The sequence below is a fragment of the Vipera berus genome (assembly GCF_964194415.1).
Source record: "Vipera berus genome assembly, chromosome: 9".
NCBI lineage: Eukaryota > Metazoa > Chordata > Lepidosauria > Squamata > Viperidae > Vipera > Vipera berus.
The window spans coordinates 4,624,990-4,762,750 of NC_138212.1; the positions used below are offsets into that span (position 1 = coordinate 4,624,990).

The window sequence follows — 137,761 nt, forward strand, 5'->3', positions numbered from 1 at the left end:
CGATGGGAAGTTGATGCTGGCAGCAGGTGCTCCCTAAGGTAATCCGGGCCCATGCCATGTAGGGCTTTATAGGTCATCACCAGCACCTTGAATCTCACCCGGAGGGCAACTGGAAGCCAATGCAACTCGCGGAGAAGAGGCGTTACACGGGAGTCTTAATAGCCCACCTCTAATCATCCTTGTTTTAAAAAGGTTCACAACTGCAACACTATTTTCTATCCCAGCTAGGCAGTCCAAATGATTGTTTTTCAACCACTGGCCATTCCTACCTGAAAAGGAGCTGGAATCCTGGAGATCTAGAAACATCTGTTGATCTTTTTTAATGCAACCTGGCATTTTGAGTCTTTTCGCAGTCCGCCACGTCTACAAAAGAGGATCTGGGGGAACCATCAATTGATCAGGCATCAGTTTGGTCTGGAGAATTCACAGTTTTAGCCCCACAGAGGTTAAGTCTCCACCAGAACGAAGCCCTAATGCCAGATTTTGTTTTGGAAATAGTTTTCATTCCCACAGAGCGGTGTTTATGGTGTGCGGGCTTCAACTCCAGACGCCTTAAAATTGCCAAAGTTGAGAAACGCTGTCGTAGAGCTACAACCAAGGAAATATAGGACAGCAAAGATGGCGGCATGGATCCAGCTTTCTGAGTCAGCACTTTCTTACTCTGTTCAATATAAAGTGACTTAAGAACATTAGAAAGAGATCAAGATAGGTGAGGATTACAAGGCACTAAAGGAAAGTTTAGGGACTGTGATCTGATTTATACTTAAAGTTTAAAGTTGTAACTTAAATCTGGGCTGCTGAGGTATCACTACCAGCACTGAAAGCTAATCTCACAGGTAGCAATCCTGCCTTCTGAACGCATTTGCTTTTAGAACAAATTTTCAAGTTTGAGTCCACATCTGTGCTAGATGTATGCTTTCTGAGCTTGGTGGTTTTCTTGCAGATGTTTCACGACCAAACTAGGTAACATCATCAGTGCGGCCTCCCAGGATCATGTGATTGCCCTTTACGACCTTCTTAGCTGGCTTCTGACAAGCAAAGTCCACGGAGGAAGCCAGATTTGCTTAACGACCATGTGACTCCCTTAAGAACTGCAGTGTTTCATTTAAGAACCGTGGCAAAAAAGATTGCAAAATCGAGAGTAATTTACTTTACAACCGTCTTACTTAGCAACCAGAATTCTGGTCCCAATTGTGTTTGCAAGTTGAGGCTACTTGTAAAGGGGACTCATAAACATCCAGCCCACTCAAGCAACGAATATAAAGAATAAGGCATCATGTTAAGTGTGTGTGTGTGGGTGGGGGGCTTAAAGAAGCCATACAAAACTTCAAACCCATTCAGTAATATTGACGCCTCTAAAAATAAGAGGCTGATTCTCCCTTTTTCTCTGCCAAATCTGAGCAAGATACAGACTGCAGAAACCTCAACCAGTAGGTCATTCTGTCACAAATTATTTCATGAGATTCAAGGATTGTGAAGTCACGGTGTGTGCAAAAAAAAGGGGAGGGGCTCTGATCACGTGACTGTGGCCGTCATCCTGACTTTTTCAACCTCCCTCTAGGCCTCGCCACTAGATCAACCGCATTCAGCCGCAACTACCATTTTTTTACACCTACCGTAGCAAACCCTCTCTTTCAACTCCGAGCCGGTTTTCACCCCCCCCTCCCCTTTTTCTTTCATGAGCAGCATGCATGGATAAGATAGAGCAGGGACAGCATCAGTGCCATTTGATGGGGTTTAATTAATTGGGTGCTTTGTGTTCTTCCAGGCACAATCGAGTCTATAAAGATGACCCGCAATTGCATATTCCTGGATTGGACGGAGAATATATTGCAAGTATTGGTTGGAGTGTCCATATGGCTGGCAATGTATAGGGTACGGTGGGGGTCATGTTTGCCCTGGATCCCATTGTGTTGCCACTCCTCCCCCACCCTCACCTTTTATGACCCCATAAATATGAATTCGAAACCATTGTGGTAAAGGTCACAAGGGCAGGCAAGGAATAATGGCTAAGAGACATGATTGGTGAGAGGAACTTAATATTTCCATCGGCCACAAAATATGCCAAGGACTAAAAATGAGCAAGAGAGAAAGAGGGGGGGGGGAACACAACAGAATCATGTCTGGGACAAACCAGCAAAAAACGGAACAATATAGCACATATCTCCAAAGTCATACATCTGAGAAGATGCAGACAAACCGGCACCCATAGAGCAAGGTAGGAAATTCATCCATGCTATAAAACATGCAGTAAAAGAGAATTACATCTCTTGATGCATTCGGAGTAAGTAACAGTATTTATGTTAATGATTCTGCTCCAGTGGTTTTTAATTTGTTTCCCTGGGGCTGGAGACATCAATAATTATTGCTTTTTTTCAGGATTGAAAACGGTCAAAGAGGCAGCGTATCTCATCATAGTCACTGGACAGGCAGGTTTGAGGTGAGCTTATTGAAACCTGTCATGCCTGTTCTCCAGAAAAGAAAATATACAAGTTGCCTCTTTTTTTTTTCCCTTTCAACTACCCTTCCACAGTCAGAATAAAGGAACACATAAATTATCTTCCAGTTTTAAGGAACCAAATTAAAAAAGAGAAAGCAAAAGAGGTCAATATCCATGGAGATTCTCAGTCACCCAGGTTATGGTTGCCCCAAAAGTGCTTTTTTTCAAAAGGCAATTGGGCTTGCTTTTTCCTTGAAGACGTTTTGCTTCTCACCCTAGAAGCTTCCTCAGGTTCTTGGATGAGAAGCGGAACGTCTTCAAGGGGGGAAAAAAAAGTTCAGTTGCCTTTTGACTGCAAACAGAATTTGCATTGTCAAATGCACTGAAGTCAAATTGTAGCGATAGAGGAAAAACCCCAGATTAGGCCAAGATCTACTCATGTGCCGAGGACCCAAGGAGAAGACTCCTTGAAATCTGGCTTGTGGGCTTCTCAAGGCGTTCTCATGGGTCATTTTTGGAAAGAGGATGGTGAATAAAATGAAGATTTAGCCTGATATAGGAAGATTGCAGAGTCCTACAAAAGCATGCCTGGGTGTCTCATTTTCAAGAACAGTTAAGAGTGTTTTGTTGCTGGGTAAAATAACCTTCATGTCTGCAAATATACCTTCCAGTATGGTGTCTTATTTTAAAAGCAGCGGTGCCTGCACATTTGAAATGTATTTTACATTCACATGTACTCCCAAGGGTTTTGAGCAAAATAACAGCACATTGGGTTGTAGGTGCAGCTTGTCCAGAAATATCTGCCAGCAGTCAGGAAGCAAGGAAAGTGTGCACTTGCTGGGCGCTGTGCTCAAATGTACACCTCTGTTAATGTTTGCAAACTTAAACGCCTGCAACTCAGGGATGCTACTGATGTGCATAGTATCTCATTGTGTATGGTGGCAGCTATTTGCCAATGTATTTTTCGGCAGAAGGAGGAACGCTACTCATTCTGAAACTAACAAGAGACCAAACAAGGGTCAAAGGAAGAGAAACTGTTCTACTGTATACCCAGGCAGGATACGCACACATCCGTAAAGAAAAAAAGAAATAAAAATCTGCAGTATAACCTTAGCTTCTTCTCTCTTCCCTTGCTTTCAAACTGCTGGTCCAGAATAAATGTGGATGGGAAACTGAACAACTGCACAGCCCAACATCCTCAGTCAGGAATTGCTGAATCTGTGAAAATCTGCTCCAGAAATCTAGTTAGCAGACTCGGTTATAGCCCAATGCTTTATTCTAGGAAAGGACAATGGGAGGGGAGGCATAGATAGCGGGAAGCTGCAAATCAGGACTTTGCAATTGTGCACTTGGGATAAGACCAAAGTACGCAAATCCAGGCCTCCTGCAATCCAGGGACCTTCATGATCATGGTATAATTTGCCACACCTCCCTGCTCCCCCTTTATAAAAATTCCAGACAAAACAAATACATACATGCGCACACAAACTGTAGCAACAAAGTTGGCTGTAAAATAGATTTTACAGTGCTGTGTGTGGATGAGAGAAGATTATTTACAATGAAGGGATGGATAGACGGATGGGAGGGAGGGAGGGAGGGAGGGAGGGAGGGAAGGAAGGAAGGAAGGAAGGAAGGAAGGAAGGAAGGAAGGGGAGAAGGAAGGAAAGGGAGGGAGGGAGGAAGGAGAAGGAGGGAGGAAGGAGAAGGAGGGAGGGAGGGAGGGAGGGAGGGAGGGAGGAAGGAAGGAAGGAAGGAAGGAAGGAAGGAAGGAAGGAAGGAAGGAAGGAAGGAAGGAAGGAAGGAAATTAAATTAAACATCAGGTCCAATTTGGTAAGCACTGATATATTTTCTTTCTTATTAAACCCCCATGGGTTTCAAGCTAGGTTTTCTGCAAGGGAATTTTCTATCAGGGCAGTAGAATAAAGCCTAATTATGAAATAAAACTAATTAATCACTGCAAACCACAAGGCTGGCCCAGCGGGGCATTAAAGAGATGGCTTTTCTTCTTCTCCTCAGGGCACAGAAATTATTTGCTGCGAATGAATTATTTAATGACGTGGTGTTTATTATGTATTATTGATCAGAAAGGATGGTTATCGTTGCCAAGATAGCCTAACCTCCTATCTACTCACTGGTCTAATAAGGCATTATTTCTCCCATTAGAGCACCTAGAAATCTGCAGTTCTCATCGGAACAGCTCAGGCTTTGCACCCTCAAGTTTTACTCCCAACTGATTCAATTGGAGGTTGAACCTTAAATCACCAGAGCAGCCATCCACATTCCTTTTTTATATCTTGATTTATTTAAAACATGTACATGCACCCTTCTGGAAACATGGACAGCTGACATTTCAAAAAATAAAAAGAAAATGCTATGTTGCACCTGCACAGAAGGTTGAGAGCTTGCAACATCTGAATCTTGGGGTAGCAGGCTGACTGAATCTATCAGATTGTTAATGCCTGTCCGGTCCCACAATTCAAATTAATTTGTGCCCCTTGTGGGCCCAGTGCCTTCTTTGATACTCTGCCCTGTGCAAAAGGCTCTTAATCAAGTACACATAATCCTCAACTTACAACTGTTCGTTTAGTGGTCGTTTGAAGTTACAACGGCACTGAAAAAAGTGATTTATGACTGTTTTTCCGCACTGACGACCGTTGCAGCATCCCCATGGTCATGTGATCAAAATTCGGAGACTTGGCAACTGGCATGTATTTATGCCAGTTGCAGTGTCCCAGGATCACGTGATTGCCTTTTGCAACTTTCCAACAAACAAAGTCGATGGGGAAGCCACGGTTAACAACCGTGTTATTAATTTAACAGCTCCAGTGATTCACTTAACAACTGTGAGGGGGAAAAGGTCATAGAATGGGGCAAAGCCCACTTAACAATTGTATTGTTCAGCAATCGAAATTTGGGGCTCAGTTGTGGCTGAAAGTCAAGGACTACCTGGTTCAACTCTGGCACGAAGGATTCCTTTCTCAAGATCTCTGTGGAAGTGGAAGCTCTCCCACTTCCACAGTCATGGGTGGCCCAACAAAAGTTACCGTCAATGCAAAATCTTATTCTTGGCTCAAGATCCTATCCAAAGCATTACAATCTCAAACGGTATTACCACCCACGCCCTTTCACTGAAAAGCAAAACCTTTACTTCAGAGCATCCCATTTGCTGAACTTTAGCCAACAAATCCCAAAAGTGCTTTTTTCCAAAGGCAACTGGACTTTCTTGGTTTTTTTTTCTTTGGAAATGTTTTGCTTCTCATCCAAGAAGCCTCTTCAGTTCAGTTCAGAACTAAAGACATTTCTTGGAAGAGAAATGTTTTCAAGGAAAAAAACAAAGGAAGTCCAGCTGCCTTTTGGAAAAACACCTTTCCGACAACTATGAACAGGATGATTGAGAATCTGCATTGACATTTTGGCAATAAAGCTCCACTGATGTCTGTATCTCGAGTGCAGCAAAAAATTTCCCAGCATCCCTGAGTTTTGCAAAGCCCCAACTGATGGGGGGAAAAAAAGAGAGACATACGGTACAGGTAGTCCTTGACTTACGGCCTCAATAAAGCCCACATTTTCTGTTGCTAAGCAAATCAGTTGTTAAGTGAATTTTGCCCCATATTATTGCCACAGTCGCTTAGTGAATCACTGCAGTTGTTAAGTTAGTAATACTGTTGCTAAATGAATCTGGCTTTCCCATTTACTCAAAAGGTCTTCACGTGATTCTGGGACACTGCAATGGTCATAAATACGAGTCAATTGCCAAGCGTCTGAATTTCGATCACGTGACCAGGGGGATGCTCAATGGTCATAACTGCGAAAAACAGTCACACAGTGCTGTTGCAACTTTGAATGGTCACTAAATGGACTGTTGTAAGTCGAGGGCTACTTGTACTTTGCCCCCACCCCATCTACCCACCCTCCTCCATGAATGCAACACGTTTGTCAGTTTGCCAACTTCTTTCTTGGTCTTCCCTGTCTGCCCTGAAACAGGAGCTATTTGTTCAGAGATTGAGCAGGACACAGTCATGACAGACCAAAAGACAGAGCTTCTTCGCAAAGGATGTAATTAACTTATGGAAACCACTAGCACAAGATATGGCGATGGCCACTAATTCAGACAGCTTTGAAAGGAATTGGGGAGGGGGGGTGGCTTTGTAAACAAATTCACCAAGGACGAGTCTGTGAAAGGTTATTCGTTCTGACTGCTGCTGAGCGGCACACACAACCTACTTCTGAAAAACAACCTCAGAAGACAACAGGGAGAAGGGCCACTGACTTGAAACTGCCCTTTCGAGCTTTCCACAGGCGTCTCTCTCGCTGCGCTTGGGCTGGACAGACCTGTTCCATAAAAGGCCTCGGCTCCTGTCCGTAGGATGCGGAAGCCTTCTTGCCAGAAAGAGCCTTGGTGGAGCAGTGGGCTAATGCCTCCTTAAGTAACACCAGCTGCCTGCAATTAGTGCAGGTTCGCATCCCACCAGGCTCAAGGTTGACTCAGCCTTCCATCCTTCCGAGGTCGGTAAAATGAGGACCCAGATTGTTGGGGGCAATTAAGCTGACTTTGTAATAATGCCGCTTGTGGGGGGGGGGGCGAAAGCCCTAATAAGCAGGCATATACATAGAATGAAGGCTACTGCTAAGCTTGTAAGCCGCCCTGAGTCTTCGGAGAAAGGCGGGATATAAATGGAATTAAAATAAAATAAATAGAATTGAACTGCTTAATTCCACATCCCAGATCTGTCGGAAAGCCAGCAACCTCAATGGTACAGGTACTCCTCAACGTACGACCACAATTGAGCCCAAATGCTAAGCAAGTCGGCTGTCAAGTGAGTTTTGCCCCGTTTTATGGCCTTTCTTGACACAATTGTTAAGTGAATCGCTGTAGTTGTTAGGTTAGTAACACGGCTGTTAAGTGGCTTCTCCACTGACTTTCCTTGTCAGGTCACAAAAGCGGATCACGTGACCTCAGGACACTGCAACCGTCATAAATAAGCGCTAGTTGCCAAACATCTGAATTCTGAACATGTGAACGTGGGGAGGCCGCAATGGCTGTAAGTGTGAAAAACGTTCGTAAGTCACTGTTTTCATTGCCCCGTTGTAACTCCGAACAGTCACTAAACAAATTCTTTTAAGTCAAGAGCTACCTGTATAATTTTTTGCCAATGCAAAGCTTTTATACAACCGTGCTAAAGCTGAGTATCCAGTGAGCAAAACTGCAAGTATTTGATGGTTTTCGACAGCCCAAACAAACCAGGTAGTCAGCTGTCCATAGGGCACACACCCCCACCTCCAATGTGGAAAGTAACAGGTCAGGATCAATCCTGCTGTTTGGGGACTGATTATCTGCTAGTACAAATCTCACTGAAGAATCTTCTAATTTTCCAAGAAAGAAGACTTGTATCCGTGTCCTTTTTGCTAATTTTAAGAGAGGCGGAGAACAAATTAATATTTTAACCTTACAAACCCCTGTAGGAATCTTGTCCCAGCTAGGGGTCTAGGAAGCACCTGGTTAGGGAAGTCTACAGAGGGACCTCCTCAGAATGTGGGGTCTTCCTGGATCTGCAGCTCAAAGCCCCGTGAAAATTATTTTCTTGATTGGCCAACCAAACCAACATTCACCCCTATCAGAGCTAGTCGGTTTGGTAAACTTTGAATCAGACTTTCCTTGAAATTGTGTTCCCTTCGTCTCCTATAAGGCTGTTGGCCTCAACAAGGAGAGCTAGAAAATGGGAGACTCCCCTTCTGATGGCAGATTTACCATCTCTATATGGAGAGAGGTTTATTTCTTTTAATAGCTGGAAGGCCTGATAATACTGTCCTAAGGGACATACAGAAAGATCAATATTACTATTTATCATTTCTACACTACCTTTTGCAGTTTGGTGTCCTGGAGCCTGCTCTTAGCAAGTTCTGAATTCTGAAATAATTGTTCTAGAATTCCAGTAACTTCCTGGCAATTTAAAATTGGAACTCTGTGTATCAAAATATTACAAAACAAGCACTGGGGAAGGGGTAGACCCAGAGATAAAGATAAGACAGAGATAGCCTTCACTGTCAATTTTTAAAATTAAAAAAAAACTGTGGCCACGACGGCACACATCAAAAATGAAATTTAGTTGCCCGCTCTCAAAGTGAACACATACGTGATACACACCTAACATACTATATACAACATATGTATAGACCCACACCCCTACATATACATAACAAATAAACATTAAACACTGTCCATCTAATGTTTAGCAAACACAGTTGCCTTTTGAAAAGAACCCAAATACCAGATCTGGTATGGTGGGCATGTTTTGGATCGTTTCTGTGAAACACTGTCATTTTGGAGGGACCCAGGAAATACACCCACCAAGATTCAGACAGACTCAATCCTGTTGACCCTACCACAAACCCCTCGAAGACCTGGTTTTCCCCGGGGTTGAGAAACACTGTTCTAATCATTCTACTCATGCCCCCCAAAGTTAAAATTTATCACTAAAAGGTAGCTTCATTTAACCAACCCGTTAGCAAGAGAGAGCGTAGTTGTGAGGCAGGCTAAAAGAGAACAGCGTCAACTAGAAAACTTGCCAGTTAGATTCCCACTATTCCTATGCCTACATGAAAGGCAAGTGTACAATTTCCGCATCTGAAGCCATCTCAAAAGCTCATTTCCATTTTGCTCCTCTTATTTTAAATAACTACACTTACCCCAAGAGACCACATTCCATGAAATTGTGTAGAGTTCTCTCCTCTCCTTGGACGCCATGAAACAAGTTATATTTTGCTGACGTCTGCTGTGGAGAACTCCTTTCTCTTTTATAAAGAACATGTCCTCTCCCTCTCCTTTTATTATATACGTTACAAGTGCTGAAGCTAGTTTAACAATAATACTCTTTGTCTACAAAAACCTACAGTCATGACAGGGACCAGCAGTCTCTGCAGTATCCTGATTCAACACCCTCCACACCAGCATGAAACCTCTCATGAATAATTACATTTGCCCGTGGTTGCAAGCTTCCTAAAGGATCCACATATACTCGCAGAAGCCAGAGGTTTACCATGCAAGGACACATCCACCCCCAGCCAGAAATATAGGGAACAGAATATCAGAAATACAGAGTTGGAAGGGATCTCCTACTTGATTAGTTGTTCCAATTTCTCTCAAATGCTCTCCACTGTTTCTGGTTCTGAAACCCTACTACAAAATTGTTTGCTATCTTGCCTTCTATGAACCTTTTCAGTGCTGTACCAGCTTTAAATATACATCGCCAAGGTAATCACACGCACCATTCCATGCATATGTTCAATTCTGTGTATGTTATATAATGTGATATTTATTTAATATGAACCACATGTCCCTCATATATTAAACTGAGCATTTCTGTTTTATAAACAAGGGACTTAACAATGCATTTGTTTCTGACACCCCTGCAGGGCAAGCAACTAAACTACACAATAAATGAATACAGTGTGCCATGGAGAAAGGCCATCCACCATGGCCATAAGGTGGTTGTTACCCTGAGCCACAGCTAAGCATGAAAAGCTGCAGTGAGTCTGCAGTTGCAGCCGTAAGAAAGTCTGTGCTTCCTATTAGGGGATTAACCCCAGCATGTTGCACTGTCTGAGCCAATACTACTTTTATTGATAACAGCTTAGCTATGGGATGATTCAAAACAAACTGACTTCAAATTGTGTTTGATTAGCTACAGTTTTCACTTTGGATGATTTCATCAACAAAACTTCCAAACTCCACCCAGCAATGTTGGGGGGGTGGGGGGAACAACTAGAGATCACCTCAGCTCAAAACTTGCAGCAGCTCTACCAGATTACACCCAGTGGCTGTCTTTACCCTCTGACTCCGGGTTTACTGTGTTCGCACAGCTCCCTCTGCCACAAACCAGCCAACTCATTTTTCAACCTAACATATTTTGTGACATCAGCCAATAAACAATAAAAGAAGCAAAAGGTCTGCAACAGTGCAAAACTGGGGGGGGGGGAAATGCATGCCACTGAAATCAAAGGTGTCCCTATATTTCAAAAGACTATCTAATGCCACCAACTTTTTGGGGACCAGGGACCGATTACGTGGAGAGGGGTTTTTCTGCATCCCGTGGATGAGGCTGTGCTTGTTTGGCAGCCCGGTTTCTGGCTTGCCAAGGCCCGGTGCCAGTCCACAATCTGAGGGTTGGGGACCCCAGGTCTAACGGATGCTTCCAGGTGAGCACTTGTGTTACAGTCCAAAGGCACCATATCTCCAGGACATTCCAATCACACAAAGCGGTCTAACCTTAGTCACTCTACGATGGCTGGGGAATTCTGAGAGTCCACACATCTGTCGAAAACAGCCAAGGTTGAGAAACAGCAACCTAGAGATTCTACATATCGCCACCCCAAAAGCAGCTAGGAAGTAATCCCGAATTGTCTTTATTTTTTGCCAAACTGAAATGCTGAGAATGAAGAGCAGAAATCCCGGCCATACTAAGGGCTGCTGTACATCCTGCAGGAAACACAAACACTCCGATGGATGAGGAAGGAAGGAAGGAAGGAAGGAAGGAAGGAAGGAAGGAAGGAAGGAAGGAAGGAAGGAAGGAAGGAAGGAAGGAAGGAAGGAAGGAAGGAAGGGATTTTGCATGCAAACTCCTCTTGTGCTATAGAAAGGGGCAACTGACCAAATTCCTGTTCTTTTTGTCTAGCCTCTTTCCAGAGTCTGAAGCTCAGGTGCCGGAGAAAAACAGGAAAGAGTTCCATCCAGGGGAAAGCAGAACCACAACCTCCCTCCCAAACAAACTGCATCGCAGCCGAGCCAGGCAGAGATAAAGCAGCTCCGTTCTGGTGTTGCTGAAGGAGCGAGCCTGGAGCTTCTTTTAGAGACCTCTCTCTTGAAAGGGTCCTCAGTTAAAAGGGCTGGCATGGAAGCCAGTCCAATGGCAATCCCCTTGTAATTGAGGAGGTGCAAGGATACAACATGCCAATCCATATGGATTGCTCTGGATTGCCTTTCTCTTTTGAGGCAAACACCAAAAGCAAATTCTCATTCATCAAACCTTAAAAAAACAAGGCAAGAGAAACACTTCTGGGAAGGTCTTTGTTCCCTCTTAACTTGAACTCAGCTCCCAAAGACTACATAGATGCTGCCATACAGTTTCTGGGCTGCAATACATACGTGATTGGTCACTGTTTATATCCTTCATTTGTTTTGGTGTTGTTGTTGTTGTTGTTTTTTAAAAAAATAACCCAGTCTACAACTCTTAAGATTTCTGGGTGGTCTCCCATCCAATCATTCTCCATCACAATGTAAACTAAAATAAAGTTTAAAGTGTCTTCAGGAAGCAGTGAATACATGCGCATATCCATGCACTGGTTCATCATTTTCTCGTCTACAATTTATTTTTAGTTTTTGTCTAGCCTACATTCTCTGGTGGCCTCCCTCTCACATATTGACCCTCAGGCTTGACCCTCAGTTTCTGGCCCAGACAAGGCCAGCTAAGTGCTGCCACCTGCTGCAGATATTGGTTATAAAGTACGAAGATTTTTTTTCCAGTTCATGCAAATTACAGGCGTTTTTCCCTTTGCTCCAACAAACAACAAGAGCCAAAAGAAAACTCTATTTTAACAGCTATATAAAATTGCAGAAATTCAAGAGGTACAGGTGGGACGCGGTGGCTCAGTGGGTTAGGACACTGAGCTTGTTGATCAGAAGGTTGGCAGTTTGGCGGGTCGAATCCCGAGTGCCGCGTAACAGAGTGAGCGCCTGTTACTTGTCCCAGCTTCTGCCCACCTAGCAGTTCGAAAGCACGTAAAAATGCAAGTAGAAAAATAGGGACCACTATGGTGGGAAGGTAACAGCGTTCCGTGCGCCTTTGGCGTCTAGTCATGCCGGCCACATGACCACGGAGACGTCCTCGGACAAACGCTGGCTCTTCGGCTTTGAAACGGAGATGAGCACCGGCCCCTAGAGTCGGAAACGACTAGCACGCAAGTGCGGGGGAACCTTTACCTTTACCTTACAGGTGGTCCTACACTTATAACCACAAATGAGACCCGAATTTTCACTGCTAAGCAAGATGATGGTTAAGTGAGTCACGCCCAATTTTATGACTGTTTTTTTGCCGCAGTTAAGCAAATCACTGCAGTTGTTAAGTGAATCGTGTGGTTGTTAAGTGAATCCAGCTGTTCCCCATAGACTATGCTTATAGGAAGCCAGCAGGGAAGGTCACAAATAGCAAGCATGGAAGGCTGCAATGGTCATAAATACATGCTGGTTGCCAAGGATCAGAATTTTGATCACATGACCATGGGCAGTGGTCATAAGTGTGAGGATTTGTCATAAGCCAATTTTTTTCAGTGCAGCTGTTTCTTCAAACAATTAGCTAAACAAATGATTGTAAGTCCATCATTGGAAATTGACCATGCTGAGTTTTTCCTTGTTAGGAGATTGGACAACCATTTGTCCAAAATGGGGTAAGGTATTCTTCTCTGAGCAGGGGCGAGAAGACCTCCAAATTCCCTTCCAACTCTGTTATTCTGCCATTGCTCCTCTGTCATACGATAAAGAAATAGTCATCATGTCCTGAATTAAACCATTTTTAAAAAAAAAATAACTAAAAGCCCAGGGTAAGCTTGTCACAAAAACAGGAGTCAGCCAAGCCATTCGTTCTGTCTGTATAAAGTAGAGGCATTATCCATTTAGCAAGGATTCTATACGCCAGATTGCTGCTGCTATAACACATTGTCTTATCTCTTGTTCTACCTTGCCCATATTCCTGTGATGAAGCTTTACATTCCCACAACCCCTCTCAACAGCAAAGAAGTTCGAGCTTTCTGTTTAATACCCTTTCACACATACCCTCTCTGCTTCACTCTATCTTTTCTGAGGGGTTGTTTCCTGGAAATAAGGGGTATGCTTTATAGACAAAGAAACTGTAAGATCTGAAAACAAGGAACAATCCTTTAACGTACAATGCACTCCTTACACAAGATGCTAATGGGGAACTTTGCTAAACTCAAATTACACCGGGGGTGTTCCAAGAAGACACCCTTAATTACAAATGAACTAACAGGGATTTACAGACATTCCTGATTCTACATTCTAATTCTCCAAAAATGATTTAAAAATGGGATGTTCAGTCTTAAACAGACCAGGAGGAGGGAGAGAAGAGGAGAAAGAATTATACATTTCATTATTTGATTACTTGACTAAGAGCACAAAATGAAAACAAAATGTACCAACAGATTATTGACTGGACTGAAAACGCGGGGAACATGTTTACCTATGATAGCTTTCTCCCTCTTTTTCGGTCCCAAGACAATGGTTTTCTCTCGCTTTGGAACACGTTGAAAAAGCAATAGAGAACAAACTGCCTTTCATAATTAATAGAAACTTTAATTAGGAAGCCCTTCTCTGAAACAGTGCATGTTCAAAATACCTGAAAATATTTAATGACTGCTAAAAAGCATCTGAGCAAATCCACACTCATAATCAGGTTGCTTAAAAAAGAAAAGAAACAGGTTTTTCATCTCTTTCAACAATCAAGTTTGGGCTAAATCAAGTTCTAGTCATTTGGCAAAGTTAGCAATCCACTTCAAAATAATGCTAATTTAGTCCAGATTTATTGGCCTGCAAGGATTTGAGTGAAAATATATAGTACACCTTTATTGCCCCAACCATCAAAGAGAATATGAAAAAATGCTTTTCTTATTCCAAAACAATAATGTAAGCTCTAATTCCGAATGTTTTAAATTATATATATTAAAAATTTTCAATATCAAATGCAAGATTCCAAAGAATTATAATTTCTTGTCTCTTTTTTTGGAAAAATATAGTGGTTTCCCCCCACCCACCCCTCCAATCTGGTCTATGTATTAAAAATCTCTTTTTACAAATTAATAGAAGAAATAGAAGGGAAGGGAAAGGGTCCACAACAAAATCACCATGCCTTTTTTAACTGCTTCTTTAATAATCAGGCATATCTTAAACGTGGATATGGAATTTAAGACACGGAATTATTCAGTAGAAAAAAACAAATGTTTGATAGAATATTATTAATAGCAGGATACTATATGTGGCTTATTTCAACCAAATATAATTTGCAATGAGCAGATTTCAAAAGTTTTAAAACAAAGTATATTTTATAATTCATCAAAACGTTGCAAAATCAGAAGATACTACCTTAGGTAGTGGCCTATGGATTTTTCAGAAGATAAAAAGAACATTTTTCTGGTTCTGTCTTCTTGAAAAAAATAAGTCTGGAGTCAGGCTTGCTGTTAACAATATTAAAAATAGGGATGGGGAAAATGTCAAGAGATGGGATATGTTTTGGAACAGTTTCTAGTACAGTTCACCAGGGAATCCAGACGATCAAAGCTGGGTGTATTGGTAATTATCAGTGCTATATGACGATAGCTAAGTTAAGTAGCATATATAAACTAACATTATGGAAAGAAACAATAACATTTATTATAAATCAGGAAAAAAACTAAATTGAAATACCTGGATTTAACCTACTCTACTTTTTTAAACTAAGATATAAACTAATTGTCAAAATTCTTATTTAATCTCCCGACCAACATGGATACATTACATTTGAAATAGTCATGTCACTGGATCAAAGTAACATAATCTACGAATACCTACCTGGCCACTTTTATGTCTAGTCCAGAAGATGGTTTGAAGACAAGTGAGACAAGCAACTGTAAACCCTTCGTAAGTATGCTCACAATGGAGTATCCAGGTGCGATTCGCAGAGGACCCATCATGTTCTCATTCTCTCAGAAGCAAACGGGAAACTAGACAGAAATATGGATCAGCCTGCACTGCACACATGTATGGTGATTAGGCCAAAATGGTAAAAAATTATAGCATTTTTACCTCAGAAACCTTACTATCCAAACCAAAAATCAAAGAAGGTAACCGAAATTGTTTGAGCGATCTGAATTAAAGATAACTGGATAATGCCAAAACATAGGTGTTTGTGTGAATATGTGTGTGTGTATACACATACAAACACCACACACACACACACACACACACACAGAGCGCAGAACTGTTTGTTTCTTTCAGTGGATTCCATTAATGTGCATTGTCGTTCAGAACATGGAGGCCATTTCACTCTTACAAGATGAGGTGGCTGTGGCCGTCTTCACAGCTGTGGGGAAATTTAACATCCTGATTGTTGCCTGCCCAGCATGGTGAAGAAAGGAGTGACTGTGCTTTCTCTGAAGTGTACCAGACTGTTAGGCTGCAGGATTATTGTAACTAGAGAAGTAATATTTACCTCTGCAAAGGAGAATGCAAAGTCCCAAAGTTCATATGCCTAGAATTTGTCTAAAACCTCCTTATATTATAAATGGTCTTTGTCCATCCAAATTTCACTCTCCTACAAAAACACTACTGTTGAATTTGATTTCATCCATTAGTCTAATTCTCACTACTTCTATCCCGTTCTCGGATCACCTTGATATTTTCTTAGTTTTTAAGTGTGTTATCCAAACCCCAGGACACTTCTCCTAAAGCATTCTAGCTTACGTTAGATGGCTCATTTCTGGGAAATAATGTTTTAATTCCTCTGTTCAGAATGATATGAAAGATGATTGATGACGATTTTTAAGTACAAGTGCTGAAGCAAATTTTAATTGGGAAATTTATTGGAAGGCAAGATACCGGTATGTATATCTGGATGTGTTGTACATACAAGCACTTGGTCCCAAATTTCAATGGTTGACTTTAAACAAAAAATAATAACCTCAGTCTCCTTCTGCATCTGGACTATAACAGAAAGCTATTATTTCCAAATAAATTTGAATCATGCCAAGAGGATAGGAAATGTTTGAGCCCTAGATGAATCTTAATTATAGTACCTTTAATGAATAATTACAGTATTTGGCAGTAGAGGGGCTTAAAATAATATGGCACGCAGCTTTTCCATATAGATACAGCTCTTTTAAAAACCAATCATCTGTATCTGTATAAACAAAGCGGTGACAATTAGGTATTTACAAGCTTGTGCAACTGCTACAAATTATTTCAAAAGTATATTTTAAAGAAGGGAGTGAGGATGAGCTGAGCCAGTGTAAGAGATCTTGTTCTCCCTATTACTTCGTGTCAATGGCATCTTCAAGTATTATTTAGAACAAGGCTACCTGATTATGGCCTGTGCTTAATTTGGCTGTAATGAGGAACGACAGACTGAGCAAAAATGGGAGGGGAGGAACAGGGAGATACTACAATTTGGTAGGCGACTGAAAGCAGTTAATTTTATAATTTGTCTGTCTCTGAAAATGACTATGCAAATCTATGCAAAAATATTCAAAAACAGGTATTTCTAGCCTAGCACTTCATTCTGGCTAGAGTGCTTTTTAAAATCTGCAGCCAGTGGGGCCCAATCGGCTGTTTTATAATACAGTAGTCCTTTTACACGGCGTAAGTGCTTTGAAGTGTTCTTGGTGAAATGGAGAATGAAGGATGTGGTGGTAGTGATGTATATTATTTATAGGTTTATACATCGATCCTTTTCTATTTATTGAACTGTGTTCTAGAGACAGATACTGGATATTATTGACACAGTTGAATGAATTCATCAATTGATTCTGCTATTGACAGACCCATTTACAGATACTCAAAACAAAACATACTTTCAAATGAGAATTTCTCTCTATTATCACCGAAACACTGATCTTTTGTATAGCTGTGCCAATCTGAAGCAAAACACCTGTTATATGTACCTATCCTAAAATCTATAAAATAAGAGACAGGCTTTGTAAAGAAAAATTCAGACGGCATTGTGTGTGTGTGTGTGTGTGTGTGTGTGTGTGTGTGTCCGTCCGTGTGTCCATATATAGGAGTAACAGAGTTCAAAAAAATTCTGCTTAATATTTTAAAATGGGGATGTTCTGTAACTTTTAATTACTGTGTACAAATCTATCCTCTGTTTGTAGGCAAAGCATCTTCATGTATTTGCAAGCATAGTTATCTTCATTAACTACATTTCAAAACCTTTTAAATCAGGAAAGATTTATAATCATCCTTATGGGTTTGCCATTTATACTTTGACAGTACATGTGAAAATAAGTCAGAGTATTAATTAAATTGATTAGCTCCCATTTAACATGCATTTATAAATGGATCTCTTAGCCAGTTCGAATAGCACAAGAGATAAATTGTACAGATAACAACAGATTCTTGTTAATTGTTAGGGGGGGGAAGGTGCCTTTTTCTTTAAAGATGCTTAGCTTCTTTTGTACGGCTTCCCTTCTGTACTTTGACAGAAGAGAATCTGTAATTTCAATTCTTTCTTTTAAAACATCCATCCACCCATTCAGGAGATTCAAGACGAACGGAGAAATGATTTTTAATTCACCTTTCACTGCTTTTTCTGGCCTATCCATTTCTACTTGAGTCTGAGAGGGGGCTCTTTTCTCTGATAAATGACTCCAGATATATTTTCTTTCTCTCCCTATACAACAGATGCTCAAACCAGCAATGAAGCAGGCCTTCTAACAATTCCCCCCCACCCCAGATAAAAATATAGGAAAGGTGTGCTTGAGGATGTAGTGGAAAGCATCTAATTCCCTGTGAAACTGACACCAAAGTAGGACAAGGCGGGGTGGGGGGTGGGGGGAGAGATGGCTTTTTGATGGCTATGAGTATGACTGCTTTTCTCTTCCTTTCTCCCCCTCCCCAGGTGACATTCAGGGAATAAATGACCTGGACTCTTTGTTGGGTGTGATGGAGCTGGCGGTCAGTTTCTTGACCAGGAAATGGCTGCTTTAGCCGTAGCACTGGAGAACTGTGGCTCAGAATTCTCCACTCAAGCAAAATTCCTTATGACTGGTGTAGGGTTCACTGCCTCCTACAAAGCTTAAATCAGAGTCTCCCTCTCTCTCTCTCTGTCTTCTGATTCCCTACATGAAAAATGCTGTTTTGTTTTGTGTTCATTTTCATTTTTAAGAACTGCTGTACTGTCACATTTCATATTCTGGGTTTCAAGAAAAGAGGAGGAAAAGGAGATATTTTCCCTTCCAATGGAAATATCACTTCTGGTGGGGAGGGTAGACTTCAGGGGGAAAAGGTTGCTTAGACAAAAATGGCTAATTCACTGAGACAGAAAGGAATAGAATTTGGAGGGATTCCATCGAAGAGTCTCGAAAAGGGAAAAGAGAAGTGAAAATAGGCACTGAAGGAGACAAATCTCTGTGAAGGAGAGAAGAGAGGAAAACTGGAAAAGAATACAGTGAGTGTGGAAAGAAAGCAGCAAAACGTATTAAAGGGAAATAAAGGGAAGGCGTCCGAATGCAAGAAAAAGGCTTTAAAAAAAATACAATATTTGATCAGAAAAAAAAAAACAGTACACCGTTTGAAGAGAGAGTAACGATACCATGATAAAGAGAGAAAGAGAATCAAAACACGTGAGCGGATCCTTAGACTTCCTAATGTCGAGCCAAAAGGAACTGGTCATTGTTGGAGCCAAACTGAATACACCTCCTCAGATACTGAGCTGCTGCTCAGTAAACAGCAAGAAGCTTTAGAGTGATATATAACCAAGGTTGAAATGTCAGGGAAGGGAGCATAAATGAGGGACAGAAAAGCAGGTTGCCTGGAGAAATGGTAGGCCAGCTCCATCGAGCTTCACTGCTAGGCCATGCCAGTAGGGGGAGCTGTAGAGGAAGATCAGGGGCAGAGTCCCTGCAGTAGTGAAAGAGTTACTGAGAGGTAAAGACACAAGTGCACACACACACACACACACTCACACACACCAGGCATCAATAAAAAAGGTCACTGCAGAGAAATGAGGTCTCACTTGACAACAACGGAAGCACACCCAACAAAGACGCACACATGCACAAGCAATCACATCTACCCACCCATTGATAGAATACACAGTGGGAACTGTGTCAGATGTATAGGCGCTGGGTCATAAGGAGGAGGAGGAGGAGGAGGAGGAGGAGGAGGAGGAGGAGGAGGAGGAGGAGGGAGGGAGGGAGGGAAATGCACTTAGAGAAACATTGAATTCATAGCAGGCTGAGGTGCGCCAAACATCTATGTATTGGTTTCACTTTATGTATTCATCTGATGTGATATTATATACCGCTTATTAACCCCTCAGCCACTATGTCACAGAATGAGGGTGGCTGAGTGGATTCTAATACATAATGAGGAATTCTTACATAGGATGAGAAACCAGCGGGGAATCCTCATTGGCTAAACAGAAAGTACAGGTAGTCCTCGAGTAACAACCACAACTGTGCCCAAAATTTCCGTTGCTAAGTGAGACATTTGTCAAGTGAGTTTTGCCCCATTTTACCACCTTTCCTGCCACAGTTGTTAAGTGAATCGTTGCAATTAATAAGTAATGCGGTTGTTAAGTGAATCTGGCTTCCCAATGGATTTTGCTTGTCAAAAGGTCGCAAAAGGCGATCGTTGCATGACCTTGGGACACAGCAACGGTCGTAAGTATGAACCAGTTGCCAAGCGTCTGAATTTTGATCACGTGATTGTGGGGCTGCTACAAAGGTCGTAAGTGTGGAAAATGGCCACAAGTCCCTTTTTAACTTCAAACAGTCACTAAATGAATTGTAAGTCGAGGACTACCTGTAACAGTATGGTTCCCAAGGACTAGTTCCAACCCTTCCAAAATGAGAAATCCTAGCAATTTTTACACAAATACACCACTGCCATCAAAAGGACCGCCACTGACAATATATGATAATCACTCCACAGTAATTTTTCCACAAGATGCATATACAGAGGAAATGTTTCAAGAGTGGGCCTCTTCTAGCAAGAAATCTGTTGTAGGAGACCCAAATTTGAAATTGCCTTCAGCACCAGAACTTCAGCGCAACCTGCAACCTTTTTCAGTTACAAAGATCCATCCCACAGAGAAGGGGACAGGAAAAAAGGACAACCATTCTGGAGGAGAATTTGTGAGTGAAGGAAGAGGACCTGCTCAATTACATTAACACTTAACTCAAGGCCACAGGCTGTTTACCCCTTAATATGCTTTAATCATCCTTTAATATATACTCAGTGTGCATATGCAAGAGAATGTAATGCAAACCACTGCCTCTTACTCAGGTTACTATAGGCAGAGTCAAAGTGATAAAGTGCAGGTTTTGTTTTTTACCCTTTTGTCAATGTTTGTACAAGAAATGAGGATTCTGTTTCATGTCAGGGGATGTTAGCTCTTCCAAATTAATTAACCCAGAGTATTTGGGTTGAACATTCAGGCAATGAAAGAGTACCAGAGAAGTGGGTTCACTTATCACAAAAAGCGATGGTTTGCTTTAACCGCAGTTTGCTGAATAAGCTATAATACTTTTGTTTACACTCAATGCTAAACCATCAACCATAGTTTGCTAGTCACAATGCTGGGTTCATACTAGCCAAAACCAAATTCATTAAGGCTTAGAAATAGTATCTGAATCCAGCTGTTACACAATGGACATTCCTACCTCTGTAGGGACACCAAACCAGAAACAGAAATATTTAAAAATTACTATGGAATAAAAGGTGCGCAGTCTTCTGATGTATTCATACTGGTTCACTTAACTTTGAAGGGAAGCAAAGACATTAACGGGAATTTAATCCATACCATACCAGGAAAGATAGCCGGTCATAGTAACCTGTACTCTCAAGGGCTGTTTGCATTCCTGAAGGGAGAGCCTCAAATGATCTCGATCAGGCTATTTAACATAGCAGGATCAATTTTACAGGGGTCTACGAATTCATAGAAACTCTTCACCACAGGTAGTCCCCGTCTTACAACAGTTCATTTAGAGACTGTTCAAAGTTACAACGGCACTGGAAAAAAAGTGACTTATGACCAATTTTCACAGTTACAACTTCTGTAGCATCCCCATGATTGTGTGATCAAAATTCAGATGCTTGGCAACCGGTTTGTACTTATGAACCATTGCTGTGCCCCAAGGTCATGCGATCCCCTTTTGCGACCTTCTGACAGGCAAGTCAATAGGGAAGCCAGATTCATTTAACAACCGGGTTACTAACTTATCAACTGCAGTGATTCACTTAACAAGCGTGGCAAGAAAGATCATAGAATGGGGCAAAACTCACTTAACAAATGTCTCACTTAACAACAGAAATTTTGGGCTCAATTGTAGTCATAAGCCGAGGACTACCTGTACATGCCCATTCCTCCTCCTACACACCGCACACCCAGAACTGCACACAATTCAGGCTCAGTAATTTCCTCGTTCCCCTGGCTTAGAAATACACCCAATCCTAACTCTCCTTCATGCATTTATTTCCCAAGCACTGCATACAAAGAGTCTTGCAACTCCCTTAACCAACAATGCAGCAGTAACACTGCAATTTAGCAGCCAGGAGTAAAAACTGTAATGTCTGAAATTAGTACATTCCCCAAGCGAGAAGGGAGCGCAAGTCAGTGTCAAGAAGTCTTGCACGCTCCCCATCAGAAGGGGCCATGTGTGAAGACCCCCCTCTTGAGGGTTTCTTCAGCAGGGGTCTTCGTAGCACAGGCACAGGGATTCAATTTCCCCATGGCAACCTCCTGTAAGTGCCCACACGTGACACCACCACCGCCACCAGGTATAAGCACCCCTCCGTCTCAAGGCTGGGAAATCATTGCTATGAACTCCAAGTAACTAAGGAGAACTTTAGAAATGCAAATCCGCCTTGGCTGTTCTGAGAGTTTGAGGCAGAGGAAGCAGCAGCCAAACACGGGGCTGACAGGTTTCCCCAGAAAAAACTCTCTCTCCGGCATGCAAGAAGTAATATTTCAAGGGTTGCAAAACTGCAGCTCTTGATTTGCAGGAACAGGGGTGGGGGGTGGGGGGTAGAATCTAGATCAGGGGGGCCAGGAAAGCTGAAACTAACAATCCATCATAAGAGGCAGCCTCTTCCTCCCTTTTGGGTGGAAGAGAGGTTAAATCCTCTTCCCCTATTATCACTATTATACATTCTGGTTTTCTCCATTCACTCGCCTCTAATCTGCCTGATATTTCAGCCCCAGCGTAATTCTCTCTCCCCCACCCCCAATCACTTTCGTCCTGGAGCTTCTGATAGCTACCAACCCTCTTTAACCTTCTTCCCTGGTTATTCTCCTTTGCCACATCATTTGCTCCCAGGATCACCTCTATCCACCTTCTCCTTAAATATGGGTTCCCTTCTCTACACCCCACTGCCCCACCACTTCCAGGCCCGGTCAGGATCTGACCTCTTCACCCATCCTTATACCCCTCCATCTCTCCTATCCTCCCCTCCTGACAATACCTCCTGCTCCTAACAATAGCTGCCATAGGCTACTAATAATTATTAATAACATTCATCCTTTCCTCCCCTCTCCTCTTCTTCACTCACACCCCCCTTCCGCGGACAAAAGAGGAGTCCACTTCTCCTTGTATTTATCTGCTTCCCCTCCCTTCTTCGGCCATTGCACCTCCCCCCCCTTATTTTTCTTACCCGCACCCCCCCCCCTCGCATACACACACACAAACACACACAAACACACACACACTTCAGATCTCCGGACAGCCCAAAGCTTTCCAGCTTCCTTTTTTTCCCCTCTTACGCAACTTGAGTTTTATTAAGAGACGAAAATCATATAGCCTCAGTCCCGTTCAATCGTCGCCCCTTGTATTAAAGCCCCAGCCAGCACCCACCATTCGCAGGGCACACGGGAAGGGGGGGGTGTATCCTAATATTGCCACAGCACCTATTTACCGAGCATTAATTGCCCGCTTTTCAAAATCGCAAACGCCGGAGATACGAACGCCCTGTCTCCTTGGGTCGCGTCCCCTTCCAATTCCCCTCCCTTCTTTCTTCCATCGCCAGAGTATCAGAAAGCCGAGCTACCGCTGCCGAGAGCGGAGAGGCAATTTACAGAAAATCCGCTAAAGCTCTTCCTCCGTCTTCCGATTTTATTTCATTTTTATCCACGCAACGCTTCTTTAGCAAAAGCTTGAAAAAGAGCAACGACCTCTGGCTAAATTGCACAAAGCCATTTGTAAAAGGAAATAACAGAAAGCAAAACGCATTGCCTTTTTTTTGGTAACCGTTGCAAAAAAAACAAAAACCACCTCCCCTTTTGCAAGGAATAAAAATGTCTTTTAAAACCACGCCAGCATCCTTTCTGCCTTTTTACTTGCTTTTTTTAAAAAAAATGCATTGTTTTATATCTATTTATATATATATATATGTATCGTCCGTTATTATTTTCCCCGTTTGCATTTTTGGGGTGCCTTTTCTTAAAGGTTGAGCCCACCATCTAAAAAAATAATAATAATAAAAAAATGCCAGAGAGAGAGAGGGAAAAAAAAGAAAGCTCTTGGAAGGAACAATTGCAGCTGCCGGTTTGAGAGACCAAGAGAAAGGAATAGACTGCCGTCTCTCTCTCTCTCTGCGTGTGTGTGTCTGTGTGCAACAGACCAGCTGCTGCATTAAGCATTTTGCAATCAATAAAGAGCGGGTGAGATTTATGCAAAGTGCAGATATTAATATGCAAAGTTTTAAAGATTTTTAAATGGGAGAGAGAGAGAGGGAAGGAGACGGAAAGGAGGAGGCGGGGTGGGGGGGGAGGATTGCATAGAGACTGCACCTACCTCTGCTTCCATCGGTGGGCGCAAGCTGACTCCTCCATGCGCGCATGGGGGCAGCCCAGATACACGGGGACTGAAGGGGGGAAGCAGCAGCAATAGCAGAAGCGGCGGCGGCGGCGGCGGCAGCACTCAAAGCGCGAGCCCAGGCGCGCGCCGGATTCTCTCCATCAATCCCCCCCTCCCCTCCCCATTCCCGGCGACGGTTGCCCGGGCAACGAGAAAGATGCAGCAGCATCAGCACCAGGATAAAAGATGGTCAGGGCAGCAACAGCAGATGGGGATGGAGAGGGGGCGCGCCTGAAAAAGAGCCCTTATGGAAGCCGGGGTTGGGGGTGGGGTTGGGGGGGGGAGTTGGAAATGAGGGATAGGGAGGGGAGAAATAAGGGATCCTCCGTATTTTAAAAATTCCACGGGAGGAGGGGGGGGGGAAAGAGTTCCAGAACAGGAAAAAGGGAAAGGAAAGAAAAGAATGGTTTGAGGAGAGGATGGAATAGAAGAAAATACCTAGACAGTTCCAATCTGGGGGTGTGGGTAGGAAAAATGTGGGGGAAGGGTCAGTTCAGGAAGTGGGGGGCAGTTTAAGGTTTCAAGTCTTTAGAAATAGGGAATGAAGGGAAATGGCCAAATTTGGCATAGGAGATCAGCACTTCCCAAATTAGGATACGGTGATATCCTAAGATATGGTATAATAAGAGAATATGAAAATGGTTCCAGGATTTGACTGGATATGAAAGTTCTGTAAATTTGGGGAGCTGTAGGGAAAAGTTCACCCAGAATTTAAAATTGGGTGCATTAAATAGAAGTTTGTGGAGAGATGTTTCTAGGGTGACCAATTAATTATTAGATTTAATTAAATTTATGCTTGCATAATTCAGGATCCTGGAATTGCAAAATGTATGAATATGCAAATAATATACAACGTGTATAACTAAACCTTTAAAAATATTCATTGGCTGATACATTATACCTTACCCCTTTTTTTGCAATGTTGTACTTTCATTGATTATGCATAAGATTTTAAAGGTCCTATTAATAACCAATTGTTTTCCTTCCATAATTGGCTTTCACTTATTTAAGACCATCTCTTGGAAGTGAAAAGTATGCTACAGCATGCTTCCTTATCCAAGGGACCACGGAAAAAAATCTGCCAGTTACCGGTATGAACGTAACACTGCAACATACTGAAAAGATTAAATCAAAATCTAAATGTCCTATACTGTGCATATTGGTGATTTTAACATAATTACTATTCAAAGGAGTTGAAGCAATACTTATATGGAAACTAAGCACATTAAAACAAACACTTTTTAAAAATCTATTTAGTATTATTGCATTGTTATTATATGCAAAAATATACACATGATTAGAATTTTTAGTAAAAACTGGTGAGAAAGCTAGGCTATTCCATTATCCTAAATAGGTCGCAGATATTATAAGTATTATGTAAATTGTAAAAGATTGTGTGCATATTCAGATTTAATACTAATTTACAAAATAATGTTCTATCTGGGATTGCTAGGTACAAAGCAAAATATTAATAATATTTCTGTATTTTATTCAGAATATTATTCACATATCCTACACCAAAATAATTAAAGAGCAAAGTATGCAAAGTATGTTAAACAACAGTGCTACAATTGTCTTAGCCAAAAAGCTATATTTATCGTCTTTTTATGAACATCAAGGAAATCTTATGTAAAAAACATAATTTAAATATGAAAAATAATTAATTATATTTAATGCATATTCAAGAATCATATTATTTGGAGATCATTAGAATTATTTTATATACCAGAAAAATATACAGTACTGCATATGAACTGTTCTTGTAATGCACCAAAATGATGAAATTCTGCATATCACCTAGAACTAAAATCATATACAAAATAATGTGTGTTCTGATGAAGAATGCTGAATATTTTTAATACAGTATCTAAATAAAATAAAAGTCTGTCTTGTTAAATAAAGCATTCAGTAGCATTACTTACTACCAATTAAAGGGAGAGATTAACCACATAAAAATAAAATGTAAATAGTAAATATTCAGAAAAAATAGTAAATAAAATAAATATAAATGGCAAATAAAGTTAGATTTCTTTTTCAAATAATGTGTTTTCACGTCAAGGATTAATATTCAAAATTACTTCATTTTAAATTTATAAAAGGTAAATTGTTGATATATAAGAGAACCAAATGCTGTAAGTTTCTACGAGTTATTAAAATAAGTATTATCTGGGTTGATGAATATCTCCTTAGATATTAAAATCATGTATAAAACCAATTATAATTTTTATATAGAGTGAATATAGAAAATTAATAACCAAACCATTGATTGTGTATAAATTAAACATGCCATTGAGAAATGTAACTTTTGCAAGCAACTTGCAATAAACAAAAACTCATGTTTAAATATTTTTCATTAGATGCATTGCAATGTTTTAATTTCTTTGATCTAATCAGATAGAAATGTTAATTCTAGTACTGCTTAAACAGACTTGATTCGTAATATGGATTTTTTAAAAAATATATAAGAAATCTATGAATGTATGCAAAATAATATTCAGCCCATTAGAATTTTAGGTTCTACATACTAAGAAAGCAGAAAAATAGAAGAAATGTATCCAGTATTTTAAATTATTGTGTTAAATGGAAATTAGCCTTCATTTAATGCTCTAAATATCAATGAAATACAAATTTGGCAAAGCAGCTCACCCATTTTTTAATTTCCAAATACATTTAGGTAGCTGAATTTTATAGTTGAAATGTGATATAGGGATTTTACTAATTTTCAGAAACAGAACTATACAATTTCCTTGTTTGATGTTATATATTTAAAATGTAAAATTATTGTAAAAGCATTTTTAAAAATAGAACAGATAGTAGCTTGATTACAAATGTATGCTATATAAAAACACTGAAAAAACTCAAACATTTGGTTCAGAATTAAGAATTACTCTTGTAGAACATCATATAAATGACAGTCATGCCACATTTCTCTGAATGCTGAATTTTTAGAATTTCAGGTAACTAATTTCTTAATTTTCTATGAACAGTGTATGCTACAGTGTTGCTATTTAATGCTATTGAAGTGGCATTTAATTCTCCTTAAATAGTTAAAGTAAATAACTACAAACAATATTTGTAGATGCATTTGGATGGATTCAGTGGGGTATTCCGTTGTTTGCCGTAACATTTTTATAGAACATATAACTGCCTAGCTTTTGAAATTACTCAGATCATATTCTAACTTAACAAAAAAATACAAGAAAAATTCTTGAATTATTACAGTACATATTGGTCATTAGCTATGTGTAAGAGTCTCAAAATCTTGCCTACAGAATTAATGCTGCATTGCCTGAGTTTTAAATACACACATTTGACTCATACATTTTTCAGTAACTTGAAATTTTTGTTACTTTATGCAGTCCTTATTTTCATACATCATTTCAGTATATCATACATGCTGAAAGAATATTGAAATGTGATGTGCAATTATTAAACTTGTCTAAAATTCACATTCAGGATCAAAAGAACCCCAGATATCAATTTCTGCAATATGGAAAATGAAGGTGGTTACAATGAAGCATTTTAGAAGCAGGAAAAAAACACGAACTGTTGCATTTAGCGCCAAGGTAATTATTTCTTTAAATGTTTGACTTTTTTCTTTAGCTTACAGTGCTGTAATTGGTGATTATAAGGTCTGTGAATGCTAAGAATTGAGGATTGCAGACACTGTATCAAATGTGTTTTACTGTTAGGTTGAATGCCAGTGAGCAAAGGACAACATGGGGATTTTTTTTCCTTATTGTTGCTCGGTGGAAAAAAAATACTGATTTTATTAGTTTCCAAGTGAGGAAGGAAGCAGATCATGTACCACAACTCAGAATCACAATCGTAGAAGCAACATCAAGAAAGAGGCACCCAATTTTATTGTACAATAAGCATCAACAATCACAAATCTCCCCTCCAAACCTTTTAACTTGGAAATCAAACTGGATTAATTTGATTATTTTGAGATCCAAAGCTCCATGGTTACAACATAGACAGACACAGGCATATCCCAATCCCTCAGTCTGGCTGGCACACCCAACCCACAGCTGACATGTTTGGTGCTTTGCATGTCATTTCAGTTCATGTGTTTGACCATAAAGATTCAGTATATGTTACCATAGAAGGCCGGATCATGCAGAGCATGTACACTTATTCTGTATTCTGCACACTTATCACATCTTAAAAGAATGTCATTTGGAACATCACACTTGATGTGTATACTTTTTTAAATTAACTTTTTGCAGGAACATTGCATTTTCTAGCTGGCCACATCACAAACACATCCAGCGATTCTTTAAAAGCTCTAGGAAAATCTAACAACCCCTCCATTCTCTAATTTATATATTTCACCCAAAGCCTAGTTATTGCTGTGCTGACAGGCTCACGTATCTCATGAACAAACGTTAAAAGGGAGGAGGTAGGTAGGAAATAACAGAAAATTATGTCTTTTCGTGGACCAATTGCACCAAACAAGAGAAAAACTTAATGAAAAACCAGCAATAGGCAGGCTACAAGGTAGAAGTCTGAATGCAAAAAAGAATGGTGTACATCATCCTAGCAAAAGATAATTACTTCCTTTTGATTAAATTCATAGTTTCCTTGAACTTAGAGCTGAGCTTTGGGTGAACCACCAGCCACAGGGACTTACAAGGGGAAGCTGCAAAAGTTGGAGGCTTGGACAGCAGATAAGATCACTGGAAATCCCACATCATTCCAGGATGGTTGCACCAAATAACGTGGAAAAATAATATTACAAGCATTAAAATACTAATTGCCATTGTGTGTGCATATACATAGGTATAATCATAAAAATGTAGTTAACCCATAACTGGTTTAGAGATTTGCTGTTTATTTGTTTAAATATTTTCTGGGGGGAAAAATAAGTAGATTTTTGTTGCTAATTAGCATTCTACAACTTTTGTTCTCCAACCTGAATGGCCTTTTAATAGCCCAGAAATAGATAGATTTGGATAGGCTGATTTTTTTTTCTCCTAATTTCCATAGCCTTTCCTTGCTCAATAACTGACTGGATAGTCCCTTCCAGAACATTCGGCCTGTGGTAGGCCCAAATTCAACCATCAAAATGGCTTTCTAAGAAAGCCAAATCTATCTCTCTGCTTCCTCTCCCTCTGGAGAACTTGAGGTACCTTTTAAGGAGATAAACTGGCCTTCAGCACTACCAGTTGCTGCAAACCTCAGCGTGGTTTCCTTCTCCTGCTCTACCACCATTTCACAAGGATGCAGGACAGGAACGCATGAATTAAGATCAAGATAAGCTTGCTGTCGAAACGGGCAAGCAATTTCTATCAAGGCCAGTGGCGCCCTCTTGCCAAAAGATTTGGGAATGCCAGGTTCAAAATCAATTCCTTGAAAACGTGCAGATGTTTCACGCTTGGCCATACATGGAAGTGTCCTGGGTCTTTCTGGTCCAGCCCAAAATGTAAAGGACTGAAGCTCAATGCAAAATATTTGAATAGAGGGGAAGAGGAAAATGAAAGGTGAGGAAGGCACAGAACAGGTAAGTTTGCAAAACCACAAAAGGCCTTGCAAGGTATAAGAATATATGAAAGGCAAGAGGTATACATGTATATAAAGTATATTTCGTTTTTCATCAGCTGCTTGCTAGGAACTGAGCTCTATGGAATAAGCAAGTCAGGACAAACTTACAATACTTTGTTTAGTGGTCGTTCAAAGTTACAATTTAATTTTGAACCTGGCACTAAAAAAAAATGACTTATGACCGTTTCTCACTTACGACTGTTGCAGTATCTCCGTGGTCATGTGATCAAAATTCAGATTTGTGACTATTTGAAGTTACAATGGCACTGGAAAAAGCGACTTTTAAAAAAAAATTCCATTTATATCCCGCCCTTCTCCGAAGACTCAGGGCGGCTTACAAGCTTAGCAGTAGCCTTCATTCTAGGTATATGCCTGCTTATTAGGGCTTTCACACACACCCCCAAGCGGCATTATTACAAAGTCAGCTTATTGCCCCCAACAATCTGGGTCCTCATTTTACCTACCTCGGAAGGATGGAAGGCTGAGTCAACCTTATGGCTATTTTTCACACTTAAGACTGTTGCAGCATCCTCATGGTCATGTTATGAAAACTTGGATGCTTGGGAACTGGCCTGTATTTATGATGGTTGCAGTGTCCTGGGGTCATGTGATCACCTTTTGCAACCTTCTGACAAGCAAAGTCAATGGGGAAGCCAGATTCACTTAACAGACTAGACTAGACTAGACTAAACTAAAATAGAATAGAATAGAATAGAAAATAAGACTGGACTGGACTGGACTGGACTGGACTAGAATAGAATAGAATAGAATAGAATAGAATAGAATAGAATAGAATAGAATAGAATAGAATAGAATAGAATAGAATAGAATAGAATAGAATAGAATAGAATAGAATAGAATAGAATAGAATAGAATAATGGATTGAAGACGAGACGAGAAGAGAATAGAATAGAATATTCTTCACTGGCCAAATGTGATTGGACACACAAGAAATTTGTTTCTGGTGCATAAACTCTCAGTATACATACAAGCAACCAAGTGATAAAAACATAAATCATAAGATACAATCAAAATATAACAACCAACAATAGTCATAAATTAAATATGTTATTAACTTTACAAATGTAGTGTTTCACTTAGAAACTGTGACAAAGAAGGTCATAAAATCAGGCATGATGTACTTAAGAACTGTCTTGCTTAGCAACTGAAATTTTGAGCTCAGTTGTGGTCGTAAGTTGAGGACTATCTGTACTGTTATGGAAGGCATAGTCAAAAGAAGAACAAGCAAGGGAAGGAAAGACACACCTCTATAGTACTATGGCTCTGATCCAAATTGGAGGAGAGGAAAAATAAATGCCTTTAAGCACAGACTAAGCATCAGCCATGCCTCTCGCATTAGCTCAGAAAAGATTTCATATGTGAACAAGCCTTTGAAGTAATCCAAACTGTTAACCAGGTTAAATGTTAAAGCACTCGAGTTTAACAGAAAAAGAAAAACGACAGAGGAAGATTCTTCTTTTGCCATGGGTAAGCTGTAAATGTGGTAGCCTGTAGATTAACAGCATCTAAAGATAAGCTTAGGGAAAAAAGGGTTTCCTAGGAAGGAACCAATAATTCCCTCTTCAAAATCAATGAAAGAGGAGACCGTTCTGTGCGCCCTTGCTGCAGAACAAGCCCCAGATGACTTATTTGCAAATTACATGCAAAAGGCCGAGCATGGGGGTTGATCTTGCAAGCTTTCTCACCTCCAAGCCATTAAACAGGAGGAAATGAAGTGCTTTGTAAAATTTCGGCTTTTCTGTAAACCAGGCACACTTCACCATTGCCAGAGCTACTAGGTTCTTTCACAAGGATTCCTTTATGCAGTCAGTAGACACAAGGAGTAGGAGCTCCATGGAGCGAAAAGCATTAAACAGGCAATGCTGTATTCTTAATAGAGTTGGAAGGGACCTTGTAGGTCATCTAGTCTAACCCCTCCCCTGCTCAAGCAGGAGACACTATACCATTTCAGACAAGTGGCTGTCCAGTCTCTTCTTGAAAGCCTCTAGTGATGAAGCTCCCACAACTTCCGAAGGCAATCTGTTTCATTGGTTGATTGTTCTCACTGTCAGAAAATTTCTCCTTATTTCTAGGTTGAATCTCTCCTTGATCAGTTTTCATCCATCGTTCCTTGTCTGGCCTTCAGGTGTTTTGGAAAATAGGTTGACCCCCCTCCTCTCTGTGACAGATCCTCAAATATTGGAATATTGGACAGCCCCTCAAATATCATGTCACCCCTGATCCTTCTCTTCACTAAACTAGCCATGCCCAATTCTTGCAACTGTTCTTCATATGTTTTAGCCTCCAGTCTCCTAATCATCTTTGTTGCTCTTCTCTGCACTCTTTCTAGAGTGTCAACATCTTTTTTATAGTGTGGTGACCAAAACTGGATGCAGTACTGTAGGAATGTACTAGGACCTCACACACTCAGTTATATTAGTATAATAATTGATGGTCTTTGCTTCTAAATTTATAATTATGCTCTAAAATAGCTTTCCCCAGCTTGGAAAACTTCAGGCGGCCAAACTGGTTGGGGCTTATAGGTAAATAATCCAGAGATAAACACCTGGGGATGGGTAGATTTAGAATTTGGACAGTGTGGTGTAGGCACATTCACAAAATGGCTGACATGGGAAACTAGCCCAAATGGGCAACACCAGTCACAAAACACCTATAAGTAGTCCTTTATTTGCAAGCACAATTGAGAACTAAAATTTCTGTTGCTAAGCAAAGCGGTTGTTAAGTGAGCTGTGCCTGATTTTATGACCTTTTCCGCCATGATTGTTACCGGAATCACTGCAATTGTTAAATGACTCAGTGACTTGATAAGCAAATCTGGCTCCCCTCCCCCGCCCCCATCATTAACTTTAGTTATCAGAGGCTACCTTGGAAGATTGCAAATGGTGATCACGTGACCCTGGGACCTTTGAATATGAATTATTAATTTAATTTACATTCTTCCTTGATCAAGTTGGGAACAACTGAATAGTGACTTTCCAACAGAATATAGGATGCAATGATGAGATTGCAACAGAATGGCAGGTGCATTCAAAGAAATACACAATATTTATCAGTGATACTGTAATCAGCCTAGGAAACGCACTCAATATGCAGGACTTTTCAAAAGGAAAAGAAACTGAATATAGACAGAGGTTGGGTACAAGTCAGTCACAGGTTAGTGGAGCCATCTAGTGGTCACTTTGACAATTAGCTCAACGTCAAGGGGATATGGTAGTTAAGGAAGGAAATGCAGGAAAAATTCTTTCTGTCCCAGTGAAGCACACCTAGTTCATGATATTTTCAATAGCAACTATATATTTAATCTCCCAGGTCTTTTATTGCTTATTTGGTTTAACGTGAACAATTGTGCTGTTATTTTTAAATTAAATTGCAATAGTCTGTTTTCTGTTTGTTTTTTTTATTTGCACTGCCTAACTGTTCATTTGTAGACTGTATTTTTAGGTTGAGGTTCTACAGAACTTTCTTTCATTTAAAAGCATGTTTAAAATGCTTTGTAAACCGCTGCAGGAAAGTCTGTTTTGATGGTATACATTTTTTTAAAAAATTAAATATTACCGCCATTATTGCCCTAACTTGGAGTAGAATTAAAACCAGACACATCTGGGCTTCCGGTTTTGTGCAGTAGCGCAGCAGCCAAGGGATCACAGGGCTCCGCACCCTATGGCTATTTTTTTTTCTTTTGGGGGACCCTAAATGGGCCTAAACTCACCCTGGAGTGGCAACAAAGGAGGGGTGCCCCGCTGACCGTGGAGAGACGGCGGTCGATCCGGTCATCCAGAGAAAGGCCTCCAGAAACAGAAGGCTAGCTTCACTCCAGAGTCTAGCCCAAGCTACAAGCAGCCGAAGCCAAAAAGCACTAATTTAAGCTTGAGCGTAAAGAATGTGGAACTGGGTAAGAATATTCTCTCTCTTCTACTTGATAATTGATTTCCTGGGGGAAAAAAAAACAAGAAACAAAAATCCTCCAAAAGTGACATGGACGGGGACTTTTCCTCCACTCTCTCATAGACGGAAGTGGTGAATTAAATTTTTATGGGGGACAGAAATACATTGAAATGAAATGAATATAAGACTTAAATCTAGATAAGTTTGAAATTGGTGGAATTAGTTAAGATTTTCTTTTTCAAAAGATTATTGATGAAAACAGAAGAAAGTAATTGCTTGTTTTGAAAACTGAAAAATGAACTGGTGCTGACATCTAGTGGTGGATGAAAATATACAATTGTACTTGCTCTGATACAGGAATTGGAAGAAAGGCCAGAAAAAGATAATCTATTTTTGTGACCTTCAGTGTTTTAACTAAACATAGAACAGCTTCAACAAAGAAAAGAAAACATTTTTGGCAAAGCAAGAACTATAAAAAATCTACAAAGCAAGAACTATAAACCTTAGGGGGGGGGGAAACTGATCTTCCTGGATTATAAATACTTATTGAACTGTGGCTGTAAAGCTGTTTGCAGAGAAAGGAAAACTTTGATTTTTGGCTATCATGGAACTTCAGAGATCTGCAGAAAGAACATATCAAGGAAAAACAAATACTTTCCAGGAGGAAATGTATGCTATGTTGCAACTAATACAAATGACAATGACTTCAAACCAGGAGAAAATTAAAAACAACTTTGAAAATATAAATGAACACATCTTCAATTTAACCTCACAAAAAAAACCCTCTCAGAAAATAAAAAGAGAGAGTGATCAAATAAAGCAGACAACTGAAAATAAACCAGAGGAAAGAGATTTAAAGATGGAACCCAACAATGGAAGGAATTATGAGTTAACCCAGGCAGAGAAAAACTTGCTGGAAATATTGGACATGGAAAAGATAACCTACATTTCAAGATTGCAAAATAAGTCTGAGGACAAGAAAAAAAGATTGGACAAAATGAATTATAGAGCTGTCTGGAGAACTACGAGAACTTGAGAGACAAAAAATGATAAGAGAAATTAAGAGAGAAAGAAAGAAAAAGATTTTCAATGAATACGAAAGGGTGAAACATTCCTATAAAAACATTACCTATAAGTCAGTCATACGCACACAGTTATTTTATTTTGCTTCATGACCAGAAGGCAACCCTTCCCTGTGGTCACCCCAATGTTTTGTAACTCCCCTCATGCCACCTTCCCCAATGTACACCCAGCGCCTTTGTTACTGAACTTTTTGCAAGAATAATATTTAGGCAAACTTTTATAGTTCAATGGCAATTGGGCTGCCCCTATTTCTTCTTTTATATTTTTTATGTCTGCATTTGTATGTGTGCGGAAATGTGTCTTACTTGGTATTAAGGGCTTGACGAAGTGTTATTATATTTCAGCTGCTTTTGTTTCTACCCAAGTCAGAAAGAAAAGAAAGAAAGAAAGAAAAAGAAAGAAAGTAAGAGAGAAAGGCTTTCTTAAACTAAAATTTACTTTACAAAGCTTTTCATTAGAGAAACAAAGAAGCGAGGCAATTAAAATTGCTAGGCTGAAATAGAAATTCCATCAAACAGAAGGATGTATTCAGCCTCTGCTCTTTTTTCCCCCTAACTTTGGCTAAGTCTAGCTAATATGACAGACTTAACTGAAACATCATAGAGGAATGAAGCCACGTGCGATATAGCACAATATGGCACAGTGTTTGTATTTAATATGCACATAACAAGATCATTTTTCCCCACACAACCACGAGAGCAAACAAGAGTGAATTATGTTTGAACTAAGTATGTTGTGCAAATCCATCCCCCCCTTTTTTTTCTAACCACACAATAGTAAAACGTGAAAGCCTTATTCTCAATTACTTACCAAAGCAAAGCGGATGCCCCCCATAATTTTACATCCAGGAGCTAACAAAAACACTGATGATCTGGGGAAAAATTGTCCTAGCACTATATTTCTTCACATTCTTTCACTTGTAGTTCTGCAGAATTTACGAAAACGAATGAATGTAGGAATTGCAATGGAAATGGCCTAAGGTTTGTAATGGCTAGAATCTTGCATGAGGCAGCAGTATTATTTTTTTTAATCTTGCTTTTCAACCAAAATGCTTACATCATTATTATTACAGGTATCCTTGACTTATAAACCATTCACTGAAGGTTTTTAAGAAGAGATTGGACAGCCCTAGCCAGAATGGTATAGGGTCTCTTGCTCAATCGGGGTTGAACTAGAAAACCTCCAAGACCCCTTCCAACTCTATTATTCTATATTATTTAGTGACCATTCAAACATACAATGGTACGGAAACAAATGACTTTACAACCGGTCCTCACAGTTACAACCACTGTAGCATCCCCACATTTACACAATCAAAATTCAGGCCCTTGGCAACTGCTATGTATCTACGACAGTTGCAGCATCCCAGGGTCAATTTCCAACTGGCTTCTGACAAGCAAAGTCAGTGGGGAACCTGGATTTGCTTAACGATAGCATTATTCAACAACTACAGTGATTCTGCTGTGGCAAAAGAAGTTGTAAAATCGGGCACAACTCATTTGACAAAGGAAGTTCTGGTGCTTATGTGGTCATAGGTTCAGGACTACCTGTTTACTATTATTAAAATACGAGTCCTTCGTGCTGGGCTTGCACTTTTAAAAGATGCCTCCATTAAAAAGGAAGAAAGCAGTGGGGGACACAAACTCCAGCCTGACCCCTTAAATTTGCAGCAGTAGTTTAAATAGTAAAAGCCAGTTTGGTCTAGAATAAAAGTGGAAGACAGTGGGTTCAAGTCCCGTCTTAGGCATGAAAGCCACTGGGTGACTTTGGGCCAGTCGCTCTTCAGTCCAACCCACCTCACAAGGTTGTTGTTGTGAGGAAACAGGAGGAAGGTGTGTTGGATATGTCATTAAAAAATAAAATAAAATACCTGAAAGAAAAACCACATGGATATTATATTCTCCTCCTTTTGCTCCTCCTTCAAGATTTTTCCCGCCTTTTTTCCATACACAACTCAAGGCAGCGAACATACCTCCTAATCCTTCCTTCTGCTTTTCCCCCCACAACAACTACCCTGTGAGGTGGGTTGGGGGCTAAGAGAGACCAGCCCAAACTCCCCCAGCCAGTTTTTCATGCCTAAATGCAGGACTAGAACTCACAGTCACCTGGTTTCTAGGCCAGCACCTTACTAGCTGCATCAAATTGGCTTTTTTTTCTTTTTTTTTGATGGCAATGGAACCCTCTGGAACTGTTAACAGCCATTGATGCCTCCACCACCATCACAAAATGGTTGCCTGAGGGGAAAAACAAGCTGAACCCAAACAACCACCTAGAGTAGCCCCACGTCAAGATAGGCAGCAAAATAAAGTCAACAAATAAAATAAGAATGAATACATGATATTAAAAGAGACTCAAGGCAGGGCAATACTGAGTCTTTTCCTCAGGTGAAGGGGATTATTTGCATAATGGCTATTGAATTTTTTTTCCCAAAGGCCATCTCTGTATTTCTTTACTTCTCAATGCTGCCTCCAAACCTTCCTCGTGGGTGGCCATCATGGGAGTTCTAGTCCAATGGCAAAGCTGGCCTGTTTGTGCAGGGTGGGCTAAAAGAGGCATTATTGTTCAGCATGGATAATGCCAAGGGTAGCCAATCTGCCTTTGAATTTTATTTTTATTCTTCATTATTTTTATAAATGACTCAAGATGGGGAACATAACAATACTCCTTCCTCCTCCCATTTTCTCCAAAACAGCCTCATGAGGTGGGTTGGGCTGAGGGAATGATTGGCCCAGTCACCCAGCCACCTTTCACACCTAAGGTGAAACTAGAACTCACCATCTCTTGGTGATTGGTCCAAGGTCACCCAGCAGTCATTCATGTCCAAGGAAGAACTAGAACTCACAGCCTTCTGGTTTCTAGGCCAGCACCTTCACACATTACACTGGCTCTGAATGTGTTCATAAAGGTGGAAAACAAATTCAGTACCTTGGCTCAGTCATCACACTTAATTTTTATTGTGTATTGCCCTGTTCACCGCCCTGAGTCCTTCGGGAGAAGGGCGGTATAGAAATCAAATTATTAAATTATTATTATTAAATTAATCCATAGTTTGCTTCGCTTAATCCTGCTTTAAGCAAGCCGCTTTGGGCTGGGTTCATTACTAAATTAGGGGAAACCACATGTGCCACAAACTAGAGTTGCATAATCTGAACTTTTGGCCACAGGTATGGCTTTGATTATCCTGTAAATATCCACCTTCTCTACTCTTGGTTCAGAAACATTCTGCCTTCAGACATCAGACAATCCTGTTGGCTTTCCATAAAGCTGTGAAGACCTGGTTATGTGCCCAGGCCTGGATTCCTCAGTGTGTTAAAGCCCCGTTTCTGGGCTATATTAACATCTACAGCAATAGTTTCACTCAGTGACTATTTATCTATTTATTTTGTGTTGTTTTAAGGGTTTTGTTTTTATGATGTACACCACCCAGTCATTTGTTCAGACGACAGCTAGAGAAAGCAGATAAATACATCTGTAAAGGTTTGGCACTAAAACTCTATTCGCCAACAACTTTGTGTGGTTTGAAGTGGGATTGGGAAGAGGATGTAGTGTATGCGTCAAGATGCTTCCAGACACCCGCCACCTCATTTCCAACCCTCGCCATCTCTGCATTGATGTATTTCATTTATTGAAGGTACAACCTAAAATCACGGGGAAAGACATGGCGCACCTACTAGTTTGGATCATGCCTTTCCATTACTCAGGTTCCTATTAAAAGACTTTTTTACTCCAGTTCTCACAGGAACGGTTTAGGCCTATCTTCTCTGACCACCAAATATTCAGCAGCATCTTTTAACGTACCCTAAAGACTAATCCATTTTAGAACACCTGAAAAATTACAGGAATGTAGGTTTGAAAGGCTGGACTCTATGCCAGTAGGCCAGCTCTTGTTAGGAATTAAAGGCAGCTGCAAATTATCTTCTTTATTAATATTGTCACTTTCAAATACAATACATTAAGAATTTTGTCCAAAAATGGTTCTTTTTGGTAAAAAAAAATACATTTTTTTTAAATTACATATTTCTGGCTCTTCCAGCTGCAATTTAGCAGCTTCCTTAACCAGAAATACAATCCAAACCTTTTTATATTTTTAAAGTCTATTATTTATAGTATATACAAACAACCACAGAATTGAAGTGTGTCCTTAGAAAAGTGACTCAAGCTTCCACCCTTATGATCAACCCTTGCAACATGGGGCTAGGTTGTATTTTTTCATAAAAGGGAAGAAATCCACCCCAGCACCACCTTTGACAGTGTGGAAGGTTTTTCTTCCAAGAAAAAGTAGTTAAAGCAGCCTGCTCTTCTGCCATCTTTTGACAAAGTGTACCTGCTACTTTGCAAAATTACTCTCTGGTGTTGCAAGAGCACACACAAAAATGACAAATACAGGTAGCAAGCATGACATACACAAGTCAGGCTGAAAGAGTGTCAAGGCCCTTCAATGCTTCATTAGCAGATAAATTATCCCTCACAAAGATTTTCCATATGCTCCAAATGAGAGGAATCCAGGCTGAATTATTGCCTTTGTTCGTATTCTGCTACATCTAATGTCCATCAAAATCATTCTTGGCTTGTTCTTTCAATGCTTCTGTGGCACAATTGATTCCTGGGAATCCCGTCGCTGCCAAGATCCAGCCCTGTCGCATGATGGAATGATGATTTTCTAATGTCTTTTTTCCCCCTGAAGTCTATATCCAACAATAATCAAGTAGTAAAAAGGAAGTACCCTGTGAAAAAAGAGATGGTTAAAGCAGAGGTCTAACTTGATATTTAGCTTATTCTCAAGCAGTGCTCACTGTATTTCTTTAGAAGACAGTCTTTAAGCCTCAGATTATCTCATGACATCTCTGGGATCTAGTTATGCTCGTCTATTTTTCTAGTGCCAATTATTTTTATCTTGTACTACAGGTAGCCCTTGACGTATGAATACAATTGGGAGCAGAATTTTTGTTGCTAAGCAGTTGCTAAGGTGGTCGTTAAGTGAGTTGTGCCCAATTTTATGACCTTTTTTGTTAAGCAAATCATGCAGTCGTTAAGCAAATCCAACTTTCCCCATTGACTTTGCTTGCAAGAAGCCCCCCTGGGTGGGTCACAAATAGCGACCACATGACCTCAAATGATTCAACTCGTAAACACATACTAGTTGCCAAGCGCTCAAATTCTGATCATGTGACCACGGTGATGCTGTGGTTAAGTGGAAAGATCAGTTGTAAAGTCACTTTTTTTCCAGTGCCATTGTTACTTTGAACAGTTGCTAAATGAATAGTTGTAAGTCGAGGACTACCTATATATATTCTAAACAGAAACACTTCAATAAATTATCTATTGGGTATTTCCACTAGTCAGGGAAGTGTGCATTGTCTACATATTCAGCAGTATGTCATGAGACTACCTTGTTCTGGGAGACCGAAGGCCGTAACATCAAGACAAAAACGACATGAGATTATGGTTCTGTATATATATATATATATATATATATATATATATATATATATTTAAAAAAACAGCTTCATTTATTAGTTAGGCTCTTTGCAGATAAAGGCCAGCCCAAATTTTCTGAAGCGCTGAGTGTCTCTGTTGCTCTCCTTATCTGTAGAGCTGATTCAATGGAGTAAGTCAAGGTCTGAAAAATGAGAGCTCCCAACATACCGCCACCAATTAGTTTGGAAGGAACATACCTATGTTACCTAGCTGTTGCTGTTACCACACCTGGGGACTAACATTTTCCAGTAACAAACGCCGGCCCTCCTCGTAATCATCCTCATCCACATTGACCAGCAGACGAATAGCTTCCTGGCCCACAGCTTCTTTGAGAGAGTCTGTGATGAAAACGCCCTTCAATGCCTCGAGCAGCGAGCCGTTCATATAGTCACTCCAAAAGGCATCCAGGTAGGACAGCTCTGAGAACTTGATGTCACAGATGATGGAGCCCAGGTCGCGGGATTTCAGGATAGTATTCGACTGCCCAAACACATCAAACTGACGCTCCAAATGGTTCTGCTTATTGGACATGACATTCTGACGCAAGACAGGCTCGTGCTCACAATATTCTGCCCGAACACGAAGCCGGATGTCTGAGAAGAACACACGAAAGAGAAAGAGAAGGAGGGGGAAGAAAGAAAAAGAGGGCCATTAGAGCTGTCGGTCACAAACAGAGCAAGAAGACAAACACACAGTCATGCAGCGGTATTCTAGGGTCAGGCTTACAATAGTCCTGAGCATAACGACCAACCAAGCTGAAGCACAAGCCCATTCAGGGTTCCCCCAAAATTCAGGGACCTGAAGGAGTCAGCTTCAGCAAGGGGCATTTCCACTAATTTTTAGGTGTTCTTTTGGCACAAAGTTAGAGCTGAACTTCATTTATACTTTATCTGTTAGGCTCCATTTTCGACCTCCCTACTCTCCAATATGAACACACATTCAGCCTCAATTCCTACCCAGAGGAGCAAAAGAACAAATCCCTTAGTGTAGCATATCCTCCGCCATTACCATCTATGCCTGCTATCGGCCATCAGCATGTGTCCTAATATGATGTACATAAGTTTTCAGTCAATGGAAGTCATCACTTTAAGTTAACTTATACGTCTAAAACCACTTGAATTAATGGGATGTAAGGCAAGGTCAACCTAATCTATTGGCTGATTTGAAGAGTCTGAACTCAAACGAAGTAACTGTTCTGCATAGAGCCTTGCTATTTATATTCTGAACACACTGACATGCTGCTAGACAGGTTTACTACTCAGGTGCAGATGCCTCAATAATTAGCAAAGTTCAGCTCTAACTGTGGACTGTGGAAGCAAAAGAACAGGTCGGTTTTGTCCAGTCACCCCCAATATTATTATCAGCATTGTAGCTGAACGTGTTAAAAAGGTTCAAAAGGGAGGGATAAATGGAACGAATACAGAGTAAGATACGTTTAAGAAAAATGAGGCAGGTGGTGCATTACATACGCTCAACAAGGCCGTCAGCTTTAATTTCTCTGTGTCTTGTGGTCATCACCTGTAGAAGCATTAACTCAAAGTGCAGTCACAGCCCTTTTCCAGTAATTTTGCACGACGGCCTGGAGCCCACACCCACCCACACCGTCAAGCTACAAGAAGCTTTTCAGTAGCTGGGAGCCCTCAAGCAGTGGGACCTTCAGAATCCTTTTCTTCCCCAGATGGGCAACAGCAAAGCTGTGCAACAAACTGCATTCAACAGTGGCCCACAGCATTAATTGGTTTTTTTTAATCCAATGGCAGTCAGCAAGCAGCAAAATTTAAACACATGTAAGACCTGCATGAGTTTCTACTGGAATCGGCTTCTTTCTACCCACATTTACGATCATTGTACCAAAAGACTGCTAGTCCATACACTCCACACCCAGTTGCCTTGATAAGGCAGCACCTTAAAGGACTTTAGCTGCTGGGCCACTGGAAACCACTTGAGGGTTCTGTATACAGCTTCCCACCCAATTGCTGACTAAATACATGTAAGCTGAAATCTCCCTTTGCACTGTACAGCTTAAAATACAGACTTTTTTGCATCCATGATTCGGCACATGATTTCATCTGAACAGTTCACCCAGTTTCTAATATCAACAACGTTCTGGAGTACTTCATGAGGCAGCTGTCAGAGTTGGCGTTAACATACTGGCAATCCTTGAATCACAGTTACAATGCACTTGAATGGTTTTAGCCTCTTTTTCCCCCCAGGATACCATGAGAATTAGACCGTATGAAAGAATCCCAGCTTTTATTTCCAAACAGGCAGGAAGCATATCAAATTACAGGCTCTGCCTATGTGGGGAAAGTCTTCTGCATAAATGACTCCTAGACTGTGGGAGTTAGTTCAACCATTTTCCACAGCCAGCAGTAATGCAAGCTCTGAACAGCTGCACTGAATTAAAACACTAAACTCATGGGCAAAACCACCAGCTGAGGCAGCGCAAACACTACCACATCCACCCGCCCCATCATTTCCAGTCCCCAGTCCCAGTGAAATAATCCCACTGTGGTTATTATGTAGAAGTAAAGACAAACTTGAAAAACTTGTCTCTGAGCCAGATACTGCACAGGCTTCTGCCAATGTCTTTTCTCAAGTTTGAGTCACAGTAGCAAGAATGAAGGAAAAGCCTCCAGGTCCATTATCACTCAAGTAGGATGGTTTCAGAGAAGGAGGCCTGTCACCTCAGTATCCATGCAACCCCATTAGCGTGTGTTCAACACTATTAAAAAGATTACAAACCAAGATCAGATGACCCAACAAGAACCAGAGACCTTTAAAATTCTCAGTTTCCTAGACATGTTGGGACCTACAGATCCTGAATCAGATATCATCTTTATTTGATTTATTTATAATAAATTAATAATAATGTATATATTATGCTGCCCCCTCCCCAAAACAAAAATTAAATATTTACAGGCCAACAAAAAACCATTACAGACAATGAAACCACAGACAAAGGCCTCCACTGCGCAGAAGGCCACAAGTCCCAAAGTCCAAGGCTGTGTCCCTCACAGCTTGTGTAAGAGTGCTGCAGGGTCCAGTTGCAGGTTCGCTTCTAACATAGAAGAAGCGCTGAAGAGGCAGGTGAAATAATCAAGTGGGACACGCTTAGTTTTTGCTTTAAAACTTGTTTGGGTATTTTTACCAGTGTCTGGTACTTGGCCCGCTTGCCTGGGCCAATACTTATGCTTTTCCAGGGATGGATTTCAACTGTGGACCGAGAGAAACATGGTTCAAGACTTTTAGCACATGGTAACATCAAGAAATCATTCTGAGATTCAATATTGTAAAAGAACACAACAAACGGCGTAAAGAACGTCAGCTAACGTCTGCTGCATATACCAGACTGAATACAGATGTTTCTCTACAAGGTCATTAACAGGTAGTCCTCAACTTGCAACCACAAGTGGGGGCCAGAATTTCTGTTGTTAAGCAAGGTGGTTAAGTGAGTTGTGCCCAGTTTTACGAGCTCTTTGCCGCATTTGTTAAGTCAATCACTAAACTTGTTAAAAGAATCATGCAACTGTTAAGCAAATCCAGCTTCCCCCATTGACCTTGCTTATTGGAAGCCAGCTGGGAAGGTTGCAAAGGGTGATCACATGATCCTTGGATGCTGCAACTGTCCTAAATCTGTGCTAGTTGCTAAGTGCCTGAATTTTGATCATGTGACCATGGCAATGTCTCGCTGTCAAGCTCCAGCTGCTGCAACTGCTTGACAGTTGTTAAGTGCAGGGACTGATTTTAAAATACTTTTTCAGTGTTGTTGTAACCTCAGTCACTAAGCAAATGATTGTAAGTTGAGGATTACCTGTGGGTTTATTACTGAGGACCAAGTGACACACCACCCGTTATTATTATATTTACTGGAACTGGGAAATACTAACTAGTGACAATGGTGAATGATTTCAGGAATATTAACAATTATAAATGCATATACCAGTAATAAATGTTGGCTAACCAAAAGGAACTGCCCAAGCACACTGATGTGAAGAATTTAAGGGCATATTTCCACCCCAAACGAAGAGATTTTTAAAAAGGAGCCCCCAAGAACCCCACACCATTTATAATGGTCTGATATCTGCAGCAATAATTATATGCAAAATTAAGATCAATTGATAGGGAGGCTTTCAATGGACTGACATATCAAATGGCAACTCCCAAAGGGCAAATCCCTCACAACTGTACTATCCCAGATCAAGGGTGAGCAACTATGGCAACTATATGCTCTATGGACTTCAACTTCCAGAATTCCTGAGCCAGCATGGCTGACTCAGGAATTCTGGGGACTGAAGTCCAGAGTTGCCCAGTTACCATAGTTGCTCACCTTTGCATCAGGCCCTGCTGGAGGTTTGGGGCACAAGGTCCCCACAGTGCCCGTCTGGAGCAGCTCTACCCAGTATCATAAGCCCCGGAGCTGACAGCGCAGCCCTGTCCCCTTTGGGCATTCAAAACAGTCAACATGCCTTTATGAAGTGGCTGTTTGAGAGGCTGGCATGCAGGCTGGGCAACCTATGTTTGTTTCCCCTAGAAATAGTAACCCAGCAGACATCATAAAATACAAATTTGCTTTTCACAAAGTACTGGTGGAAATTCGGGTGCATGGATTCATTTACCTTTGCGAGACCATTCTGTGAGGAGAGTGCACAAGTGAGACAGAGTCTCTTTATCATCAACTTTTGCTTAGTAACCTGGAATTTAAATGGTGGATTGAGAAAGAATTGGCAGAAATCAAGCAGCAACAAAAAAAAGTTCATTCGGGAGTTTGCATGGATTTTTCTTCATTATGGTATTGCTCTTAGAAGCTGAGATAGCCTACAGTACTATAGCGCACTAGAAAGGAAAATGGGTATTAAGACTCCCAGGTTTAGATTTGCAACTCAGAAAGGGAATAGCAGAGCTCATTTCAGAAGCAGCTGCCTGGATAACATGAATCTTAAAATTCTGCCCCCGTGAAGCAAGGTAAAGTTACAAAGAATACAGGCAACAGTCTAGGTGTTGAATGGAGCTTACAGTTTGATCCTTGCACCTACCCGGCAGGAGCCTTAGCTGCACCTTGAAGTTGCAGTTTTGACACTCATTGTATTATTTTTGAACATTCTTCATTAGAACCCATGGCCTGTAAATTGGTCAGATGGTAAGACAAAAGTGTTTTTTGTGCATTCACTTTTCTTTCATTTGTACTGCACTGACAATAGCACAAGAGAGTTCTGCAGGGATCATCTGCCAGCGCCTTGGCTGAGTGAGGGTGCTACAAACTATGCAGGTGGAACGCACTTCCAGATAAGGAAACTGTAAACACATTATGTGGTTTGTCATAGACAATGGTCCACCGGCAGATTTCACAGTTTTCTTATGCAGAGTCCTCTGCTAATAAGAAAGACATATAGTATCTGAAATAGCCTCAAATGATTCAAAGGAGTAAAATATGCTGGTCTTAAGAGACAGGCACTTACGCAGAGGTGGAAACCAAGCCAAAAATCTGAAGGGCATCTTTCTGTGCGGCTTTAGTTTATGATTTAGATACGTACTGCTGATTTCAGCAAAGTGTAATTGAACAGATGACTACTACCAACCAAGGCAGGAGGATAAACTTCTTAAAAAAATCAGAAGAAACTAGGCAGCATCAATAGAGCTATTCAATAATAGCTTAAATCACTCATGAGTTTTATTACTACCATCTCACAGTGATCCTGTGGTATGTATGAACTCCTTGCAAGAATGATTATTTTCCTGATGACTTGGTAGGGAAAAAAGTAGCTTCAAAAGAAACTCGGTTTATCCTCAAGTTTTTAATGGTTATCTAAATGTAAAAAAGGCCCTTTAAATCTTTCCATTCTGAGCCCAGAAGTCTTTCAGTTGGAATTAATGCTTTCACCAGAATTTGATGCGCTTTTTCATCTAAAATTATTAAACAAAAGTGGAGCCAGGTTATTTTGTACTTCTCCAGCTCAACACAGAGATCATCATCAGTTTCATTAAGATACTCTCTTCAAGACCAGCATATAAAACACTTCAGTGTACTGAAATAAATCTCCCCAAAGCTGATGTTATGGAAGGCATTCATCAAATTTGTTGTTACACAAGATGCCCAAGAAAATTTTGTTATGAAGCTGGGGTGTATATTTTATTGAGTATAAATTTGATTGCTTTGATAGTAATGAAAAAATAGTTGTCCATTACCAAATTACACAGGGAACTGAAGACAAATTCTGTGAAGAAGGTTGGAGAATTCCCACCCTCTCTCAAAGGGGGGGGGGAGGGGGGAACTCCCATTCTCGCTTAGTGGAACCAAGTCTTAACATCAGGTTTAAATGCGCTTAATGTTGTAAGCCAAACGTCAGGCTACCTACACAAGACAGCCTCTGTAATTCAGCAGCTGCATCTTTTTTTTTTCCTTCCCCCAACCAACTCTACTCCCTTGTGATTCTAATCAAAGAGAGAAATAGAATGAATGACCCTTAATAGAAACCAAAGTTGCTAATGTGTTTTAGAGTGGTTTCATGGGTTTTCAAAAAAAAAAAAAATCTAGATCAAGTGCATCCCAAGAACACAGCACATGCTAGGCAGACACCTACCACAAGTCACTTTGGTGGGAGCTGGAATCTCCTGCTTTGGGGCAGAAGCCGCTTTAGCTCCCCGCCGTCTACAAAGAGTAGCCGCCTTAGATCGACCTCTGCTTACTCGCTTCCTTTTGCTCGAATTGGAGCCTAGAGAAAGAAGGGGGATGATACAAGCTATTACTGGTGCTCCCCATTAGCCTAGTAATAAATAGAAGAGAATCTCTGTAGCTCAGGATTGAATTGTGAAGTCCTTGGCGCTCTCCGAGCTTGGTTGTTTGCTTGCAGATCTTTCGTTACCCAAACTAGGTAATGTCAGTGCTAGCGGGTGTGGGGCTTGCTAAAAGTAAATCTCATGTTACATAAATCTGCCATTCTACATCCAGAATTCCAAGGATGTCAAATACTGGGTAGGTAGCAATTGCTGATAATTTGAAAAAATGTTAATTTAAAATGGATCTTTTATTAGGCACAGGACTATATTGCTTAGTATTAATATCCTGACTCTTATAAAAGCTCAGCATCTGTAATCAATACAGTTAAGATGTATCAGAACACAGAATATTATTCTCTTTTCAGATTGTACAGTTCACACACCTGTCTCCCACTGATCATGTCTAGGCTCTGAAGAGGCTGAATTCAGACAGTTGTCCATTTGTTGGTCTGCTGACAGAACAGATGGTCCATAGGTGTATCTCTCAGGAGAAACTAGAATTAAAAGAGCTTTGAAAGTTATACTACCGTAATTAGGCAGTACTTCAACTGGAAGAGTCTGCAAGGAAACACCACCAGTTGGTCAAATCAGCTTGAATTATCAGTTCTGCTAATGTTCTTATATTCAAAATAACATATGCAAAAAATTATTCAGTATCTAAAATTGTCATAACTATTCACCCACTTTAACATTTATCCTACTATTAAGTAAAACTGCTAGAGGATAGGTGGAAATGACCTAGGGCTAAATATCCACTAAGAAAAGAAACTGTTACTTTGTGAGATTCAGTCAACAATGAAATGTTACATTTTTCTATTGTTCCAATCCAGTACCTGTACGCTGCCTTTTCAGGGTAACATATGGTAATAGATCATGCCTTGTTAGCACCCTCAGGAGCTGTAAAAGCCGCACAAAGTTGGTTTCATCACATTTGCCTCTCCTCTCCAGCTCCAGGAGAAGTTGGACACCATTCTTTGGATGCCATTTCTCTGCAACTGCCTCAAGGTTGCCATCGTTCCTGCCCAAATTACACTGACACTGATTTCTCCTCTTCCAATTTTCTAATGCTGGTGAGGTACGCTCAGAACCACCTTCTTCTGCTGCCACCACAGTCCAAAGGGCAGGATCCAATGGATGAGTCCAGGGCTGTGTCTCATCCAGAAGGAATGAGAGCACTTCCACATCATTCTCTGTGAGCTGAGAACCAATCACTTCAAACATCTGATGAAGGGAAATCATCCCATAGTATTCAAGGCATTCTTCCTCTTCCCAAATGTGGGCAAAAAGTTGCCTTCTCATGTCAGCCATGTAAAAACACTAATCCTAGGAAGTTTAAAGACTATAAGCTAGGACTGAATGGATATGCTGTACTCTGAAAACAGATGGAAAGAGAAGTCTCTTGTCAAGTTAAATTAAGAAAATACAGAAACTGATCTGGAGCCTTGAAGGAAGATCCTTTCAGATTCCAGTTTCACCACGCAAGTATCTGTAAAAGAGAAATGGGAGTTACTGGATCAGATCAAATCTTCCATTTTACCCCAATTAAGAGAACAATAGCCATACAGATTGACATCATTAATACTACAAGCCTGTATGTGTACGTACACTTGCATGCAGGTGCCTGTGAGTCAAGTGTTGACTCCTGGTGACTACTTGGGCAAGCCCTTTCCGTTTTCTTGGTAACCATTTTTTCCCCCAGAAGCGATTTGCCATTAACTCTTTCCTAGGACAGAGAGTGTGACTAACATAAAAGACACCCAGCTGTCTTGCTGCCTCAGGCAAGACAAGAACTCAATAGTCTCGCGGCTTCTATCCTGGCGTCTTTATACAAACTGGCTTCTAACAAGGCTAAAAGGGGGGGGGAGAGAAACAGGCCAGAGAGGATAAATCTGCTTCCGATTCCCCAGCAAAAGCCAGCGACGAACCTTTTCTCGAATTGTCCTACGGACCAGCAAAATGCTGTTTCATGGCCGAGCAGGCGCCTTTCCGACAGTCTTGCGAGACACGGGTACACCACACGAGGGCGGCCGCGGGCCTTCCCTGCCCCTCCTCCTCCCCCCCCCTCTCCTCCCGCCCCCGCCGCTCGTCACAAGGACCAGCACAACCATCCGAGGTGTGGACGACCCCGCTTGGCGCAGCGCCGCCTCCCGCTCCCCAGCGGTACAGGCCGAACACCCCCCCCCCGGCCGAAAACCCCGCCCCTGCAGGGACAGGGAGCCCCGCCCGCAGAAGGGGAGGGGCGGCGGTCGTCTTTCCGTCGGAGGCCCCGCCCCCATGGCTCATTTCACCTGTTTTGGCATCCCTCCCCCGCTTCCTCGACCCAGACAAGCCCTCCCCCCCTCTCGTGTCGCAGGGAGGCTTTTCTCCTTCCACGGCAGGTTTTGACGTTTCGCTCCTCTCCATTTCTTCCTTTTATTCCCCGCGCAGCCACCCCCGGGGCTTTTTTTCTGGCCGGAGGCCACCCCCTCAATCGCCTCTCCCTCAAATACCTCATAACTACCGCCTCCTCCCCGCTTTCCTTCTTTATCGGCGCCCGCACCTCCCTCCCTCTCGAAATCCCGGTGCCATTTCCCACCTTTTCCTGACCGTCCCTACTTTGGCACGAATTAAATTGGCCCCTCACCGGATCTCCCGTCGCCGCAGCCGTCACCGTCGCCGTTTCGCTCTTTCTGGCACCTTCGACTCATCTGCGCCTGCGCTCGCCACAGGGAGGCACCTGACCGCGCACGCGCTCCAAGGCTGTTTGTCTCTTCCCTCGTCCCGACTAGGCGTAGAGGCGGCCTCTCCCGCGCATGCGCCTGGCCGTCCCTTGGCAGACTAGGCGGTTGTCGCTCGCTGCGTCTTGTTTCCCCGTTCACGTGGCAGCTCGCTACTGTCCCCGTGACCCGCGTGCGGGGCGGGGTTAGTCATTCAACAACAGCGGCTGCCGCACCGTCGCCGCCCCCTGATCGGAGTCGGCCTTACCGCGCCGTAATTTGGGTGAATAAACAGCGAGTCACTGACCCGAGGCGAAAAAGGCAACACTGCCGCCTTTATGCTCTAACGGCGAAGCACTGTTTACGTAAAGTGGCGTCAAGGAAACGGCGCTGGTTGCGTAAGCCGCTTCCAGAATATGCGGAGGCGGGCGCTACGCCCAGATACACAAAAGACGGAGGGGGAGGGGGAGCGAAGCCCAGGTCTTCATCCTCGTGACGGGGCGGGGCTAATGAGCGGCCGTGCCCGCCCATCTCCCCTCAGGCTGCGTTGCTCATTGGCCGGGCCTCTCGAGCTTCGTTCTCCCTTCTCTCCTGAAGGAAGGGCTGGAACGTCACAAAAAAATCCTACGCGCCGACCCGCCTCTCCAGTATCGAGGTCTCCGATTGGCTCCCTTCGGGTTGTGGGGGAGGCAATGAGAGGGCGCGGTGCACCCTAGGCCGAGCGGGGCCTGCGTGACGAGGGAGCGGCCAGAGAGAGGCCGGGCGGACGCCGGCTGGTGGCGGCCGCGGCGGCGGGTTCGGCCCAGCGGGCCGGGTGAGTGCGGCGCCCCTACCACCGCCGGAGCCATTCCCTCGCCGGTGGCTTCCTTCCCTTAGAGCCGAGCCACGCGCCCTCCGACCGGCGGCACCAGCGAGCCCGTCTCGCCAGCCTGCGCCCGTCAGGCTCTCCCCTCTCGGCCCGAGTTCGCCTTTGAACTGCACGCGAAGGCGTGTGGCGCTGCAGGCCCTCCCGCCAGCCAACCCCGAAGTATGGCTTTGGCGCGACTCTAGCGCCGGTCTGTCATGTGGGGGGCGAAGGAGGCTGTCGAGGGAAGCTCCTTGGGCCGTGGAAGCGCTGGAAATGGCCTCCTCAGGGACGCCCTTCTCTGCCCCTCAGATGCTGCTTGCAGATCGCTTCCTACTAGTTCAGCGGTAGGTAAGCCCGGCTCTTTAATGACTCGTGGACTTCAACTCCCAGAATTCCTGAGCCAGCCTGGCTCAGCTTGGAAACCTCTCCCTTTTCCCTCAGCGTGGCTGGCTCAGGAATTCTGGGAGTTGAAGTCCACGAGTCATTAAAGAGCCAAGGTTGCCTACCCCTGGCCTAGGCCTAGGCCGCTTTATGACTCGTGGACTTCAACTCCCAGAATTCCTGAGCCAGCCATGCTGAGGGGAAAGGCAGACGTTTCCAAGCTAAGCCATGCTGGCTCAGGAATTCTGGGAGTTGAAGTCCACAAGTCATAAAAGAGCCAAGGTTGCCTACCCCTGTAACTAGTTAGTTTCCATGGAGGTTCCACCTCGGCAAAGAGCTCAGGGTGGCATATGTGTCCTTCATCATCAGCATCATCATCCTTGCCCGCCCCCCTCAGCAGCGGGGTTTTCAGTGTGCTTGTTGTTTTTTTTAAAAAAAACCCTAAAGTATCTCCAGTAGCTTCCTTTTACACAGTGATACCATTTTCTAGCAAATCCAGTCCCGTTCCTGTTTTTTAGGTTGGAAATGCCATTCCTTTGTGGGTTAATGTGTTCTTCCTGTGATTGTTTTTTTTTCAACATTTTTGCAGTGTTGCTTGCCTTAAGGTTTGTTTCTTCCTCTCTACAATCTCTGTCCTCCCTCCCTCCCCCTTTCCCACAGGTGTAATCATAATGGCAGAGGACTCGGCTCCATCTTTGTTTTTCCAGCATCAGTACATGTGTTCGGAGTGTGGGGTTCTCTACAACACTTTGGAGGGGGTGCTGCTCCACCACCAGAGCCATTTAGGGGAGTCCTGTGAGATGGCAGCCACTGCCACTGTTGCTGATGCAGAATCCCAACAAGACAGCCGCTATCAGTGCCTGGAGTGTGGGTGTGTCTTGTGGTCACCTGATGAGCTGTTAGCGCACCAAGAAGTGCATCCCAGGGAAGTACCAACCCGCCCTTCATCTCTCCCAGCCACCACTGGGCAGATCCGCTACCAATGCAATGAATGTAATGAACTTTTTCCTTCTACGAGCCTCTGGCTAGCTCACCGCCGGACACACCAGAAACAGGAGGCTTCAGCCAACTCTTCTCCATCAATTTTACCTTCTCACCTGCCTCCCTCCCCTCCCTCTGCCTCCCAAATATCCAATCCTCAGCCTCCCCAGATCTCTTGCTCCCCAACCTTGCAGGAACTACATCCACCATCACCACAGTCAGTCCCCCCCATGCATCCTTATGAATGCTCAGAGTGTGCCTGTCTTTTCTTAACACCAGAAGAGCTGCTGGAGCATCAGGGTGAACATTTTACTGAAATCGAGAAAGAGAGTGGGGAGCCAGCTGAGGTGGCAACACAGGAAGCGTCCAGCCCCTACATGTCCCCGATGCCAAGCTCTGAGGAAACAACAGCGGTGCCTCCCCCTGCTCAGGTTTTCTGTTGTCCTGAGTGCAAGCAGGCTTTGGGTACAATGGAGGCGCTGCAAAAGCACCAACAAGAACATGTGGGGAGCAGTGAGGAATTCCTATGTGGAGAATGCCAGCGTGGCTTCACAACAGCCAAGCGGTTATTGGCTCACCAGCGGGTGCACGTGGATGGCACCTACGAGTGTCCAAATTGCAACAAGATCTTCAAAAAGGCAGCATCTCTTGAACAGCACATGCGCATCCATAAAGGCGAAGCGCTCTACCTCTGTGTGGACTGTGGACTTGGCTTCTCCACCGAGATGACCTTAATTATGCACCGCAAAAATCACACTGCCAACCCCTTGCACCGTTGTCACTGCGGCAAGACTTTCAGCAATATGACCAAGTTTCTTTACCATCGACGCACACACGCGGGCAAGAGTGGGGTCCCAGCCACACGGGCCGGAGGAGACCCTGCATCCAGCCAGCCTCCTGAGCCAATGCCCAGCGAGGGGGAAGCACTCGGGAATGGCTCGGCCCCTTCCTTGCTTCCCCCAGGGAACTCGGCCGAGGCCTCCAGGGGTGGGTTCCTGTGCCCTCAGTGTGGAAAGGCGTTCTCCACCCATATCCGGATGGTACGGCATAAGCGAGTCGTGCATGTGCTGGAGCGCAAGCACAAATGTCCCACGTGTGGCAAGAAGTTCAAGAAGCTGGTGCACGTGCGTAATCACCTGCGGACGCATACGGGGGAGAGGCCCTTTCAGTGTTCCGAATGTGGCAAGACATTTGTTTCCCAGGCTAACCTGGCCCGGCACCACGTAACCCACACCGGAGAACGGCCCTACCAGTGCCAGGTCTGCGACAAGCGCTTCACTCAGTCCTCTAACCTTCGCCAGCATCGCCTTTTGCATACGGCCCCTAACGGAGACGGGTCCCACTCGTGTGATGACTGCGGGGCTGCGTTTCTCCGAGCCCGTCAATTGGCCTTGCATCGAATGGTACACAAAGGGTGCTTGCCTTTCCCTTGTCCAGACTGCGACAAATCCTTTTCACGCCACCGTCTCCTCGAACTGCACCGGCTTAGCCACTCAGGGCATGAACCTCACAGCTGCCCAGACTGCGGCGCTCTTTTTGTGGTGGCCTCCAAGCTGCAGGAACACCGCTGCGCCAGGCAACGCGAGCCGGGGAGCCCCCAGCAGTCGTACCTCTGCACGTCTTGTGGCAAGTACATGGGATCGTTGGCCAAGCTGACCTTGCACCAATTGGTTCATTCGGGGCAGCGTCCGTACAACTGCCAACTCTGTGGGAAAGCCTTCACCACCCCTAGCGGACTGAGCCGACATCAGCAGCGCCATGCTGGCCTGCGCCCTCACAAGTGCCCTACCTGCAGCAAGACATTTGTGGCGGCCTCCGGGCTGCAGCTGCACCAGCGCACGCACACAGGCGAACGCCCGTTCCTCTGCCCAGATTGTGGCAAAGCTTTCCGACAGGCCACCCACCTCCGTGAACACAGACGCCTGCACACCGGGGAGCGGCCCTATCGCTGTCCAGAATGTGGCAAGGCCTTTGTGCAGTCCATGCACCTGGCTGAGCACAGACGGATCCACACTGGGGAGCGCCCGCACCCTTGTCCCCTCTGCTCCAAGACTTTCAAGACCGTCTCGAACTTGCGGAGCCACCGCAAGACGCACACAGCGCTGGCGGCCGGCCAAGATGCTCTGCAGTCTTCTGAATCCCTTGTAGCTTCCAGCCAGTCCACCCAAACCATCATGTGCACCAAGTTTGGGGAGACAATTGCTATAATTGAGAGTGCAGAGCCGCTCCCCATGATGGAGACCATAGAGATCTATCTAGAGATGTAAATTTCCCAGAAATACAGAAGCTGCGCGAGGGAGGAGAATTTCCCATCTTTTCCCGTATTTAGAATTACAAGGGGCACCCGAGGGCGGTGTCCGCATTTTTGCCTTGGTGCAGAGGTTTGAATCATCTTTTAACTCTTCTGTGTAACAAAGGCCGAACACGCCAGCAGGGAGCAGAGCTCCAAGGGTGCTTCAGCAAGCGTCTCAGAGCACCAAAAGTTGCTAGTCAGCCCGTTTAGTTTCGTATGGAGGCCTAAGCTGCAATTTATGGACCTCGTTTTGCGATTTTCTCTGGGCAGTTCCTTTTTTGTCTTGGGTGTGTGTGCAGGGATTGAAGTTGGGCCACTCATCTTGACCACAACCAGGTGTTTATTGTAAATTAAAAGAGATGTGTTATATTCCATAAGGTCTCCCAGTTTCATTATCGAGATTCTAAGGAATGGCTTGATACAGTATCTAGGACAGTCAGTCCTATAGTTTGACAATTATTTCCTTGCTTTTAGGAAAACAATGTTACCCACTATTATGTCAAAGTTGCAATTTTATGACAATATTGCTACATCTTAAGGCAAAAGAAAGGGGATACTTTTGGGCTTTGATAGTTTGACAGTTTTTATTATGCCTGCAGTCCTAGCAGAACAAGCCGCGCTATTAAAACTGTCTCATCTGAGCAACAAGTAAAAGTACAGGATTTCTGCTTTTAATATGTAACTCCTAGTTGAAGGCCAATTCCATTTTTTTTTAAATTGGAAAAAAACTACCATCTTTAGGTGGTTGGTGCATGATGGACTGACGAACGTGCACATTTTAAAACTCAAGAACTTTTATGATGACTTTCCAGCCCAAAACATTTTAGCGTGACGGGAAAAGGAAATAATGATTTCAATGGCAGTGAGCATCTCATCTCCCTGGGTAGTTTGTGTTGTATTTGCAGCATTTGAACAACATACTAACATACTAACATCACCGATGTCACCCAATCTGAGTTCATCCAGTGTACTAAACTTTTTAACTATGCTGGCTGACTTCACTAAAAACACTCAGCCATTTGCAGAATCTGGAATTGCTAGCAAACAGGCATGTCAGTAACATGTTAGGATACTACCTTTTTAGAATATAAAACTCAAGAGAGTTTACCGAAGCAGATGGAAACTGCAGGGATTAAAGCTAACACCATTCAGTGGAACAATCCCACTGTAACAACTAACCAAGCAATTTATGCCACCTGGTTGGGGCCATAACAGATATATTAATTGAACGCACTTAAGCTACAGCCCAGTTGACAAATTCTCAGCTAACGCTAAAGGTTATTTTTTTAATCGTGTGTAGTTCAATAGCAAGCTGACACTGCTCAGACTGGTGTCTCCACTCATACACGTTGAACCAAGTAGAGCTGGGTCACGCGGTCTAAGCGTTCTTTTATGACCTTGAATTCTGTATAGGAGAATTTAGGGCATTTCAAGTAGCCAGTACTGACACAGGGAACGTGTGGCTGGAGCCTAAGGTTGATACATAGCTCTAATTTGCTCTGTCTGCCCCCAAACACTCAGCCACAAATGCCTGGGGCAGCAAAAACGTTGATCCCAACATTAAGGAACGTTAAAAAACCCTAAAACTCTGCACGTTCAAATGTAAACAATGAAAACAGGATGGTACAAAACTGAACCACAATTCCACCCTCACTGAGATCTGTACAGGTAGTCCTCAACCTAGGACCACAATTGAGCCCAAAATCTTACGTTGGCAAGTGAGAAATTTGTGAAGTGGGCTTTGCCCCCATTTTATGACATTTCTTGCCACATTTGTTAAAGTGAACCACTACAGTTGTTAAATTAGCAACGCGGTTGTTAAGTGAATCTGGCTCCCCCATTGACTTTGCTTGTCAGAAGGTCGCAAAAGGGGATCACGTGACCCTGGGACGCTGCAACCGTCATTAAGTGTGAGTCGGTTATCAAGCATCCAAATGTAAATCGATGTGACCACGAGGTTGCTGCAACGGTCATAAGTGTGAAAAATGGTCATAAGTCACTTTTTTTTCCAGTGCCGCTGAAACTTCTAACAGTCACTAAGTGAACATTGTTAAGTCGAGGACTACCTGTATTTGGCAACAAACAGCTCAACAGTGATTTTTCTTTCATTTTCTGGGGCCTTCTTGCTATTATTATTGTTTTATCTCATTCAATTCTCTCCCCATTAATAAGGAGCTTCATGACAGTCCTTCCGTTCATGCCAATAATTTATTGAACCGGATGTCTGTACACAGCCAAAAAAAAAACCTAAGAAAGAAACTAACACACAATGTAGGAAGGAAGGAAGGAAGAAGGAAGGAAGGCAGTGATGAGGATAAATATGAGGGTGAGGGAAATTATCCACAGGCTGCACCCTGGCTCCCTACGGGGAACCGTCAATCCTAGATGATTTGAAAATGGAAGGAAACAGGATTGGGGGGGCCAGGGGGGGTTGTCAATCATTGCAACATTTCATTAAGAAAAAAAATGAATCTATTTACAGGGAAAATGGAAAAAGGAAGCCACTTTAAGGGATTTAGATGAGGAAAATACGTATTTACAGCAGGAAGGGAACAGGCATTAAATTAAAACTTGCCTCCTCCAATTCCCTTTTTGAGAACCCCCCGCCGCCCCCCCCCCCCGAGGTCCACAAAATGGATCTGCAGCACCGGGGAGGGAAACTGCGATAGGGAGCAGATGCAACGGAATTCAGAGCAAGCTTCTGCTAGTTTCCTGCCTGCTCTAATACCAGCTTGTTCCAGACATACACACACGCGCGTGCGCGCACACATACACACAACGCACACACTTCACAGGGTTTCCCCCCCTCCCGCAAGAAATCCCAGTGCTACCTCTGATGGGATGGCAGGAGGAGCGAGGAATGGTTGGCCATGCCCCCCCCCACAATCCAAGGCAAGGGGGAGAGGGGTTTCTTGTTCCCGGTAAAAGAGATTGCGGTAGAGGCATGGCAAGCAAAGGGCCAGGTCGGGGTGGGGGGGGTGGGGGGGGGTGGTGTTGCCAGGGGGGAGGAAGGGCGATTCCCCGCTGGAATGGGACAAAAGTGAATGTTATTGGGCTATAAAACCGACCTGCTTAAAAATACAGCATCCGGGTTTCATAGGCAGACAGGCTTTGGGATGGAGGGCCATCTGGGGAAGGAACCATCAACAGTGTGAAGGGATATACAGAAGGGTGGGGTTCGGAAAGCACGAATGACATGAGACTGGAAATAAAACCATTTTTTTTTTCCTCCCCAGGGGATGTTAAAAACAAGAGCAACTTAAAACTCACTTAGGACAGACTTGGGACTACCCAGAGGGGGAGGAAGAAAGGAAGATGGCAGCAACTCTCTGGTCCTTCCCCCCCCCCCCCCCGCTCTCTGGAGGCACCAACCTGGACCGCTTTTGACAGAGAAGGGGAGCCCTCAAGCCGTGGGATTTTTCTGTCTCTCTCCCCCCCCCCGCCCCAAGCCAAAGCATTAGAGGACCACCTGTGAGGGAATCCCCCCTCCCCTCCCTCCCCCCCCCCCCCCGGTCCAAGGGGCCACCTATCCCCAATTGGCCTCCCCCTCCACCTGGTCCCCAGGCCCAAGGTTGCTTTCCCCCACCATTCACAGTTCAGAGAAGTCCATGTGGGTGGCCTGGGGGTAGGGGGGTAGTGGAGGGGACCTGCCCCCCGGGCCCAGCGACCCCTCAGGATGTATTGGCAATGGGTCCTGCACCGTCTCCTGGTGTGACCTGGCTCCTGTCAGTGTTCATTCTTCCCTCACCTAGAGAGAGAGGGGGGGGGGGAGAGAGAGAGAGAAACAGTCTGAAGCTATGTTGGACCTTCCTTTTCAAAATAAGCCAAGTTGTTAAGTCTCATTTTGTTGTTGTTAAGGTGCCTTGGCAGTGCAGTGGTTAAACTGCAATCCTGCAGGCAAAACACTGCCCACATCCTGGAGTTCGAGCCTGACGGAGTTCAAGGTTGACTTAGCCTCCCGGTCGGTAAAATGAGGACCCAGATTGGTAGGGGCAATAGGCTGACGTTGAAAACCGCCCAGAAACTGCTATAAGGCACTGCTGAGCAGTGTATACGTGTAGCAATAGCATTTAAGACTTGTATACCGCTGCACACTGCTTTACAGCCTTCTCTAAGGGGTTCACAGAGTCAGCATATTGCCCTAATAATCTGGGTCCTCATTTTACTGACCTTGGAAGAAGGATGGAAGGCTGAGTCCACCTTGAGCCAGTCAGGATCGAACTCCTGGCAGTGGAATGCAGAGTTAGCCTGCAATACTGCACTCTAACCACTGCGCCACCAGGGCTCTAAGTGCAATTATTGCTGTTGTAAACCATACACAAATAACCCCCTCGCGTTAACAGTTCCTGCTCAAAATTCAAGTGAAGCACCACAAATGAGATAGCACTCACTGTGCGAGGTTCCAGAGCCAGACACAGACCCGACTGAGCTCGCCTGGGACCGGATGTGTGGTGGAATGAGGTTGGAATTCAACCCTGGCTGAATGGACAGCTCTGCAAAGAAAAAGAGAGAGGGTGAGGCACCCCATAACTCATCTGGGGAGTATCCATTCATTTCCACAGGCTCCTCAACCTGCCCGAGGAGCTGTTAACCAACAAAAGTTGAGAGATCCACCAGGTGTTTATTTTTGATATAAAGCGTAAGAAGACACCACTTTTGCAAACGAAAAACGAATTGGAAACTCGAGCTCTTCGCCAGCGGTGTTTTTAAAGGCGCCTTTTAATCTCCCAACACTTGCAAAGCGCCTCAGTTCCCAATTAATCGCTCAACAACAATGCAAAACAGAACATTGTTTTAAGATCATTCACACGGCAACGTAACCGTTCAGAGATGGTTTATCTGGAGCACGGGACCAGCCTGATCTGAAAGGCTGCAGGCCACAGGATAACCATTCCTCCTGTTAAACTGTTACACGGACAGCATCAACTTTGCTGAACTGAAAGGAGCTACGCCGTTAAAAAAAACAAAAGAGCATTTCAGGCTGCAGCCAATTACGTTTCTAGGGGTGGTATTTTATTCCCATTGCCGGTTCTACTTCACGGAGGCTGAAACCCTTCCTGGAACACCTCCCCTGACCTTTTGTACAGAGGGAAACCAAACCAAATTAATTCTGTAATTTATTCAAACACAGGGAACAGGAAGCAGCAGAAGGTGGAATGGGGTGGTGAAAAGGGCTAGCAAAAAAATATAGATCTCACAATATAACTGAGAGTCAGTTTGGTCTAGTGCAGAGGAAGGCAACCTTGGCTCTTTTATGACTGGGGAAATTCTGGGAGTTGAAGTCCACGAGTCATAAAAGAGCCACGGTTCCCTCCCCTGCTCTAGCGGGTAAGGCACCAGGCTAGAAAGTGGGAGTTCTAGTCATGACAACTGGCTAGGTCAGGGGTAGGCAACCTTGGCTCTTTTATGACTCATGGACTTCAACTCCCAGAATTCCTGAGCCAGCCAAGCTGGCTCAGGAATTCTGGGAGTTGAAGTCCATGAGTCATAAAAGAGCCGAGGTTGCCTACCCCTGGGCTAGGTGATTTGGGGGCAATCGTTCTTTCTCAGCCCAATTCAACTCAAGAGGGTTTTTGTTGTGGGGAAAACAGGAGGAGGAAGTATTGTTCACCACCTTGAGTTATTTGCAAAACAAGCGGAATATAAATTAAATAAATAAAGCATTGGGGGTGGGAGAAGGCAGTTCCCAATGCAGCATTCAGCAGCAGTTGATTTGATGCCTGGTTCAACCAAGGCATATTCTAAAATTATTCACAGTATGTTTTCCATAGAAAATGGAAATGCTTCCTTGAATTTTTCAGCACTGTTCCCGATTATTATTTTTTCCCCCAAGCATTTGGGGGACCGTTGTGCCTGTTTTCCCTTGGATATTTTTTTTTTAAAAAAAACAAAAACGCTTCTGTGTCCGGCTAATTAGATCCCAAACACTTACCCACAGGGCTGAAGTTGAAGAGCGGGGGCAGGTCACGGCCGTTGGGCAACCGGGCGTTGGGCTCACGCAGCTCGTCAAAGAAGCTGTTGGCACAGGCCTCCAGGGGAGAGAGGCGAGTGGCCGGGGTGTACTCAAGCAGACGGCTGCACAGCGAGATGGCCTCCAGCGGCGTGCGAGGCTTAAACACCTGCAGCGGCAAGCAAAGCCAACGGAGAAAGCAGGATTCGCTTAACGACAGCATCGCTTCACTTACCAACCCTGGCAAAAAAGGCTGTAAAATCAGGTAGCTCACATAAACAGCTGCCTTTCTTAGCAATGAAAATTCTGGGCCCCGTTGTGGTCATAAGTTGAAGAATACCTGTACGACACATATAGTTGCTGTGTTTAATTTGCCCATGGGCAGCTGGCAGGGTTTCCTGGGGTGGCCTGGTTGCAGATTGATTTTAAAGCCAGGCGCGTAGAACCCAACTCTGCCAGGACCCCTCAAACGTGCCCTTTTTCCCAGGGATATTCTAGAAACGTAACTCTCTTGGGAAACAGCATGAAGTCAGCACTCCAAGCTTCGTCTTTCCCACCCTCTCCCTGCCCCGCTCTTTACCTTTATCCATGGATGTGCTTTGATCTGGGGGAACTTGAACTCTGTGTAGTTGGGGTTCATCTCTCGTATCTGCTCTCGCGTGGGTGTTCCCAACACCTACCGAAGGGAAGGGAAGGAGAACAATCAAAGCAGAGCAGGTCTCGGTTGTACTTCGACAACAAGACAAAAGCCCAGTCACTCATCAGCCCGTTAGGCTGACTCTCCAGTTCCACTTTAGAGCCTAATTTGCAGGACTGAAAATAGGCTGTAGCGCTCTCGCTAAAGGGCAGGGGTGTGTGTGTGTGTGGGGGGGGGGAGTTAAAAAGTTACCTTAATGATCTCCACGAGCTGATCCACTCCGCTGTCGCCAGGAAAGATCGGCTGCCCCAGAAGCAGCTCTGCCAGCACACAGCCGGCAGACCAGATATCTAACGAGGGAAGCCAAAAAGGGGGGCGGTCAGTCCCACGGTGCCCCACTGCTTACTGTGAAGAGCTGCGCTGCTTCCACTTGGTTCCTGAAACCACCCTGCCAGCCCGCTGGTTTTCTGGCCAGACAAAAGGTCTCGGGTTCAAAACCGAGCAGCCCCAAGCAGATTGCAAGATGCGGGCCAGCGAAAAGGCTCCTCAATCAAGACAAAAATACGGTACTAAGCCAGGGACAGAAATCAAGATGCTTGCTTAAAAAGATTGGGGGAGGGGGAGCTGAGTGGCCTAGTGGCCCATGCTCCCACGCTCACCGGACAATTACAAACAGTCTTCCAGGTACGACTACAAATGGTGACCGGGACTTCCATTGCTAAGTGACGTGGTCGATAAACGAGTCGCACCCGATGTTGTAACTTTTCCCACAGTTAAGTGAATTTAGCTTTGTTGCAAACCCTTGGGAAGCTCACAGATGCCAATTGGAGGGCCCAGAAGGCTGCAACCATCTTAAATACATGCCAGTGGCGGAATGTCCGAATTCGGACAATGTGGCCACGGGGACACTGCACCGCAGCAACTTCGAACAGTTGCTAAAGGAATGGTCGTAAGTCGAGGACTACCTGTATAGGTCTGTCTTCCTATGATGCAGCACAGATAGAGCTATACCAGGGGTAGGCAACCTTGGCTCTTTTATGACTCGTGGACTTCAACTCCCAGAATTCCTGAGTCAGCCAAGCTGAGCTATACCCTAATGCACCCCATTTCCAGGCGGACTACAAATCCCAGGGTTCTCCAGCCAAGCCATTCCTGGAAGTTGTAACTCCACACCTGGAGGTTTTGGGAGAAGGTCAACGCTCGGAGTTTGCTTCCGGAAGCAACCACATCGATAGGGAAGGAAATTCACTTGGTCTGAGGGCCAAAAACTTGCAAGATGCCTCAATGGGCGGCCAGGTCATTCTCACCTATGTTCGAAGTGTAGTCGGTGGCTCCGAAAATGAGCTCAGGCGCACGATAATAGCGAGAACAGATGTAGGAAACATTTGGTTCGCCCCGCACCAGCTGCTTCGCGCTGGAAAAAAAAAAAGAGGGAATGGGGGATGGGGGTCCAGAGAGAACTGGGACGCTATTGAAACGAGGGCAGAGAGGCATAAATTGAAGCCTCCCTATGGCCCCACCTTCGAGACCCCCCCGCATTTGTGAGCTGCATTTGTTATCTCACAAAAAGTGAAAAAATATTCAACACACAAATTTAAGAATGCCAATACAAATTACAATATATCTAGAGTACCATTCCACGCAAACAAAATAAGTACAAGGATAGTTTTGGGGACTGCAGTTTGCCCTCAACCCATCACTCAAAAGCCACAGAGCGATCTCAGCCCAGAAGGGGATACCTGCTCCCCCATTTAGAAGAGTGTAACAGAGCTGGAAGGGACCTCGGAGGTCTTCTAGTCCAGCCGCCTGCTCAAGCAGGAGACCTTACACCATTCCAGACAGGTGGCTGTCCAAGTCTCTTTTTAAAAGCCTCCGGTGATGGAGCACCCACGATTTCTGGAGGCAAGCTGTCTCACTGGTTAATTGTTCTCACACTCGGCAAATTTCTCCTTAGTTCCAGGTTGTTTCTCTCCTTGATGAGTTTCCATCCCTTGCTTCTTGTCCCGCCTTCGGGGGCTTTGGAGAACAGGATGACCCCCTCTTCATTATGGCAGCCCTTTAGATATTGGAACACTGCTATCATATCATCCCATGTCCTTTTCATTAGCATTTCATTAAAATCAGGGCTCACAGCCCTAGATTTCCAGCAGGAAGATGTGGGTCCAAATCCAGGTTAACCTTGAAGCTGAAACAAGTGGCCTACGACTCTCTCTCACAACCTCCTCACAGGGCTGTGGGAAGGGAAAAGAGCAGCAAAGGGATACATCCGACTGTGCTGTCTCAAACCTCTTGGAGGAAGGGTAAGATCTGTAACATTTATTTACAGGATGTGGCTCATAAATTCCTTCTGGGGAAGCTTTGCAAGATGACCGATGAAACCGTGCCAGGAACAAAACACACACACAAAAACAAACCCTAACAGCTACGCAGAAACAAGGTCATAGAAGGAGCAACACTTTGAACACTGGGGGTGGGTGGGAGGGAAGGAAGGAAGGGTCAGTCAAGACCGCTGACCAACCATGTGCAGCAGCTCTGAAAGAATTGTCCTCGAAAGGAAAGCCTTTTTGAGGCAGGCCAGGCGCAATGCAAAAGTCGCCAGAAAGGGTACAGGACGCAGAGAAGCAGCGTTGTACATAAGGCAAGAAGTGCATGAAACCTTTAGGGAAAGATTTCAACTTTGTAAGAACAAGCTTAGTTTTATTATTGTGTTTAATGATTATATTTAACACCTGTTGCTTGTATGTACACTGAGAGCTTATGCACCGCAGACAGATTCCTTGTGTGTGTCCAATCACATCTGGCCAATAAAGAATCCCATCCCATCCCACCCCACCCCACCCCACCCTATTCCTATTCATTACACTATTCTATTCTATTCTATTCTATTCTATTCTATTCTATTCTATTCTATTCTATTCTATTCTAATTCTATTCTATTATGTATATTTATTCTGTTCTATATTTCTATTCTATTCTACTCTATTCTGTATATTTATTCTGTTCTGTTCTATTCTATTCTGTATTTCTATCCATTCTATTCTGTTCTACTCTATTTTCTATTCTTATTCTTTCCTATTCTCTATTCTATTCTATTCTATTCCATTCCATTCCATTCCATTCCATTCCATTCCATTCCATTCCATACTATTCATTCTATTCTATTCTATTCTATTCTATTCTATTCCATTCCATTCCATTCCATTCCATTCCATTCCATTCCATTCCATACTATTCATTCTATTCTATTCTATTCTATTCTATTCTATTCTATTCTATTCTATTCTATTCTATTCTATTCCATTCCACTCCACTCCACTCCACTCCACTCCAATTCTATTTGTGGCTGTAGTGCCACAAGCCCTATAGGCAAACCCACTCCTCTGGTTAGAGGGTTGTGTCATGTGCTTCTCTCACCTGCCGAAGTCGCAAAGCTTCAGTACTGCTGTATCGGGATCCACCAACAGGTTCTGAGGTTTGATGTCTCGATGACACACACCTTGAGAATGGATGTAAGCGAGGCTGCGGAACAACTGATACATGTATACCTGAATGGAGGAAGGGCAGGGGCCATTAACGAGTGTCAGTTTGATATACTTTAAATCATTAGCATAGAAAATAGGAGCCTGTGAATTCTTAGTCCTGCCTGAGACAGGAAAGCGGGCTAAGTGACTTTAGGCCAATGACCAGGAGATTGTGAGTTCTAGTCCCTCCTTAGGCATGAAAGCCGGCTGGGTGACTTTGAACCAGTTCCTCTCCCTCAGCCTGCCTCACAGGGATGTTGCTTATTTATTACTTAATTTTTATCTATTACCTTACAGAGTGAACACGCCTAATCCTTCTACTTTTCCCCCATACAACAATCCTCAACTGTTGTAGTGAAAACTGGTGGAATGGGTGGTAGGTATGTTCGCTGCTTTGAGTTGGCCAAAATGCATATTTTAAAGTGGGATAAAAATATAATACTATATCTTAAAGCAAAAGCTAGCTATAAATATCGACTTCCTTAATACAAAGATCCTCCTCTAATTTTAATATAGCACAACATAAAGAGTAACATGGTATCCGTCCACCTACTCTTATTATGGATAATGCAATGACACGTGATTTTTAAAGCAGATTCCTCTGTCCGATGATACCAATGTCCTTACTGTCTAGAGAGGGGTAGGCAACCTTGGCTCTTTTATGACTCATGGACTTCAACTCCCAGAATTCCTGAGCCAGCTGTGCTGAGGGGAAAGGGAGAGGTTTCCATGCTGGCTCAGGAATTCTGGGAGTTGAAGTCCACAAGTCATGAAGGGGCCAAGGTTGCCTACCCCTGGTCTAGGAGATTCAGATCAGCATATCTGGAAGGTGTTAGCTTTCCCCAACCTATCTTAAGATTACCAGAATTGAAGGGCCATGTTGCCTCAGAGCAGATACTTCCAGCAGATACTGGGCAAGCATCTTTGGAGAATTTAAATGAGATAAACTCCCCTATTATCATTTGTCCCTACCGTCTGTAGTCTGTAGTCCTCAGCTTACAACCACAACGAAGCCTGGAATTTGGGTTGAAAGTCATTGCAGTCATAAGTTGAGGCACCAAGTGATTCACCGTGCAATTCGCTTGACGACCTTCGATTTAATTTTAAGACTGTTTTCAGGAAGGCCGTAAAGGGAGTCGCCTGGTGAATCACTTGATCGGTAAGCAAACCACCTGGGCATTAAGCAAATCAAACATAGCCAATGGATTTTTTTTTTGCTGTTTTCTGCCAGAAAAAAAGGGGGGGGGGTGGGGAGACACAAATCATGGCCACATGATTGTAGGATGCTGTAGACCAGGGGTAGGCAACCTTGGCTCTTTTATGACTCGTAGACTTCAACTCCCAGAATTCCTGAGCCAGCATAGCCAAGGTTGCCTACTCCTGCTGTAAAGGTAAAAGGTAAAGGTTCCCCCGCACATGCGTGCTAGTCGTTTCCGACTCTAGGGGCCGGTGCTCATCTCCGTTTCAAAGCCGAAGAGCCAGCGCTTGTCCAAGGACGCCTCTGTGGTCATGTGGCCAGCATGACTACACGCCAAAGGCGCACAGAACGCTGTTACCTTCCCACCGGAGTGGTCCCTATTTTTCTACTTGCATTTTTACGTGCTTTCGAACTGCTAGGTTGGCAGAAGCTGGGACAAGTAACAGGCGCTCACTCTGTTATGCGGCACTCGGGATTCGACCCGCCAAACTGCCGACCTTCTGATCGACAAGCTCAGCGTCCTAACCCACTGAGCCACCGCGTCCCTCTACTCCTGCTGTAGACAGTCATAAATATCAGCCGGTTGCCAAGTACCCAAAATGCAATCACATAATCACAGGGGTGGGGGCAGGGGAATGCAGCAGAAGTAATTTCAAGGACAGGTCATAAGTAGTTATTTTGAAGACCGCTGCAACTTCAAACGGTCGCTAAGCGGGAACTGCTTATAATACGTCTGGAAAAAAGAGGGTCCTAATCGGGCAGCTTGCCGATCAATGTTGGTAGATCCCATCATTATGGAGGAGGCATCAAATCTTCCCGAAAGCATCAATGCTCACTGCCGTCCATTTTTGCCATAGACTACCCCATGGAAAATACAGGGAAAATGCCACGCCCATTGGGTAATGGACATGGATTGATAAAGGGGATTATTATTTTTCTTTTAGCACTGTTTCTGCTAAACCACTGCTAGTTAAATGGATAGAAAACCTTAAGCAAGATGCAGGCAGAAACAATCACAGCCCAGAATAACCGTAGAATTCTGTTTGAGAATTCCTGACAGGGAACCTAACGGGAGTTACAGAATGAGGGGAAAGAGAAATATGAGAGAGAATGAAGAATGTGGGGAGAAGAGAAATAAACTGAACAGGAGGGCAGGCAAATAAACCCATTCCAGTATTCACACGACAAACGTGGGCTACGAACTTAACTACAGTATTGCCTCGTGTGGTCGTGAATGTGAATACTGCTTGATTTTAGTGCTTCTCAAATATATTTTAATTTTTTTTATTTTAATTCCATTTATATCCCGCCCTTCTCCGAAGACTCAGGGCGGCTTACAAGCTTAGCAGTAGCCTTCATTATTGAAAGAGAAAATTAGGAGCTTTTTTTAAAGCGCAAAATAACGCAAGTAAGTTTTCTTAACGGTAAGATCCACTTCTTCTTTTTTTGCTTGGCCTGAGGCAATCTGCAGCTGCCACCCACAGCAGCCACCAAAGGGCAGATGGGGATCACGATGGCATCATTACCACTTGCCCCGAGGGAAGCATCCCTGGATAGGGAGGAAGATATGCACAGTCTGTCCCAGAAATGGTTGTCACCACCAATTGCAACAAGGAGCGATTCCAGAAGTTCTCCTTAAAAAATAATTTATATTTGCCTGCAATCTTTCAGGTTGCTTAAAAGCCCATTTTGAGAGGACTGGCTTCCCAAAAGGCTTGAAAGACATAACGATACTAATGAAGCAAATAAATAAATAGAGCCAGTTTGATTTAGTGCAGGGGTAGGCAACCTTGGCTCTTTTATGACTCGTGGACTTCAACTCCCAGAATTCCTGAGCCAGCCATGCTGAAGGTTAAAGGGAAAGGTTTCCATGCTGAGCCAGGCTGGCTCAGGAATTCTGGGAGTTGAAGTCCACGAGTCATAAAAGAGCCAAGGTTGCCTACCCCTGATCTAGTGGTTAAGGCACCAGGCTAAAAACTGGGAGATGGTAAGTTCTACTCCCACTGTATCCATGAAAGCCAGCTGGATGACTTTGGGCCAATCACCAGGAGACGGTGAATACTAGTTCCACCTTAGCTGGAAAGCCAACTGGGTGACTTTGGGCCAGTCATTCACTCTCAGTCCAAATCACCTCACAGGATTGTTGTTGTCGGGAGAATAGGAGGAGGAAGAAATATTAAGTACGTTAGCTGCCTTATTTGTAAAAATAACAAAGGCAGGCAATGGATGAACAGACTCACACACACACATGCACAAACACACACACACAGAGAGAGAGAGAGAGAGAGAGAGAGAGAGAGAGAGAGAGAGAGAGAGAGAGAGAGAGAGAGAGAGAGAGAGAGAGAGAGAGAGAGACGGACAGACATAAGGGCAAAACAGACATAAGGGCAAAACAGATATTTGCCTTTGGACTCCCTACAAGTAAAAAACCCGATGATGATGACAATAATAATAAATAGCTGCTAAAGCCATTGCAAAATGCCATTCCATTTCATCTTTACGCCCTGCCCCTTGAAGAGAAGGACAAATCAAATCAAATTCCACCCACTTTTCGGATAAAATGATCAAGAATTAAAAAGAAAAGATAAAAAAGAAAAAAAGAAAACATAGCACCCCAAAAGTATTGCATTTAATGGAAAGGTGGTTCGAAAAAGACCAAGGTATGTATTTATTTATTTATTTTTTTAAAAATGAAGGTATTTAAACTCAAGTGATTAAGAAGAATGCAAGGCATGGTGGCACCCAGGACAGGTTATGCAATGGGGACCACAGCTATTTAAGTGATGGGGGGGGAGAGGGGAGAGGAAAAAAAAAGTGGGAGGTGGTTTTTGAAAAAAAAAAAAGGGCTTTGTATAAGGAAAGTCTCCTCCCAGCTTTTCTGGTAAAAAAGAGCTCAGGTCAGAGGTGGTGGGAAAGACTTCAATCGGAGCTCCTGGAAAGCTGATATTCTTATTTCGATAATGCCCAGCTGCTGGTGGAACCAAAGGTTTTCTTGGGAATTGGGACGTATTCTTGGCATGCTCTCATGCAGGATTTTATAAGGACAGGAAGAATAAAGACACCTTTAAATCAAGTAGGAATCCACCCAGTCACTCGAAAGGTAGAACAGAAGGCAAAAAGCTGCTGGCATGCAAAGAGGTTTTAAATTCAATCTTAAAGTGTTGGGGCTATTAATTTAATTGTATTTTAATCTGTATATTGTATTTTTTTTTAAATTTGCCCTGTAAACCGCCCTGAGTCCTTCGGGAAAAGGGCGGTATATAAATCAAATACAATAAAATAAATCAATCAATAAATAAACAAGAACACTGATCCCACTTCAGAGGTAGCTGGAGATCAACTTCCAGGCTAACGGTGAGGGACAGCTGGCAACAACTGGAGAACTACAGTTTCCCAATGCCAGTCTTGGCACTGCAGTCTGATTACCATTTTCCTTCCCTTAGTAATGCAAAGGCGAGGGAGGGCAGGTAGGAGAAGACAACCAAGCTGTACCCAGACTGAGCCCTACAACAATTTAACTTCACTGAAAATCAAGGGACTTTGATTTGGACCCAATCAAGCTTCTTCCACGCACAATGTAAAACCCAAACAGTCAGTGGGGCAGGACAACAACAGACCTACCGAATTCATGCCTTAGAAATAAGAAGGTTCATTCTAGAGAAAAAGTCTCTCTGGCTGCTTTAAAAAAAAATGACATTAATATTGTTATTTAAATAGCCAGAGAAGATGGAAGGCATATAAAATGCTCGACGGAGAAAAATAAATTTTACAGGAAGAACTTCTCTTGTAAGACACTATCACGGGTGAAGGATTCCATCTCAAACAAGTTTCTTTTCTTTTTTTTAATGATAATCGGACCAAATGCTCCCAAAGGCGTTACCTACAAGAAATCTCACGTCGGACACCCCATGCTGCCAAACCAGCAAGCTGTAACCGATTCCCACAACTTCCTCCAGCCCTCAAGTGCGCAAAACAACGGCTTGGTGTTTGTTTATTTCCACCGAAACCGAAACCGTGATTTTTTTAAAAAAATAAAACCCTGGTTTGCTGAACAAAAGCTACAGTGGCCTGCTCATGATGTGAAGTTGTGGGTGAAGAGAAGGCCTGGAGGAGAGAGACGAAACGAAATAACAGGAAGTGTGCTCAAAGGGAAAGTGCAGGGGGGGGGACACCCACTTCTTTGTCCTCAATTGCCTTCAGCAACCTAAAACTCCAATCTCCTTTACAGCTTAGTATGCGGGTGGGAATTAACCAAAGCCTCCCTTCGCTGGTGTGAGAGGTTTCAAGAGAGGTGCCGTGCTTACCTTCACGTAGATGACGGGTATGGTCTGTTTGGCTTTGGTGAAGTGGCGGGCCACACGATAGACCGTTTCGGGCACATAGTCCAGGACTAAATTAAGGTAAACTTCATCCTTCTGCAAGAGAGTACAGAATGTCAGAGAACAAATGGGATTCCCCCAACTAACAGCGTCTTATCAAACAGGGGTGGGGGAACTATGGCCCTTTTATGACTTGGGGACTTCAACTCCCAGAATTCCTGAGCCCTCGGGAATTCTGGGAAATCCACCAGTCATAAAAGGGCCACAGCTCCCTACCTCTGCTCTAAAAGGACAATAGACTACACTATTGTTGCTTATTTGATTTGTATGGCGGCCCATCTCATCTAAGCGACTCTGGGCTGCTGACAACAGGTTAAAAAAAAAAAATCCCACCCCCCAAAAAAAACACAAGTTAAATATCAACGTACAAACACATAAGAAGCCTCCGTCTTGTTAGCAATATCACTTCAATAAAGAGAGATTCTAGTCCTGCCTGGGTAAGCTGCAGTCTAAAAATGCAGAGACAGACATGCTTCATTTGTAAAATGAGAAAGCTTCTTTCTTGTCACCCTCTCAGAAACCCGTGTCTGAAATCGTTGTGGCACCGTTGTGGCTTCCCTCCCTATAATTCTTGAGGTTTTGTGCTCAGAGGCATCCTGCCATTATACTATCTCCAATTATTTTTGGATTCAGCTCCAACAACAAACATGCAACTTGCAGCTGGACTCTCTCTTGCCTCAGATTAAGCGTCGACTAAAACACAAAGGGTGGGAAACCAGAGAGGAAAATTAGGCACCTCTCCTTGCTGAGCTTCATTATTCCAGCATCTCTATAGCCCAGATTTAAGAACCCGCATGTGTAGGTTGGCAAACCAGGTCACTAAAGTAACTCCTGCAGATATGCCTCCCAACTTTTACTCTTTTAAGCGGATTGATAAGAATTTCTCAAGATCTGGCAAGCCTTTCCGGATAGAACGGGGGAGAATACTGACTGCAGGTAGTCCTCGGCTTACAACGGTTTATTTAGTGACTGTTCAAAGCTACAACGGCACTGAAAAAAGTGACTCATGGCAGTTTCTCACACTTACGACCGTTGCAGCATCCCCGTGATCACGTGATCAAAATTCAGATGTTTGGCGACTGACTCATATTTACCACCGTTGCTGTGTCCCAAGGTCACGTGATCCCCTTTCGCAACCTTCTGACAAGCAAAGTCAACGGGGAAGACAGATTCACTGAACGACCGGGGGAAACCAACTTACCGATTGCAGTGATTCATTTAACAATGCTGGCAAGAAAAAGTTGTAAAATGGGGCACAAAACGCACTTAACGAGTGTCTCACTTAACAACAGAAACGTTGGGCTCAGTTGTGGCCTTAACAATTAACTTAACCATTAACCTAGAGTGTGGAACAGCTTGCTTCCAGAAATCGTGGGCGCTCCATCACTGGAGATTTTTAAGAAGAGACTGGACACTTGTCTGAGATGTTATAGGCTCTCCTGCTTGAGCTGGGGGATGGACTAGAAGACCTCCAAGGTCCCTTCCAGCTCTATTCTATTCTATTCTATTCTATTCTATTCTATTCTATTCTATTCTATTCTATTCTATTCTATTCTAAACTCCTACTCTACTCTACCCTACTTCTACCCTACTTCTACCCTATTCTATTCTATTCTATTCTATTCTATTCTATTCTATTCTATTCTATTCTATTCTATTCTAAACTCCTACTCTACTCTACCCTACTTCTACCCTACTTCTATTCTATTCTATTCTATTCTATTCTATTCTATTCTATTCTATTCTATTCTATTCTATTCTATTCTATTTTCATTGCATAAATCCTATTAATCCATGTTCAAGTTCCCTTTGGGACTATCACTATGGGAGATCACTTGAGCTGCAAGCAGGTTTAAACTCCTATTTAGTTTTCAAAATCATTGGAGAACTTTTGACACACACAGCAGTTGGGTTCATGCAATGCCTCAAGACAGAATCCGAAAAACCAGAGTGTTACCGGGAGACCAGACAATATCTATCAACCTAATCTGTCTCACAAGGCTAATGTGTGGGTAAAATTGGAGAAAAGAGCAGACCAGAAGCATGGGGAGGATACGATGGAAAAACAGTGCAGACACCAAAAGCCAGATCAACCAGAGAGAATCCTCCACGTTTGAACAGAACGTGTCCAGAAAAAGGATCTTTCCCAGGGATCATGACACCTAATAAGCTTAATGAATAAAAACGTGATTATTCAATCTAGGGGAGCACATATAGTCCACCTCAGTAAACAGGTGCACAGAAGCACAACCTACAGTAAGGACTTAAAATCTTATCAAAAAATGGTTATTGATATTAAAAAAAAACCTCATGGCGTCAAAAACCAGGAGAATATCAAAGTGTGAGTGATAGATAAAAGTATCAAAAGTCAGGACAGGAACTTCTAATCAAGAATTAGCCACTTCTACTCCTCCCTGATCCGTTTTCTAAAAAATTAACAATATTCCATGACAAGGTAGATAAAAATCAGCTGGTCACAGTCCAATACTTTTTACCTTATAAGATAAATGACAAAGCTCTGTAGGAAGTGAGTGGTATAAACATTTCTCCAGTCTACAGCCTGTTTAATTGCCATTATTTTTCCCAGTTATTTTTCTTGCTCGCCTTTTTCCACATTGAGAAATTTTTCTGGAATCAAAGAGCTACAAAGCCACTTTGAGTAACGATCTGATTACTAATCCAGATAACCTCTGTGCTTACATTCTTTGGGAAAACTCTGTTGATCAGCAGTATGGATCTCTTAATACTCATCCTGGCTCTGAGAACTCTACTAAATGGACCCTGGTTTTCAGTCTCTTGATTCAATAAACTTATGCAATAAACACTATGAGACCTTTCCTTCACTGGAGGCTTTGCCCACCAAGAATGAAGATCCTGAGAGGGAAGGAAATAAATTATTGGTGGTTTTTCCTTCCCAAGGTCTAGTGTACTACAAGCATTTCTCTTCTTACATGCGACAGTTGAGCCCAAAGTTTCTGTTGCTAAGCGAGACCTGCCCCATTTTATGACCTTTCTTGCTGTTGTTAAATTAGTAACATGATTGTTAGGCGAATCAGGCTTCCTCCATTGACTTTGCTTGTCAGAGTGTCGCAAAAGGTGATCACATGACCCCAGGACACTGCAACCGTTATAAATATGAGTCAGTTACCAAGCCATTGCAATTTTGATCGTGTGGCCATGGGGATACGCTCTTTTGCAGTGCTGTTGTAATCTGACCGGTCACTAAATTAAGGAGAAACCTCCTGACAGTGAGGACAGCTTGCCTCCAGAAATCATGGGCTCACTGGAGATTTTTAAGAAGAAACTAGACAATCACCTGTCTGAGATGGTATAGGTTCTCCTGCTTGAGCAGGGGGCTGGACTAGAAGACCTCCAAGGTACCTTCCAGCTCTATTCTATTCTAAATGAACTGTTATAAGTCGAGGACTATCCGTATCTATCATCTGTTTCAAGAATGGGATATGAAAAACAAAGGATGCATTTTGATTGTGAACACGAAGGGGCATCAAGTATTAACCTGAATTTCTTAAGTCAAGTCACAAACATGGTCTCTGCACAGTCTTGGATTCACGTCAATGCTTTACAGCAGGGGTCTCCAACCTTGGCCAATTTAAGACTTGTGGACTTCAATTCCCAGAATTCCTCAGCCAGCATGAATCTTAAAAGATTACCAAGGTTGGAGACCCCTGCCTTACAGCATAGACAGTACAGTATAGACAAAGAAAGGGGATTACGGGAGTTCCAGTCCAAAATACAAAGTGGGCAAATTACAAATGTGAGGCAGACCCTCCAAAGCAGGAGGACAAAGAAAGAATAAGCCCTGTTACTCTTCTATGGCGTACCCTCTTTTCTCTGTTCCCTCACCTTTTCTCCGCTCGAGTAGAAGAAATATCGCAGGCGGACAATATTGCAGTGATCCAGCTTCCGCATGATCTGTAGCTCCCGGTTCTGAAGTAAGGACAGAGAGACCAAAATGAGACACGGGAACCCAGTGGTAAAATTAGCAAAAGACCAGACCATCCCCTTCCAGTCTCACCTTGAAACGTTTATCTTGTAATACCTTCTTGATAGCCACCAGCTCACCAGAGTCTGCTAATCGGGCTTGGTAGACAACGCCGAAGGACCCATTGCCGATCACTTTGATATCGGAATATGAGACTTCTTGAGGGCGGTCGGGACCCTGGCCGGGTGTAGCCACCACCGTGGTCACTTTACTATTATCTCCTGAAAAGAGGAATGACGGTGAAGTCCAGATGGCTCAGACGGGACAAAAGTCTGATTTAGTCCCAGCGGCCTAATTTGAACTCCCTAAATGTCTTCCTCTGTCTTTCCCAATCCATTTCCACAAACGACACCCTTAAAACGTCTCCCGTTCCAATTAAAAAGATGATCTTCACCAAACCCACGTTAATACTAATAGCAATAGGCGCCTTGGGTGCAACCCCGAAACAACCCTAACACTCCTTGAATACCATCAGCATTGAGAAAATCCCCATCAGTCAATTGCAAAAGGCGGCCTCACTCGGAACAGCTGACATCCTGATACACATCTGCAACACCTTCAAACATCCACATCTGCCTATTCCAGGTCCCTGGGAAGGACTTGATAGGTGGACGAAAATACCAAACCCAGCCCGAACATCGGTAGTAATAACAATAATAATAGTAATAATAGTAATAATAGTAATAATAGTAATAGTAATAGTAATAATAATAATAATAATAATAATAATAATAATAATAATAATAAAACAAGCTGGTTCATCCTTGGCCCCACGGTTTCCAAACTCAAATTCTACCCTAAGACGGACCCAGCCTCCTACAAAACACACCAGGACATCCCAACTCCTGACGTGCTTCAATGCCAGGAAGGCGATGACTCCATGCTACGTGTAGTAGCAAGGTTGACCTTTTAAGGTGTGATGGCCGGCTCATTGCTACCAAAGCGGGGTAAGCTGGTAAGCCAAAATTTGGGGCCAATAACCAGGGAGAAGAGCAGAAGCACCAAAGGCTGGGGGCGGGCATTTGTTTTTGCCCAGAGGAGCTGGCAAACCACTCACTACCATGGGCTTTATCCTCCCGCCTGCCTCACCCGCTTTTCCTGCTACAACTTGCATCCCTGGTGAGTTTCTCGCATTCAGCCTCGCCACTCCAACGCCCTCCACCCCTCGCCTGACCCCCCCCCCACGTCCGCCCCAGCCCCACCCATCGGCCCCCACCTCTGGCCAGGCTGCTCTCTCCCCTCTTCCCTCCAGCTGTCTCCCCTCGGAGCCCTTTGGCTTGGAGGGCAGAGCCCAAGGCACGGGGCTCCTTCGCCGCAGCCCTCCTCCTCCTCCTCCTCCGCAGCCGAGCCCAACCGGCGCTCCATCCCAAGGCTACGGGCGCCCGCAGGCGGCAGCAGCCGGTGACAGCCCCGCGGAAGCCCCCCCACCCCACCCCACCCCCCTGGCCCAAGCTGCCTCTCAGCCCCGATCGCCTCCTGACGTCAGCGGAGTAATCCTGGAGCCCTGGTCCGGTTGCTGACCTCGGGGGAGCTTCTCCCTCCCGAGCCCCGCCGCTGCCAGGGCAGGAGCTCAAGCCGGGCCGGCTCACCTTGGGCCAGGGGTCGGCAACCTCGGCTCTTTTATGACTCGTGGACTTCAACTCCCAGAATTCCTGAGCCAGCATAGCTGGCTCAGGAATTCTGGGAGTTGAAGTCCACGAGTCATAAAAGAGCCGAGGTTGCCGACCCCTGCCTTGGGCGAACCCAGCCGGCCTTTCCGCCCCCTCCAGGGGCCTCCCCTGGCCCTCCCCCCTCCTCCTCCTCCTCCGGAGCCCCCCGACCCAACTGCTGCGGCCCCCGGGGACCGAGGAGGCTGGCGGGGCTCTTCCCTCCCGGCCCGCTTTCCCCTTGGCGCAGCGGCCCCCTCCCGGCGCCTCGTGCCCGGCTCCTCTCGCGCGACCCCCCCCCTCCCTTCAGGCCCCCCGGGCGCTCCTCCTTTGTGTGGCTCCCCCGGCCGCGCCTGCCCATTCATTCCCGCCCCGCCCGGCCCAGACTTACGCCCGAGCTTGAGCCCCGGGAAGGCGACGGTCGAGCTGGTCCCGCCTCCCCCCGGCCCAGGCCCGGCAGCCCCCCCGGGTTTGCCCCCCGGCGCTGCCCCCGAGGTCGGGCCGGGCGCGGTGGGGGCCGTGGCGGGAGCCCCGCCGGACGGGTCTGCGAAGGAGCTGGTTCGGGGCCGGGAAGAACCGGCGCTGCCGCTGCTCATGGTGAGGCCGACACCGGGGAAAAGGGGAGGGGGGGGCCGCGCTGGCTGGCTCCGTCTGAGGCGGCTCGGGAGCCGGCCCTACCCGGCCCTGTTGCAAGAGCCGACGGGAAATGGAGTCTCGGGCGCGGCCCGCCTACTTATCTGTTACGGATGAGAGGACTCTATTTCCCAGAAGGCGCCGCGCAGGAGACGGCCGTAAGCGCGGCGGCCGAAAGGGGTGACGGGATATAAAGTCCTCTCATTCCGCACCCTTCGGCAGCCGGCCGGGCCCAGGACTACAAGCCCCGGCGTGCCTAAGACTTGAAGCGAAGGAAGGTGGGAAATGGAGTCTTAATCTTCATAGCGCGTAATTCAGGTTTGACGCAAGGGCACTCCGCTTCCCAGCATTCCTCGCGCGGACCCGGCCAGCCTATCGCACAAGAGGCAAGGGGACGTCTGAGGTGGTGTGGGGGGGAAAGATTTGAGTTTGGCTCCTCCCAAGCAGAGCAGGAAAAGGAATCGTGAGGTGCGATAGAGGCGCGAGGCGGGCGCTCGGCCGCCTGAACAAAAAAGCCAAGAGACTTAACCTTTTGCCCATCGCGATTTCTTATCCATCACCCCCAAGCTCAAAGGGATCCGCCTGCAGGGCTAACAGGCTGTGGCGCGACGCACGGAGAGAGAAAACTTGCGGGGCTCCGGCAACTGCTTTTCCCGAAGTGCTTTGCGCGGGCCCCGTGACTCGGCCTGTGCTCGGGCTACCAGGGGCGGACTACGGGTCCCAAGGTGCATTGCGAGCAGAAAAGGCGTCGTTAGGTTGAGGGGGCCGCCGAAACACCGAGGAGTCGTGAAACCCGCCGCCGCCGCCACGGCAGACGAGAAGCGCGATACCCAACCAGGCGGCCGATACCCCCGGCCCAGAGGGCAGTCGGAGGAGCTCAGGCGGCCTTTCAGGCGACCAGTGCGGCCCCGACAGGCTTCCCGTCGTGCACCGCTCTGCCCTCGAGTGGACTTCTGGGAGTTGTAGAATCGGAATAACAGAATTGGAAGGGACCGTGTAGGTCAGGGGTAGGCAACCTTGGCTCTTTTATGAGTCGTGGACTTCAACTCCCAGAATTCCTGAGCCAGCATGGCTCAGCTTGGAAGCCCCTCCCTTTCCCCCCTCAGCGTGGCTGGCTGAGGAATTCTGGGAATTGAAGTCCACGAGTCATAAAAGAGCCAAGGTTGCCTGCCCCTGGGTGATTTAGTCTTGGAGGCAGAAATCACAGCCTTCTTTTATTAACTTGGGTTGTTCAGGCACCAAGGTTTCCTAAACAAACGGGCTGCTATTTTCTCCCCAAACTCTTTGCTTAGAGGATCAATAGCAAGCATATTATACATTTTTAGCATATTTGTCCCACCAAACTGAAAGCGGAGCAGTATACAGGTAGTCCTCAACTTACAGCCACAATTGAGCCCAACATTTATGTTGCTAAGTAAGAAATCAGTTAAGTGAGTTTTGCTCCATTTTACGACTTTTCTTGCCACATTTGGCAAGTGAATCACTGCAGTTGTTAAATCAGTAACACGGCTGTTAAATGAATCTGGTTTCCCCACTGACTTTGCTTGTCAGAAGGTCGCAAAAGAGGATCACGTGATTCCAGAACACTGCAACTGTTATAAATTCATACCAGTTGCCAAGCATGTGAAGATAAATCATGTGACCGTGGGAATGCTGCAACGGTCATAAGTGTGAAAATTGGTCATAAGTCACTTTTTTCAGTGCCGTTATAACTGAACAATCACTAAGCAAACTGTTGTAAGTTGAGGACTAGCTGTAGTTTTTCTTTGATTTATTTTGCAAGAACCCAGTGAAGTAGTAGATGATCAATAACGTATCACTTTGTTAATACAATAGAATAGAGCAGAGTAGAATAGAATAATAGACTGGACTAGAATAGAATAGAATAGAATAATGGACTGGAATAGAATAGAATAACAGAGTTGGAAGGGACCTTGTAGGTCATCTAGTCCAACCGCCTGCCCAAGCAGGAGTCCCTACACCATTTCTGACAGATGGCAGTCCAGTCTCTTCTTGAAAGCCTCTAGTGATGAAGCACTGACAACATTTGAAGGCAGTCTGTTCGATTGATTCATTTTCTCACTGTCAGGAAATTTCTCCTGTCGTTTGTATGTACACTGAGAACTTATGGACCAGAGACAAATTCCTTGTGTATCCAGTCACACTTGGCCAATAAAGAATATTCCAGTTCCTGGTTTTCATCCTAACTCGGTGCTTCTCAATCTCAGTTTCAAGATAAGTGAACTTCAACTCCCAGAATTCCCCAACCAGCAAAGTATATCTCTAGCTATAATCTCATATCTTTTCTGCACTACTGTACAACAACCCTGTGAGGTGGGTTGGGTTGAGAGAAGGACTACTAGTCCAAAAGTCCCCTGGCACACCCAAAGGAGGACTAAAATGCACCCTTTCCCGATTTACAACCCAGCATCCTAAATGCTACACTGTAAAGGCTCCCGGTTTCTTAGGTTCCTATTTCACTAGATTTGTTTGGGTTGCCAGATTTGTTTGCAAAGTATATTTGATTACCTGAAACAACCTTTCCTGAAACACAGTTCACACCTTTCCAGGTAAACAGTGACATACAAAGAGGTACCTGAGCTGCTCTTTCAAGGAAGGAGAGCTCACCTGTGTTGCCATGCCACAGAGGTGAAAGGGAGGCTATGGTTAGTTAAGAAACCAAGGGAACTGTATTGTGCAAACTCAGAAAAGGGGGCAATTAATAACCAGGCTGGGTATGTTACGAAAGCCACCCCATGGTGTACAGTCAACGCTTGTGTGTACTGTCTCCTGAGACTAATAAAAAAAACAAAACTAGGCTACTCTGCTAGGGTGCATTTCGAGAAATTAGTTGCACTGACCTTTGAGCTGGTTCTTGACTAGCAATATCTAAAGGGTGGGGAATGAGTTCCTCACTTCCGACCTCTGGAAAGCTACACATATGTGTGAGTCAGGAAAATTCCTTATGTGACCACCGTTATTGGAGGCAGAAGAGTCAAAGGTTTGGAGTTGTGTTTTTCAAACATGAGAGCATTAAGATATATGGACTTCAGCTCCTAGAATTCCTCAGCCACAGGAATTGAAGTCTATACATTTTAAAAGTTTCCAAGGTTTTTTTTTGGGGGGGGGCAGGGGGGGCGGGAAGAATCAATCCTCTTTTAGAGCCAAGGATTGTGAGATTCCAGGTGATGGTGGAGGTGTGGTTTGTTGTTTTTTTAAAATAATAGCTGGCATTGCACAATCTTCTAAGCTGTAATGTGGTTTCAGCTCTTTGCGGTTTAGCACGGTGCACGAACTCGCTATTAACTTTAATTTGGCAAACCATGGCTTAACAGGTTGAGCTGAAGGCAACCTCTATGAACTCTCTCTCAACTGTGGTGGACAAGGAGAGTCAATCTTTTCCAACTTTCCACCTCGGCAAATCAGTTTCTCTCCCTCAAGTTAACCATAAATCCATGTTTGTTTAAAGCAGCGTTTTTTTCAATCTCAGCCAGGTTAAAACGGGCGGACTTCAACTCCCATGTGAACATCTGGGGAACTCTGGGAGTTGAAGTCCGCCCGTTTTAACCTGGCTGAGGTTGAGAAACATTGGTCAAAAGCCCGGGGGAAGGGGGGGGGCAATGCTCCCGTGTGGGATACCACTAGGGGGCACTTGGAACACTTGCAAGAACAATGCTTTCTACATACAAGTACACACGTGTGCATGTAGGCTCTTTCTTAAGGCGAGATCAAGGACCTTCTGGGCAACTTGCAGAACCTGCCCCTGAGCACAAAGGGCTGAAAGCTGGATCACTGGAATAAGCCCCGCCAAAGATTAGTGCTGTGTTGAAAATGACCCGCAGGATGGATTTCGTGCTAGACTTGACTCAAAGCCACATAAGAACTCTCTGATTCCCTCCAAAGTCCATCAAGTCTAACGTTGAGTGTGAGGCTTCTAACTTCTGCTCTTGAAAACTGGTGAAGAACACACCATTAACCCCCAGCCCAGGTGTAGGCAACCTTGGCTCTTTTCTGACTCGTGGACTTCAACTCCCAGAATTCCTGAGCCAGCCATGCTGAGGGGAAAGGGAGAGGTTTCCATGCTGAGCCATGGTGGCTCAAGAATTCTGGGAGTTGAAGTCCACGAGTCATAAAAGAGCCAAGGTTGCCTACCCCTGACCTAGTGACCCGTCCCCGGTTCTTACCGCCAATCAGAAGCTCATGAGTTAAGCTACAGTGCTGATTCCTCCACCCCTCTAGCCTTTGTTCTAGTAATTATAGAGCTTAATGACTTTTGGACACAAAGGTAGCATTTTGGTCTCCTTTGGGTGTATATATGTCTACGTCAGCCTTTTCCTAATTTGGCATGCAACAGATCGGTTTTTCGGGGGAAAGTTCCAGATCTTGCAGCTAAGAGTTGCAAGTCCAGCCCGTTGGGGTGCTGGATAAGGAACGGTTGGTCAGGCTTTCTGATGCTAGAGATAGTCCTTGACTTACGGCTCAGACCACACTGAGCAAAAATTTCCTTCCTGTTGCTAAGCAAGACAGTTAAGTGAGCTTTGCCCTCATTTTATGGTCTTTCTTGCCACAGTCGTTAAATGAACCACTGCAGTTGTGAAGTTGGTAACACAGTTGTTCAGTCAATCTGGCTTCCCTGTTGGCTTTGCTTGTCAGAAGGGGACGCTGCAACCATCATAAACACAGGCCAGTTGCCAAGCGTCTGAATTTTGATCACGTGACCACAAGGATGCTCCAACGGTCATAAGTGTGAAACCAGATTCTAAGTCACTTTTTTTCACTGCTGTTAGTAACCTCAGTCACTAAACGAACTGTTGTAAATTGAGGACTACCTGTATATATATATTGTTTTCTTCTGTTTGATCATGTCCAATTCTTAGAGATCTGCCTGGAGAAATCCCTGCAGTTTTCTTGGCAAGGTGTTTTCAAAAGTGGCTTGCCTTTGTGTCCTTTCTAGGGCTGAGAGAAAGTGACCGGCCCAAGATCGCCCACTGGCTTTGTGTGTGAAGGCAGGACTAGAACTCACAGCCTTCCAATTTCTAGCCTGATGCCTTAACCACCCCATGAAACCAGTACTGACATTATGCAAAACACAATTTCCTGACTTTAAATTTCCTTTGCTAATCAACCTCCTGAGATGATCTCCGCATAGAGCACTAGGATCTAGTATAATTAGCAAACTGGGTGTGTATGTGTCTGATCCTCAATTACTGGAGTCTAAAATAATTGTGTGCTTGCCCAAGCAAGTTTTGCGTTGGAACAGGACTGTATCTGAAGCAGAGCTTGGCTCTCTAAAACCACTTTTTTAAAAAATGTCTTTGATCTCTGGAATTTTGGAACCCAGCATATTCCTGCGCCTGTGCAAAATAAGCCCCCGTGCAAAGAATGAGGAAAGAACAACCTCTCCCAGCACATCTGGATTTAGGAGCCAGTCCTCCAGGTGTTCTCCAGTCTGTGTTTCCCATAAAAATGAACCAGGCAGGCTAGTCAGGCACCTGGCAATCAAACCAGGAAAAAGTTGAATTCTGGCAGATAGTAACCCTCTTGGTGGACAATCTCCTGGAATAGAATTTCTCAACTTCAGCCACTTTAAGACATCAGGACTTCAACTCCCAGAATTCCCCAGCCAGCAACTTTAAAACAAAGACATCTTTGCTTTTTTAAATCTGCCACTATTATAATGTGATTCTTTCTAACCCCAGCTACTCTGTTGCACCAATTCAGCCTTGGGGAGGGATGAGGGTTTGTGTCACATTAAGAGTTTAGAACAGGGGTAGGCCACCTCGGCTCTTTTATGACTCATGGACTTCAACTCCCAGAATTCCTGAGCCAGCTTGGCTGAGCTTGGAAACCTTTCCCTTTCCCCTCAGCATGGCTGGCTCAGGAATTCTGGGAGTTGAAGTCCATGAGTCATAAAAGAGCCGAGGTTGCCTACCCCTGGTTTAGAAGAACAAAACAGCATAAATGCGCTCTGATGCTACGAAGAAGGCCTGCACTGTACTTGCTTCAATGCTTTCAGTCCCCTTGTGTTTTTAAAAACATTTTTTTCTAGGGGAAATTAAACAAACCCTGGGCTATCTTATTAACCTTCCTGAACAATCCCTGCTTCCTTTAAAATTAACAAGTCCGGCTCAGATATCTGCAAGGTGCTGGTGATTTTTTTTTTCCTTTTTCATTCCTTTTTCTATCTTTTGTAGAAATTTATGGTGTGGTATGGTTACAGCATACAGGGAGTCCTTGACCTACGACCAGAATTGAGCTCAAAATTCATGTCGCTAAGTGAGAAATTTGTTAAGTGACTTTTGCCCCATTTTACGACTTTTCTTGCCACAGTAGTGAAGTGAATTGCTGCAGTTGTTAAATTAACACCGTTGTTAAGTGAATCTGGTTTCCCCATTGACTTTGCTTGTCAGAAGGTCACAAAAGGGGATCACAGGACCCCAGGAAATTGCAACCGTCATAAATGTGAGTCAATTGTCAAGCATCCGAGTTTAAATCACATGCTGCAACACTACTGTGTGAAAATCGTCATAAGTCACTTTTTTCAATGTCATTGTAACTTCGAACAGTGACTAAATGAACTGTTGTAAGCTGAGGACTAGCTGTAGTATAGTATTAGAATAGCATATACTATTTAAATTAAGTCGAGTCGAGTCAAGTCGAGCCGAATAGAATAGAATAGAATAGAATAGAATAGAATGGAATGGAATGGAATGGAATGGAATGGAATGGAATGGAATGGAATGAAATATGGAATGGAATGGAATGGAATGGAATGGAATGGAATGGAATGGAATGGAATAGAATAGAATAGAATAGAATAGAATAGAATAGAATAGAAATAATAGAATAGAATAGAATAGAATAGAATGGAATGGAATAGAATAGAATAGAATAGAATAGAATAGAATAGAATAGAATAGAATAGAATAGAATAGAATATGGGAATGGGAATAGAATAAAATGGAATGGAATGGAATGGAATGGAATGGAATAGAATAGAATAGAATAGAATAGAATAGAATAGAATAGAATAGAATAGAATAGAATAGAATGGAATAGAATGGAATAGAATGGAATATGGAATGGAATGGAATATGGAATGGAATGGAATAGAATAGAATTATGGGATGGAATAGAATAGAATAGAATAGAATATGGAATGGAATGGAATGGAATAGAATAGAATAGAATAGAATTTGGAATGTTAGAATAGAACAGAATAGAATAGAATAAGGAATAGAATAGAATAGAATAGAATAGAATAGAATAGAATAGAATAGAATAGAATAGAATAGAATAGAATAGAATAGAATAGAATACGGCCTTGGAGGTCTTCTAATCCAGCCCCCTGCTCTACCGGGAGAACCTATACCATCTCAGACAAGTGACTATCTAGCCTCTTCCTAAAAACCTCCAGTGATGGAGCACCCACGATTTCTGGAGGCAAGCTGTTCCACTGGTTAATTGTCCTCACTGTCAGGAAGTTTCTCCTTAATTCCAGGTTGCTTCTCTCCTTGATCAGGTTCCAACCGTTGTTTCTCGTCCTGCCTTCTCATGCTTTGGAGGAGAATAACGTGACCCCCCTCTTCTTTGTGTCAACCCCTCAAATACTGGAACACTGCTATATTTTAAAAAGAGAAAGAAATGCATCATATCACAAGCATCTTGTCTGGACAAGTGCAGCTGATTTCGCATGTTGTGGCTAAGGGGATTGTTCCACTTAACACAGTTAGAGGGCAAGGATATCCTTGTGCCTCACATAGCATAACTTCAACCCACACTCCCCCCCTCAGGAAAATATTTCTGGCTTTTTAATTGCTGCAAGCATGCACTTGAGGAGCAAAAACAACATTCCAAACCAAACCAAAACCTCCCGGCATTTGGAGGTAGACAAAAGTCCTTGATTTACAGCCATTCGTTTAGCGTCCAAAGTCACAATGGCACTGAAAAAAGGGACTGGTGATAGGTCCTCCCACTTGCAACCGTCACAGGGGTCCCGCCATGGTCATGTGAACACAATTTTGGGCTCTTGCCAACCAGAATGTATTTGCAATGATTGACAGTGTCACGTGATCGCCATTCGCAGCCTTCCCAGCCAGTCTCTGTCAAGCCAAGTCAATGGTGTGGGGGTGGGAGAAACAGGATTTGCTTAGCGACTGCACGATTCATTTAACAGCTGCAGTGATTTGCCTAACCAGCCTGGCAAAAGCAGTTCTAAAATTGGGCAGAATTCATTTAGCAAGCGCCTTGCTTAGCAATGGAAATGACGTTGCCTGTTGTGGTCGTAAGCCAAGGACTCCCTGTAGCGTTGGGAGTTTTGAAGCCTACAGGTTGTCCTTGACTTACAGCCATTTATTTAGTGACCATTCAAAATTACAACGGCACGGGGGAAAAAACAGAGACTCATGACCCCTTTTCACCCTTACGACCGTCGCCGCATCCCCATGGTCACATGACCATAATTCAGACGTTTGGCCACTGACTCGTATTTATGACGGTCGCAGTGTCCCGGGGTCATGTGATACCCTTTGGCGACCTTCTGACCAAGCAGAGCCGATGGGGGGGGGCGAGGGAGCAGATTCGTTTGTCAACTGTGGTGATTTACTTAACAACTGTGACAAGGAAGGTCATAAAAAGGGGCCAAACTCACTTAGCAACTGTCTATCTTAGCAACTAAAACCTTGCGCTCAATTGTGGTCATAAGTCAAGGACTGCCTGTATCTATTTTGCTTTTTTCTAACAGAGATGGGATGAGTTATCCTCTATTCACTAGCATGCAATCTCTCCGAAAAGAGGCCGGGATCTTTTCTAGGGATGTTTTTTTAAGCTTCAGATAGCTAAACAATAATTCCTGCCCTAAAGCAAACACCGTTTCTCCCATTTCCAGTATGCGTGTAGGAAGGCTGCAGTTCCTGGAATCGTGAATTTCAGCTGGGCTGGCAGATCATCTTGTAGGAAAGAGAAGAACAAGGAAGAGAAGAGCTTGTGGCACCACCATCTGACTAACAGAAAAAGTCCCTGGGGAATTTCTAAAAGACTTCTATAATTGTAGCACAGCGAGCTGTCGTGTCCAGATACCCTGCCCAGATTCTCAGCCTTTTGGCCACGGAAATAATTCTTAAATCGCCATGGATTACGGGCTTCGCAAAATTGGACTTTTCATAGAACTGCCTTCTGCCAAGAAACTCGATGAACAGTTCCTTGCCCCAAAGCGGGGTTACGTTCTTAAAACATAGCAGGGTAAGAACAAATGCTCAATTACATGAAATTATAGAAACTTCAGATGCAGCTTATATACCGTAGGTTACAATCGCTCATTTAGGGACCATTCAAAGTTACAATCACACTGGAAAAAAATGAAGAGAAGAGGAGAGGAAAAAGAGAAGAAATGCAGCCTGCGGAAAAGAGACAGGATTTTTCTCCAGGGCAGAGGTTCTTTCAGCACAAACCAATATTTCTGCAAGCCAACACAATACTGTGGTACCAACAATTTTAAGGGGTGATTGTGTGCAGGGCTGGCGTTGGTTGTCATTCCACAGTATCCTAATACAGGCTTTTAAAAAGAAAATAATAATCTTTCTTTTTTAAAAAAAAAATCCAAAGCATGAACTTCCTTTAAACAAACACATCCCTTTTTGTTCATTTATTTTTTAATGTGCACACATCAAGCTACCCACTTTTTTTAACAGCTGGGTGTTTTGAGTTTGCTTAATTTCAGTTTTACTCTAATAGTGTATGACTTGTGGCAAAAGAAAGTAGTTCTTTATTTCAGCCCTCTCTCTCTCCCCCCAACAGTTTGTGGTTTTCGAGCTTGCAGGAAGCAGTCGTTGGCCCAATCTAAACGTTTAGATTTGTATTTTTTAAAAGAAAAAAAAAACTTTTCAGTACTTTGCGATAATGTTCTTGGTTTTTTTTAATTTAAAATTTGTTTAATAAATTTATTAATAAAATTTGTTTAATAAAATTTATTAATAAACGTTTAGATTTGTATTTTTTAAAAGAAAAAAACAACCCAGTGATTCTCCAAAAATCTAATTCTGCAGCCAATGCCACGTTCCACAACTTTACAGCATACACACTTGTTCCTACTGGTGCGTGTGTTTTTCAAAGCTTCCAAATCAGGATTATATTCTCGCATGGGTTTTCTCAGGCAAATCAGAAACTTTACATACGTTTCCATATAGAATTAAAGCAAGCTAAGAAATCAGAGTAAGGAAAAACAGGGCACCTCTAGACTTAAATTGAAGGGAAATAAATAAAAGTGGGCTAGATTAAAATAGGCACACACACACAAACACACATGGGCCAAATTGGGTTTTGCCAAGCACAAGAGAGCCGGCCTAGGATGAAGGAACATAGGCAAACATCCAATTTCTGAAGCAGCTCAGGGTCATTACTTGACTTCACCTACAATGTAAATTTAGCCCACAATGCCTACCTTAGCAAAGAGCTTTTAAAGATAGTCCTTGACTTACAACTGTTCGTTTAGTGACCGTTCAAAGTTAGAATGGCAGTGGCAAAAGTGACTTATGACCAGTTCTGTTATAAACGTTTGACAAAAATCCAGATGTTTGGCAACTGGTTCATATTTAAGAACTTTGCTGTGTTCTGGGGTCACGGGGTCCCCTTCCACGACCTTCTGACAAGCAGTCAATGGAGGAGCCAGTTTCACTTAACAACCCAGGATACCCATGTAACAACTGCAGGGATTCACTTAACAACTGTGGCTTGAAAGGTCGTAAAATGGGGCAGAATTCATTCAACAACTGTTTTACTTAGCAACAGAAATGTTGGGCTCAAATGTGGTCGTAAGTCGAGGACTATCTCTATTACCCAAACACAGGTAGTCCTCAACTTACAACCACTCAGTGACTGTTCAAAGTTACAATTACTCTGAAAAAAGGAACCTATGACTGGTCCTCACACTTAAGACCATTGCAGCATCCCCAGGGTCATGTGATCAAAATTTGGGTGCTTAGCAACTGATTTGTATTTATGATGGTTACACTGTCCCAGGGTCATGTGATCCCCTTTTGTGACCTTCTCAGCTGGATTCTGACACGCAAAGTCAATGGAAGGAAACCAGATTCACTTAGGAACCAAATGACTCACTTAACATCTGTGGCAAGAAAGGTCGTAAACTGAGGCAAAACTCAGGTAACAATTATCTTGCTTAGTAATGGAAAATTTGTGTTCAATAGTGGTCATAGGTTGAGGACCCCCTGTATACTCTTCCTCCTCCTTCCCCCATCCACCAAGATAGATACCTCTGCTTCCCCCAAACATACATTATTGATTGCACCAATATTCCCAAATTCATAATGGACCACCAAGTTATAAAATCTCAAAACCCTTTATTGTTTTCATTTTCTTTTTGTACATTCTTAAAATGAACGACACCCCATTTTCTTTGATATGTACAAGAATCTGAAAAAGTATATACACACACACATACATGTGTGTGTGTATATATGTATATATATATATATATATATGTATGTATATGTGTGTGTGTGTATATATGTATATATACATACATATACATATATAAAACAACCCTCAAGCACGTTACTGCTTTATATTGACCTCACAAGGAAGAGGTTATAATTCCAAATCCCGCTTTTTGGGTTCATGGCAGCATCAAGTCAGCTTTTGGGGGGTGGGGGGGCAGGTTGTCTACATGCAAATCTATCTCTTTGGGGAACCTAACAGAGTGGAGAGCAAGGCAAATATATCCATGAAGATTTGGGGCACAGCTGAGAGGAGACATGGCTGCGCTGCAAGATTCCCAAATATTTTTTGTTTTCTCCAAGGCACTGTCATCCTGCAGGCTTCACTTTTGTTGATCCTCTTCCACAGAGGATCCTGAAACCTGCCCTTGCAAAAAGCAAGGAGGTGGAATGACTTAACAAGATGGGGGAAAGAGTCGTCTTAATTTCTGAAGTTGCTGGGCGGGAACGGGCGCAAGGAAAGGGACAACAGTTGTGTGGACCGAGGGTGGGGGGGGGAAAGGGATGTCCGCTCCCTGCTTAGGTTCCCTTGGAAACAGCAACAGGCACTTTAAAAAAACCCTTCAGATCCCACCCACCCCTTTAATTCCCAAACCTAATGGGGTTTAATGGCCATGGGAGTCCAACCCTTTGGCTTGCCTGGGCCGCACTGAGTGAAGAGGATTTTTTTAATTTTATTTATTTGTATCCTGCCTTTATTACTTTTACAAAGAAGTCAAGGCGGTGAACATATTCAACACACTTTCCTCCTACTTCCTCACAACAGCCCTGTGAGGTGGGTTGGGCTGAGAGAGACAAGGACTGGCCCGAAGTCACCCAGCTGGCTTTCATGGCTAAAAGGGGACTGCTTTCTAGTCCGTTTCCTTAACCGCTAGACCAAACTGGTTCTGGAATTATCTTGGGTGGCATATAAAATACATACAGGTAGTCCTCGACTTACAACCATTTGCTTAATGACCCTTTGTTACAATGGTCACATGATCAAAATTCAGGCGCTTGGCAACTGCCATATATTTAGGACAGTTGTGCTGTCCGGGGGTCACGTGATCAATATTTGTAACCTTCCCAGCAGGCTTCCTAACAAGCAATTCGATTTGCTTAACAACCACACATTTCAGTTAACAACTGCAGTGATTCGCTTAACAACCGGGGCAAGAAGGGTTATAAACTGGGGTAAAACTGCCACCCTTTTAACAAAACAACGATCGCTACAATTACCAAGTGAATCATTTGGTCCCTAAGCAAAACTCACTTAACAACGGTCTTGCTTAGCGACAGAAATTCGGGGCTCAGTTGCAGTCATAAATTGAGGACTACCTGTAGTACAGTTAATATGTATAAATCACATAATGTTAAAAAGTTTACAGACTTGTGAGGCCGCATTGCTAGCTGTCCAGGCCTGTAGGCTGGACAAGCCTGAACTAGGCCCAAGCCCATCCTTGGGTTGCTGTTGTTGTTTTTTAATAGTTTCCTAAAGCATTGTTATAAAGGGAAAGTCTTTGGTGGGGTGGGCAAAGAGAGATAGAAAAATCGTCTTTTGCCACTGGTGGTGAGGATGACATTTTGAAAAGACACCCGTCAACCATCCATGGGGTAGCAAGCCCTGAAAACGTACGCGATCCCCTTTTTCTAGGTTAGAAGACACGGCAACACAACCGATGCGTTTTAACAGGAAGGATGCCAGTGATGCCACGCTCACCATTTACAGCGGGCACGTTCAAGCTTTTGGCTTGCCTGGTCTGCACTGAGTGAAGAGGAATGGTCTTGGGCATCATATAAAATACTTAATATAGTTAATATATAAAAGGGAAAGGTCTTCCAGTCCAGTCGTGTCCAACTCTCCGTTTCCTGGCTGAGGGAGCCAAGCGTTTGTCTGAAGACAATTTCCGTGGTCATGTGCCCAGCAGGGCTATACGCCAAAGGCGCACGAGAAGGGGTTAAGAGGGACAGAGCACATATGGCTAACTCTCTTTTTGATCCACTGGGGGATTAAAAAGTGTATTGTGCTTAAGATTGCTAATTGCAAGTGTGTGTGTGTGTGTGTGTGTGTGTACGAGGCAAATAACAGGGTGGTCGCTTCCATAAGACTACCCTTATTATCCCCTACAAAGCTCCCATGTTTTTTTTAAAACTACACCATATTTTTTTGAAGGGGAGGGGGACAATCTTAATTAAAAACGTCCTGAGGCTTATAGTGTATGGGGCGGGAGAAAGAAAGAACCCTTAACAACAAACCTGGCATATTAATTTTTAGAAATCCCCCCCCCTTGCAAAGAGGTTTTACATTATATATATATATATAAAAATGTAGGGGCGGGGAGGTTTTTACTTGTCTATATGCGTTATATAAATATTTATATAATGCATATAGACAAGTAAAAACTTCCCCGCCCCTACATTTTTTTTTCTGGCTTCCAAAGGAGGAGAAGAGCATGTACAGAGTTCCAGGCCAAGGAAGGAAGAAAAGAGAAAGGAAAGTAGAAAGATAAATCTCTGAGTTAAGGCAGCAAAGTCAGCCCACCCACCCTGTCATCAGTCCATCTGTCCGGAGGGAGGGAGGGCTGTACATCCCTGTCTAGCAGTCCCGATTCTCAAGGGTCAGCTCTGCTGTGGCCTGCTGCAGCTCCATACTGATCCGCCGGCCTCCCACTGCGTCCCCATGACCGGCAGCATCCTCCTCACCCTTCACTTTCTTGTCGTCCGTTTCGTCACCTGTCCCACCGGCTTCCAGCCGCTGATCCTCGCTCCAGCGGCGTTTGAAACGTAATTTGAGGGGAATGCATTTGCCGCTCTCCCCGGCCCGAGAAACGGGGGGCGCCAAGGCTGAAGTCTCCCCATTTTCGACCTTCTCCAGGGGGACCGAAGGGGCCTTAAAGACCTCCTCGTCATCCTCACTGATATCGGTGACCTCCACGGTGAGGTCTTCCTCGGACTCTCCCTCCGAGATGGGTTCCACTTTGATCTGGGGGACGAGGGGCTCCGGAGCAGCTGAGGAAGAGGAGGAAGAGGAGGAGGCAGCAAGACCACTGCTGGAGTCTCCCGGGGGCACAGCTGGAGCTGGCGGCGGCTGTTTGTCACGGTTGCGGCGCCCCAACGGCGGCGGCTGCAGCTTGAATTTGAAAGGGCTGGGGGTCTCCTCAGCGTGTGGGGGTGGAGGAGGAAGAGGGGGCTTCTCCAAGCGCTGGGGCTGCGGGATGACAATGTTGGGGTAGTGGAGGAAGGCCCTGGGGCTGAGATGGTAGTTGTACACACTCTGGGTGTGCGCTTGGAGGTAGCGCTTCATGTCCTCAGGGTTGAAGGAGAAGTGGGAGCCGCTGGGATACATGGGGCTGAGGGTGGGCGAGGGAGTGTAATTCATGTGAGTGGGGGTGAGGGGCAGGGCAGGGGACATCTGGGGGGGCAGGAGAGTGGCAGGCCCAGCCATGGGGGACACAGGGAAGGGGCTGAGAGGCTCAGGAACCCGCGGGCGAGGATAGATCCTAAAGAGGGTGTCGTGGGTCAAACGTGGATGGCCAGGCAAGGGGGGACCACGGAATCCACCTGCCTCTCCTCCGCCACCACGCCGCTGCTCTTCGGCCAACGATTCCTCGACTTCTGAATTGGCTGAGGTGCCGTCGCTGCAGTCACTGACCGAGCCCCGAGCGAGGCGGCGAGCCACGGCGGAGAAGACCCCAGGCGAACGCAGATCCTCGGCCGGTGACAAGACATCGGATGGGGTGGAAGGGGGAAAGCGGAAGTGTGACCCACCCGAGGGCACAGGTGGGGCACTTTGGGGCACGGCCCCGCCTACGAAGAGGAAAGCAAACCAGGGAAAAAAGCGTCACAAGAAACGAGGATGAAAATGTCTAAGAGGAGAACTAACCGCGCTCTCCATCCAACCACTCCTTTCTCAAAGTCCAGTTAAACAGATTCAGCTCAAGGAAGCAAGACCAGTGACCTGTTAAATATCTACCCCATTTGTCAAAGGCCTTTTCCGACTCCCTTGTCAAGCACCAAAGCTCAGGTCCACATGTGAAAGTCCAATCTAACTGATTTAGTTGCTAATCCTGCCTACACACATAAATTTTCTCAGCTAACTTTCGGCACCTGCTTAGAGTGAGACAAGGGTCAACACCACTCAAAAGGGGTTGGACTTTGTGTGGGTGTAGCTATGTAGGGATTCTAGGCTGATAGCCCTTTTCACTCTCCCACCAGATATTGCCATCCCTTTTCCTAGTATAGTAGATCGGGGATGTCCAACTAAGGCAACATCAAGACTTTAAAAGACCTCTAAGACCTTCAGGACCATCTAAGGCAAGGGTGTCTTTACAACCTACATCCATGGCTGGCTGTGGAATTCTGGGAGCTGAAGTCCACAGGTTGTAAAGTTGCCAAGGTTGGACACCCCTACCTTAGATGCTCCTAAAGATAATCTTTGGTGGAGAACCAGGGTGATCATGTACCAAACAGAGCATGGGAAATAAATGGAAATCTCCCTTGAAGTCCACAATTGCCAAGCTTGGACATTCCCACCCTAGAACTTTTGAACTGGCCACATCCTGGACTGTATTCTTTCTAGACAAATACATCCTTCTCCTAAATGGTCATTTTCCCCAGGGCCAATCACCCCATTACCCCCCCCCAAAAAAAGAGAACCCAGAATTTAACCTGCAATTCCTTCCTTCCACCTCTTCATTAAAAAAAAAACCCTCCACTTATACCAGGGGTAGGCAACCTCGGCTCTTTTATGACTCATGGACTTCAACTCCCAGAATTCCTGAGTCAGCTATGCTGACTCAGGAATTCTGGGAGTTGAAGTCCATGAGTCATAAAAGAGCCGAGGTTGCCTACCCCTGACCTATACTGTATTTCCATCACAACTACAGGGACACTCCCGTTCCAAAGTTAAATTATTTGATGGGAAAATTATCTTTCTTCCTTATGGGTCAATATATTTTTCCATAAGTAAAATAAGACCTTTGAACCTCTTTTTTTTTTCCTTTGGGGCACACCCAACAGAGCCATCACGATGTAGATGCATGCGTGTCTGTGGTCAGGTGTCGCTCATTTTTTTCCAGCGGTACTAAATGCTTTAAACTTAAAAGTTTATTTGGCTTTCTAGGCACGGGTTCAAGAATGTCTGCAGAAGAGCAGAGAGAAGATCCGCAAGTCTTCCCACCAGGCTTACCTGCCATGCCCATATCAATGAAAGGGTAGTTGACCAGCACCAGTTTGTTAAAGTTGAACTTGTAGGTGAAACGTTTTCCTTTGGTCTTGTGCAGGATCCGCTTGTTGTAGTAGTATCTGTAGGATCGTGAGGAGAAGGAGGAGGAGGAGGAGGAGAAAGAACCCGAGAGGGTCAGTGACTCACATGTCCTACTTCTCCCCCACCATAAAAACCAAACTCGGGAGTCTGTGGGTGTCTGCACAACCCCAAAAGGAAGTGTTACAGCCTCAGCAAGTGTGAAGCAGCATCTGTTCATAAGGGGGGAAAGCGATGCTTCTGGTCCCTGTGATTGCAAAGGGATTTGGTAACAGCCTTGTAAATAGCCGCTAACTAGCCCACAAACTTTGCATAGGAACAAGTGCTTATTACGTAAGGATGAGAAACCAGTCTAAGCAAGTTATTAGCCTTGGGGCAAGTGTACATTTTCTACCCCTCCAGTTATGGGGTTATTCCGCTATTATACATGTGGAAAAGAGGGATTTATTGGTGTCTGTAAGCTGACGTGTGTTTGCGTCAAGGAGTTTCCAATCCGAGTCAATAATTCTTTTTAGTGGAATGGCACACACACCTCAGTAAATAGCTGTGAGTTGGACTAGGAGGCGCCCAAGTGTATTCCTAGAGGTAGTCCCTAACTTACAACCATTTGTTTAGCAGCCAAAGTTACAAAAGCACTGGAAAAAGTAACTTATATACCTTAATCCTTGCACTTAGCAAACACTGCAGCACCTCCATGATCAAAGTCAGAGTGCCCGGCAACTGGCATGTATTTACAACTATCGCGGTGTCCTGGGTGTGTGTGTGTGTGTGTGTGTGTGTGTGTGTGTGTGTCTTTGTGTGTCATGTCATCGCCATTTGCAACTTTCCCAGGCAGCTTTCGACAGGCAAAGTCAATGGGGGGGAAGCCAGATTTGCTTAACAACCCTGGCAAAGCAGGTCATAAAATGGAGCACTGCTCACTTAACTTCCGCCTTGCTTAGCAACAGAAACTCTGGTCCCAACTGTGTTTGTAAGTCGAGGAATATCTGTACTCCTATCATTTTAGCTAATCTTATCTAGGAGGGCCACGTCTAATTTTTCCCAAGTTTTATTCAACCAACAGCACAAAAAAGGGGTCCCGTCTCATAATGAGTCTTCCACCAGCAGTATTCCACAATTTCAGGTAGGAATCTTTCCCAAGCTACACAGGAGACCTTTGTGAATGCAATACAGGTAGTCCTCAACTTACGACCACAATTTGGTGAGTTTTGCCCCATTTTGCGACCTTTCTCACCACAGTTGTTAAGTGAATCACCGCCGTTGGTAAGTGAGTAACACGGTTGTTCAGCGAACCTGGTTTCCCCATTGACTTTGCGTGTTAAAAGGTTGTAAAAGCGGATCACATGACCCCAGGAAACTGCAACCGTCATAAATGTGAGTCAGCTGCCAGGCATCTGAATTTTGATCACGTGATCATGGGGACGCTACGAAGGTGTGAAAAATGGTCCCCAAGTCACCTTTTCCAATGCCGTTGTAACTCTGAACAGTCACTAAATGAGCCGTTGTTAAGTCAAGGGCTACCTATAGAGATGCATTTCCCCTGGTTTTGTAAGTGGAAAGTTTGCAAAGTAGCCCAACCAACTAAAGCAGCAACCTAACACACTAAAATGGTCTTCACTGAATTAGCCCTTGAACCTAAAGCAAACTCCTGCCATACTTTGCATGGAACGCGAGCTTAACTCACTTTTTCATCCATCTTGCTTGAAAGGCACAGTTAAAAAAAGAGATGAATCGTAATCACCCTATTCAGGTAGCAGTAATGCTCGTGAGCTGCTTGGGAAACGAGTGGAATAAAACGGCCCTTCAAAATTCCAGATTTCCCACCCCTCAAGTTTTATTGTCTCTTGCAAAACATCCCCAATTTATTTTTTCCTTCGGAGCACTGCAAAACGAGCCATTGCCAAGCTTTCCATGTTTTGCGAGAGAAGGGCTGGGCCAAGTGGCACGTGCATGTGTACGCCCCTGGATGCTTGCATGCATGCATGCATGCCTGTATAGGCATGTTTCTAAGCCCTAAATTAAAAAGCTGCAGAGAGCCGCACTGGCTGCATTTTGCCGCGTTCCTTTCCCACCATTCCCGCAGGCTTCTCACCAGGTGCTCACCCCTCGCGTTCCAAATTCCTGGAATTTCTCCACCCTTCTCTGCCCGACTCACCTCAGGGCCCGGCTCAGCTTGTCGTAGTTCATCTGAGGCTTGCATTTCCTCACCCCCCAGAGCCGGGCCACTTCGTCGGGGTCCTTGATGACAAACTCGCCGTAGTCCCCTTGCCAGGCAATGACGTCATGGTATTCTTCCTTCCGCAGCAACTCCAGGATAAAGTGCCAGAGCTGGATCTGACGGGAACCGGGACTCGACTCCGGTTTATAGGCCCAATCCGGGAAAGCGAACCCTGCCGAGCAGAAGCGCAGTGTTTAGCCAGCTCAGTCTTGGAAGGGAGGGGTGTGTTTCCAAAATAGGGCAGCCAAGAACCCACCACCGCCACCATCCTCTCCCAGCATAGGAGTTAGAAGCAAAGTGCCGGCAATTCCCATACTCGGATCCTCTGGCTGCATCTCATCAGGACATGTTGGCAGGAACCCTCCCTGGGTGGCTCAAAGCCACCCCCTAGCCCCTACCAGGATGCAATGGCTGCGGCGGCCGGCATGTGGATTTTAGCCATCCCCCCCCTCTCCAGCGTGCCAAGGGAGGAAAAACAGGAAACCGGCTGCTGCCGCCACCATCACCGCCTCTCTCCCTCTGCAGCCAGGAGGCTGGGAGGGCAGCCAAACAGCCTCACGACTTCCAGGCTGGGCCCTCCAAGCGTGGGAGGGCAGGACCAGCCAACTTTAAGGAAAGCCTCCCTGCCTGGAGGACAAGGGCAGCATCCCAGCCACCGCCACCCCCCAAATCTGGCACCCAACTTTGCACGTCCTACCCAGCAGCGCCACGGCTTGCAACCCCTCTTGGGCAGCCGAAGGGCACTGGAGGGCGAACGGGCAGAATTGGCAGCGGAAGGGGTGAAGGGGAAGGTCTGAAAAACACCCCCACCCCACCCCAAGGAAAGAGTCGGCCCCATTACAGCCTGGACAAGCATTGGGTGTGTTTAGAAGTGGGGGACAAGGCGGGGGGGGGGGGCTTTGTGCCATGTTCTCCCCGGGCAGCGCACACACACGAGGAGGGGCAGAAGGGGGAATGGTTCTCAGCTGAGGTCAGCAACTTCAAGACAAGGCTTTCTTTTTTCCCAGCCAACAGCGGAGCCCAACTAGCAAGCATTCCTGGGGTGGGGAGGGGGGGCAGAGAAGCCACCCCTGCTGCCTCCGCCCCCATCAAGATCAGGCTTCCCCACTTAGGTCGAACAATACCAAGGGCTGTGGAAGACCCCAGATGGTCATCGGCGCCCCCCCACCTCAAACTGGGGAAGGAAAAAAACGGGATGAGCAGGAGGGGGGGGGGTTGCTCCATCTTGCAAATTCAGCCCCCACCTCTGAAAGTTTTCACAAGGCCCCTCGCCGCCGCCGCACACACCCCCAAACAGGAAGTCGCCAATAAAGGCTGCCGTGGTCGGTCTCTCCAAGATGGGGGCCTCTCCCATTGTTTCATAAACAACCTTTCCAGCACAGCAGTCAGAAAATGCTGGCTTCTCCTCCCTTTGGGAGGCAAGGAAGAAAGGGAAGCTGTCCTTTCTCAGCCATTTGGGGAAGGGGGGGTCCCCCCCTTCCCAACTGGCTGGGTCTCAACAGTTCTGGTTGGGCCAAACTAACTCAACACAACGCGCACACACACCCTCCCCAAAAAAGGCAGTCACTGATCTCAGGCTGTGCAGCCATTATCCTGAGATTTTTGACATTAGCCATTAGTCTTGGCTCTTTTATGATTCGTGGACTGCAACTCCCAGAATTCCTGAGCCAGCATGGCTCAGTATGGACACCTCTCCCTTTCAGCTCAGCACGGCTGGCTCAGGAATTCTGGGAGCTGAAGTCCATGAGTCATAAAAGAGCCGAGGTTGCCTACCCCTGCATTAAGACCCGCTTGCTCTAAAATGTTTCTCAATCCTTTTAAAAGAGCTGTGGACTCCAATTCCCACAATTCCCCAACCTGCATCAAAATATACATGCAGTCCTAGACTTGCGATTCACAAGTGAGCCCAAAAGCTATGTTGTTAAGTGAGACGTTTGTGAAGTGAGTTTTGCCTCATTTTATGACCTTCCTTGCCACAGTTGTTAAGGGAATCACTGGAGTTACTAAGCCAGTAACCCAGCTGTTAAGTGAATCTCGCTCTCCCAATGACTTTGGCTTGTCAGAAGGTTGCAAAAGGGGCTCACGTGACCCCAGGACATTTCAACGGTCGTTAAGTACGAACCAGTTGCCAAGCAATTTTGATCACACGATCATGGGGACGCTACAAAGGTTGTAACTGAAAAGTGATTATAAGTACTGTTCAGTACCGTTGTAACTTTGGACGGTGACTAAATGAACTGTTGTAAGTCGAGGACTATCTGTACTTCTCTCTCTGGAAGAATTGCCCTGCGGTCTTCATTTTCTACCACAGCCGTGTGAAGTCAGTTAAGCTGTGATAGCAGCTGATCAAACTAGAGCTTCCTTGCGGCACAGTTATTTGCTTGGCAGACAACAGAGGTTGTGTTTATCTGAGCCCACTAAAGTGTAAAATCACAAGTGTTCTTTTGTTAAACCCAGGTAAAAGGCTTTCAGGTATTGTGACATGCAGGCAGTCATCAACATACAACTGTTTTTGTAGACCAAACGGTCGGCTGTAAAGGAAACACCGAGGTGGTTAAGCAAACCCATGGTTTGCTTTGGCAAAACCACTGTACAACACAGCCACATTGCTGTGAGGCCCTGGAAATGGCCATAAAATTTAGTCATGTTGCCAAAGTGCACAAAGTTTGGCTAGCGGACTGCGAAGGGGGCCCAACTGTCGGAACTTCAAACCTGGGTTTTCAAAAAAAAATAATCCCCCTTTTCAAGGCTGGCCATGTGCATGGGCTCCTCCGTGGTGCACAGAGTAAACCTTATACCAAGGGTCCTCAACCTTGGCAACTTTTAAGACTTGTGGACTTCAACTCCCAGAATTCCTCAGCCAGCTTTCTGGGAGTTGAAATCCACAAGTCTTAAAGTTAACAAGGTTGAAGACCCCTGCCTTATACTGTATACAAGTAGTCCTTGAATTACAACCATTCTTTTAGTGACCATTCAAAGTTGTGTCAGCCCTGAAAAAAATAGATTTATGACTGTTTCTCATGCTTAACAAATACCCTTTTCCGGCATCCCCCATGGTCATGCCATCAAAATTCAGCCGCATGGCAACTGACTCGTATTTATGACGGCTGCAGCGTCCCAGATTTATGTGATCCCCTTTGGCGACCTTCTGACAAGCCAAGTCAATGGTGAAGCCAGATTCACTTAAGAACCAAGGGACGAACTTCACAACTTGCTGCGATTCACTTAACGACTGCAGCAAGAAAGGCTGTAAAAATGGGGCCAAATCCACTTGACAATTGTCTCGCTTAGCAACATAAACTTCGGGCTGAACTGTGGTCATACGTCGAGGACTGCCTGTACGTGTTTTCTTCCGTGCTCCGTGAATCTTTTCACCATCGCCCGGTATAAGTCGCACAAACCCGCGTTGTGTTCTGCACACCCAGGCCGAAGGCAAGGTTTCCCATCTGGTGCATAGATCTCTGCCGTGGGAGGGAAACTCTGGCTGAGCATGTTGTCTGAACTCAGCCTGCCTGTGGCCCAGGAGAGACACACACACTCACACACACACCATGCTTTTATTTCTCCTTGGCTGAAATTGCTGAGCCTGAGCCCAATGCCTTCAGGGAGGGTGTCAGAGCTTGGTGGGGAAGGAGGGGGGGGAGGAGTGGGGGGGCTGTGGTTTCCCATTTCCCAAACCCCAGGCGCTCTGAGCCCATCAATAATTCAGGCCCCTGTAATGGAGGCCAGGGACACGGGCGCCCGTTCAAGGGCATCAGCGTTAGACCGAGCCATTAGGATGGTGATGTCATCTTGAACGAGGGGTGGGAGGCCGAGAGCCAAGCCCACATACTGCAACCTGGGGGGGCTGGCATGCCTCAAGTGCATCTCCCCCCCCCCCCATGCCCACCAAGCACAGAACTGCACTCGGGCCAAATGGAGTGGTGCACCCCCCCTCCTCTTTCAAATGCAATTCAGCATCCTTCTCTCTTCCTTGCTTCTTGGCACCACAGGACCTAAAAAGACCCCCCAATACTCTTTCACACACACAACCCCCCCTCCCATACACACACACACACACACACAGAGAGAGAGGCACGGCACCAGTCTCCAAGCAACAGGCAACAACGGCAAGGGAGGCAACAGCTAAAAATAAACGGGAGGAAGCAAAGAGAGACAGCACGAACTGGGCAGCACCCCAAGAGCGACAGCCACGAGCACCCCACAAACTGAGCTATCTTCCAAACCCCCACGAGGAGGAGGAGGAGGAGGAGCACGTGCTGGACGTGGGGACAACTGCCTCCTCAGCTGCAACCCGCCTCCTCCTCCTCCTCGGAGTGCGGCAAAGGGGGCTGGCGTGGGAAGTTTGCTCCCTCTTGGAGCCCAGGGGAGACGTGAGGACACTGAGTTGCAAGCACGCAACACGTGAGTCGGGGCCCACCAAAGCCTCCGGAAGAGAGAGGAATGTTGAGAGTAGGAAGCTGCCTGCCATCCGTGGGTCTAGCTTACTTAAGACCTCCACCTGCTAGTTGTGGCGAGCTTGGAGAACAAGAGGTTGAGAGAACGATTTGAGGGAAAAACCCGGTAACACATGCACTCTGCTCTTTCTCCATCGTCCAAGTTAACCTCTCTCTCTCATACACATGGGGACACACAGACACACACACACACACACTGTTCTCACTAATTAGCAAGGGAAGAAGGGATGGTGGTAGCGGAGAGAGACCGTGACATCAGCTGCCCAGCCCCGTTGAATGGATTACTGTTCTCAGGCTGGTGCTGCCCGATACGACCGTGCGGTCTGCCACTACCATCCAAATGATGCCGCCGTCCTCCCAGGGTGTAACAGCCCCCCCCATCTCATGTGACTGTGACAATCATGGCATTCCTCTGCTTGGACATCCCAGAGACGCCTCCCCATTGAACTCAAAGCATGGGTCTTTGTTATTATCACCTGCACACGGGGGGGGGGGAGAGGAGGGAGCTCCTTGCTAGGCATGGTCCATCAGGAGAGGGGTTTAGGCCTAGTACAACTTTTTGCAAGGCAAGAGAGAGTGGGGGAGAGTGGTTCAAAATCATCCTTTTAGTCCTGCTCAAGTGGGGCTCCCCATTTCAGGGCCAACTAAGGGCATCCAACAGGCTGGGCTTCCACACTGCATCTCTCCATAACACGGTTTGCTAGGGATGCTTATTTAAGAGACTGTGGTCAAGCAAACCAGGAAGCATCCCAGTGTAAGCCCGGCCAGTGCTTTGCACTCCATACTAGCTCCGCTTTTACACTCTAAAAGGGAAACCAATGAAAAGGTAGCCCTGCACCCTTTCTGGCCTTCCTCAGAAATGAGAAGGCTACAATCTCTTTTTTTGGATATATGACTGGTCTTATGTATGACCAGAATGCATACAAAAATAGAAAAGCACTCTATACATAGATGTATATATTTGGCTTCACGTCTTCTGGAGTTATCCATAATAGTGCTCCATACTCAACAGAATATTAGACCCACGAGAAATCTCTTAAACCCCCTAAAAACTAATTATCTCTGTGGGTCAGATCCAAAGGTTTGGGTTGCACAAGCCACAACGATGGGAGAACAGGCGAGACAATGTGGGGGGGGGGACTTTGTGGGCAAAAAAAAAACTTTAAAAAGACAGAACTGACCCCAAAGGGGATTAAGTTCAGCCTGAATAATAACCCAAGGCGTGGAAGCAAAATGAGGTGTTTGAGACAAAACAAAGCTATTTTGGGACTGGAAAACGTCATGCTGCTTCTGGTTTGGAGGACCAGACTTCTAAACACACTCATCCATCCCAGGAGATGCCTGGGTCCAGGAAGAGCTTTGGTGTGGTACAGTAGGAAGTTGTATATTGTGTTTCCATGTCTCCTTCTTGATTGATTAGGTCACCAAAATTCTTGCTCAGCCAGGGGAGAAGCATTGCCACCCACACATGAGAAAGCAGTGGACTGGGTTAGAGGAGTCATGGGGACACGGTCCGACGTGTGCCTTACGAAGGGCAGAGGCAGGGAGGAAAGCCTATTTACCCACCATCCCTTTGGTAGGGAACAGATTCATCTGAGCGTTGTCTGCATTATTAACTCAGGGAAGCCTCTCCCTCTCACCAAGAGATGGAAGAGAAGGGCAAACAAAGCTAGCACAAACTTGCCATCTTACACACTCACGTGATTCGAAAGGAAACATCTGGACGCTTGGCCTGTGGCAAGGCTCCTGGGGGCCAAAGAGGAAGCCTGCCCAACCGTCCTCAAGTTGACAGTCTCCATAATCATTGGAACTCAATTCCCCCCAAGGTTTGCATTCCCAAAAAACAGGGGTCTTCAAACTTGGCAACTTTTAAGACTTGTGGACGTCTGGGAGTTGAAGTCCCCAAGTCTTAAAGTTGCCAAGTTTGAAGACCCCTGCCCCAAACCTTTAGGGAGCCAGAGATTGAAGAAGGCAGAGTCGGATAAAAAAAGGGCAGCCTTTCCCAGATCCTGCTCCATCTGTGGATCTCCCAGGCGTGGCCTGCTCTGAGGCTCTCGCTTAGGAACAGCCTCCCAACAGGACACCTGCATCTTCCTGTTCTTATGGCTGACCAGGAGGGTCCCATGCTTTACAATCCTCTTTACCAATCAACAGCCATGGAGATTCTCAGTCCTCCAGGTCATGGTTGTTCCAAAGGGGCTTTTTCAAAAGTCAACTGGACTTCCTTGGTTTTTTCCCCCTGAAGATGTTTCGCTTCTCATCCAAGAAGCTTCTTCGGTTCTTCCTTCCGTTTCTCCGAACTATAAAGCAGCTTCTTGGATGAGAAGCGAAACATCTTCAAGGAGAAACAAAGCAAGTCCAGCTGCCTTTTGGAAAAGCACCTTCGGGACAATCAACAGCCTGCCGCCCTTTTCCAGTTCTCAGTTCCTTAATGCTGATCAGGCTGAAGCAGTTATAACCTTCCAGGAGGAAAAAAAAATGACTTTATGCAGCAAACCACCCTCCTTTGCCAAAAATATCATCATCATCATCATCATCATCAAGTTGCGCTCTTCACAGTCACTTATTTTTTTTGGGGGGAGTATTTTGGAAATCCGAATTAGGAAGCCCAGAGTAGCACATGCTGTCACGCTAAAAACCTTCCATCCCCACACACAGCATCTCTTCCCAGAAACCTCTGGGGTCTGTTTGTTCCCACCTCCAAGGTACAAGAGGGAGCCTGCAGAATATTCCCTTAGATTCTCTCCGCCACACCTCCCACGCCATTGCCAGCATATCTCCACCAACTCAGCTATCTTCTTTGCCAAGCCCAGAGGGAGGAGGTACAAAAAAAAAACACACAACACACCACCGTCTGTTGGCTGGCATTGCCCCCAGGCCTGGCACAAGCCAACCCCAGACCAGCGCCAGGGTGTGGGGAAGGAAAAGACGAGACAACCGGGAGGCTGTACCACACACAGGCCATGACAGTCTGTACCACCCACACAACCCCAACCTGGGTCCTCTCCTGAGCGCTGGAAAGGGGGGTGGTGGTAAGAGCAGATGTGTGGGAGAGCCAAGGATTGGATTGCTCCTATCTCCCTCTTCCCATTTTTTGTGCGGGGGGGGGGGGGGGGAGAGTCCCAGACTTCCCAACAAGTACCTACTCAACAAGACCGTGTGCAGGAGAGCCAGTCTCCCCCAACAATTAACCTCTCAACAAAAGTTCACGTAGGAGAGCCAGGGATCTCTGATCACTGTCCTTGCCCCTTCCTCATCTTACGGGGGTCCCATTCTCCTCAACAATTATCCATTCAATAAGACTTTGTGTTGGGAGAGCCAAGGAACCAATCCCTGCCATCTGCCCCTCCCCCATTTTTTTTTGGGGGGGGGTGTTCTAGTGCGCCAACAATTACCCCCACAAGTCCTTGTGTAGGAGAAGTAAGAATCTATCATCTCTATTTATATGTATATGTATATTGAGACTGGCACATAAAACCTGGTGTAGGAGAGCCAAAGATCCAATCACTGCCATCTCCCCCTCCCCATCTTTTGGGGGGGGGGTCCCAGTTACCCCGCCAACAATTACTCTCCCAACAAGACTTCGGATGGCAGAAGGCAATGGGCCACACAGCCCCAGGATGGGAAGCAGGCCAATGCCAATCCTATCCCAGGATGGGATGCAAACCTTCCAAAGTTACTCAGTGGAGGGGCTGAGTGTAACAAGGGGCCCTGCTTTGGTGTGAGCACAGCTACGCGCACGCCACACAATGTGGCGAGTGTTTCCAATCCCGACGTCCAACTTTTTTTCTTCTTTTTTCTAACAGTAGGCTTTCTGCCCGGCAGTTCATATTTTCCACCGAGAGGCTGTGTGGGAGCTTGAGAGTCTGTGGGCTCAAACGCCTCTTGGATGTGCCAGAGTTTTTATTATATATATATATATATATTACACACTTTAAATTTCAAAACCTCAGCTGAAAGGGGACTCCATCTTAAAGACACTTTCCTCCTCTCCCCCCCCACCCCCACCTCTTCTGTCTGGCTTGCTCACTAACTCAAAGCCAGTTCTGCAGGATTCATCTTCCCTAGGAATGAGGGTCTATTTTGGACCATAATTATTTGTTGAGGATTTCCTGGAAGATGATGTGCGCAGCCAGACAAAAATAAAAAATAAACCAAAAAAAAGGAGGGGGGCAAGGCGAACTAGAAATCGTGTTGGTGTCTCTTTAAATCATGCCCCCTCCTTAACACACTCTAAACCACACCACCCCTGTGACTAATCCCCGGAGCCAGAAGCTAAAAGAGCTGGAATTCAATCCCAGCTTTAGAAAGGAAAAAAAAAAGCCCTTAATATTACATCACTCCCCAATGCCAACAGCGTCTTAAAGATACACACACAAGCGCACTATTCTCTGCCTTTGAGGGGGGGGGCTTCACACAGGCAAAAGTAACCCACATCAGAGACTTTCTGCTTGCAGTGTGCCAAAGGGAGGGAGGGGCGCGCGTGTGCGTGCACACACACAGACACACACAAATCCCACACCACACAATGTACCAGACAACTGTTTTGTATGCCCCCTTTTTCCATCACCACACACTCCCAAAGCTCTGGCTGAAAACACACACACACACAATTTTGGAAAGAAACAAAAAAGTGTTTCAGGCTCTGGAAAAATTAAGGGCGGTTGCAAAGATCCAGGTAGGAGGGAAGGGAAGCCCTGGGTGCTTTTGAGGGGGGGGGCTTCCAGTTTGAGGGAGGTTGCTGTGCTGCAGATTTATTTTGTTAGCAGTCTGGGCGAGGCCCAAGGAATTATTATTAGGGGCGGCTGTTTTTGTTGAGGGGTTTTTTTTGTGTGTGTGTGTTTTAAACAGGCACCTAAAAGAAAATTAACTTTTCTCCGAGTTTCGGAGGGGGGGGGAAAGGAGGAGAAAAGAAGTTTGCAGAGGCCTGGATGATTGCGAAGAGGAGGTGCAAGGGGAAGACAAGCCTGAACAGAAGCAAGAGGCACTTAAACAAAACACACACACACACACACACACACACACACACACAAGATTCCAGGAGACAGACAATCAGGCAAGGGAGGGAGGGGGGAAGTGGCGCCAGGGGGGGATGGGGTGGAAGCACTGAACAAAACCAGAGTGAGTGAGAGGAAAAGGGGGGGGGGGGGTTAGAAAGAGAGGAAAGAATCTATCCAACTCTTCCCCAGAGCCTTTTGCAAAAAAAAAGGAAAAGGGGCGGAAACACCCCCCCACTCTTATCCACCCCCAGCGCCCCCCCCTCCCTAAAGGATTTTTTTTAAAGAAAAAAAAAGCCATTTTCAAACAAACGGGTCCTCCAACCTCTTAACGCAAACGCGCAGCTTTTGGTCTTCCCTTCTCTCCACCCAACCCACACCCCCTTCCCGGGTGCAAAGTCCACGGAGACCCTGTTTTTTTCTTAAAAAGGAAAGGAAAGGGGAAAGAGAAAAAAGAAAAGAAAAGGAAAAGAAAAAAAAAACTCGTCCGCCGCGGAAGTTCCTCCAAAGCCCGTTTTTCAAAAAGCGCCCTCCGCAAGAATCCAGGGGAAGCGCCACCCCCATTCCAACCCCGCAGGAGGAGGGGGGGGAGAAAAAAAACCCTCCGCGGGTCGAGGCGAACTCCGTTACTCTCCCCCCCCCCGGCCCGGCTCGGGAAACAACTCCTTAAAAGAGAGCCGAGGTGGGAAGTCGGCCTGGGTTGGATTTGAAGGAAAGCCGGACTTTTGCAAAAAGCCCCCACTCCCCCCACCACCGATTTCTTTTGCAAAAAGCCCCCACTCCCCCACCGATTTCTTTTGCAAAAAGCCCCCACTCCCCCACCGATTTCTTTTGCAAAAAGCCCCCACTCCCCCACCGATTTCTTTTGCAAAAAGCCCCCACTCCCCCACCGATTTCTTTTGCAAAAAGCCCCCACTCCCCCACCGATTTCTTTTGCAAAAAGCCCCCACTGCCCCACCGATTTCTTTTGCAAAAAGCCCCCACTCCCCCACCGATTTCTTTTCTTTTTTTTTAAAGGAGGGTTAAAGTCCTGGCTTTAAGGTTAGAGTTTAACCCGCCGCCACCCTTTTCTTTCCTCCACCCTCCCCAAACCCCCCACCACCACACACACACAAGACCGAGGTTAGATTTAGTTAGTTAGGTCGCCGCCGCAACTTTGTTTCAAAAGTTAAAATAAATCTCGGCGGTTTGCCCCGTTCACACACACACACACACCCAAGCAAAAACACACGCGCACCCCTTTGATCTTAATCTACCTGGGCTCCTTCAGCACGCTCCTGCATTAGATTTGGGGCGGGGGGGGGGAAGAAACAGATTTTCATGCATCCACGGCCCACCCCCCCCCCGATCCGGGCGCCCACCACCACCCAAACGTCGCGTTGTTGGTCGGAAACAAAAAGTTGCATTCCCCCCCCCACCACCACTGTAACGCCCGATTTCCAGTTCGGAAAAGCTTTGCAACTTTTTCTCCGCTCTCCGCCCCCTCTCTAATCAACAGCCCCCCCCCCAGCCGCCGCGGGCCAAGCCAATTTTAACAACCATCGAGAACAGACCGCAATATTTGGGGGAAATTAAAACAAAAAAAGTTGGGGGTGTGTGTGGAGGAAAATGATATATACAGATTCACACTCGGGCTTCTCCTTCCCCACGGAAGAACACCCCCACCCGCCGCCGCCCCCTCCCCGGACCCTATTTGCCAAGCCGGGGAGTTTTGCAGCGCTTCCGCGTTTCTGAGAAGAGGGGAGGGCTTGGGGGGGGAAGAGCCCCCACGATCGGCCAGATTCACGAGGAAGCGAGTTATTTCTGCCTTCAGATTTCTCCCCCCCCCCCGCTTCACTATGGACGCTTCAACTCGTTGCGCGGAGCAGCAACGTGGCGCTCCGTCTCCGTGCAACACTCTTTGAAATCAGCAAATCCCCCCCCCCTCCGTGTACACACACACACACACACACAAATCTGGATTTATTTCCTTCACGCTCAAGCGCCAGAAGTTGACAGAAGGAAACTACCGTCCCCAGTGATTGGCGGCATTGGGGGTGGGGGGGAGGGGGGGTGGGAAAGAGTCTCGATCCCAGGCCTTTTCTTTCCCAAACGCGATCCACCCCCTCAAATCAACTCCGCCACCCCATTCATTCTCCGGCCCCCTCAAAGCGCCTGCCAGACTCGTGGCAGAACCGGGGGCGGCCGCGGGTGGGGGGGTGGTGGAAAGGGGGGGGTTCGAGGGTGCAGCAGGCGAAGCGGGCCCCCACTTCGGCTCGCCCCCTTCGGAAAGCCACCCCATTATTCGCGCGCCCCCCGTTTTCGTTTCGAAGTCTTGGAGGGGGGGGTCGCCTCGGCTCCGGTAGCCGATCCTCCGCCGCCCCCCCCCCCCGAAGGCAAGCAGCGACTTGCAAAACCGAGTCGGAGGAGCAGCCAGGCAGGCAGGCAAAGAAATGCAACAGGTCCGCTCACAAACTCCGAGGCGTTGCAGCGGGCTGAGAGTCCCGGTCGCCTCCCTCTGCGGCCGGCCTGGCCAAGGGCTTCCTCCCGGGGGCTGCTCCAACTCCTGCCCGTCTCCTCTGGCGGCCGGAGCCCGAGCCTAGGCAGGCAGGCAAGCGGCCGGTCGGTCGGGAAAGGGGGGAGGCGAGAGCGAGAGAGCCCGCAGCACGATTCCCCACCCTTTCCCAGCAGGAACCTCCATTACGGCGGCAGCCAAGAAGGCAAGCGAAAAAAGCCGCCGCCGCCGCGGGTCTTTCCCTTCCCGCCAGCACGTCCCGCTCGGGATCGGAGGCGCCGGCCGCTTCCTCTCCAGAAGCCCCCTCCTCTCCCCTCCCCATTTGGTGCCGGCCCGGTCGGCGGACTACAATCCCCATCAGCCGCCGCACATCCAGCGCCTCCGAGAGCGCAGGTGAGGCCGAGGGGGGGGGGGATGGGAGAAAGAGGAAAAAAACCCCACCCCCACCCCCACCCCTCCACTTGGATGTCCCCCCAGTTGGTCTCTTATGGAGCCCCATCCGGCCCTCCCCCGATCTCGCCAGCCCTCCCCCCGCTTTCCTCGTCCCCGTGCCCCATTCATTCCCCGAAGGGCTCCCCCAAAGGTCCCCCCCCTCCGCCCCGGGCCGCCTCCCCCCTCCCATGCCCGAGAGCGGCGGGGCAGAGCAGAGGACGGGGTCGGGGGGGGGGGAGAAGGAAGATGGAAGTAAGTTGCCTGCATCCCCTCCAACTTTCCAGCCCACGTGTCCTGATGGTCATCCACCGACGGAGCCCCCCCCCCGCCTCCCCCCTCGAGCCCCCCGAAGCCTCCGCGCGGGACCCTCCGGCAGTCCCCACCTGCGTCCGCCGGGGTCTTCATGGCTCCTCGCGCCGCAGCCTCCAGCCGCCGGGTCGCTCTCGGGCTCTGGCCCCCCTCCTTTCCCCCCCTCCGCTTCATATGGAGCCGGGACGCCCACGCCCCCCCCGTCGCACGTCACCGCCGCGTCGCCATAGACACGCTGAGCCCGCCTCTCCGCCTCCCTCGGCTCCGCCCACAGGCCTCACGACCGGGGGGGGGGCGAGTTAAAGGGGCGGCAGGCGACACCTTGGGTGGGATGGCCGTTTGCAGGGCCGGGGGCGGGCGAGGAGGAGGAGGAGGAGGAGGAGGAGGAAGAGGAATATAGGGGTGGCGGGAGGATGCCCAGAAACGCACCCGTGAACCGGGCCAAACTTCCCGACGACTCTTTGCAACGGCCTTAAGGTGTGGGAACCTTTGAGAAAAGAAGAAGAAAATGACAAGGCTTCCCGCCTTTATACCTTATTTACACCAGGGCAGGGGTAGGCAACCTCGGCTCTTTTATGACTCATGGACTTCAACTCCCAGAATTCCTGAGCCAACCGTGCTGAGGGGAAAGGGAGAAGTTTCCATGCTGAGCCATGCTGGCTCAGGAATTCTGGGAATTGAAGTCCACCAGTCATAAAAGAGCCAAGGTGGCCTACCTCTGGCCTAGGCCTAGGCCGCTTTATGATTTGTGGACTTCAACTCCCAGAATTCCTGAGCCAGCCATGCTGAGGAGAAAGGGAGAGGTTTCCAAGCTGAGCCAAGCTGGCTCAGGAATTCTGGGAGTTGAAGTCCATGAGTCATAAAAGGGCCGAGGTTGCCTACCCCTGCACCAGGGGAAAGTGAATTTCATCACTCCATAAACTACCGGCAGTCCTCGACTTACGGCCACCGTTGAGCCCAAGATTTCTGCCGTTGATCGAGTTCCCCCCCCCCCCGATTGTTGTTAAGTGAATCACTCCCGTTGATGAACTTAGTAACCCTGGTGGTTAAGTGAATCTGGCTTCCCCCCGCTGGCTTTGCCTGTCAGAAAGTGGCAAACGGGCATCACGTAACGCCCGGGATGGTGCAATGGTCATAAATATGAACCGGTGGCCAAGCGTCTGAATTTTGAGCACATAATCGTGGGGATGCTGCAAAGATCCTAACTCTGAAAAACGTTCAAAAGTCGCTTTTTTTTTTCACTAAATGAACTGTTGCAAGTCGCGGGACTACCTGTATGCAGAAGTTAAGCCCGTGTGCTTATCATTAGGCCCTTTCCAAAATGTGGAATTTATAGGGTCCAAATGAGAGTCATGGCAGAATGGCAGAAATCACTGCTCTGAGAAAAGATTGCAGGACCACATTTTGGAGTCAGGGAGAAAGGGATGGGATGGGATGGGATGGGATAGGATCGGATCTGAAAGGGACCTTGGAGGTCTTCTAGTCCAGCTCCCTGCTCAAGCAGGAGAACCTATAGTACCATCTCAGACAAGTGGCTGTCCAGTCTCTTCTTAAAAACCTGCAGTGATGAAGCACCCACAGCTTTTGGAGGCAAGCTGTTCCACTGGTTAATTGTCCTCACTGTTAGGAACTTTTTCCTAATTCCAGGTTGCTTCTCTCTTTGATCAGTTTCCAACCATTGTTTCTTGTCCTGCCCTCTGGTGCTTTGGAGAATAACGTGACCCCCTCCTCTTCTTTGTGGCAGCCCCTCAAGTACTGGAATGCTGCTATCGTGTCGCCCCTGTTTCTTCTTTCCTCTTGGTATACAGGAAGCAACATTAGAAGGAATCAAATCCTTCCTGGTCTGGATGGCAGGTTTTCATGGGTATGTATGTTGAGAATGACATATTGCAGCAGTCATTAGGGTTTTACTCTCAAAACTGTGCAACTGGAGATTTAACCGCTTCCAGTATCTCTCTAAAAACGAAACTACATATGGCAGAGTGTCTTCCTTACACATTTGCATCATAGTTTCCTCAAAACAAACAGTTATACAAATGTTATAACTAAATACTTAGCTCCCGATGATCATTCCCAAAGCACGACTGTGTCAAAAATCAAAGGAAGAAAATAAAGAGCTAAAAGGCAGATCTGATATTTCCCAGGATTTCAGGGGAAAAAAACCACCTTCCACTTATTTTCCATGTGTTTCTCTTCATTTTTGTGGTTTTTTGACTACAGTATTTTTCTGGTCTCGGTATTTTTGGGTGTGACACTTTATTGTCATCACTGCATTGTACTAATTCTAATGTTTATTTTGTCCCACTGTTTTACCGTACCTTAATAGTTGCCTTGAGGGGGCTTTGTGCCCTAAAAGATGGCCTAAAGGTAGTTTTTTAAAAAACATAATATAAATAACCCTTTTATAAATAAGAATTAGAATGCCATCCCAAATAACTTTAAAATTTCAACCTACTGGAGAGATCCACACATTTTGCTGTGTTCATGTAAAGGTAAAGGTTCCCCCGCACATGCGTGCTAGTCGTTTCCGACTGTAGGGGCCGGTGCTCATCTCCGTTTCAAAGCCGAAGAGCCAGCGCTTGTCCGAGGACGTCTCCGTGGTCATGTGGCCGGCATGACTAGACGCCAAAGGCGCACGGAACGCTGTTACCTTCCCACCATAGTGGTCCCTATTTTTCTATTTGCATTTTTACGTGCTTTCGAACTGCTAGGTTGGCAGAAGCTGGGACGAGTAACAGGCGCTCACTCTGTTACGCGGCACTCGGGATTCGACCCGCCAAACTGCCGACCTTCTGATCGACAAGCTCAGCATCCAAACCCACTGAGCCACCACGTTCATGTAAAGCTCTGCAATTTCACATAATAGCCTGGTTCCTCTGTGCTACTGCACTATTAATTTGCTCACCTTAATTTTTAATTTAGACTACAGGTAGTCAATTGACTTTCAACCATCATGGCCTGGTTGTAAGTCGTATCTATCATAAGACAGGTCACTTCTGTGACCAACCACATTTTAAGACAATTTTTGCTGTGGTCATTAGTCGTAAAGTGAATGCTGCAGTCGTAAAGCGAACCAATTGTTTGCTGTGGACCGACTCTGCTAAAAACTGGAAATAAATGCCAGTTTTAAAATGTGGACATTTGACTGCAAGGCACAGCAAACAGCCATAATTGGGGCCGAGTTGCCGAGTATACCATCAGAACTTTAAATCTGGGTAATAAGTGTGCCTTTTTTCCCCCCGGCCTGTAGTAACTTTGAACGGCCACTAAACAACCGATTGTAAGTCGAGGACTACCAATAGTATGTTTTTGAACCAAATCGCTGGGAAGAGACGTAAGATGGAGCAGAATGAGAAGGAGGAAACAAATGCGCTTCCATTCAATGCCTTTGTTTACCTCAAGAGATATTTGCAGGCTGGGCATCTTCACCATAAACTTGCCCGCGAGCTGAAATTGCAAACCGCCAAGCACCCTCTCATTGTGTTTAAGGGTGGGAGGGGGGCTTTTGGACCAGACTTCCAAGAATGAAGTCCAGCAGATTATCCTTCTGCGTGACATAATCAGGAATAATTTATCCAGAGGGCAGAGGCTGACAGAATCTAGACCTCATAGAAGCCAAAAACTCCAACGGTCTCTCTTTCTCTCTCTACCAGGAGGAAAGGACGGTAGAGTTGAGGTCTTAAAGAGAAAGATTTACGGTTTATTGCTGCAAGTACCCTGGAGGTATAGATTTTTAAACAAACATGTCCGTGATGGCAACAAAGCAGAAGAGCAGAGGAAAGAACTAAAAAAGGCCTTTTGCAAACAGCCTAGGGGACTAGAGAAAGGGCATAAAAGCAGATAAGATGAATGGCTGAGGAAGAATGTCCAGACAATGGGTCTAAAAGCATATGATGCTATTAGGTTTGTTGAAGCTAAGCAGGGATCAAGCTTAGGTGGGGGACAGCCTAATCACAACTGGCTTGGCCACTCCGGCAGTCCCTGGCAGTTACCTGGGGCACCTGCCCTGCCAGCAACAGAACTCCCACACAAAATGAGGTTAGGCCCACTCCCGCCAGTTCTGGGAGATGCAGCAAACCATTGGGGGATATTTTATCAACTAATATATCAAAGTGCCTGGGGATCTAGCTGTGTGATTCGAAGCCTGCTAAGGTGCTGGGTTGGTTGACGTGTGACTTGCAGTTGCCCGCTTGTTATATTCTCTGGTTCTCAATGTTGGTTTCCACTGGGTTTTAGAGGAGTTAATTGTTTTTAAAGGACTTTTGTATTTTGTTGGTTGGTTGTTTTAATGCGGTGAATTGCCCACGATCACATATGTGAACTGGGCAGCTATATGGGAAGGAAGGAAGGAAGGAAGGAAGGAAGGAAGGAAGGAAGGAAGGAAGGAAGGAAGGAAGGAAGGAAGGAAGGAAGGAAGGAAGGAAGGAAGGGGATCATATAGGAACTGCTCTCATAAATTCCACCATTGACAGTAAAAAAATGGCCTTTTATCTACAACATTATTACTACATCCTATATACTGTATATATTTTTTCTATTCTGCCCTATAGCCAAAGCTCTCTGGAAAACGTACTGATTTACTGAAAATGCTGAAATGTTCTGACTCAGTTTGCAGAAATTGCTAATCCCGCGAAGCCATCATTTTTGAACGAGGCCAATCGCTCAGCTTTGCTGAACACAACCAAACCACAAGCCACCACGCAGGCTGAGTGCACACAACACATTGCACCAGAAACTAGGCCTAGTTTCATCCTACAAGGTTCTGCAAAGTCTCTATAAAAATCCACCCTACCGAAAAAGGGAAGAACCGAGTTTTGGGTTGACCTATCGGAAGCATAAAACTTTTTCCAAACAAACAAAACAAACTCCTGTTAAGTTGGGTGAAAAGGCTAAGATGGTTAAGATGGTCCCGTGTGGAAGGCTGAATGGGCTGATTCTGGCAAAGCAACGGGTGGAACACACCCGGGGGGCTCGCCAGGATCCCGACACAGCTCAACCTATGAGGATGAGAGCAAAGCAGTTGTTTGTTCCCGGGGCCACGGGGCATACAGCAGGCAGCAGCCAAATTTGAAAGAATGCAAACGGGGCGGGATCCCTGTCCAGGCATGTTGGGGAGTGTGGAAGATTCCATGTTGCCCTGTGAGACAGGCAATGATCAGAGCTAGGATGGTGGGGGGCGGGGGGGGGGGAGGAAGCTAGCTGGGAAATCCCTGAGAGAACAGCAGCTGAGAGCGCAGAATTGTTTTGCAGCTGCACCCAAAGAAATGGAGCCTAGGCCATCGAGGACTTGCAACTTGGGAATTAATCCTGGATTCCCTAAATTCGGAATGGGACAACTTGCCTCAGCCAATTTGCCACGGGACAACTCGCTGCGGGACAATCCAACACTTCAATGTGATTATTTAAAATAGTTAAAACATTATTTTAAATTGTTGTCATTCCCATTTTATGTTGCCCCTCCTTTGGCATCCTTTCTTTAGCGATTCTATTCCACCATTTCTCTGACATTAAATATTTCTTGTCCCGCGGAGAGTTGGCCATGATGAGTTGGCTGCAGCAACTTGGCTGTGGCAAGTTGGCCATGGCGAGTTGTCATAGGCCATCCTAAATTTGGGGGGGGGGCTAATCCTGGATCCCTAAATCTGGATCACTGCATCTCCAACCCTGTTGGCCTTTTGTAAGGTTTTAGAAACTTGACAGTGTAGCCAGGCTTTGGGCTAGGAATATGTTAAGGGCCCTGTCTCTTGGCTTTAGTGTTAGTTGGTCAACTCTCCCGGCTTGCTGCATGTAGGTATTTTGGAGAGTTTTTTTTAGTGTTTGGTGGTTTTTTAATTGTATGAACTGTTTTATAGTTGCAGAATTGCAAGCTTTTTGCAATTGCAAGCTACCATTGAAATGGCATAGGAGTTTGGACTAGAAGATCTCCAAGATCCCTTCCAATTCTGTTCTGTCCTGTCCTATCCTTCATTCCACTGTTCTGTTCTGTTCTGTCCTGTCCTGTCCTGTCCTATTCTTCATTCCACTATTCCATTCCGTTCCATTCCATTCTTTCTCTTCTGTAATTATTCTGTTCTGTTCTGTTCTGTTCTGTTCTGTTCCTGCCCAGAGTCATTTGGCTGAGATGGGTGGCTCTAGAAATTGAATAAGTAAGTAAATAAATAAAAGGAAGGAAGCCAACGACGGACAGGAAGACAGAGGGGGAATTCCGAACAGCAGCAAGGAGGGCAACTGGATTCTAACAACGTCACTTGCTGCAGAGAACTGAGAACGGTGATTCACTCACAACTGGCTCTGCTCGTGACACCATGAGCCATAAACCACAGTTTATAAATCACACTGGTTTGGTTTATGCAGCATGCTTGGCCAACGGGAAAGCAACCACATCACAGTCGGGCACCGGGTGTGAACCCCACCTGCCTCAGGTGCCATTTGCATACAAGGATCCTTCAGGTTCATGGAAATGGAGCGCTTGAGTAGAGCAGCCTTCGTATCCTAGCAGGAATCCCGAGATATCAGCCAGACTGGATGCTAGCATTGCAAAATCCTCAGATTCCATTGAAGTAGCTCAGTTAAAATGACCAAGTTTTCAGTCCTTATTATGACCCTTCCTTCCTTCCTTCCTTCCTTCCTTCCTTCCTTCCTTCCTTCCTTCCTTCCTTCCTTCCTTCCTTCCTTTTTACCGTCTTTTCCTTCCTTCCTTCTTCCTTCCTTCCTTCCTTCCTTTTTACCGTCTTTTCCTTCCTTCCTTCCTTCCTTCCTTCCTTCCTTCCTTCCTTCATTTCCTTCCTTCCTTCCCTCCCTCCCTTCTTCCATTCTTCCTTCCTTTTTACCATCTTTTCCTTCCTTTTTTCCTTCCTTCCTTCCTTCCCTCCCTCCCTTCTTCCTTCCTTTTTAACCGTCTTTTCCTTCCTTCCTTCCTTCCTTCCTTTTTACCGTCTTTTCCTTCCTTCCTTCCTTCCTTCCTTATTTCCTTCCTTCCTTCCCTCCCTCCCTTCTTCCATTCTTCCTTCCTTTTTACCATCTTTTCCTTCCTTTTTTCCTTCCTTCCTTCCTTCCCTCCCTCCCTTCTTCCTTCCTTTTTAACCGTCTTTTCCTTCCTTCCTTCCTTCCTTCCTTCCTTCCTTCCTTCCTTCCTTCTTCCTTCCTTCCTTTTTACCGTCTTTTCCTTCCTTCCTTCCTTCCTTCCTTCCTTCCTTATTTCCTTCCTTCATTCCCTCCCTCCCTTCTTCCATTCTTCCTTCCTTTTTACTATCTTTTCCTTCCTTTTTTCCTTCCTTCCTTCCTTCCCTCCCTCCCTTCTTCCTTCCTTTTTAACCGTCTCTTCCTTCCTTCCTTCCTTCCTTCCTTCCTTCCTTCCTCATCCTACAAATCCATTGCCTTCTGATAATGCCTTCACTGAAATCTTGAAGAGGTTTCTGATTTAACAGTATTTCGTCTTTTTTTTCCACTCTCCCTCCCCAGAGTAAATAGTCACGGTAGGAAACTGTGTAAAAGGAAGTGGAATTTTTTTACAAAGACATTGCTGTAAAGTTCCAGAAAAGGTTTTGGAGGGAAGTAAAATAACTAAAGAAAGAGAAAGGAAGGAAAGAGGACCAATTTTCACTTCCTCAAAACCGGGATTAGTCTGAACACATTGGGAAAACACCAGGTTTAAAACAACAGGGACCTAAATACCACCTCCAGGAATTTTAGACTACAATTCTCTGTATATATTTAGGGAATAAGGTCCAATAGCTGGGGTAGTTTAAAGAACTTTCTCCAAATTTGGGCACCATTGTAGTTTAGCAGTTACTGGCTGTTTCGATTTATTTAAATATCTCCTGAAAAGTCACAGGCATCACAGGCATTAATCCTGGGATGCTTATGGGGGCTTGCCTCTGGATTAACCCAATGCATCTCTTGTTGGATTTAAGGAATATTTGTTCCAGGTGCACGTTGCCTTAAAGCGTATGACTGGATTCACAAAGGGAGCTAAATTATACAGGTGACTCTTAAGGCTTAAGCAACATTCAAAATTATAAATGGGCCCAGGATAGCTGCTTTGTAGCCCATAAAGCATACCTGGCCTCTGAATTTGAGCGTGGTTGTTTTCTTGCCCACATTTCATGACCAAACTAGGTAACATCATCAGCGCTGCAAGGGAATAGGGTTTGCTAAGAGCACTGAGGATGTTATTTAAATTGGTCATCAATCTTTGGCAGGAAAACAGCCAAGTTCAGAGAGCACCAAGGACCCCACAGTTCGACCCCTAAGCTACAAATATTCTCTTCTATTTATAAACAGATTTTTGTCCTATAAATCAATGTTTCTCAAGTCCCAGAATTCTCTAGCCAGCATGAAGTCCACCCATCTGAAAATTGCCAAGATTGAGAAACACTGCTATGAACTCTCCGGAATAATATGAAACAATTTTTTAAAAAGTAGTTTTGTCTGCTTCAGAAGGGTATATGTAAGTTAACTGTTCAAAATTATACTCTGAGGGCATCAACAGAAGAACAGCCTAAGGATGTCAACTGAAAAAATAACCCAGAACTGTCCAGAACCCTAAGCGCACCACGCCCTTTATTTGCAGGTAAATATTTACTGATTGACATGCATTAATTTTTTTTCCCAAATCCTGGAGCCAGCCTTCTTCAGCGACTCCCACCCCACCCTATTGATCCCCAGGCTGTTGTGAAATGGATGATTCCTTGAAGCCGGGAGAAAGAACCACAAAAGCAAAAAAGCAACTCACTAATGGAAGACCAGAGCTGGTCTGGTTTTAATCAAATCCTGCCTATTGCCAAGATAACGAACTGACATTTGGATTCTCGACCTACTGGACCCAAATGCTTGCAGAATGATATGTCTGATCTGGCACTGGAGTTTGAAAACCTTGGTCCCTTGCAAGCGGGTTGCTAAACAAAATCTGACGGATCGCAAACTGGGGAGATCTAAGGAAAGAACTATTGGTTCAAGTGAAATTTCCATTTACAGACAGTCCCTTGACTTAACAACAGTTCGTTTACTGGACGATTCAAAGTTGCAACGGCACTGCAAAAAGTGACTTGCGAACCTTTTTCACAGTTGCGAACCCCGTCCTCATCCTCATGGGATCAAAATTCAGACGCTTGGCAGCTGACTCATATTTATGACGGTTGCAATGTCCCGGCTCATATGATCCCCTTTTGTGACCAGCAAAAATAATAATAATAATAATAATAATAATAATAATAATAATAATAATAATAATAATAATAATAATAATAATAATAATAATAATAATAATAAAGTTGGAAGGGACCTTGGAGGTCATCTAGACCAACCCCCTGCTCAGGCAGGAAACCTTACACCATTTCAGGCAAATGGCTGTCCAATCTCTTCTTAAAAACCTCCAGTGTTGGAGCATTCACCACCTCTGGTCAGTGGGGAAGCCAGTTTCGGTTAACAACTGTGTTACTCACTTATCAACTGCAGTGATTCACTTAACAACTGTGGCAAGAAAAGTTGTAAAATGGGGCAAAACTCACTTAACAAATGTCTCACTTAGCAATCGAAATTTTGGGGGTCAATTATGGTAGTAAGTCATGAGCTAGCTCTATTCCCATGTCCTGTTTTGTACATGATCACCCTGGTTCTCCACCAAGGAATATTTTCAGGGGCATCTAAGGCAAGGGTGTCCAACTTTGGCAACTTTACAACCTGTGGACTTCAACTCCCAGAATTCCACAGCCAGAGTTGAAGTTCACAAGTCTTAAAGTTGCCAAGGCTTGACATCTTTGATCTAAGGCAGGGATGGGCAACTATGGCCCGTTTACAACCTGTGGACTTCAATTCCCGGAATTCCTGAGGCAGCTGAAGTTCACAGGATGTAAAGGGACCACAGTTGCCCATCCCTTGGTCACCAAGCCTAGGAACCCATGTCAAAAGTGTCCCACTATGTATAGTACTAAGGTCACACAATGTGAAAGTGTGAAACAAGCACCTACTAGTTGAGTTTCCACACGTGAAACCATAAACCATGATTTCCAAGCCCCAATGTCTGTAAAGCTGAAGTCTATGAAGCTGAAACCAAACTACATTATGGATTGGCGTGGTGAAGCCTTGCCTTTCAAGAGCCATCTAAAGGAGCAGATGCCACCTTCTCAAGACTTCCCAACCTGACACTCTTCAAATGCGCTGAACTGCAAGCTCCATCGTTCTCCAACCTCCATCATGGTGGAAGTTGAAAACCAAGGTTAGAAGAGGCGAGTAACTAAGTGATGCCAACTCTGAAGAATACTGCCTTTTGTCTGTTAGATTTGATATTCCAGTTCAGTGGCTCTTGAGTCATGGATTTCCATGGAAACTCATCTTCCCAATGAGAAGGTCAATAATAAAAGACAGATTTTTTTCCAAAAAAAAAAGCAGAAACAAGAAGAAGCAGTTTGTCCACCAATCCTTCACAATTCTCACAGCCGCGTGAGAAGACTGGCCAGCTTTAGGATGCAGCTACATCACAGTTTCTTTAGAATTTGTCCCTGGAAAATGTTGCGACATGCTGGGTTTCCATGGGAAACAGCCACTTAGTGTTCTATCGCAGAAAAATGAGTGGAAAAAGGGGATTTCCTGAGAGCAAAGTTTTTTAAAGCTTGGTTTAATTTAAATTATCTAATCCCAGAATTCCGGGCAAACTTTCTATGCCTCTTACACTCTACACAGGCCATGATCTGTAGCTTGGATTACAGTACAGGCACCCCTGGACAGTTTGTTTAATGAGCAATCAAATATATAAAGGCACTGAAAAAAGTGACTTATGACTGTTTTTCACACTTGTGGCCACTGTAGCATCTTTACGGTCATGCAATCAAAAATCAGAGGGTTTGGCAACTAGCTCATATTTATGACGGTCCCAGCGGTTTCGTGATCCCCTTTTGCGACCTTTTGACAAGCAAAGTCATTGGAGAAGCCAGATTCACTTAACAACCGGGTTGCTAATTTATCAGCTGGAGTGATTCACTTAACAAATGGGGCAACATTCACTTAACAGCTATCTCAGTTAGCTACCAAAATTTTGGGCTCAATTCTAGTTGTAAATCAAGAACTATCTGTACCTGTTGTGTCCTAATTGCAGAGAAGAGCTGGAAAAAAATTCACAAGCCTTAGATATACTTTTAAAAATTTGGGAGCTTGGCTGCCAAAACTCGAGAACAAGATTTCTCTTCTTGCTCCCGAACTTCTGATTTTAACTTTTTTTTTCCCATTGCATTTGCAGGTAGTCCTCAACTTATGACTACAATGGAGACCAGGGTTTCTGTCCTTAAGCAAGTAGCTTGCCAAAAATATTCATGCTACATCGTGCCTCCGTTGCTGCCTTTTGCTTGCTTTTCCTTCTGTTTAAAGGAAGCTTTGAAGAGCGGGATTAAGATGGCAGCCCGACAGGCTCCTAGCTTGTCTGAGGATTGCAGGTGGTAGCATCCCATGTTTATTTAAGTTGTCATTTTAAACCGCCAAGATTTTGCTTTTCATAAGCAAATAACGTTTGTAGGCATGCATGCGTAAGCTGTCACTTGGGAGCTGAAAACCTGAGTTTACATTAGCCAAAAAGGCTGATGATTTTGTTAATGAACAAGCTCGTTACTAATTCAATTTGCGCAGGATTCAACGGGGCTAAAGTCTCTTCTACTGCAGAATATATCAGCAGGCTATTATACTGCTAGTGCTGGAAGTAGATTTCCGTGCTGTTTCCTGCTCAATTACTGTGCAATAGCATCTCATACATGCTTGCTTGTAAGTAGAATCCACCCTTGTAAATTGTGTCCTCGCGATATGCTTACCCTGCTTAGTGAATCAAGCCATTTCTGGTTTTTCTAGTTTATGCTGAAAGATAAACTAACCCAGTGATCTGGTTTCATACTGAACCACCAGCCCCTTCACAAAACCCTAAGGAAGCTCAGTACAGGTTGTCCTTGACTTACGACAGTTCAAAGTTACAACGGCACTGGAAAAAGTGACTGATGACCAGAGGTGGGATTCAGTCGGGTCGCACCACTTCGGCAGAACTGGTAGCTAATTTTTTGTTGCCTAGGCCCAGAATGGACTTCCGGAAGCGGCATCCACACAGAGAACCAGTTGTTGACCTATTTGAATCCCACCACTCCTTTCTTTCTTCCTTCCTCCCTCCCTCCCTCCCTGTGGTAGGATTCAGCCATTTCGCACCACTTCGGCAGAACCAGTAGCTAATTTTTTTTTGTCCAGGCCCAGAATGGACTTCCGGAAGCAGCATCCACAAAGAGAACCAGTTGTTCCTATATTTGAATCCCACCACTGCTTATGACCACTTTTCATACTTACGACCATTGTAACATCCCGGAGATCACCTGATCAAAATTCAGATGCTTGGCAACTGCTTCATTTCTATGACGGTCGCAGTGTCCTGGGGTCACCTGATCTGCTTTTGCAGCCTTCTGCCCAGCAAAGTCCACGGGGGTGGGGAGCCAGATTCCCCTAACAACCGTGTTACTAACTTATCAACTGCAGCGATTCACTTAAGAACTGTGGCAGGAAATGTCACAAAATGGGGGCAAAGCACACTTAACAATGTCTCACTTAACAACAGAAGTGTTGGGCTCGATTGTGGTCGTAAGTATACTGCATGAAAGTAGCTGCCAGGTTTGTAACAGGTTGGCTTAAGTGTGTTGTGCGAACATGGCTAATACTGGATTGGGGATCCGAGGGCTCTCTGCAGATTGTCAACCTACATAGCTGATGTTCTCTTAACTGTGTGCTAATGATTCAGGGTTGCAAGCTAGGAAGATTTATAACCAAGGGTAAAATTACTATAATTGGCTAAATTGGCTAATCTAACCTTCTCTGAATATCTTGCAAATACAATCTCCAACAGTTTCAGATACTATGGTCCATATAGCTAGGAATTCTGGGAGTTGTGGTCAAATTGTCTCTGTGAATTGCGACGAGTTTTTAATCTAGTTTGGATTCAGAAATTAGGATTTTTCATTATCTTAAGAGCCAGTGGCTGACTATGGTTAAAGCAAACTATGGTTTAGTGTGAAGTGTGAATCCAATAAATTAGAAGGGGTCCTGTTCTCGGTCGAAATGGAACTTCTAACAGGGGGAGGCAACCTTGGTTCTTTTATGACACGCGGACTTCAACTCCCAGAATTCCTGAGCCAGCCAAGCTGAGGGAAAAGGGAGAGCTTTCTAAGCTGAGCCAGGCTGGCTCAGGAATTCTGGGAGTTGAAGTCCACGAGTTGTAAAAGAGCCAAAGTGGCCTACCCCTGTTCTAGGACATGTCGATTCTCGCTTAGCCGCAAAATTCAAACAAAGGGGTGGATGGTACACTTTTTTCATTACCTAAATGTGATGTTTGATCTAATTCAGTATAACGGAAGTTTTAGGCAAGTGAGATTTCAGTGAGTGCTGGAATTTATGTGGGTGTGATTTTTTCCTCATGTAAAAGATAACCCCCTTATTCTTAAAACTGTCCAGGAACACAGCAGGAACTCCATTGTGCCATCTCAGATCTCTCTGCAGTTTTCAACCATTCCACCCAACAAGCAGAGCATTTGATCTACCCATTGCCACCGGTCAGTAGGCTCAATTTAATTAAAATTAGTCTGCATGTCTTGTGTTCCCCAAAGCTCGGCCAGCTTGTGACCCTCAACACATCATGAGGCAGTGAATTCCACAGGCTAACCCAAGGTATCAAAAACAGCTTCTTCCATGACCCTTGCATTGCTATTCCAGTGGGAAGCTCCTGCCAAGAGGACAAGTGTCACGTTCACACAAAACAAAGTTTTTGGCAGCTGTGCCTTGCTGTAAACCCCTTCCTGGTCTTGTACACAAATGGTTCACTGCTGCTGTTCACTCACTGTCCGGTTTGTTTACACCGGACTGTTGATCCTGGCTTGCTTTACCAGCCAACAGTAGAGGTGTTGGTGGTTTACGAATCATAACTTGTCCGGGTTTATACCATAAAGCAGCTAATCAGGGATCAAGTCGAGACAAGCCATGAAATACTTTGCTTGGCCTGTCATGCCTACGAAGATGCCAAGCAGCGGATCACGGAAACGCACGGGGAACAGCCTTTTCCGATCACCGTAAGCTGGGCTGCCATTTTTAAAGGGAGGATCTTTGCTTCGAAGGCGCCCTTATGCACTAATGATAGATTGATCAATAGGAAATATGAACTCGGTTCCCCTACACTGAAATGCAACAATAGGCTCAGGCTGTATAGATGGTACAAGTGTGCAGTAATCATTGTCCCACGCTACCTAGCTCCACGGGGACCTTCTTCCCTTCTCCAGGCCTTTGCATTGCACCCCAGCCTCAAGGGGGTAATTACAAAGATGTTTGTTTTCGATTGCCTCATTTAGACACAAGTGACTTTTGTGCCGTACAGAAGCCACCTTGTTCGTGTGTGTGTCTAGCTGCATGTGTGTGTGTGTGTCTGTGTTTGCGTGATGATGCAATAATTCAACACTCAGGGAAGTATTGTTACCTTCTTAATTAGAGGGAGCTGTGCCTTCTAATTTAGTGTTTCTCAACTGTGGCAACTTTAAGCTGGGTGGACTTCAACTCCCAGAATTCCCCAGCCAGCAATGCTGGCTGGGGAATTCTAGGAGTCGAAGTCCGTCCAGCTTGAAGTTGCCATGCTTGAAAAACACCACAGGTAAGTCTCAACTTACAACAGTTCATTTAGGGACCGTTCAAAGCTACAACGGCACTGAAAAACGTGACTTGGGACTGTTTTTCACACTTAACGACCGTTGCAGCATCCCCACCCCCCATGGTCACGTGATCAAAATTCAGAAGCTTGGCCACCGATCCATATTTACGACAGTTGCCATGTCCCAGAGTCACCCGATCGGCCTTTTGCGGCCTTCTGACAAGCAAAGCCAATAGGGGAAGCCCGGTTCCCTTAACAACCGTGCCCCTAACTTAACAACTGTAGTGATTCACTTAGCGATGGGGGGCAAGTCAGGTTGTAAAACGGGGGCAAAATTCACTTAACAAATGTCTCGCTTAACAGCAGAAATTTTGGGGCTCAAGGGACTACCTGTACTTTGGAAGCCAAGAGAAGAAGACCCAGGAATGGGTTCTCTGGAGCAGGAATTTTGGGAGGACCATCTTCTATTCTAGCGCCCCCCCCCCTTCCGCCCCCCGTCTTTTATTTCTTCACTCACCCTTCCAGGTCAAACGACGGCCTGGACCGTCTGTGGAGATGGACTTTTTGAAACAGCAAGCACTAAAATTAGAAGCCCTGTAACTACGATTGGAAGCGTGGGACGCCTTAATGGCTAGGGAGCGAGCCTAAATTATTCCTAACTTTATTAATTACAGTGTTAGTAACACCTGAGGCAGCCTGGAGCATGCACGCCCAGATAGACACGTGCATCTACACACACACACACACACACACACACACACACACACACACACGGAAGGCAGGTCTAACAAGCAGATCTAAAGCACAGGGAGGGAGGTATGTAAGGCGCCACTAACCTGTTCCCCAGTCTGCCGCAGCTCCATCCCGTTTGGCCTCCGACCATCGACACCCGCAATGCATTCCACTGCTGAGGATGCCGTAGCTGTGCCAAAAAAGCCCACAATCCAATGTTACACAATAGGCCAAAAAAAGAGAGAGGGGAAAACGCAATTTAGGTTTTTAGGTTTGAAGCTGTCATCTCCCTGCAGAAAAAAGCCCGTCAAACCACCAGGCATAAAACTCCTGAAATTTGCTTGACAACCACTGCAAAAGTAGAGGCAGTCAATGTATAGCCATTTAGCGAGTATTCAAAGTTACAACGGGACTGAAAAAGTGATTTAGGAGGGGTCCTCACTACGACCACCACCACCACCGCCACCGCCACCGCAGCCTCCCTAGGGTCGCAGGGTCAAAATTGGGGCACCTAGCAAGCAGCCTTTATTGACCATGCTGTCAGCATTCCTGGGTCACAGGATCGGCCATGTGTGACCTTCTCACCCAGCCTCGGATATGTCAAGTCAGTGGGGAGAACTGGATTCAATTAATGACCAGGCAATTCGCTTAACAACTAAAGGGATTCGTTTACAACAACCGTGGCAAAAAAAGGTCGTAAAATGAGACACACTTAACAACTGCCTTCCTTAGCAGTGGAAAATCTGCTCTCAACTGCGGTCATAATTCGAGGACTGCTTGAATACTGTGCAAAGAAGGATCGAGGCAGCGGTGGCAGTGGGTTGGACTAGAAGACCTCCAAGTTCCCTTCCAACTCTATTCTGACCGAATGCTAAGTATGTGAGACCCTGGGGAGACTATAACCATCGTAAATACAGGCCAGTTGCCAAGTGCCCAAATTTTGATCATGTGACCCCAGGGATGCTATGATGGTCATAAGTGCGAGAACAGGTCATAAGTCATTTTTCCCCAGCATCCACACAGAGAACCGGTTACACACACACACACACACACACACACACACACACACACACACACACACAATCTCACCCTTTAGAACAGACTTATCCTCCAGATGGGTTATAATTTGCAGCCTTCCGCAATCCTGCTGACTTCGGAATGGCAGGAATTTTAGGCCAGGACACAACTGGAGGGCAAGCAAGTTGGAGAAGGCGGATTTCAAGTGACCTGACAGCTGGGCAAGGAAAACTGGCAAGTCTCACAGCGCAGCTCATGTCTACTACATCAATCTCTAGAAATAAACAACTGATCTCTGATTGCACTCAGCACCCTCTTCTTCCCAGCCCACAAAGACAGATACACATCTCTGTGAGGAGGCAGGATTGAGAAGACCTCACAAGGACAAACTCCAGGGGACTGGAGGCTAAAACATATAAGGAACGGTCGCTGGAATTGGGTATGCCTAGTTTAATGAAGAGAAGAACGAGGGGGGACATGATAGCAGTCTTCCAATATCTCAGGGGCTGCCCCAAAGAAGAGGGAGTCAAGCTATTCTCCAAAGCGCCCAAAAGCAGGAGAAGAAGCAAGGGATGGAAACTAACCAAGGAGAGAAGCAACCTAGAACTAAGGAGAAACTTCCTGACAGTGAGAACAATTAACCAGTGGAACAACCTGCCTACAGAAGCTGTGAATGTTCCAGCACTGGAAGGTTTTAAGAAGAGTGGACAGCCATTTGCCTGAAATGGTATAGGGTTTCCTGCCTGAGCAGGGGGTTGGACTAGATGACCTCCAAGGTCCCTTCCAACTATTATTATTATTATTATTATTATTATTATTATTATTATTATTATTATTATTATTATTATTATTATCACCATCACCATCATCATTATTATTATTATCATCATTATCATTATCATTATCATTATTATTATTTCCCCAGGGAAAACAGGATGATGTTCATGAACTCTCGGCTTCTAATGGGTTCATGGGTACTTTTTACCCTCCCGAATTCTACCCAGCCTCTTTTCTGCTTCAAAGGATCCTTTCTTCTCTGAAAAGAGGAGGGGAGCAGAAGATGGTGTGTGTGTGTGTGTGTGTGTGTGTGTGTGTGTGTGTGTTTCAGCCTATGATTGGTGCTTTTACAGGTAGTCCTGGACCACAGCTGAGCCCCAATTTTAAGCGAGACAGTTCTTAAGGGAATTTGGCCCCCATTTTACAGCCTTTCTTGCCACAGTTGTTAAGTGAAGCACTGCGCTTGTTAAGTTAGTAACCTGGTTGTGAAATGAAACTGCCTTCCCCGCTGACTTTTGCTTGTCAGAACGTGTTACAAAAGGGGATCACCTGACCCTGGCACTCTGCAACCCGTCATAAATACGAGCCAGTTGCCAAGCCTCTGAATTCTGATCACGTACCCTAGGGATGCTACAACGGTCGTCAGTGTGAAAAAAGGTCCCGAGTCCCGTGAGAAACGATCGCAAGTCACTTTTTTCAGGGCCGTCGTAACTTCGAGCGGTCACTGAGTCGAGGACTACCTGTCTCCTTTTATTTTCAAACCCTTTTTGCTCTCTCTCGGCGGGCAAGAGAGAGACAGAGCCGGGAAGGAAAAACCCTGAGAGGGGAAAGACTGGAACTTCCTGGTTCCACCCCGGGTTCAACCCCCCCCCCTCTCTAGGAACAAAGGAAGGAGAAGGGATGGAGGAACAGAGGGGTTGGGCCAAGCATCCAAAGGGTTAACTGATGTTTGTGCTCTGGCACCTGTTTAAAGAGAATGTGGGAATGCTGGGTCCTGCCCCTGCCGCTGACCCCTGGCCACCAATCTGCTGGGGGGGAAGCCAGCCAAAATATGGGAACTATCTCCCCAGGCACGAAAAGTGACAACCCGGGGAGAATGGAATGAAAAGAGGCTGGGGAATCCACGTATTTCAGGAGGGGGTGGGCGGTGAAGAGAAAGGCTATACAAGGATCAGCGATGGAAGACCCCCACTCAACAGATCCATCCCTTCCCCCCCCCACTTCGTCCCACTACAAATCTCGACCTTCTTTCTTTCTTGCTTTCTTTTTTTTTTCCTGCAGCCTTTCATTGCAGGGGAAAATCCTCTTCAAGTACCCTTTATGGACCTTCCCTGCCCCGTTCTGCCCTTGAGCCTGGAGAGGGTGGGGGCAGTGTGTGTGTGTGTGTGTGTGTGTGTGTGTGTGTGTGTGTGTGTGTGAAGGGGTGGGGGTCATCCTCTGAAGGCCAACCGCCACCGAGGTCTGGTGCCACATCTTCTGGGCCCCGGTTTATAAATAGTCAGCTTTATAAATAATGCAGCATTATTCTCTCTATAATTATCCGGTGGGAAGTTTGCGGCGAGGCAGGTCTTGTGCACAGGACTTGGAGGGTTAGGGTTGACAGCCGGGCAGCGTCCGGCTGCCGCTTTGAAGCAACTCCTTGTCCTAATTTACAGGCTGCTTCTGGGCTGGCCGGGAAGCCAACCAGCGGATTCTGCCATCCTATTCTCTGTGTGTGTGTGTGTTTCCCGAGATTCCAAACTGCATCCCTTTTGCCTAAACCAACTTTAAGATGTGTGGACTTCAACTCCCAGAATTTCTGGGAGTTGAAGTCCACACATCTTAAAGTTGCTGAAGTTGAGAAACTCTGATCTAAACTTTAGGGAAAGTAATACAGGTAGTCTTTGGCTTAACAACAATTCATTTAGTGACCATTCGTAGTTTACATCAGCCCTGAAAAAAGTGACTTAGGATCATTTTTTGCACTTTTTTTTCATAGTGAAACAAATAAATGTTCAATAGTATTCCAAGTCTTAACAGACTCATAGTCAACTGCAAATGAAAGAGAGAGATGAATAGGTGAAGATAGGAATGTAAGAAAGAGAGAGAGAGAGAGAGAAGGAAAGAAAGAAGGAAGGAAGGAAGGAAGGAAGGAAGGAAGGAAGGAAAGGAAAGGAAAGGAAAGGAAAGGAAAGGAGGAAGGAAGGAAGGAAAGACAAAAAAGAAAAAGAAGAATCAAAATAGAGCTGGAAGGGACCTTGGTGGTCTTCTAGTCCAACCCTCTCGGATCATTATTCACACTTAACCCCCTTCTTCGGTTTAAACTTAAAAGCCTCTCTAGATGAGGTGACCTTTGATCCAGAGGCTTGTTCCCTAAACCAAGGATCCCCAACCCCTGGTCTGTGGACCGGTATCGGGCCACGGCATGCCAGCAACCGGTCCGCATAAGCAAAGCCCCATCCATGGGGTGCAGGCAGCACACAAAACCACACACTTTCCAGTCCGCGGAAAAACCTCTCTTCACGGAACCGGTCCCTGGTGCCCAAAAGGTTGGGGGCCTCTGCCCTAAACCAAAAAGGGTCTTAAGATTGCCTGTGGCTTCTTGATTACAGGGGAAAAGGGACGTTGGGCGTGTTTTAGAAACATTTTGGAAGTGTTTTTCAGCAGAGATCCTAAGCGTATCCCAATAGCAAGTCCTTTCTAATTGGGAAAACTACCACTTTGATGATCATAATCAATGATTTAACTCCCCTTGTGCAGGGGGTCCTCAACGTACGACCACAGCCGAGCCTATAATTTCTATCGCTAAGCGAGATGTTTGTTAAGTGAGTTTTGCCCCCATTTTATGACCTGTCTTGCCACTGTTGTTAAGGGGATCACTGCAGTGGTTAAGCAACAAGTTTCTTAAGTGAATCTGGCTTCTTCCCCATTGACTTTGATTGTGTCAGAAGGTCACAAAAGGGGATCATGTGATCCCGGGACACTGCAACCGTCATAAATACATGCCAGTTGCCAAGTGTCCGAATTTTGATCATGTGACCATGGGGATGCTGCAACGGTCGTAAGTGTGAAAACCAGCCGTACGTCACTTTTTCAGTGCTGTTGTAGCTTCAAACTGTCGCCAAATGAATAGTTGTAGGTTGAGGACTACCTGTATTTCATAGCTCAAAAACCTCCTTTCACACAACTCTTGGCTTATCAGCTGAATTCATACCATACAAACCATAAAATCTACTCTCATAATAAACGAAGTTGACTTCCAGATGTGTTAAGCTCCTTCTTGAGAATTCTGGTTGTCATCCAGCACATCTGTGGAGCATCAGAGTGGGGCAGGGGTAGCTACAGCGGGGGTTCTAGCAAAGTCCTGCCAGTGTATAAAGACGAGAAACTGAGGCAGACATCCTGAAATGCAAATCCCGGAAGTGCAGGCGTACTTATTCTCGACAGATTGCCAGCTTAGAGAAACTAAGAGGATCAAGGACATGATTTTCAGGCTTCAACCTCTGTGCACCTTCCTAGAGTCAAGGGCTGAGTACAGCTCTGTTTCAAATATTTTTTGTTTTATCTCTTTATTTATTAAACTTGCTGCCCATCTCACCGTGAGGCGAGATGAAAAGTGAAAAGAAGGGCTTACAGGTGACACGATAGCAGTCTTCTAACATTTGAGGGGCTGCCACAAAGAGGGGATCAGCCTATTCTCCAAAGCACCAGAAGGCAGGACAAGAAGCAACGGATGGAAACAAAATCCAGGAGAGAAGCAACCTAGACCTAAGGAGAGATTTCCTGACAGTGAGAGTAATTCATCAGCGGAACTACTTGCTTCCAGACATTGTGGGAGCTCCATCACTGGAGGCTCTTAAGAAGAGATTGGATAACCATTTGTCCAGGATTGTAGGGTCCTCCTGCTTGAGCAAGGGCTTGGACTAGGCCAGGGGTAGGCAACCTTGGCTCTTTTATGACTCGTGGACTTCAACTCCCAGAATTCCTGAGCCAGCCATGCTGAGGGGAAAGGGAGAGGTTTCCAAGCTGAGTCATGCTGGCTCAGGAATTCTGGGAGTTGAAGTCCACGAGTCATGAGGGGGCCATAGTTCCCCCATGCTGGCTCAGGAATTCTGGGAGTTGAAGTCCACGAGTCATGAGGGGGCCATAGTTCCCCCATGCTGGCTCAGGAATTCTGGGAGTTGAAGTCCACGAGTCATGAGGGGGCCATAGTTCCCCCATGCTGGCTCAGGAATTCTGGGAGTTGAAGTCCACGAGTCATGAGAGGGCCATAGTTCCCCCATGCTGGCTCAGGAATTCTGGGAGTTGAAGTCCACGAGTCATGAGGGGGCCATAGTTCCCCCATGCTGGCTCAGGAATTCTGGGAGTTGAAGTCCACGAGTCACAAAAGAGCCAAGGTTGCCTACCCCTGGACTAGAAGACCTCCAAGGCCCTTTCCAACTCCGTTATTCTGATTCTGATACTAATATATAGGCGAAGTTATGCAAGTATGGGTGCAGACGCACACTGCGTATATGGTACAAGTCTATAATAAAATGAGAAGAAAATAAATCTTCCCTACAGTGTTAGGAGTCAAGATTTTTATTAGCTCTAAAAAAGATAAAAAAGAAAGCTGTTGCTCCTCCAGATGTGGCGCAGATGAAGTTACAGGCACTTTCTTTTTTAAAACTCAATTCACTTGGCCAGCAAAGAGTAAAAACAGCTTTGGCTCGGCCCCACACGTTCGGATTTCAAGCGGGCTCTCTTAATTATTTTTCCCCCTCCCCTTTTCTCTAACCTAGATCCACAAGTGGTCCAAACGGTGAGTGAGTGAGTGGCGAAAGCCATTTTTGTCAGCTCCCACTGCAGGGGGGAAATAAAGGAGTTTAGAAAGGAAACGCAACAACTCTACCCATCAGAACCACCTCCTTTAAATTCTAATTACCACCCTGGTTTTTTAAAACCATTGGGGGGTTTTTTTGTACAAAACTCTGCTGCATCCTGCCCTTTCTAATTATCCTTTTTACAGACGCAGCTTTGATTTCGCCGCCCGCCCGAACCGAGAAGCCCAAAGCATCAAAGTCCACCCACCTCCTTCCCCTATTTCAGGGGTAGGCAACCTCGGCTCTTTTATGACTCGTGGACTTCAACTCCCAGAATTCCTGAGTCTGACTCAGGAATTCTGGGAGTTGAAGTCCACGAGTCATAAAAGAGCCGAGGTTGCCTACCCCTGCCCTATTTCAAGCCCCTTTTCACGGCTCCCCCCCCCACTAGCCCCAAAGAAAGCTTTCCACCCGGAACCGCCCAAAGGAGGGGCGAGGAAACCCCAAGAATGGCTCCACGAGATTCAAGAGACCCCCTCCCACCCCGAAAAAAATCCCCTCCCTGCCTCCTCCCCCCCCCCAAAAAAAAGCAGGGGCGAAGAAAAGGAGAGTATCATAAAAGGCACTTACAGAGCAAAGAAGAGGCGGGGATCGCGAGGAAAGCGGGGGTCCCCGTTTCAGAGGACCCCTCCTCCCAATTGGGAACCTCGACCCCACCCCCGCCCCCCCCTCCTCCGTTTGGCCCCGGCGAGCTCGGAAAGGCGATTCGGGAGCCGGCCGCCGGGCAGGATCCAGACAGAGGCAGGGCGAGGAAGGGAAGGCGATTATATTTAGCCCCAGGGCGGGGTCGACTTTCGGAAGAAGCGAAGGAGGGAAAGAAGGGAGTAGCGGAGGCTTAAACTTAGTAAGGAGGTGCCGGGCGCCTTGCGACTCCTGCCGGGGCCGAAATAGCCAAAAGTTTGTTCCTGCGGCTGAATTAGCAGTAGGCACTAAAAACAGCTGCTGTGCAAGCTTCCCTCCCTCCGCCGCCGCCGCCGCCCTGGGGAGGCTGCCAGTTGGCATCGCCCTCCTGCCTTGCCCCGGGCCAGGGGCGCGGGAAACGCAAGCCCGGGCCGGCTCCGCCGCTCGCACGCAGCCCCAGTGAATGGTTCCCGCCGGCTCGCCGGCCCCGCTTGTTGCTTTTCCCAGCCAGCCAGCCGGCCGGCCGGCCAACAGAGCGCGTTACTCTCGCCGGTGCGCTGGCTTCGCGGCGCCTCCTGCCGGCCAGCAATTAGCCCGAAGAGGCGCTGCGGAATAGCCCGCCGCGCTTGGTGCGCCAGGCCCCCCACCAGACGCTCATTGCAGCTGCGCCCCCGCAGACCCGGCCCGTTGCGTTCGCGGACCCACCAAAAGGGTTAATAACGGAAGGGGGGGGGGTTGTGTGAATGCAGGCCATCGTGGGCTTTCGGCCCTGGGAGTCCGGGGGGGGGGGGCGGGCGGGCGGGTGGCGGAGGAGGATTTTGCAGTCTTTGAGAAAGTTGGTGGGAGCGGAATGACCCTTTGACACGTTTTCTTCTCCCTGTAGCCTTTAACCTTTATTGTCATTTTTGTGGCCACAATGGCATGTTAGAAATGAAATTTAGTTGCTTCCTCTCAAAAGCGTACCCATGCATAAGCGCGTTTAAAAAAGATACTATATACAACGTATCTATAGGGCTACATCTTTACACATAAGTAACATGTATTCCGTGGAGGTCATTGTTTTTCCTTCCAATGTGCGTGAAGCCACCGACTCTGGCTTCTGAATTACGGCAGTAATTTAGCAGTGGGCTCTTGCGGCCTGCCGGTAGCAAGCTTCTTTTGCCTGCTTTGGATGTAATTGATTGGCACCGGCAGCCTTGTTGTGATTACACTCTGGCTTCAGAGGTCATGGTCGACCATTGATTGATGGCCCTAATCCATTTGGGAGGAATAAGTGCAAGGTATGCAATAGTGGTGAATATCTGTAGCTTGGGTGTAGGACGAGGGTGAAGGTTCGTTCTCCGAGCTTGTGGGTTGGTTTCTGAAGGTTTCGTTAAGTGCAAGGTAGTCAAAATAAGCAGGCATAACTGATTTGTATAAGTATATACCACGGGTAGGTAACCTTGGCTCTTTAATGACTCGTGGACTTCAACTCCCAGAATTCCTGAGCCAGCATTCCATCCTTTACATTCTTTATGAGATCTTAATGCATCCTATTTGTTACATACATAACTTGGCATTCCACCAAGACCTCCAAGGAGGTATATATCGCCCACTCCCCAATTTGCCCCACAAACACACACCCTCCCCACAGCAAGGCAGGTTGGGCCGAAAAAGTCACCTGGGGAACTTCCTCAGCTTAAGATACAGGTGGTCCTCAACTTAACGGCCACAACTCAGCCCAAAACTTCCAATAGTTAAGCCAGACAGTTAAGTGAGTCCTGCCCCATTTTATGACCTTTCTTGCCACAGTTATTAAGTGAATCCCTGTAGTTGTAAGTTTGTAACATAGTTCTCCGAGCACTGATGAGGTTACCTATTAATGAAACGTCTGCAAGAAAACAACCAAGCTCAAGAGAGCACCAAGGACCCCTCATTTCAGCCCTGAGCTACAAATATTGTCCTTCACTGATGATGATAATAATAATAATAATAATAATAATAATAATAATAATAATAATAATAATAATAATAATAATAATAATAATAATAATGTTGGAAGGGACCTTGGAGGTCATCTAGACCAACCCCCTGCTCAGGCAGGAAACCCTATACCATTTCAGGCAAATGGCTGTCGAGTCTCTACTTAAAAACTTCCAGTGTTGGAGCATTCACCGCTTCTGGAGGCAGGTTGTTCCACTGGTTAATTGTTCTCACTGTCAGGAAGTTTCTCCTTAGTTCTAGGTTGCTTCTCTCCTTGATCAGTTTCCATCTGTTGCTTTTTGTCTTGCCTTCTGGTGCTTTGGAGGATAGCTTGACTCCCTGTTCTTTGGGGCAGCCCCTGAGATATTGGAACCCTGATATCATGTCCCCCCTCGTCCTTCTCTCCATTAAACTAGACATACCCAATTTCAGCAACCGTTATTTATATGTTTTAGCCTCCAGTCCCCTGATCATCTTTGTTGCTCTTCTCTGCACTCTTTCTGGAGTCTCTTAATAAAACAGGCTAACAGGAAAAGGTGCTACCGGACTGATTTGTGATACACAGCGTCTTTTTAATTCCTTAACTGCAAATACGGGGCTTTGACTACAGCCGGGTCCCAATGTAAGAACTGTATATTTTTCGTGAACTTCCCTTCGGCCCGCGTGGAAACGAAGAGAACAATTCTGTTTTGCCAATAAGGGACGGCAAGATTCGAATCTTGACGCGGCACGGTACAAATCCCACGTCTGGTTCTTTGTAAGAAGAGACTTAACAGGGTGAGATAATTTTTTTCTCTCTTCCTCCTTCCAGTTGGGGGAGGTCAAAATCACAAAAGAAAGCAAAGTGGAAAATACGATATAAATGGAACCGAGTTTCTAAAATAGAAGCCGCATTCTTCCTTCTGGGACGGCCATTACAGCATCAATAGTGTTTGTTTGGAAAAATTACGAGAGGATGTTGCAGGACCAGTTCTGGAATGCAGCAAGGTTGGAAATTTGCCAAGACTCAGAATTAATTGGGGGAGGGAAATCTATTATTTCCAGTCGTTGGTTGCAATTCTGTTGATTTCCTTCTAATTTTAAGGGGAAACCCACCTCCAACATTTTGAAACTGCAGGTAGTCTTTGACTTATAACCAGTGGTGGGATTCAGCTGGTTCACACCACTTCAGCAGAACCGGTAGCTATTTTTTTGTTGCCCAGGCCCAGAATGGACTTTCAGAAGTGGCATCCACACAGAGAACTGGTTGTTCACATATTTGAATCCCTCCCTCCCTCCCTTCCTTCCTGTGTTGGGATTCAGCCACTTTGCACCAGTTTGGCAGAACCAGTAGCTAATTTTATTGTTGCCCAGGCCCAGAATGGACTTCTGGAAGCGGCATCCACACAGAGAACCTGTTGTTCCCCTATTTGAATCCCACCACCGTTTATAACCATTCATTTAGCAACCATTGGAAGTTACAACAGCAGTGTAAACCGGTCCCTGCACTTACGACCATTGCAGCGTCCCCACCATCACGTGATAAAAATTTGGGCACTCGACAACCGACATGTCGTCACAACGGTTACAGAGTCTCAGGGTCATGTGATCAACAGACAATGCAAATGGGGGAAGCCGGATTGGCTTAACAACTGTGCTGTTTGCTTAATAATCGTGGCCAAAAAAAAGCCATAAAATTGGACATCATTGAAACAGCTGTCTCGCTTAACAGTGGGAATTTTGGCCGAATTGTAGTCATACATAGAGGATTACCTGTAACACATCTGAGAAAATGAATCCTCCAGATCGGGGGTGGGTGGGGAACCTTGGCTCTTTTATGACTTGTGGACTTCAATTCCCAGAATTCCTGAGCCAGCCATGCTCAGGGGGGAGAGGTTTCCAAGCTGAGCCATGCTGGCTCAGGAATTCTGGAAGCTGAAGTCCACGAGTCATAAAAGAGCCAAGGTTGCCTAGCCCTGCTCCAGATATTTGATTTCAATTTCTATTCAAAAATCAACCTATGGATTTCCATGAAGAGGCGATGGACTTTCTAAATTTAAGACCAAGGATTGGTACCTATGATGTGCAAGATATTTTATTCCCATTCAGGCATTGTCTACATCCCTACTGCAGGATCCATCTCACCTTTTAGACACGGCACGATGAAAAACATAAAAACAAAACAAAGAAAAAAGCACCCCCCCCTTGACTTCACACAGCAAACAGATCTATCTGAAGATGTACACAAACGATTCATTCTGAAGAAATTTAAAGTGGCTTTTATTACCCTACATCTTGACCTTTGCATATTGACAATGATCCCACCACATATCGCTTAAATAAACATTTTGCACCGCCTCTAAAGCTGCTCAGTGTTGCAAGCCAAAACGGCAACTTTAACAAAGTCGGGGCACAGTAATCCTTATGTTTTCTTTTGCCTGCATCAGCTTTGACTGCACCAACTGTGTTTTTAAAGCGCTGCATATTTTCAAACGTTTCAAGATATATTTTTTTTCCCCCACTGGTTTGCAGCCAAGGCAAACCAAAGGCACACAGGGCAGAATCAGTTTGTACATGTCTAGACTCCTGGTCACCTGAGAGACTTGCGAACAAAGGATTTTTTGGGTGTGCACGTACAGCAATAATTCCGTTTGCAAGGAAAGTTTCCAAAATACCTATGCTTAAGAAATAAGAAGAGATACCATAAAATAAAACCCATGTTTGAATTAAGCTTGGGGTTGAAACCAGGAGCCCCTTCCAGCTACTGATAGCCTTCCTTAAAAAAAAAAAAACCTCCAAAGGAGCACTGGAGCCCTTTTATAACTAACACTTTTCATTTGGAAGTATACAGGTAGTCCTCGTTTCACAACCACAATCCAGCCCCAAATTTCTGTCGCTAAGCGAGACGGTTGTTAAGTGAATGTTAAGACCTTCCTTGCCCCAGTTAAGTGAATCAGTACAGTTGTTTAGTAACACGGTTGCTAAGGGAATTGGGCTCCCCCACTGACTTTGCTCAAGGATAGGCAACCTTGGCTCTTTTATTACTCGTGGACTTCAACTCCCAGAATTCCTCAGCTAGGCATGCCTGGCTGAGGAATTCTGGGAGTTGAAGTCCACGAATCATAAAAGAGCCAAGGTTGCCTACCCCTGCCCTAAGGGGATGCTATAGCTCGGACAGACAACAGGGAAGAGGAGACATGAAAAAATAGTGCATTAAAGTGTTGTAAATCACACGCAGGTGACCACAGGGTGCTGCAAGTGGTCGTAAATGCGGGCTGGTTGCCGAGTGTCCCACATATGGTCATGTGACCATGGAGTGGGGGTGATGGCCATCCAAACTTCAAATCTGGGTTATAAGTAGCTTTTGGGAGGTCGGCCGTAACTTTGAACAGTTCTCCAGCTAGCAGGGAGTTCATCTTTCAGAGGTAGGCAACCTTGGCTCTTTTATGACTCGTGGACTTCAACTCCCAGAATTCCTGAGCCAGCATGGCTCAGCTTGGAAACCTCTCCCTTTCCCCTCAGCACGGCTGGCTCGGGAATTCTGGGAGTTGAAGTCCATGAGTCATAAAAGAGCCAAGGTTGCCTACCTCTGACTTGGCTTGTCAGAAGGTTGCAAAAGGGGATCACGTGATCTTCAAAGTTACAGGGGCACTAACAAAGTGCCTTAGGACTGGTCCTCACACTTACGGCCATCGCAGCATTCCCCACAATCATGTGATCACAATCTGGATACCTGGCTTGCATTTGTGGTGGTTCAGCCTCCCAAGGGCCACGAGTTCTCCATCTGCAACCTTCCCGGCTGGCTTCTGACAAAGTCAGTGGGGAAGCCAACAGGAAAAGTTGCAAATCACGGTCACCTCATGTCTTACTTAATGATTATATTGCTTAACACTGAATTTTCCGGTCCCAATTGTGGTTACACAGTGCTGAGGACTACAGAAGCTTACCTCATTATAGCTTCTTTCTTTCCAAAAATGTAGCCTCCAGCTAGTAAGAGACTGGCCAGGTCTAGCTGTTGCCATACTTATTCTAGAATAAACCACGCCTGAATCTACAAACTAATTTACTACAGGGAGTATGTTTCCCTGCCTTGCTAACCACCGGGATCATTCTCACATGGACAGACCACTAACAAGCAACTTGGACAAATCCCCTCCCTGCAGATTCTCACATCTCTGCAACTTTTCACCTGTTTTGTATGTTCAAAATGTTTCGCAGGAGCAGGATTGGTAAGAAACATGGATATAAAGCCAGAGAAAGTGCTGCATTTTTGATGCCTGTCTAGAGCCGGTCCTTGGCTTATGAGCACACTGGGGGCCAGAGTTTCCGTTGCTAAGCGACACAGTTGCTAAGTGAGGCACACTTGATTTTATGATACTTTTTGCCAGTTGATAAGTGAATCACTGCAGTCGTTAATGAATCACATGGTCGTTAAATGAATCCAGCTTCCCCCTTTGACTTCACTTGTCAGAAAGCGGGCCTGAGAACGTCACAAATGGGGATCATGTGATCTGAGACGCTGTAACCCATCGTAAATACGTGGTAGCTGTCAAGCACCCAAATTTTGAACATGCGATGGGGGGGATGCTGCAGCGGTTATAAGTGCGAGGACCCCATTGTAAGTCACTTTTTTCAAAGTGCCATCGTAACTTTGAACCCTCTCTAAACAAACGATTGTCAGTTAACGACTCTTTGTATTTCTTTTCTGTCCCAAAGCAGAGAAGCCTGCAGACTGGAGAACATTGTATGCAACTTCAAAGCACCGTCTTTGCAGCAAAAAAGTTTCCTGCAAATAGTAAGTAGCACTTCGCCCTCGAGTCATTTGGCAACTTTGGCAAAGCTTTACACACAGGATCCCTTAAGGCAAGGTGGTGGTGATGGGAACAGGCCACTCTGTGTGCTGAGAGGCACTGCCTTACGGTGTCTGAAACAAGCAGCCACAAATCCTAGTTGTAGGGTTGCACCAACAACTCCCGCCCCCAAGATCTGGAAAATCCCAGGTCTCCTGATCAGGCCTTTTCTGCACCTCTGTATCTCCCACACATTAATTTCATGCTTTGAACGAACACGCTACCTTCCCTTTCCGCGTTACACTCTGCAATTCACCCACTTGCAACATTGCTGGCAAAAATCTGTGCCGTCCACTTACGGCCAGAATTTATAAAAGATCAGCAATGGAAGAAAGCCACATATCAGTTTTGCAAATAGTCCCCACTTGCTCTCCTATCCTACCTCCCAGGGTTGTTGTGAAGATAAGAATGAGAGGATCAACACAATGCGCTCAGATCCCGGAGGAAATGGGTGCATACTTTGAAGTAGATGGAGGGTTGGGGGAAGGACAGTGGGAAGGTGGGGTATAAATGCAACCATTTTATGTTTGCTGGGGCATATTCATCTATCCATTATGGGTGTCCAACCTTGGCGACTTTGAGACTTGTAGACTTCAACTCCCAGAATTCCCCAGCTAGCATGGAGAAAGAATGCTGGGAGTTGAATAAGCAGGCATATACATAG

At 45.4% G+C, this 137,761-nt stretch overlaps 4 protein-coding genes across 7 annotated transcripts; 1 reads left to right on the forward strand and 3 right to left on the reverse strand.

Moving 5' to 3' along the window:
• Window positions 1-38,497: 38,497 nt before the first annotated feature.
• On the reverse strand, window positions 38,498-49,616 carry DEDD2 (death effector domain containing 2). 2 transcript variants are annotated; one of them, XM_081334782.1, is made up of 6 exons: window positions 49,471-49,616; window positions 47,681-48,333; window positions 47,231-47,341; window positions 46,652-46,783; window positions 40,268-40,663; window positions 38,498-39,316 (listed from the first exon to the last, which is right to left on the reverse strand). In XM_081334782.1, exons 2-5 carry the CDS (start codon window positions 48,153-48,155, stop codon window positions 40,290-40,292), a joined length of 1,092 nt encoding a protein of 363 aa, XP_081190908.1. In that variant the 5' UTR covers window positions 48,156-48,333; window positions 49,471-49,616; the 3' UTR covers window positions 38,498-39,316; window positions 40,268-40,289. The 2 variants fall into 2 exon arrangements, with proteins under 2 accessions (XP_081190908.1, XP_081190909.1); XM_081334783.1 differs by having other exon boundaries at window positions 49,423-49,523.
• A 653-nt stretch (window positions 49,617-50,269) lies between these two features.
• LOC308672431 (zinc finger protein 574-like) lies at window positions 50,270-54,440 on the forward strand. Its single transcript, XM_081335384.1, has 2 exons — window positions 50,270-50,357; window positions 51,432-54,440. Exon 2 carries the CDS (start codon window positions 51,443-51,445, stop codon window positions 54,017-54,019), a length of 2,577 nt encoding a protein of 858 aa, XP_081191510.1. The 5' UTR covers window positions 50,270-50,357; window positions 51,432-51,442; the 3' UTR covers window positions 54,020-54,440.
• A 1,799-nt stretch (window positions 54,441-56,239) lies between these two features.
• GSK3A (glycogen synthase kinase 3 alpha) lies at window positions 56,240-76,055 on the reverse strand. Of its 2 annotated transcripts, XR_014027419.1 has the most exons (12): window positions 75,771-76,055; window positions 73,767-73,954; window positions 73,595-73,678; window positions 69,656-69,766; window positions 64,047-64,177; window positions 61,940-62,046; window positions 60,885-60,982; window positions 60,576-60,671; window positions 59,978-60,164; window positions 58,437-58,538; window positions 57,632-57,793; window positions 56,240-57,173 (listed from the first exon to the last, which is right to left on the reverse strand). XR_014027419.1 is itself a non-coding variant. In XM_081335385.1 (11 exons), the coding sequence occupies exons 1-11, from the start codon at window positions 75,973-75,975 to the stop codon at window positions 57,717-57,719; spliced, it is 1,386 nt and encodes a 461-aa protein (XP_081191511.1). In that variant the 5' UTR covers window positions 75,976-76,055; the 3' UTR covers window positions 57,567-57,716. The 2 variants fall into 2 exon arrangements, 1 of the variants encoding a protein (XP_081191511.1); XM_081335385.1 differs by lacking the exon at window positions 56,240-57,173 and having other exon boundaries at window positions 57,567-57,793.
• A 13,858-nt stretch (window positions 76,056-89,913) lies between these two features.
• Window positions 89,914-107,845, reverse strand: ERF (ETS2 repressor factor; the record flags this gene model as incomplete). 2 transcript variants are annotated; one of them, XM_081335448.1, is made up of 4 exons in its annotated part: window positions 89,914-91,308; window positions 92,690-92,805; window positions 94,920-95,154; window positions 107,746-107,845. In XM_081335448.1, the coding sequence occupies 4 exons, from the start codon at window positions 107,843-107,845 to the stop codon at window positions 90,098-90,100; spliced, it is 1,662 nt and encodes a 553-aa protein (XP_081191574.1). In that variant the 3' UTR covers window positions 89,914-90,097. The 2 variants fall into 2 exon arrangements, with proteins under 2 accessions (XP_081191574.1, XP_081191575.1); XM_081335449.1 differs by lacking the exon at window positions 107,746-107,845 and adding an exon at window positions 106,888-107,042.
• Window positions 107,846-137,761: the final 29,916 nt, after the last annotated feature.

What these genes read in the sequence shown, in the direction of transcription:
- DEDD2 (XM_081334782.1), bottom strand. Translation starts at nt 48,155, where the DNA reads ATGGCTGACATGAGAAGGCAACTTTTTGCCCACATTTGGGAAGAGGAA. An exon ending in CCTGAAAAGGCAGCGTACAG is followed by an intron (nt 47,342 to 47,680) that starts GTACTGGATTGG and finishes TTTTAATTCTAG; the next exon opens with TTTCTCCTGAGAGATACACC. An exon ending in ACATGATCAGTGGGAGACAG is followed by an intron (nt 46,784 to 47,230) that starts GTGTGTGAACTG and finishes TTCTTTCTCTAG; the next exon opens with GCTCCAATTCGAGCAAAAGG.
- LOC308672431 (XM_081335384.1), top strand. Translation starts at nt 51,443, where the DNA reads ATGGCAGAGGACTCGGCTCCATCTTTGTTTTTCCAGCATCAGTACATG.
- GSK3A (XM_081335385.1), bottom strand. Translation starts at nt 75,975, where the DNA reads ATGAGCAGCGGCAGCGCCGGTTCTTCCCGGCCCCGAACCAGCTCCTTC. An exon ending in TACAAGATAAACGTTTCAAG is followed by an intron (nt 73,679 to 73,766) that starts GTGAGACTGGAA and finishes TCCTTACTTCAG; the next exon opens with AACCGGGAGCTACAGATCAT. An exon ending in AGCTCGTGGAGATCATTAAG is followed by an intron (nt 60,672 to 60,884) that starts GTAACTTTTTAA and finishes TCCCTTCGGTAG; the next exon opens with GTGTTGGGAACACCCACGCG.